Source organism: Ctenopharyngodon idella, chromosome 12, assembly GCF_019924925.1.
Source record: "Ctenopharyngodon idella isolate HZGC_01 chromosome 12, HZGC01, whole genome shotgun sequence".
In the NCBI taxonomy this organism is placed as follows: Eukaryota; Metazoa; Chordata; class Actinopteri; order Cypriniformes; family Xenocyprididae; genus Ctenopharyngodon; species Ctenopharyngodon idella.
Genome location: NC_067231.1, coordinates 25,011,105 through 25,155,283, shown reverse-complemented (window position 1 = coordinate 25,155,283; position 144,179 = coordinate 25,011,105). Strand labels below are relative to the sequence as shown.

General features: G+C 37.4%; 6 protein-coding genes across 7 annotated transcripts; all 6 read right to left on the bottom strand.

The window, feature by feature from the left end:
- Positions 1 to 78,492: 78,492 nt before the first annotated feature.
- Positions 78,493 to 92,815, bottom strand: LOC127524007 (oncoprotein-induced transcript 3 protein). 2 transcript variants are annotated; one of them, XM_051915278.1, is made up of 15 exons: positions 92,599 to 92,815; positions 92,441 to 92,467; positions 91,545 to 91,937; positions 87,970 to 88,353; positions 87,809 to 87,880; positions 84,728 to 85,138; positions 83,730 to 84,128; positions 83,571 to 83,633; positions 81,238 to 81,357; positions 80,964 to 81,148; positions 80,706 to 80,857; positions 80,374 to 80,619; positions 79,483 to 79,642; positions 79,218 to 79,320; positions 78,493 to 79,102 (listed from the first exon to the last, which is right to left on the bottom strand). In XM_051915278.1, exons 1-15 carry the CDS (start codon positions 92,645 to 92,647, stop codon positions 79,002 to 79,004), a joined length of 2,865 nt encoding a protein of 954 aa, XP_051771238.1. In that variant the 5' UTR covers positions 92,648 to 92,815; the 3' UTR covers positions 78,493 to 79,001. The 2 variants fall into 2 exon arrangements, with proteins under 2 accessions (XP_051771238.1, XP_051771239.1); XM_051915279.1 differs by lacking the exons at positions 84,728 to 85,138; positions 87,809 to 87,880; positions 87,970 to 88,353; ... (1 more) ...; positions 92,441 to 92,467; positions 92,599 to 92,815 and having other exon boundaries at positions 83,571 to 83,758.
- A 1,557-nt stretch (positions 92,816 to 94,372) lies between these two features.
- LOC127524006 (alpha-tectorin) lies at positions 94,373 to 109,773 on the bottom strand. The gene is made up of 15 exons (XM_051915277.1): positions 109,753 to 109,773; positions 99,579 to 100,143; positions 98,885 to 99,489; positions 98,189 to 98,744; positions 97,869 to 98,065; positions 97,568 to 97,703; positions 97,252 to 97,299; positions 97,015 to 97,062; positions 96,572 to 96,691; positions 96,285 to 96,469; positions 96,036 to 96,190; positions 95,680 to 95,925; positions 95,271 to 95,433; positions 94,963 to 95,065; positions 94,373 to 94,749 (listed from the first exon to the last, which is right to left on the bottom strand). The coding sequence occupies exons 2-15, from the start codon at positions 100,129 to 100,131 to the stop codon at positions 94,646 to 94,648; spliced, it is 3,219 nt and encodes a 1,072-aa protein (XP_051771237.1). The 5' UTR covers positions 100,132 to 100,143; positions 109,753 to 109,773; the 3' UTR covers positions 94,373 to 94,645.
- Positions 109,774 to 110,886: 1,113 nt separating this feature from the next.
- Positions 110,887 to 123,863, bottom strand: LOC127524251 (alpha-tectorin-like). The gene is made up of 9 exons (XM_051915714.1): positions 123,626 to 123,863; positions 120,207 to 120,254; positions 119,954 to 120,075; positions 119,325 to 119,603; positions 119,045 to 119,140; positions 118,806 to 118,959; positions 118,096 to 118,579; positions 117,955 to 118,008; positions 110,887 to 110,968 (listed from the first exon to the last, which is right to left on the bottom strand). The coding sequence occupies exons 1-7, from the start codon at positions 123,861 to 123,863 to the stop codon at positions 118,152 to 118,154; spliced, it is 1,365 nt and encodes a 454-aa protein (XP_051771674.1). The 3' UTR covers positions 110,887 to 110,968; positions 117,955 to 118,008; positions 118,096 to 118,151.
- Positions 123,864 to 124,624: 761 nt separating this feature from the next.
- LOC127524250 (sushi, nidogen and EGF-like domain-containing protein 1) lies at positions 124,625 to 132,659 on the bottom strand. The gene is made up of 7 exons (XM_051915712.1): positions 132,320 to 132,659; positions 127,411 to 127,532; positions 126,870 to 127,148; positions 126,605 to 126,700; positions 125,385 to 125,555; positions 125,065 to 125,200; positions 124,625 to 124,629 (listed from the first exon to the last, which is right to left on the bottom strand). The coding sequence occupies exons 1-7, from the start codon at positions 132,633 to 132,635 to the stop codon at positions 124,625 to 124,627; spliced, it is 1,125 nt and encodes a 374-aa protein (XP_051771672.1). The 5' UTR covers positions 132,636 to 132,659.
- A 592-nt stretch (positions 132,660 to 133,251) lies between these two features.
- LOC127524249 (uromodulin-like) lies at positions 133,252 to 134,270 on the bottom strand (the record flags this gene model as incomplete). Its single annotated transcript, XM_051915711.1, has 2 exons — positions 133,252 to 133,700; positions 133,859 to 134,270. Coding segments are annotated over 2 exons (861 nt in total), but the record flags the coding sequence as incomplete, so codon positions are not given.
- Positions 134,271 to 140,979: 6,709 nt separating this feature from the next.
- LOC127524248 (uncharacterized) lies at positions 140,980 to 143,514 on the bottom strand. The gene is made up of 4 exons (XM_051915710.1): positions 143,283 to 143,514; positions 142,121 to 142,528; positions 141,575 to 141,961; positions 140,980 to 140,999 (listed from the first exon to the last, which is right to left on the bottom strand). Exons 1-4 carry the CDS (start codon positions 143,512 to 143,514, stop codon positions 140,980 to 140,982), a joined length of 1,047 nt encoding a protein of 348 aa, XP_051771670.1.
- Positions 143,515 to 144,179: the final 665 nt, after the last annotated feature.

Below are 144,179 nucleotides of genomic sequence, written 5' to 3'. Positions count from 1 at the left end.
TTACACACTAACTAAAGTAAAAAAAAAAAAAAAAAAAAGTGAAATCATAATCAACCACCCCTTTAGAACAAGAAAAACATACTTTTTGCCAGTGGGGTTAGAAACTTTCTTCAGGATTCATTTCCATTTAATACAATTTTGCTGTTTATACCTAAACATTTTCTGAACAAGATAAGTATATTAAATAAAACTAAGACTAAAATATAAGATTTTCTTCAGTTTGTTAACTGATATTTTTGCTTATGTATGCTTTAAAAACTTGTATTTATTATTTTAAAAATGTCAAGCTGGAACTATAGCAATCCATCATGACTCAATCAATAAGATTTATATCCGCTCTCTCCTTGTGCACTTTTATTGAGATATGATATTGTGCTATATTCAATATCAGGCCCTTCAGCTTCTTTTTGATTCTTTTTTCTCTTTGGTGTGCCTTTGAGTCTTTGAGGTGAGTCTCTCTTTGTGTTTGGCCTTTGTGGAGCATTTTCCTCCTGACTTTGAAGCTTGGGTGAACGTCCCACAGCCTTAGTGTTTGTTTCTTTGCAAAAAAATTACCGCCTGTCCTACTTGGTTTCTCACCCCTGACCATATGCTGCTTCCTAGTGAATCTCCTCCACAGCTGGAGTGGATATGGAAGTCTGTGCTAATTTTTTAGGGGGTCAGTAAAGGATAGACGTTCTACAGGAGGATCGGATCATGTAACTGGAGCGGATTCTAGACCCAGCTGATCTCTCGGGAAGTCATTATTCCTTCTAGGGGACCTCTGGGTTTTATGGTTTTTACAAGTGCATACATTTCAAAGACGAGAAAACCAATGTCTGATAAAAAAAAAGAAAATTGAATTTTTACATCAGTTACACAACATCAGTAACTAACTATATCTGTATCTATGATGTTCACATTTATAGATCCATGTATATTTTTAATCAGTTTGGTGGGTTTTATAACTCTCGCTGTCAGCTTACATATTCCATTTCACTTTGTAGTTTCTTTTACGAAGTGTCTATGTATATGCGCTATGTCAGATTTAAACAAGCTCACCCTTAAGGCTGAGGGCAAATTTAATATCTTTGAATATCCTCTAAAAGTTTTTCTTTATTTTGAAAATGCACAGAGAGAGAGAGAACAAAGGCAGACCTTATCAACATTCACACAGCTATATTTAGAGCTTTTCTCATGGCCTTACTTTTATAGGTAATATTGTGCTGTAAAAACGATGTCCCTGGGTGAAGAACTGTCATACATCAAGTCCAACAGAGATCTGACGGTGTTAAAGGTACAGTAATACAGTACATATGTTGGATATCATTTCACCTCTAAAAATAGATCAAAACAACAATCTAGCTGCAGAAAAGCAACCTGGTCTTTCCTATGTACTGCATTCTCATGTCTTGATATATTGGATAAAATACTTTAAGATGAAAATCATATGTGTTTATCACAATTAAGTCATTGAATGCATATATTTTAAATAATTTCATGCTTTTGATTTGAGTGCTTTATTTTTTTTCCTTTACTAATTGAAATGTTTCAAAACTACGGAGCCCTGAACATGACATGCAGACAAAAAAAATATTTCTGAACAATATCACACGAGTAGCCGTGCGATATGCTGTATACCAGCACGGCTGTGATTCAGCCATAGGTAATCACAGCATGCTGATATACAGCCATATTGCATGGCTACGAGTCTGATATTGCATTTATACAACAGATCCAATGGCGTATTAATGCATCTTTCACTCAATCCATATTATGCCCTAATGGACCTTTTCTCAATATCAAATACAACATATTATTTATATAAAATAATATTCATTGAACAACAATACTTCAATTAACAACAATAGCCATTATAAATGACAGAAATATACACAATTATACAATTCAGTCAAACGTTCAAAAGCAGTGCTCTACAGGATGCAAGTTAAATATAGCCTTAATATTAAATTTATACATTTAACATAGACCAATTTGATTTGCTCAGGAACAAGTAATAGATTAATAAGACCAAAGATTGCCTATTTTATGTACCCCAAATGAATTATATCTCATGTTTAACCACTATAAGTGCCAGCGGCAAATCCCTGAAGCACTGGCCGAGGTGAAGCTGTTCTCAGCGGGTACACGAGCACTGATAAAATAGGCCTGGAGCTCACATCTCCGAAAACGCCTAAACAAATTGTAAAACAGGCACTATGATTAAATATAAGTCACATATTTCAGGTCTAAACAACTACATTCTCGCCCAAAAACTCTTAAAACTACAATACAACAAGTGTAGTATTTGTAAAAAATACAGTGGATTTATTTAACTAAAACAAGGGAACAAATTATTATATCGTGCACACAATTTAGTAAAATGAGGGAACAAATTATTAAATCTTGTGCATGTTTTAGTTAAACGAGGGAATGAATTAGTAAAATGTGCTGATGTATTAGTAGAGCAATTTTATAGCCTACCCTACTGTTTTATAGAAATACTCAAATAGTTAAGCTACAACATATACATTTTTTCAAGAGGTACTGTACTTCACAACAATAAAATTAATAAAAACCAGTGGGATTGTGTTATCACTTCAAAAACACTTCAAGCTGTGCTTTGAAAGTACTGGATATGAGAATCATTTTCATATATTTCATGTAAGATGCTTTAGCTTACACGTGCATTCTGAAGTCTGTCAGACTCCACACTGCCACAAGCAAAAGATTTACAACAAATCTCATTTGACTGTCACAGTTGATGCGTCGTGAGAAATAAGAGCAGATATTCAGGCACTCTTCTGTCTGGGGGAAACGTCTCACAACGATTCATTAATGAAGCTATCACACACATGAATGGTTTTATATTACTAGTATTTCACTGTCCTCTCTTGTGGATATTGCTGTTTTAGAGTGAATTGCCCTGATGCAAAGGATCTCAGACTGAAGTGGAGACTCTATGTTCCTGATCATTCAAAATAGGTCTCGGCTCTTTAAACATAATCTCTGAAAGAACCCCTAAAATCATGCCAACACACTGGTGGCAAATTGTGCTTTTCAAGAGTGAAGTTGGATATCAATAGAAAAGTTTTTGGTCAAAAATAAAGATATCAAAATACTACTAATATATTAAGTCAAATTTCTAAATATTATTCTTAAATAATTGACCCATGTCATATGTGCAAAAGAAAGACAAGAGAAGTGCTCATAATGTTCTAACATACATCCAAAGAAGCATACGTTTTTCATAAACTTTTTATATGTGTCTTGTTCACCAGAGTGTTTCTCTGGTTCTATTTAGCGCACATTTATTGCTGTCTGCCTAACTGAGCTGTCAATTTTCATTGTTTTAGTGCCAAATATATGCTTATTTAAATATTAACATTAATTGTATATGGAACTGACTTTAAAGTATATCCCCCTTGAATAGTTTCAGTGTGGTTGCCTGCTTTTAGCTTGTAGTTTTTAATTAACATTAAATTGAGTTTACAGTTTTAAAGTCACTCCCTCAACACTGATAGCTAATAGGGTTTAATGTGTAAAAAAAATATTTTTTTTGTATTTTACCTGTGAAAGCTGAACTTTTTGAGATTTTTTACAATTCCTCTGTTTTGATTTTTTTCTCATCTGAGAAGAATGAAACGGCCTTGAACAGAGTAGAGCTTCTGTGATACCGGCTTTCTCTGTTGATTAAGAGTCAAGTGCATCTGGCACAAAGAGGGAGGGAAAATTTACTTCAGACGAGGTTCATCATGGCTGCCAAGGATGGAGGAACAGCTAGTGTGCTCCCTTCCTACTTCTATTTTGTTTGAAATATCCTCCAAAGATATGCAGGGCTATTCAGGAGGGTTTGAGATTCAATTTCTTGAATGGGAAGCAACATCCATTTCATCATACAAAATACTTGACCTATCTCACTGTCTGCATATGATAGGAATATAAAAAATGAGAATCTGGCTAGGCCAAAAAAACCTTGTGCAGTTGATTATCCAGTATTATGAATCTGCCAGCCTTGCCTTCAAGGCCTAATCAGTACCGTAACCCACAGCTTATGAGGTCGAACAGAATTCGAAGTAAGTTTTTCTTTTTTTATAAAAGCTTATTTTCAAGGTACGCGTGGATACATATTCATACGCTGAGTTTTCATAGCTTGGCAAAAAAATCTGCTCTGTCAATAACTTCGCAAGGGCAGGTCGAAACTCACAAAATGATTATATATTTAAAAGAGAAAAACGTCTGAGCTTGGCAATCTTCTCCGCTTGCCGCACACTCAACCATCTCTTGAGCCGAAGTGTCAAAAGTGCCAAAATCCAGCAAACCACATATTCTTTGGGATACTTTTTGTTTCTGAATCCTACATATGTGAATGGTTCTGAACAAGAAAAAATTGTCACATAAATTAAATACTGCGTTTTTAAAAATGTATTCTGCAAAGCACCTCTTACCTTTCACCATTCGAATGAAGTAGGCAGCCAGATGATGGAAGCTGGAGAACAACTTAAAAAGGATGGATGATAAAGCCCGGACTGGATGTAATTTACTTGTGAAAAGGTCCCCACAGGTCTGCACTAGAAAAACATCTTAGAAAACAAGGCTTTTGATAGCAGTACCAATTCACAGTGGCTTCACCTTTCAGTGTTGAAGCAGCCTGTAACAAATTAGTCAGGTCCTCTCTACTGCGGACACAAACACCTGTGCACCGGCAGCACCAGAGATGAGGTGGCACACTACAATTCACTCTCTTCAACTAAGACATATATATATTTTTAGTTTGTTTAGTTTAAGTTATTGTAGTATTTCAACCTAAACTAAATGAAAAATGTTGCCTTCACTCTTAAAGTCCCCCTGTAGTCAAAAATTTTATCCCTTAAAACTCATCTTTGATCACCAAAATGACACACTTAAACATTTTTTCCTGTGAAAAAAATTTCTTCATGCTTTAAAATAGCTTGAATGTAACTCTATACCCTTGCCTCATTTATTATACGCGGACATATGAATATGCTAATTAGCCCCACCTCCACTCACAATGGTATCGCTTTTTACAATGCCAGACACATAACGGTAATTAATATGATTAGCCTTTGGCTTGACTACATTATCAAACAGCTAATAATCTGTTGCTAATGTTACACAAACCATGTTCCCATTCGCGAGTCTTCTAACAATCAGTATCCTTAGAACGTCAGTGGAGAAAAGCATATAGTTCATCATAACATCGTTATATACATCATACCCGATTTTTTTATATCAACAGAAAAAAATATATCGGGGTATATTCTCTAGAGACTCTCCTGCTTAAGAGCGATCATAGTTAATGATATGCTAAAGCCCGCTGGAACATTGACATGATTGGTTACGAGGTAGTTTGTGATGTCAAAAACACCCACGATTTCAAACCGCGGCTTTGAGTTTGTTTTTTTCACAGCAGTTTTAAATAGAAAATACTCAGCAGTGGTGTTGACTTATGAATTTGCACATGGTTTGTCTTAAAGCATATTAAAAACACCACATAGACATATAAACAACATTAAAAAGGGGGACTTTAAAAATAAAGGTTCTTTATTGGCATTGATGGTTCCATGAAGAACCTTTGACAGCCATGGAACCTTTCCATTGCACAAAAGGTTATTTATAGTGGAAAAAGTTTCTTTAGAATATTAAAATGTTCTTCACAGTACATTCTTAAAAATAAAAGTTTTTTTTTTTTTTATTGGCATCAGTGGTCAGTGTTGGGGATAATGCATTACAAGTAATGCAAGTAATGTAATCAGATTACTTTTTTAAGTAACTAGTAACGCATTAATGTTTACAACAAAATATCTGAGTTACTTTTTCAAATGAAGTTACCTTTTCCTATTTATTTACTAACAGCTCTTCTGTCCCCATGTTGAGAGAAATCAAGAGTAACTGCAGAGACGTGTGCACTGCGTAAACATGATGGTTATTGTAGTTCTACACTTAATGTGAGCATGCATTTACTCATCTCTCTAGTATTTCCTCAAAATGAATAAAAACAGTGAAATTCAAACTCAGAATGTTACACAAACCTGTATTAACTGATAATGTTGAATATACTGTATGTATTTAATCTCACTTTATTAACCAATGTCTTGCTGCTGACCTTCGATGATTCAATTCAACCATACAAATAAGCAAAAATGAGTTGAACACCACATTTGTGTTTCTTTCTACTTCTTTTTTCCTTCTTTATTGCTGTAAAGTGAGAGTATTGAACTTTATTCTCCTGTGTCCTTCTCTTTTGTTATCCAGAATGGCAGCACAGCTGAAAGGTTTGTTTGAGCTGCGCCCTCTACTGTACAGGAGTGAATATGCATTTCCTTCAGCCTGAAGCTTACTCATTTCACTTTTGGTGTGAAAGGGTCTTACCAAAAATAGAAGTTTTGTTTTGTTGTTATTAAAAAAACAAACAAACAAACAAGCCCAGCCCAGGTGAGAAAAAGTAGTGCAAAAGTAATATAACGCATTACTTTTAAAATATAATTATATTCCAATTATTGTTTATTTTAATTCAAATAATGAAAATAATAATTATTTATGATTTTAGTTTTAGTTAACAATAACAACCCTGCTGGAGACCACATTTATTTTTCCTGCATTTAATCATGGATTTAAAGAGAAAGTTTGGGGGTTTAAGAAAATAGTAAATAATGAAGTAAAATAAAGAAGTATTTAACATTTTGCACAATTAGAGGTGTATTAATCAAATACGTGAATGAGTGACATTTGAGCACAAGCTCTTTAAATGTTCTCAAATCATGCTGGAGAACATGATGCAGCTCAAGTGCAGCTGTCATTTGTCATTTAGTTTTGTCTTGTCATAGATGCATATCAGAGTAAAAAAAGTGAAAGAAAGTTATCCGAGACTTCTTAGCTTTCATCTTCCGTTTCCCAAATGACAATCCTGAAAGAAAATGAATGTTTGAGTTCAGGGAGATCAACATTTTCAATAGCAAAGAAAATAGCTTTCAAGCCAAAACATATCCTCTATCTTTGAACCTAACTTTACAGTATTTTATGAACAATATCAGAAGTTCATATACAATGCCTCAGAAACTTCACTAAGCTCCTGACCTTTCTCAACATCTGAATTCAATAACTTTCTCTTCCTTTTTTTTCCCGTCTCCCCTTTTGACACTCCGTGGCTAGCTCTTTCTTGCTCACATTTGCTGCACACTTTCCCATACTGAGAAAGACACCCACTGCTCCAAGCTGGAGGGGCCCATTGTAAACCAGTCTGGACTGAGCCCACCCTGTGTTGACTGCTGTGTTTGATTAGATAAGTCAGGTTTGATTGACAAAGGCTGCAGGGAGATACAGACCACAAGAATAGCTAATAAAAAAACAACTTTGATCATGATCTGAAAAAAAAAAAAAGAAGGTATTAATCAGCACTGCGTTCACACAGAATTGGAATAAAACATTCAGTCGTTAGAAAATGACATGAATAATTTGAAAATAACATTTTAATGATCATTACAATCTCTGTGGGGGCGAGATGAAATACAATTTATATAATAACAAAATCCAGGGATAATAATTCAGACTTCTTGGTTCTGTCACGATGGATGGATGGATGGATGGATGGATGGATGGAATGTGATTTATCCAAACTTGTGCAGACAGTCAGCAGGTATAGAAATCCAATTTTTAATGCATAATAAAGAACCTTCCGTGGTCTTGTGAAGAAAAAAAATAACAAATACAGATGACTGCATAAAATCAAATGACTAAGGTGAACCTTTGTGCCAGCTGCCTTTAGTGAGGGCTTCTGTGAATTAGCTGAAAAATAAATCTCCCTTGCTGAGTTTTAAAGCCATTTTTCATTATACAGTGACCTGAAAGCTGGAGGGCTTGAGAATGTGCTCTATATAGTTATGAGAGTGAGTTGGCTGGTGATGTACAATGACTTAAATGCAAGAGGTGATTTCTGCTGTGTCATTGTGGTTATGTTATGTTGAATATGAGTAATCCATGATTTGATGTTCCTCATCTCCTAAAACACTCGAAAGGACAATTGTCATGTTATATATTGAGGTTGTATGGTGGATCGTGTTGTATTTCTGAAGGATATCAGAGGGATTGGAAAATAATGGGAGGACAGAGTTAGGGAGCGTTCAACAATCCCTTGGGATTTCGATTGATGGGCCGGATTTGATTCATCTGCCCAAAGTATTGATTTGTTTTTGTTGTAGAGATGTACAGCCCTAATCATGCTCACTCTGGTTCTTTCTGTATTTCATTTTCAACACATTCTCCTGCTCAGAACAATATCATCTCCTCTGTTTTCTGACATTCTTACTTCTTCCCCTGAAATACTCTATAGTGGAAATACAATTTTCTATGCTGTTTATCTGTTTATAATATATGTATTTGGTAGGATATAGGACACTATCCTTCCTTCATCTTATTTTCTGCAACACTGCAGTGTTGCAGTGGCTCTAAAGAAAATATGTATTTGCATTCTAACCCAGATTTCATCTTTTATTCTAAATACATAGAATTTTAAACAAGTCGAGCAGCAATGCAGCTTCCTGGTTCTCATCAAACAAACAATAAACAATGGCATACTTCCACATGAAAATGGAAAATAAACCCATAACAACAAGTAAACAACATGCAGTCAAAATAATGTGAAATAAAAGAAGGAAGGAAGGAAGGTGCAGTTTTATAATTTTATAACTAATAAAGTAACAACTAATAAACACAAAATAAAGAAATCTACAGGAAGGAAGAAATGCTGCTTTCTAGTTCCTACCAAACAAATGATCAACAATGTCATATTTTAACATGAAAATAACAATAAATAGCTAAAATAAAAAAGGAAAGCCAGAAGATGTTGCAAATTCTCACATATGTACGTAGTAACTTTAGACTGTATTAATGGATAGAAAAGAGCTCAAATGTCTCAAAAAACTCAAATGTTGAGCAGAAATTCAGCTTTACACAAAATAACAAAAGAATAAACACAAAAGCAAGAAATCAACAGAAAATAACAGGAAAATAACAGCAAATAATTAAAATAAAGTAGAACGCAAGATGCCACCAAGAACAGCTTTATATAAAATATTAAAGTAAATTATACTGAACAAAGACAAAAGCAAGACATCAACAGGAGGCAAGCAGACAATCAAGAAAGAAAGAAAGAAAGAACGAAAAAAGAAAATGCTGAAACGCCCTCATACTTATAACTAGATTTCATCAAAAGAGAGAACAGAGCTCAAATGTGCTTCATTTTCACACCAGGATGAATGCGAAAAGGTCACATGCCAGCCAACAGTTTCCTACTAATAGGAACCACTCTAGCTGTAAGAGGTGTTAGTACAGGTTGTAAAGAATGTGACCATAGGATAAAGGAGAATGTATCTATATCTTTCTTCATCCTCTGGACTTTCTCTTTTGTGTAACTCTTGGCTGATCTGATGACATCTATATGTACAGTATGATTTAAAATGTTTCTAAAGGGACTAATTCAGAATACAGGGATTATGTGAAGGGTAAGGATTTAGCGCCGCACTGTATGGGTCTCATACCCCACAGTTACATATACCTGAGGAATGTTTGTTCGGCAAACATCGCCACATGGAACAAAGAAGAGCAAAAGTGTGAGCTGTTTAGTTTGGATCAATAGAGAGAGGCAGTCAGTAATGAGGCCTGCTGTTCAGAGGATTAGAGTTTTGCAGCTGTGTTTTAATTTAGACAGTGATAGAGTAAAGCAGCAGGTAGAACCATTTACCCATATACTACGTAGGATTTTTATTACGTTTATTTGTTTGTATCCCCTTACGGCACGTTTTGGGGTTTCTTTAACAATTTTAGATGGACATAAAAGCTTTGTTGTTTGGATCTTAAAATCTCTGCAGTATAAGCAAGATTCCCTTCACGAACGTCTTCTAAAGACTGAGGATTCGAGCTAAATGTAATAAGATACTGATGCTTGCAGGGCCGAAGCATCATGCACATTTAAACATGCCCCTTCAGAATTTTAAGTCAAATGTATTTGAATGAAACTTCCAAAACATTTTTAGAATTCTGACAGCTTTGTTCATGGGAGGCAAAAAAAGGTGTTTGTCTAAAACATAATTTGCTTTTAACTGAAAATTCTTCCATTTACTTCCATTCATGTCACTTGAAACTCATGTGAATTTTTTTTTTTAAACCATTAAACACAAAGGTTAAGTTAAATAAGGTTTAACACACACACTCACAAAATTTTATATTTAAATTTAAAACTACATATACTGTACTTGTCCTCACAAGAATAGTAAAACCTGAAAATTTAGACCTTGTGGGGACATTTTTTGGTCAGGGTTTTGGTCAGTTTTCTGTCAGGGTTTTGTTTAGGGGTAGGGTTAGGGTTAGGGTTGGGGGAGAGAATATACAGTTTGTACAGTATAAAAATCATTATATCATGAAAAGTCCCCATAAAACAAGAGAAACCAAAGTGTGTGTGTGTGTGTGTGTGTGTGTGTGTGTGTGTACTTTTTTATATTCATTATTAAAACAAGAATCCCCATCTTCCCCAAATTTAAATATATGTATTCTTAAATATAGCCCGATTTTCTTATACACACTCTAAAAAATATGTAAAAAAAACAAAACAAATTTACACAGTAAAATACCATTTTCCACTGAAACAGTAATATACCGTAAAAACATTGCATTCTGGGTAATATTATTTGTCGTTTTGATAAATATTACCCAGAATGCATTGTTTTTATAGTATATTACTTCTGTATATTACAGTCCATTCCTGGTAATACTATTTTTCATTTTCAAGAAAGTAAACCTATAGGCCTTTTTTCTTAAAATGACAAATATTACCCAGAATGTAGGTTTTTTGTTTTTTTTGTTTTTTGTTTTTTTACAGTACTGTTTCAGTGGAAAACTGTATTTTACTGTGTGAATTTGTTTCGTTTTTTTACAGTTATTTTTTAGAGTGAGACCAATCTTCCCAAATTCACCCACAAGAATTGTTACCAATGCCAGATGCTCCTATAAAAGTCCCACCACAAAAGGACAACCTAAACAACTTCATTAACAAACATTTTTACTAAAGTATCAATGAAAATGCCTTACCAAAATACAAGCTTCATCATCTGGCCCATATCCCTCCTACAGACTTCCACTTCAAGGGCCCTATTTTAACGATCTACGCACATGGTCTAAAGCGCACGGCGCAAGTGCACTTAGGGTGCAAATCCACTTTTGCCAGTTTAACAACAGGATAAAATGGTTGGCGCACCCGGCACATGGTCTAAAGGGTTTGTCCCTATTCTTTTAATGAATAATGGGTGTGTTTTGAGTGTAACGTGCATTAAACCATAGCAATAATCCTTTTATTTTTAATATTTGGCATGTTTGTGTGCTGCTGCACGTCCCTGTGTGTGTGTGTGTAACAAGCAGAGTGTACACGCGTTCTGCACCCGTCTATAGGCACATATTACTATCGCGCTCTTTAAATAACAAAAAAATAAAAAAATATTGTGCCAGTCGTTTTCAGTCGCCTCAAAATATCAACACGTCAACAATGCGCCTGAACACACCTCATTTTCAGACCAGCACGCCCATGGGCGCACAAATGGGTGCAAATGCAATTGCTATTTAAACAACGTGGCGCAGGACATGAAAATGATAACTGTGTCAGGCTGAAACTAGCAAAAAACACTGTTGCCTGGCACCACATTGGGTCGGGTGTATGATAGGGCCCCAAGTGTTTTATTGTACAAAGTAAAATTGTATTATGTTACTGTTTCTCAGTCCTTTTAATGGATGAACCGAAATGATTGCCTTAGCATGCAACAGCTGCAGTTACATGAGGTTGAAAATAACCTGGAACACTCTTTCAGTGCGTTTGCGTTGTTGTGGGCAGAAGTTCACGAACGTGAGGTTAAATGTGGTTTGGAGGCAGACAGCCACCACAGATCAGCTCTGATGCCCCTGCTCTGAAATATGTTACACTGCTAGGTGGAAAGAGAGGTTATCGAGTGGAGATGATGTTCTATTCATCAACAGTGCTATTTTCTTTAGACTCTGCCATTTGAATACATTATTTATTTTTTAAGGTCAAGACATTTACCACCACAGCCCCTAACGTGAGCAGAGCAGAGCATGCGTTTTCAATTCATCCCTATGAGAGCCGAGCACAGCGTTTGCGTGGTTTTTATGATGTAAAACGTGAAACACAGATAACTCATCAGAACTTTTGCGTCTTTAATGTAAAAATTTTGCAATGCCTAAATGAAATCCAAAGTGACACATTTCAGAGAACAAAAAACTTCAGCTAAGTATTCACGGGTGTGCACATTTATGCAGATGGAAGCTTTCATTGCGACTAGACTGGCTGGGTTATCAATTTAAAAGTGTATTAAATTGATACCATATCTTAAAAGTTTACTCAAAAGTTTATTAATCTGACACTGACGTAAGTGAGTGAGATAATGGCTCTGACACATACATAATAAAATGTATTTAATTGCAATATATTTGCTATTTCTTACAAATTATTCTTTGAAATGTATTATTAAAACATGGGGTGGCTAGATAAATGCACCGCAATAAGTTTTGTTCAATCGTTCTTTCAGACAATCCCCAAACTCCACATTTAAATATGCATGTATTATTAAATATAGATCAGACTTTGGATTAAGAATTTTTAAGAGCTCTTTGTTTTGCCATTTTTTTAGTCCTTGGTTGCTTATTAACACTGTTTTGTAACTAGAGAGTGCAGACTGCAAAATGTCAATAAATATTGAGCTTTGTTTCTTTTTTTGCTTAAGATTTCAAAATGCATGACAGGTATACACATATAATATACGAGACTGTCATATTTTGTGTTGGAGAGGAATATGCAAGCACCATTACAGGTCAAGGCACACTTAAACCTGTGAGAATATCTCTTGCTGACACTGAGGTGGAAAATGTAGAGGTAATTTGATATTGTGTCTTTATTGGATTAAACTCAAAAAGGTTGCCTTGGGTACGTTGGCTCAGCTGTATAGTGTAACATCATCAATACACACAGAAGCAGCACAACGACCTTTCTTCTGGCAAATAACCTCAGTTTACACACCCATTTAGTCATTAATTCTGTCCTCATTTGTCTAATCTTTAGAGGTCAAGTCAAGCACAAAGTAACACTAGCGGTAAATTCGTTCCAAACACATTGAATTTGACATCTTGTGTTTTACATTTTAGATTCTAGAGGGCTAAAATGACATTGATTTTCAAAAGGACTCATTTCTTTCATTTATTCTTGTCAAAATAACTAGCCACCAGGATCCAAGATTAACAAAAGCCAAATGCAAGGGAAAAATGGCTTTGGCTAGCAAAAGTTCACTTTCAGTTGGATGGTAATTAAAATGTAACTTTATTGATTTTCAACCCGAACACGTTTTTCCATTCCACTGCGCTACTTCAGTGTAAACACAGGCAAGATGGATGTCTTTAATCATTGTGCTGGCACCTCGCATCTTTTGCAGCGTCTCGCGATGACGTAGCATTCTAAAGATGCAGGCGTTCAAGTTAAAAGAAGTTAAACTTTTAAAAAATGCATCTCTACTAGACCTTGCTCTTTATGTCATTCCATTGACCTGCGTCTCGCATTTAAAACAGCAAAAATTTGTTATTTTGGTTATCTTGTTATTCAACATTGGAGTCTGTTAGCCCCTCCCCCTTCGCTACGTAATTAAAGCTGCAACAGTTGAGTGCATGAAGTGTCCAATATTCCACACTTTGTTACATCATGAAAGTGCAGACTCATATGAAGACCATAAGTGTTTAGAGTACCATTTGGGACAGGGCCTTCATTTTTTTGGTTAAATAAGTGCATCACCTGGGTATTTAAAGTGCACTTTTTTCTTTTTGGAATTTTCTGTATAGAATAGTGCACAAGTGCACAAATTGGGACGCACCTTAAAAGTTTGCTAAGAAGTATTTCCTACTAAAGCAAGGTGATATTTGACTCTGGTCAAGCGTATCCACAGACTAGTGGGAGTGGCCTTGGGCGGCAATATGCCCAGTGCATTATGGGTGTTGAACTTTTCCTACCTACTTGGCAAAAGGGAAGGTAACAGGCCCTTTTCTCTGTTTTCTCTGGTCATGTAGCACCATTTTTGATCAAAAGACCATTTTGCCAGCGGTAAAGTACCCCTTTAAAGGGGAGGTTGATTATGATTTCACTTTTTTAACTTTAGTTAGTGTATAATGTTGCTGTTAGAGCATAAACAATGTCTGCAAAGTTACGATGCTCAAAGTTCAATGCTAAGGGAGATGTTTTCTTTTAAAGAATTCTCTGTTTAAGGACTACAACAAATGGCTGGTAGGGACTACAACGAGCTTCTTCCCGGGTTAGTGACATCACTAACCCTAAAATTTACATAAACCCTGCCCCCGAGAACACGCAACAAAGGGGGTGAGGCCACGTTGATCTGCTTTAGAGAAGAGGAAGAGTTGTTGTAGAAGAGTGTTGTTACCATGCTGTCATTTTACACCAGACTGCTTCACAAACGAGGGTCAATTCAACCCTGGATCTGCACAAAAGATTGACATGACGGCACATGCTAGTCGATGAGTTGAATCAACTCCACAGCAACTATATAATTTTATCCACTAACCATTCAGAAACATCCAGTTGCATTCTAAAAGTTGTAACTACTGCCTCAGTCTCTCCTTCAGTGTCCGAACAATGTAAGGCAAGCACCGTTACTGAAAATCGTCATTTTGGCTGTGTGAGATTCTCCAGCTTTAACCGAAGCGCGAGCTGTTAAAGCTCCTCCCTCTTCTGGAAAGCGGGCCAGGAGCAGCAGCTCATTTACATTTAACGGGACACACACAAAAACAGCGTGTTTTTTTCTCACACCAAAATAGGGGCAAATTTGACAAGCTATAATAAATGATCTGTGGGGTATTTTGAACTGAAACTTCACAGTCACATTCTGGGGACACTAGAGACTTATATTACATCTTGTAAAAGGGGCATTATAGGTCCCCTTTAATATACTATACAAGGGTGTATAAAGCTAAAAATTGTAATAGAGACAAAAAAGAAAAAAAATAATAACAATAATGCAAAATACACTACCAGTCACGCAGCACTTATATAAATAAAATGTATATAAAATGTTGAAAGATAGCAAGAGTATATTTTATATACTGAGCAAGGCGAACAAAACTGTTTTTGTTTGTAAATGTGTATTTTTGTTTGCATTTACTACTAAAAGGTGCTTTTGAAAATGACTCCCTGTGCCACTGGGTTGTTCCATGGGTTACTAAATATATAAATAAATATAATAAAAATAAATAAATGTCATCATCATTGTCATTATCATCATCATTATAATCATCAACACCAAAATCACCAACAGTGACAGTATAATTTAGCATCTTCACCATCAGGTGGATCCACTTGTGTCTCCACAACAGCTGAAGTATGACGCGTACGTTACGACTCCACTCACGGCAGAGAGAGGAAATGTCAGATTTCTACAGTGTGCTATTCATGCTGCCAAACCTCAAAAGTGATGGGAGCTTTTCAAAGCCGACTCTCATTAAATATAGACCCATAACATGTACGCTTTGAAGAGCCTCTTTGAAAATGTAATCTTATGGGAAAGTTGCGAATGAATGGTTATCAGAAAACTAGCAGGTGGAAACATGAATATGGCCTTTTAAAACTTGCTGCTTGAGATCTGTCAGCGTTAGTGGCCAGTGTTCATGGCTTACTGCATCTGACTGTGTTTGAGTATTAGGAATATAATACAGCACAATTTATAATCAGGCTTCACTTAATTGAAATCAACCCTTTAGAGTTGCAAACGTTTACATCCTTCAGTCTCAACAAAAGCAGGACAAATTTGTGTCCATTAAAGTTTTCCCTATACTATGCCACAAATGTAGTAAGTAAGTAAGTACTGTACCACAAGAATATTTTTTAATGCTATTTAAAGACAAACCAACCTTTAATCAAATCTGATTTGACAAACTACGACATGGTATAAGTAACAAAAGTACATTTTGTTCCATAGCAACACATGTGCTTGTGTCAAAATTACAACCCCCACTATGCGAGGTTTTTTTTAAGATGCTCTGAAACAAAAATTATGCTGATTTTTGTTCATGCTGCTTGAGTGCAAAAGGAGAAGAAAAGGAGTCATGCCACATACTGATATATTCTGAAATTTATGTTATTGTTAACATTTTTTATGCTGAAAATTCTGTCATCATTTACTCACCCTCAAGTTGTTCTAAACCTGCATGCATTTTTTGGTAACACTATATTTTCAGATGACGTAGTTACACGTTACTACTTACTATAGTAATAACAGTAAATTATGCATAATTCTAAGTAACTAACCCTAAACCAAACCCTAACTCTAACCCTAACCGTAAATCTATTTGAGTAAGTACAATGTAACTACATCACCTTAAAATGAAGTGTAACCCTATTATTTTTTTTTTTATTCTGAGAAACACAAAAGAAGATTTTTTTTAAAAATGTTGGTGACCTTTGACTTCTAATGTATGGCAAAATAATTCATTTTCACTAGTGGTGTCAGACTTTTTGGACCCCGTTCTCTGCAAAAGTGCCGTGTAAGTAGACCCACAGAACGCATTAAAAATTTAAAGTTAAAATTGTATAACGCTACGAAATTAGATAAAAAAGGGAGAAGCACAAAAGTGCAGCTGTGTCACTGACTTCATTAAACCACAGGAGTTCATTGCCGAATAATTCTTGAAAAAAAAAAATGTAATCAAGTTATCTCATGTGAACCCCGTGTACTCGAATAAATAGCTGTTCAGTCGGAGGGCTCCCCTGATAGGTTCAAGCTGTTATCAACTCCAGATTAATTTAACTGTAGATCACTCCATCCACTTCTGAATTAAAACACTGAAAATTATAAGATGCTGCGTTTCACATTTGACCATGTTAACTAAATTTCCTTTTCTTACAGTGAATCTAAATGGAAATGAAACAAACAAGGGTACCAGCAAGACTGTAGTAGTCTTGTGGCTAAAGATACAGGCCATGCGGGTGAAGTTCAGTAAGCCAGTACATCAAAAGCAACCCAAGATCATGATCTTTGCTACTACCACAGAGCTTTAGTGCAGGGCACTTAACATTCAATTGCTCGAAGGTGTCTGTTTCTGTGACTAAGGAGTCAACTAAACAACAAAAATGCCACTGGACAGCAGTATTTCTGTTAAGATTGCTGATAGATGTGCCACTGACTTTTGATCTTCAGTGTCAAACTAAAGCCCTGCTTGATGGAATGTTGTGTGGGAATTGTTTTCCACCAGGCAGTTGACGTTATATTGTGTGGTGGAGTGACTTAAGCTCAGGGATAGTAACTGTAAGGTTGGTGGTTCAAGCTCCACAAGGAGCCACCACCATTGTGGCCTTGAGCAAGGCACTTAACCCTGGGTAACTCGGATTGTCCCTCTGCTTTGGATAAAAGCTTTTGCCAAATAACTACTGACTGCGATTGCATTTTTCTGAGAACAGCACCACATGTTTATAGCTTTTTCCTCAAAAAAAAAAAAAAAAAAAATCTTAGTGCTTAGTGAACTTCAGTATTCTAAAGCTGCCAACATACCAACAGATTTGTGTCATGTGTCAAGGCATTTGCATTCATAGGAATTCATAGACACACATACTGACATGGAAACGAACAATATATGTGCAAAAATGAAAAAGTAACGGAATCAAAGAAGGAAACCAAAAACTGGACTTTCTTTTTTCAGTCGAAAAGAAATTAAGGTATTTGAAGAAAACATTCCAGGATTTTTCTCCATATAGTGGACTTCAGTGGGGTACAACGGGTTGAAGGTCTAAACTGCAGTTTCAATGCAGCTTCAAAGCGCTCTACACAATCCCAGACGAGGAATAAAGACCCGTTCACACCAAGAACGATAACTATATTTGCGTCCGCACCAACAAACTATTCTAAGCTTACGTGCTGTGATTTCAAAGTGTGTACCACATGTTTTCTCTGTTCTTGTTGCATTTACATGGCTTTAACCAGCAGATGTCCTCAGGATGCTATGTTTCGAGTGAATAGCTACTGCAATCGATCTAATCTAACAGCGAATTTAGATGATGAAGTCAATATAGATCTTATTTACCAGAGAAACAAGCGCGCCACCATCTTTAGAATATTGGCTTTGAACTTCCGTTTTTGCGGTAGCCCTGTATATTTCTATGGCATCGCTGTTGAAGAATAATTAGCTGGTGAAGTGGATTTACCTGTTGTAGAGTTAATGAAAGTTATCATGAGCATTGTTATGTTTAAAGCAGATGTCTTAACAAATGTCTGTAGACCGGGAAGATTTTAAAATGAGCAGTTCATTCATAAATACGTAAGATCACTGTGGAAATACAAACCGGAAGTCAAAAGACAACGAGCGCAGCTCTGAAAAGGGGCGTGGCTACATAAGGTCTATAGTGGAATTAAAAACAACGCCTCTTTCGCTGCAATTTCAAAGGAAGCAAGACAATGTTGTCGAAACTAGCGTTGGATACCTGAGGTAATTTTTATGTTACACTGTTTGCTAGCCTGGCATAATGATCTCAAAGTTAATACTTCTCACCATTTATTCCGAGGGTATGACGATTGTTTTCCATATATCCCCTTTTTTTTAAGTATCCTTGAAAAGGGTGTTTGACTTGTCAAACAGTGGTGGCTTTTTCTGGACCTTGGCGATTAACTTCTCTGCAATGTCGTCTGCCATTTTAAATGTGCGAGCATTTAAATTAAAACGGATTCTGATTAGCTGTCAGTGTTTTATCGTTCAACAGAAAAAAAAATTGTTCTGAAAGAGATCCCAACAATATCGTTTCTCTATATGATAGTGCTATTCTTTTATATTTAGAACAATTTTTAGAACTATATCATTATCGTTATCTTTATAGTTATCGTTCTTGGTGTGAACGGGCCTTAAGGGTCTTATCTAGCGAAACGATCAGTCATTTTAAAAAAAATATATAAAAATGTATATACCGTTTAACCAGAAATGCTTGTCTTGCACTGCTCTGCGATCAGCCACGCATGACGTAATAACGTTAGAAAGGTCACACGTGACGTAGCCGGAAGTACTGCGGTATGGTGAAAAACTCCATCTCATTTTCTCCTCGAATTTTAAAACATTGTTGTTTTACCTTTTTCTGTAAAGGATGTTTGACTTAGTCTTTGCATGTTCGCTTTTGTTTAGACACTGGATCGGTACTTCCGCCTACGTCACGCGTGACATTTCCAATGTGATTGCGTAATGCGTGGCGCATCTCAGAGCTAGTGCAAGACGAGCATTTGTCGCTAAAAAGTATAGAAATAAAAAAAAAAATGTTTAGAAATGAACGATCGTTTCACTAGATAAGACCCTTTTTCTTCTTCTGGGATCATGTAGAGCCATTTGAAGCTGCACTGAAACTGTAATTTAGACCTTCCACCCATCGTACCCCACAGAAGTCCACTATATGGAGAAAAATCCTGAAATGTTTTCCTCAAAAACCTTCTTTTTTTTTGACTGAAGAACGAAAGACATGAACGTCTTGGATGACATTGGGGTGAGTAAATTATCAGGAAATTTTAATTTAGAAGTGAACAAATCCTTTAAGTGTGATGCCATTATGTTAAAATAATTTATTATAAACTCAACGAAATCAACCTGTTAATTAAATATTCTATAAACCTCAAATCATTCGTAAACACGTGTACATCTCTAACATTTACTAAATGGCTTACATTTTAGAAGCTGTCCATATGTTGATATGTTTTAAAAGAGTTACGTTTTCCCCTGTCTGCTGCCCTTGACGTCACAGCTCAAGATAGTTGCTAGTTCTAGTAGTGCCATCAGACAATCAGTGTTGTCCTGACATAATCTTGCTGCTGTTCAAGAGTAAATACTGACATGGCTTTTACAGCTCAGGTTATTGAGTCAGAACAACCTGTCAGCAGAACTATTCCTATATGGGAAAATAAAATTCTAACTTGCATTCTTCTGGAAGGTCTGATGTCAGGCGAGCAACCACCACTGAGATGTTTTCTTTAAATATTAAAGATTTCCTTCATCTAAATCCCTTGGTTTGTGCAGATGTGCCATGCAACTTGGAATGTTGTACTCAGCATTGTTTCTGCATTGCAAAACATCCAAAGGAGATGTAGAGACGATCAAATCTGGCAGTGGTCCTAAGCCTCGGGATAAGGCCAAAGACCAAATACAACAAAGATGGAGGGGAGATGAAAAAGTATAGATAAATCTTCAGGAGGAGGGGTGGTGGAGTAGAAGGCAAACACGCTCTGGGCGAGTGCTTGTTCAGTGCCATCACAGAGGGTTTGAGAGGAATCTCTGTGCAGTGCAAAAATAATATTTGCTGTTTCATATTTCAAAAAATATACTTATATGCGGTTGCACAGCGTGTGGAGCTGTGAGAGGCTTGGGAAGGAATGAGAGAACTAAGGCCCTAATGTCTACGGAAAAAGTGTGAAAAATTGCCACTGTCCCTTTCATCTTTTTTTTTTTTTTTCTTTCTTTTTTAACCGCTATTGAATTTTGTTCAAAAGCAGCAGACTTCAAAGAGTTGGGGAAAAGTCATGAGTGTGGGGAGTAATGTAATTTATTGGGAACTGAAAAAAGAACACTACATAGGGGTTCAGCAGTAGTACCTCACATTTCTTGGACAATGTATCTGCTTAAATGTCATTATTGGTTACTCATCATCAATCTGTTTATGAAATTATATAAATAATAGGTTAATAATAAAATAAGTAATAATAGCTAAATAGTTAAATTAGTACTTGTTTTCTGTATATATATATATATATATATATAAAAAAAATTCTAATAAGTAATAACTGTCAGAGACATTGCAAGTCCAAAACAGTGAGATATGATGGACAAATGCTGACACTGGGGAAAAAAAAAAAAAAAAAAAAAAAAAAAAATTAAGAATATGTTCTGTGTGAACAGCCCCAGCTATAAGGAACAGATTGACAAAATTGATTGCTGCATAGCTTTTCAGCGCTAGGGTAAAATAAACATTTCACAAAATAAATATTTTACCTGAGAATGCAGGTTTGCAGTCTGTATTGAATGTGATGCAATAAAAACACAGTGTGTTGTGAAATAATGGCAAGAAATGTCTTTCTACTGAGTTGTCGTTGTGTGCTGAATGTAAAAATCAGCAGTTGTGCTGTTTTTTGCTAATTTCACAACCAGTGTTGGGGAAAGTTACTTTTAAAAGTAATGCATTACAATGTTGCATTACTCCCTAAAAAGTAACTAATTACGTTACTTAGTTACTTTTTATGCAACGTAATGTGTTACGTTACTTTTGTGTTACTTTTTCTCACTTTGGCAAATGTAAAGGTACACCAAAAGTGAAATCAATATGCCTCAGTCTGAAGGAAATGCAAATTCACGCATGTACAGTAGAGGGCGCAGCCCAAACAATAAAACCTTTGAAATGTGCTGCCATTCTGGATTGCAGAAGAATAGGATGCAGGAGAAAAAGACAAGAGTAAATTCAAAAGTAATGCGTTACTTTACTAGTTACTTGAAAAAAGTAATGTGATTACGTAACTTGCGTTACTTGTAATGTGTTACCCCCAACACTGATTCACAACTGCTTGCCGGAACAATAGAAATCTGTAGAAAACGCTGATGTGGACTGTAGTGATAGAATTATGTTCAGTTATATAAAATAATTAAGCTACAACTAACTGAAATATGTTGTTTGACTTCAACAACCCCTGTATATAGTACATGTAATTATTTGTGATTTATTTAATCACATCCATTAATATAATTATTTATTTTCAGTATACACGCTACCACTGTGGTTTGCAACTAAAGGATATAAGTGCATTAAATGATCATGATCATTAAAAAAGCAAAAAGCACTTCTATTTTCCACTTGCTTCTTGTTGCAAACTCCAGAACAGAAATGACTGAACCAACTCTTAAATGTAGGTCATGTAGAGGCCTGTTGACAAGATATGAAACTATAGGTGACTTCGATTCTTGAGTTTAGAGGTACCGTGGACGTTTTAGCGAGTGACTGGGCTCTGATCTTCAGGCCTGACCTCCATGTGGATGATGGATGGGTAAGAGCCAGCACTGATAGCTGCATATCCATCAAACAAAGGATCCCTTGATGAATGAATATGTCCTCTATCAAACGTGCATCACCTCATGAGCTGTCATTTGTGGTGAAATGCGCTCTTCCTTTAGCATGAGATTAATGAACTCAGGAAATGATTTAGTCAGCAGCTCACAGAAGGTCAAAAGGAGGTGAGTGTAGGTAAGTTTGGGAAATGAAAGCTAACCGTAACTTGATCAGGAAGAGCGATCGCTGTCAGGGCAACTGCCACAACATCTGAGTGAGATTTTACATTTGGACATATTGCTTATGTTCTGAAGTCATTCAACTGAAAACCAAAAGGAAAAAAACTACCAGTGTTGAAGTGCACATGGCTTGTTGCTAGGCAGGTGTGTCATGCACCTATTTTTTTTTGTAGTTCACTGGTAGCAGTCGAGACTCACTTCTTTTCTTCATTTAGCGTTAAGAGTTCATATAGGGGGTCAAATTGGTCCAGCATGCTATGATTTTTTTTTTTTTAAATATTTTATTAATGAAAATATTTGATATTCCATTAATTCTTCAAAAAAACTTGTTTCTGATCCTCATCAATGTCATTTTCATATTTCTTGGTCATAGGATTGGGAAAAAATAATTTTTGTATCACTACCCCAAGAATGCATAAAGGGGGTCAAATTGACCTGTATTCATTTCTTATGGAATTTTTACTCAACGCAGCATTTTTGGATACATTTTTGTCAACAATAATATTTATTTTGTAGTAACTTTATGGATTACATAAAAAATGTGACTTTTTTTTTTTCTGAGCCAAGAATTTGCCTCAGATACCAACCCTGTGTCTGAATATGTAGATCTTGTTACTATATAGGTGAAAAGCAGTAAGTAAAATGAGTAGTATATCTGAATATTAATAAAAAACAGTAGGCAAAAAAAGTGCCTGGATGACCTACTACTTCTGCCATGATTCTCAAGTTCACATCCAATGGACACTTTACTATGCATAGACCATGGGAGAGTTTTTGTTAAGATATTTGTTAACAGTAGTTATACTACGTTGAATGTTGAATGTTGTTGAATGCTCAAATCTGATTGGTTGACCAACAATCTAAGGTGTGCAATTATTTTCAGGGAAAAGCAAGGCTAAAGTAGTTCTAGCAGGTCTTGACCGCATTGCAGTTCCATATCACTTCGCCAAATGATTTCAGCTATTTCAATAGGACCTACAGCATACAACCGCAAAAGAAACAAAACAACACAGACCAAGCAAATAAATATAGTAAACAATAGGATGAAAATGACAAATTACTGTCATGGTTTTTGCTACAAAATACGTTTTATTGTGTTCTGAAAGCGCATACTCTCTCACGCTCTCTCTCTCTTTCAAACGAACACACATACTGTATAGTACGGACACACACTCGTACAGAAATGTTTTGCCAGCGTTAATAACTGTATCAACTGTATTATTCTGCTATCAAGGCTCAAGCCTCCGTTACTATCTCTAAAATGATGTTTTGGAATTAGCAACAGAGGCTTGGGATGTGATGCATAAGAAATTAGTCCCACACACAAGTGTTTTAAAGACAAAAACCTGACAAATGTCTTGAAATACAACATCGGAACAGTGCCTTGAGGTGTGGTAACCGTAGTTTAAGTGGAGTAATTGACTCCGGGCCATTGAATTCTTAGAAAATAATGCACACCCGAGGTGTAATGGCCACTCCGCTTCGCATTATCACCTCGGGTGTGCATTATTTTCTAAGAATTCAACGGCCTGTCGTCAATTATTTCTTATTTGATGCACTGTGAACTAACATGAACAAACAATGAACAGATTTTTAACTAACATTAAAAATTTTAATAAATACTGTAACAAATGTATTGCTCATTGTTAGTTCATGTTAGTTAATGCATTAACTAATGTTAATAAATGAGACCTTAATGTTAAGTGTTACCAGATTTCCACATCAGTTTCTGCTCTGCCTTTATAAATCGGGATTGATCCTTACTTTTTTTCTTTCAAGTCAAGGATGAAATCTGATATGCGTTTTTTTAATGAGGCCCATAAAGTTTCAACCTAAAGTATGGTTCACATAATCTAAAGTCTTGTCATTTAGTCAACGGGGTGGCCTCTCAAGACTAGGCAAAGAGAAATTTTTGGATAAAAATCTCTGAGTTTCCACAAGAAAAAAGTCTTGAGGGTGACCAGACGGTGACAGAATTTTCAGTTTAAAGCAAATGATCTACAGAAGGTGCAACTTGGACTGTCACACCTTCCTCTCACAGTCTGAATGGGCATGATGCTTCTGTTGCTAGGATACCTGGGCAGTATATTAAGGTATATCAAAAAATTACGTCAGCAGTGCTGTTTATTTGTTATGCATTTGAAACATCAAGGGGTCTGGGAAAAGGAAATGATGAGCTACTAGAGATTAAAGGCTCGAGGTTTCAGGAACACAATCATTATGTCTGCACTGTGGTTGGATTGGGATAGATGTTTAGAGGTGACAGGAAACAAATTGATTTTTGCTTCAAGGAGGGGAATAAAGTCCTGCTATCTCTGTGTATATGGCGTAAGTCAATAGTTTAGAAAATTCTTTCATTTAAACCTTGTGTCTGTTGCATTTATGTGCATTTGTAGAAATAAAACCGAGGATGCTTATTTCCTTGATTTTATAATAAGAAATGCATTTCCTCTGAGACACTATCAGATACAGCTTTCGTATTGCCAGCTACAGGTTTATGTTTATAGCCCATGGGGAGACCGCCTGGGGTCCCAGCAGTTTCTCTCCAGCCGTGTCTGCCAATACTAATGTCTGTTATATTTTTTCCCCTCCATGAAAACAAACCTGGAATGAAATTGGTCTGTCTGTCGTACCTCTCACTTTTACCTCTTTGTATGCGCGTGTATGAATGGGGGGAGGGTGGAGAGGGAAAATAAGAGGTTGATTTCAGCTTGAGGTGGTAAACAGAATCAAAGGTCTTTGTAGTGTGGCGGCCAAAGGCTCAAGGCTGGTAACTGGATGGTTGCTGGTTCGAGCCCTGAAAGGAATAAGCAATGAACAGTTTGGTACAGGCTTCAGAAACGCTGTCTACTTGCAGCAGATCTTCGTTTGTGTAATTCCTGGTACTTTTTTGACTCCTTTACACATTTTATAAACTTTCACGAGTTCTCAGCTGGTCAAAATGCTATCACACGTACATGCACACAACAAGCACATTTAGCCCTGAACATAGCATTGTTTTGGATGTTCGGTAAGCAAAATATGTTTTTTTTTTTTTTTTTATCTTTAGGGTCGGTCTTAAAAGAGGCTCAAGGAAAAATTGCTGTGCTGACATATACTGATATGTCAGAATTCAGAATTACTTCTTATGGACATTAAAGAGGACCTTTTACGCTTTTTTTTATATTTTCAACTTTCTTTAGTGTGTAATGTTGCTGTTTGAGCATGAAAAAGGTCTGCAAAGTTCCAAAGCACAAAGTCCACTGCAAAGAGTTAGACTCTATGTCAAAGGGTTAGTTCGCCCAAAAATGAAAATTATGTAATTTATTACTCACCCTCATGTCGTTCTACACCCGTAAGACCATTCATCTTCAGAACACAAATTACGAATCAGTGGTTCAGAACGCGTAAACGACGCCTCGTTTACTGAAATCACGTGACTTTGGCGCTCCGAACTACTGATTCGAAACAAAAGATTCGTAAAGCTTCGAAGCAGTGTTTTGAAATTGCCCATCACTAGAAATTGTTGAAAAGTCATTATTTTGTTTTTTTGGCACACAAAAAGTATTCTCGTCGCTTTTATTAAGGTAGAACCACTGTACTCACATGAACTGTTTTAATTATGTCTTTAGTAGCTTTCTGGATCTTGAGAGGTTCGGTGACATTGCTGGCAATAGAGGCCTCACTGAGCCATCAGATTTCATCAAAAATATCTTAATATGTGTTCCGAAGATGAACGAAGGTCTTACGGGTATGGAACGACATAAGGGTGAGTAATAAATTACATTATTTAAATTTTTGGGTGAACTAACCCTTTATAAGCACTGTTTCTGAACTCATTGAAACACCTCGATTGCAGTCTTGAGTTTTCTTCCGGGAATGTACACATCACAATATTCCACATTTAAATAATTCCTGCCCAAGCCATATGCAAAATAAAGTGGGTGAGGCCTGGTTGGGTTGTGTTAGTAGTGTGTTGTCGCCATGTCCCACCCTCGATCTAACACGGTTATGTAAAAGGGCAGATATTTTGACCAATCACAACATGCTGATCCAGCCAACCAATCAGAGCATAATAGGTCCTCTTTAACAGATATTATGTGCACAATGTCAACATTGTGGAAAAAAATAACTTTATATTCTGAATATAGTGTTTACAGAAAACATACATACTCAAAATATGACCAAATTCACACTGGCATACGTATATGGACAAGGATGAGTTTTTACTTTTATAAAATCATATTTTTTCTCCTTTATTTCTGTAGAACCAAATCAAAGGAATTTAGAAGCAAATCTAGTGTGTTTCATATTCAGCCTAGGATGGTACAAAGAATCTAAAGTCCTGATCTGAAAAATCAAAAAGTGCACAAAATGCACCCTTCAATAGGCCTATATACTGTTCAAAAACTCAGATTGGCAGGCACAAAAATGCCAATGTAAACATGTATGCTATGAGAGATGCTCTCACACACAGTAGACAAAGGGTGAGCTACTCTGATGCAGAAAAGTACTTTTCTTGTCATACTGTTTGCCACAGCAATGGCTTCAAGAGGGATTTCAAAGGATTAGGCAACACAGAGCTGTCAACAAAAGAGTACAAAAGAGAGACTATGAAGACAGAATAAAGAGAGAGTTGAGCTCTGCATGTCAACATACAGAAAAGAGAAACTGGGTTATATTTGCAGGAGTGAGATTACTGACTTACTGGATGCAAATAAGTTACTGGTGTCCATTTATTTTGGATTTGAAAAAGATTTATTCATAACCAAATGACAGGGTTCGGCTGGTTAGTGTGACCCATTTAGCCCCTGCTGGTAGATGTTGTAACTACACCATCTGGGAAGAAACAATATTGTAGATCAGGGGTTCTTTTTTGTTTTTATGTTTTTTCTTTTTTTGGTTCAGCAGAACCCCTTAGACATAAAATATTAATTTGAAGTACATCCTAAGATTTTTACTAATTAATAATTTATCATTAATTTTGTGACACATTTGCATGTTCACAGCTCTGATGCCCGTAACAATAATAATAATTATTAGTAGTAGTAGTAGTAGTAGTAGTATGTCTAATTAAAGTCTAATTATAAAAATAAAGACAGAAATATATTTCTGTTGTTAATTACTATAACAATTGTTCAAAAACTTGAATATATGTCGTTAAAACTTCAATATATAAATATCACTACATCACAATTATCCTGCAGCGCCATTCAATTTTATTTAAATTTTACATTGGGAAACACTGTTGTAGTTGTTTTACAAGGGTTCTTTAAACAAACTTGTACCTATGCACATTCTTGTGGTGACATCATCCAATCAGCATTGTCATATAGTTTACAGCTCAGAACAACTTGACAGCAGAACTGGGTGCCCATGAGAAAAGACAGCTTTTTGAATGGAAAATTTCCTGAGGGTCCTACACCAGCCGAGCAACTGCTATTGAAATAAATGGCAAAAACAAACAGTTTTCTCCAGGTATTATGGACCTTCTTGATCTGTACCGATTGAATATCCAGAGCTTTGAAAGAGGAAGTAAAATAATGTTGTTTTTTCTTCAGATTTTCAGTGCTTAACCAGGGGTAGAATGCAAGGTCAGAGAGTTCTATGAGTGCTCAGGGAAACAATAACTACATAGTCAAGTGTATAGTGGAGCATGACTGTATTTAACCAACCCCTGCGTAATTGAGTGTCAACAGCTTTATGCAGAGATGCCCATTTCTTTAAGCAATGAAACTGCATCTGAATGGCATTGATTTACATATTCAACACAATGTTGCTATAACCGTGCCACTCACATAGAAGAACTGTTTATCTCTAGAGGTCACATGACTTCAACCAAAGCCAGAAAGCAGGGCTGAAAAGACCTCATAAGTGCAGCAACATTGTATTTCATGCTCTTAGCAACTTCCCTCCTCTATAATTCAGTAGCCACCTCCAGTTTTATATTGCCTGATTGATCTGTTTTTTCTTTTTCTTTTTCTTTTTTTTTTTTCTTTAAATGACCCTAACGGGTCAAGCAGTAATGGACTGGCCTCCTACGCAGTGTTGGAGAGTAATCTTTCCTCATGTATGACCACCTGTCTATTTTACTTCACTCAGCGCTCCTGGTGTTTCATAATCTCACCACTCGGATGCCAGTTCCTCTCAAACATCAGGGGCAATTGGACCAAAGTTTAATTTTCAAGCCGCAAACAAAATCTGATGGGAGACGCTGTGTTAATACAGCCAATATTGGAACCATATGAGTCAAAGGCGAGATGGGAATTGGCCGTTAACTACACGTTAAATTCACTTCACTTAAGCACATACACAGCAGTGTTGTGATGTTTTATCAATAAATACCCTGTTTCTGTGAGAGGAAGTCCAGAACTCTTAACATACCAGACAGAATCTTTGATATGCTGACTGAATCTTTGATATTTAAAAAATGAATACCATTTTTGTGTTCAGAAATCACTCTAACCGACGCAGGGTCATTAAGAACTTGAAACAAGCACTTTGAAAGGAGAACAAACGAAGATAATATCTAATTAACAAGATTATCTGCTTCGGGCTATTGACAGTTGTGCCTTTGGATGCTCAAGGTTCCTCATAAATATACATTTAGATATGTGTGTCAAGATCAAGATGTGTCTTGTGACATTGGAGATGGTGAGATCATCAAGATCCATTATATCTGTATAGCGGGATCAGAAGAAACGTCTTAATTAGTATTTATGCATGCAAATAAATGCTTTGTTTATCATAAAAAAGACTTCAAGAGGGTTAAAACATTTATCTAGTGGACACTTCAAATAATTATTTTGCATCCAAATACCTAATTAAACCATTAGAATAAACATATAAGATAATGGGGTTTCAGTTGTTGCAGAACATAAAAAGGATCTTAAGATATATGGGAAACCTCTGAAAAGCCTCAGGCACATCTAGATGCATTTAAACCGTTGTGTAGGAGTAGTGTTAATTATAAGTATAATGGTCTAGGAATCAACTGGCCTGTTAGTTCTTCCAACAGTGCTGAGCTGACCAGAAAGTGGAAGAATAAAACCTAAAACTCCATAAAACTTCTAAGAAAATGGCAAATGAGACAAATGGTTAGAGAAAATGAACATCTAAATGTACATTTACTCATTTACCAAAGTTTTAATGCAAAGCAAATGAAAATAACAGTAATACAAGTAATAACTATGCTAAATTTCAAGTGAGTATTAGAATAATACTCACTAGAGCAAACTGGAGAGTTCTAGAGAAAAGTGTAGAGAAAACAGTGTAAAAAATGAAAAATTAAATAAAATTAAGATAAAAAAAAATGAATTAACTGAATTAAATAAAAAAGATTCAAATAAACACATAATACATTTACCAGTAAAAATATTATGGTGAGTAGAAAAAACTTAAAGTCCCCCTGAAGTCAAAATTTAGTTTTTTTAGCTTTTAGTATTAATATGTTAGTCTTAAGATTATGAATAAGCTAGTGTGTTCCAAAACAATGAAAAAAATCGCATTTAGGAGATATAAGCATTCAAAACTTACAGTCTCTCACTTCCGCTAAAATGGATCACAGATTTTCATGACATCACATCGTACTTCAGCTTCTCGTCAAATCTTCTGTCCAATCAAATGCTCTCTAGAATCTGAAGTCCCGCCCCCTCCTACACTATAAACAGATGCTGAAGCTGTGGCTGAAATCGGTCATTTGCTCACACATTTACTAGTTTCTACATGGTGAATGGCACATAGTGCACTATATAGAGGATAGGGAACGATTCAGACAATGTAAATATGCTTTCCATTGACGTGAATGAAGCCCGTTTGTTACGTGAACCGCCGCAGCACGAGAACAGTCTGCTCTGGTCCAGAGACACGAGAGCACAGAGTGGATCATATCCGAGTTGGCACACCCAGTATTGGACCCATTTGAATTCTGCACAGAATGCTGTATTTTAAAGCGATAATAGAGATTATGAGGAGAAATTGTTAAGATTAGAATTAAACTGCAGCTATACCGAGCTTAGCGGCTCTGGCCGAGCTGTGATATAAGCGAAACGCTATTGGCTATTTAAAAAAAGGGGCGAGGCTGTTCGATATATCCCGCCCTGTCTTCTTGTTTCAGTTGAAATTACATCAACACATTGAATAATGCTATGCATTCCAAGACACTTCAGTAGGCTTTAAGGTCGGCATGAAACGGAAGTTGCGATAGTCTTTTCTTACCTATTATGTATATCCAAGTGAAATGGCTTCTCAAACAAGAAAAAATGTAGGGCGGAACTTGATTTTGTCAATTAGGAATTGATTGGATGATTGTGCTTCATGCGAGTACCAGTAAACACGTCATCAGAGAATAGATTTTGGTGCAAGAGGGAGGGGAATTTATAATTAATTATATTTATAATAAATACTGCAATATTCCATAAAAAATGTATTTTTTATACATATTTCATGGTGACTTTAATAATGTAACAACAGAAACTAAATATTTTCCAAAGAATGTTTCTCACATAATATGAATATTTTCACAGTATAAATTGGGAAAATACAGTATATATCTGCCTTTTAAATTTTAGGATGGGGGCCAGTCCCTTGCACGAGGATGATCACATTTGGGAGTCTGTGGTATCTAAAAGATTGAAAACCCCAGCCAAAAGGTACATGAAAACCACAGAAATGTCTGGCATATTAGGTTGCATTTGAACTCTTATGTGAGTGCAACTTTAATTAGACAGAAGGCATTGTTTCAAAGTGACAAACAACATGTTTAAATAAAAGCTGTGTGAATGATGTTGGATTTATACACATAATACTGTAAGCCAATCAATAAAGAATGCAAGTAAAAAGAGGATTATATCAAAATAAGCTTATTTCCAAACACTGGTTGAATGCTGAATCTTTAAGCCTTGCCAGAATTAAATGAGATAGCTTTTGTTTGTTGATATCATGTATTACAAAATGTATTCATTTTCACTTTTTTGAAGAGTTGGACCTTTAGCAATATCTTAAAGTTTCTGCACACCTTCATTTCCTTGTCTTGTTGTTAAAATAGTGCATATTTACTTAGTAGTGCTGATATGAATAATCATTTGAAGCGTATTGTATGTTTATACACAGCGAAAATAGCCTGTATTTGACCGAAATTCCAGAATTGTCAGCAAGCTGACTATTTAGATAGCACAATGAATGTTTATTTGGTTGTAAATGAATGGGACGCTAAATATCATTTTGGCTTTAATAAGGTTTTCCCAATAAATAGGCAAGAACAAACCTGGTGTCCTCCATGAACGAGACAAGCTTGTAATCACAACTTCAGAAGTGCAAAGTAGGACATTTCTGATAGCATGTAAAGCAGCATAAGGCCGCAAAGGAAAGATCTTTTCTTAAAAAGACTGATCATTTTTTATTTTTATAGAGGTGATAATAGAAGCTAGGCTATTTTAGTCAAAATAATTAAATAAATCTCTCTGTGACAAGTCTTTATAAGACATCTCCAGCTATGGTCTAATTACAGATTTCTGATGCTTTGTTTACTAGACTTTTGACATGGCTTTAAAACTGTTCATTTTGAAAGCCAGGAAAAACATCTTTGGAGTCAAGGGGACCAAACAGCTTTAGAGTTTAATCTTACAAGTTGAAGGCTCTAAGCCTCATGTTTTGTATAATTATTTTTTTCTGAGTTTTGAAAAAACACAGGCCTACATATATTGCAGCAAATCTTCTGTAAATCTGTTCTTGAAGCCGCCGGTGAATGTAATTGGGACATGACGCTTTCTGGTGTTGCTTTGCTGTTATACATTTAAATTAATATTGAACAGAAGAAAATGTATTATTCAAAGCATCAATGTTCCCTGGGATGTGACTGTAGTTTGTGCAGAAAAAAATACAATATATTCATATCATGGCTTTTTCTGACATTAATCTATGGCTTTAATCTGTGTCTGAGTTTTCTCTCCCTCTGTAATATTAATTTGGTAATTTAATGAATTTAATTGTTTCTATTGTACTCAGACACACAAGTTGAGAGGTGTATGTGGTTTATATCCTATTAATGAGTTGATATCTTTGATGTCATCATTTACCAGTTGTTATTCCATAACTTTTCAGCTCCAAAACCAGAACCAGAGGGGGAATATTCTAAGTTGTTTGATTTCAGTTTAATTATCTCTCTGATTAATTTATCATGGAAGTATGCTAAGAAATCATACAATATATATTAACAACCTGATATAGGTTAGAAAACATGAAGACCCCAGAGAGAAGTTGCTACATCATCCTAAACTTTCAAGTGTTCCCTGCGGGTACATGATAAATTGATTGCGCTGTTTGGCTTACGTTGGCACACAGAGGCATAAAACTGTACCAGTCACATCATCCAACCATAAACAAAAACATTAAAGATTACTTTTCCTTTTTGGAATATTAATCAAGCCTTATTGTCGTCCTGTGGAAGCGACTCTGTCAAAACAAATATTGCTCACTCTCTCATGAGCGTGTTTCTCAACAGGATGCGACTCTGCTGCAAAGTCTGCCAACAAAGCTCAAAGAGAGTTCAGTGGTAATCATACTATCTGAAGAAAAATGTCAGGCCTGACATTATCTCAAGCATAACAGCCGAGAGACTCCCTGAGTTAAACAGCATTTTAAAACCAAGACAAGCACTGGGGTCATGGCAGACATCCGGATGACCTTCAAAACAGGCAGAAGGAAATTAAGCCCACTGCTCGTCTCTGCCTGGACTACAACCGCCGCTGCAGTGCTTTGCCATGTTTGGGTTTGTGAACTGATTCATTATGCGAGAACTCAAAGGCCGATGCATGTAAATGAGGAGTATGAGCAGATATTATTGTGCTTCTCTTTTGATGTTATGGAGGTAAAACTTCTCAAATAGACTGGTGCTAAATGTTAGCTGTATAACTTGCTGTAGAACCATGTACAGAGCTCATCAGTCCTCCAGCCCAACTCCTCACTCTCGATTTTTCCTATCCCAGCCAGGGATGGAGTTGTGGGTTGGGGGGTACTCTGGGTTCAGGCCAAATTCTGACCTCAGAGCCCTCCCCTCAGACAGCACGCCAAATACGCATAATGTGTACTAGATCTGATTATATGTAAGTGCAAACTCGCATACATTTTAAAACTTTCTGAAAGAAATGCCCAAGTAATGAAGTTAATTTCAAGCATGAATAAGTAAACTTAAAAATTATACTCAAATTCAACTTTAAATATACTACAACTTTAGTTTAAAATATATGTTCAATGCATTGTTAAAATGACAATGTATTTTGAAAATATATTTAAAAGTATGTAGGAAATGTAGGTGGGGGGAGTGAATGAACGCTCTCTTCAGCCTTGTTTCCACCGAAATTACCCGGAACAATTTGTCCCAGGAACTTTTTTCCCCCCAGACCTGTTGCTGTCTGCGTTTCTATCGCGGTCTAAAGTACCGTGAAGATTAGTCTGATGATGTAGGACGGCGAGCAACTTTCCAGTTCCCGCTGGATTTCGTCCTCTGCGTTTATATGATAAAGCCTGAACCTTGTTGTCGGTCCATCGGTCATATTTTTTAAACTCCATTGTTGATTCGAATAGCAAACAACTCTCACTGCACGCACCGCAACAGACTTGGTTGAAATGGTGGTTGAAATAAAATGCTGCGTGCAGTCAACCAAACAAAATGCTGCGTTAACTCATCCAATCAACATGTTCAGCGGCCAAGTCCCACCTCCGAAAGTTCCTGAACTTTGAAAAAGTACTACCTCATGAGCAGGGGCTTTCTGAGGGGGAAATTTTTACCCGGAACTTCATTTAGACCCTGGTTCCTGCGGTCGAAACACACCGAGTACCACCCCAAAGTCCCCTGCGGTGGAAATGCAGCTTTACACTCTCATTACCCACACCTGAGGTGCCCTTGAGCAAGGCACCTAACCCCAAATCGCTCCCCAGGTGCTGCAGCAAAAATGGCTGCTCACCGCTCCGGTGTGTGTTCACGGTGTGTGTGTTCAATACTCACTGCTGTGTGTGTGCACTTGGATGGGTGAAATGCAGAGCACACATTTCAAGTATGGGACACCATACTTGGCTACACGTCATTTCACTTTAAATGCCCAGTACATGCCTGAGAGGCTGGCATTGTTAGGCCATTTGACACACCACTGTGTCTGCCAATGGCAGAAGCTGATTTCACCAAGTGCAATATGTTCCTGAATCAACATCTTCAGTGATCCTGGAACAACATTCCAATCAATCAATCCGATTTGAGGGACACGTTTACAGTTTATGTCAAGTTTAGGCTTACAACCAGGGTTGGGTGCTTCTACATCAGTGTTATTCAACTATCATTTCCCTCTGATTTTAGGGATAACTTATGGTTAGGGGTAATTTTAGGGGTAGGGATATGGTTAGGATTACATTTTCGGACAGGAATGTTGTTCCAGGATCAACAAAATATGTTGACCCAGGAATACATCTAACTTGGCAAAATCAGGATGTGCATGCCATTCAAACACATGCTAATATGCAAAACTGCAGAGGCATGATGGAATCTTCCAAACTGAGGCAAGAAGGTCACCAGAGCAACATTTTAGTGGTGCATGGATAACGTTGAGATTGCCTGGAAGCAAACCAAACAAAAAGCAAACATCATTATATTACTAACATAAAAGCATAACATCAACTGATTTGGTGCACTCTGTGGGGCGTATCTAACAGTGTGGCCACCTACCAACCTCAGAAAAGGAAACACCAACCTCAGACTGATAAAGCCAGTCAGAATAAAGTCTGCTGCTGAGATCAAAGTGTCAAAGTAAACATCCAACCCTCAAATAAGCAGTAAACACAGAGAAACTCTCTCTAGGAGAGAGAGACAAAGCAAGAACAATAGAACAACAGCTTAATTCATTAAATTGACTGGACAAATCATGGTTAAAAATGATTTACATTTCACAAAGACTGAAAAAAGCAGTGAGTGACTAATAATCAGTTTAACCTGATAGAAAATATGTATTTAATGTTATCCGTGTTATATTTCATCTGCAATACCAATGTGGACTTTTATAAAGATCCGATTGGCCATTAACTTTTAAATGCATCATTATGCATATGAGGAGAGTTCTCCACATGAAAGACCCGCAGCTGCAGATCAACGTGCTACTGCATTTCTCTCCGATACAGTAGGAAATTAACTAAATGAAATGTGGTGGAGGATGTAAGATGATTGACAGGCCAGTTTACGGTGACAGGATGCGACAGAGAGCAAAGATGCAATTGTATGACGTGATAGTATGTCCCAAAGCTCGTCCACTCTTTTGCTACACACTCAAAAGTATGTACTTTTTGTTCACAAAAAGAGTACATACTTTTAGGGCATAGTAGAAGTAGGCGAATTGGGATGCAGCATCTGTTTAGTTCCTGTCTCTATGAAGCCCCTCCTTCTGAAAAGCACATGCTCTGATTGGTCAGCTGGACCAGTGTGTTGTGATTGGTCAACTGCTTCGAGCATGTTTCGGAAATATCACACCCCTTACCATAACAGCGAGTTTCAACACACTACTAACTAACCCAACCAGGCCTCACACCTTTTGTTGCACATACCAGGCAAATGTAAAATGTCCTGTAAATGTAAAAAATAGGTCCTCTTTAAAAGCATCTCAGTGGATAGTTCTCATTCACAATCATTCAGTCAATATAATGTTACCCCATATGTAGGACTGGGTGGGTACAGGTGAAAAACTAGTGTGAAATAGGGTCAAATTTTACAGCCAAAGATTAATTCTGACTGAGAATAGGAAATTACCTTTCATTTTTGAGGTATGTAAGAGGCTTAATCTGTGCCCAGGAAATTTGTTCCCTGGTTGCTGCAATAAATGGAGAGGGACAACACTTGACAAGAACAAGCCAATTCAAAACAAAAAGGCAAAGTGCCAAAATGTTTTTGCAATGCTAATACCAAGAACGTCGCATTCAAACCATGGACAATAATCACAATTATCCACTTACAAATCCACTTGTGGCAATCTTACAGCAAGACACATAATAGGGAGAATTACAGCCGTTGATATGAAGCTCACAAGCGCAGTGCTTAGTTTAGAGAACAATTTAAATTCATATTAACTCAAAACACGACAAGAAAGGTTTGATTTAGTCCTACGGTGAATGTCAAAAACTCTACCTGCCACTTAGCATGCTTTCATTTAGATCATTTACTTCAAATTGCAAACGTGATAGCTTTTTGTTTCTCTTAATTGAAATGAAAATAGATCATTCTAAAACTAAAGACAAACAGGAAAGACAATTACAATTCTAACACTAAATTAAAAGATATTAGTATGAACAAAAAACATTTTGAAATCATACTTTTGGGGAATATGTTGGAAATATCCTCTATATTTGAATAAAAGACAGTGTAAGTGATAAAAGATTATAAACTCTGTTTAATGAGAGAGAGTGAGATAAAGATAACCAAAGAAACATTGGTTTCAATTAAAAAACAAGTGCAGGGGGAAGATTTGATATGAAAAATTAACAGTTGCTACAGTGCAATTTTTAATTAACCAAATTAACCACAAATTACAGTGATTAATAGTTTAGTTGAATACATATAAGCAAAACTGTGCAATTTTAAGATCATTTTGTGATTATTAAAGAGGGGTGGAATTACAGACAGACCGTTAGTTCAAGTAAACAATTCACAGATTTACACGAGTCTCTTTAATTTTTTTCTAAAGTGCAATGTGTAGTTAAATGCTGCGATTCATCACTGTTTTTGACTCTTATTAATAGAGCTTGTTTTCCTGTGAGAATAATATTGCTCTGATTGTATAATGAAAATAAAAATCTGATTATAAATGGATATTTAAATAGATTCGCCCTTCAGTGTAACTGGCTACTTAGCTTATAGTGTAGCTATCTATTTTTAAATATACACTATTCTAAATATACACTATATTGCCAAAAGTATTGGGACACCCCTCCAAATCATTGAATTCAGGTGTTCCAATCACTTCCATGGCCACAGGTGTATAAAATCAAGCACCTAGGCATGCAGACTGCTTCTACAAACATTTTGTGAAAGAATGGGTCGCTCTCAGGAGCTCAGTGAATTCAAGCGTTGTACCGTGATAGGTTGCCACCTGTGCAATAAGTCCATTCGTGAAATTTCCTCACTACTAAATACTCCACGGTCAACTGTTATTGGTATCATAACAAAGTAGAAGCAATTGGGAACACCAGCAACTCAGCCACGAAGTGGTAGGCCACGTAAAATCACAGAGCAGGTCAGCGCATGCTGAGGCGCACAGTACGCAGAAGTCGACAATCTTCTGCAGAGTCAATAGCTACAGACCTCCAAACTTCGTGTGTCCTTCAGATTAGCTCAAGAACAGTGCGTAGAGAGCTTCATGGAATGGGATTATGGTGTGGGGTTGTTTTTCAGGGGTTGGGCTTGGCCCCTTAGTTTCAGTGAAAGGAACTCTTAATGCTTCAGCATACCAAGACATTTTGGACAATTTCATGCTCCCAACTTTGTGGGAACAGTTTGGGGATGGCCCCATCCTGTTCCAACATGACTGCGCACCAGTGCACAAAGCAAGGTCCATAAAGACATGGATGAGCGAGTTTGGTGTGGAGGAACTTGACTGGCCTGCACAGAGTCCTGACCTCAACCCGATAGAACACTTTTGGGATGAATTAGAGCGGAGACTGCGAGCCAGGCCTTCTCGCCAACATCACTGCCTGACCTCACAAATGCGCTTCTAGAAGAATGGTCAAAAATTCCCATAAACACACTCTTAAACCTTGTGGAAAGCCTTCCCAGAAGATTTGAAGCTGTTATAACTGTAAAGGGTGGGCCAACTCCATATTAAACCCTACGGAATGGGATGTCATTAAAGTTCATGTGCACGTAAAGGCAGGCGTCCCAAAACTTTTGGCTATATATATATATATATATATATATATATATATATATATATACACAAATCACATTTAGAATGATTGTACACACATCTTTATAAATGCTCCTGTCTGTTAATTCAGTACGTGTTAATGAGTCGTGCTGACAGCTGAACCTAATGGTGAGCTCAAGAGAAATGACTGCTGCTACCAGACCTGCCTGTGAGAAGAATTCGTAAATAACACACCTCACATCCTTGGACCTCAGGGGTGACTACAAGTGTCCAACTTGATTAGCTCATACTCTCAGAAGGGGTCCAATCTGTTCATATGTTCCTCCAGCATAAACAGCATTTTAACATATCAAATCTAATCTACTGCTATAATGCACAAGCAAAACAATTACTGTAGAAGGCCTGCTGGTTTGTAGCAATTAAATGAAGGTTAATTAAACACACAAACAAATAAATGAGAAGGAGCAAATAACAAAGTTGAATTTGATTATATATAGTTAGGTTTACTAAGTGTAATTCACACTACACACATAAATGCATCTGTTGCTCATGCTTTGACTTGGTCTGTTTGTGTGAAATAAAGGAAATCGAAGAGAGTCGCTCTTAGACCTGAATGATTGTGTTAGTGGAGACTGCGGACAGATGGTTCGGGACCTGAGTGTCTCCGCTGGAATAAGTTGGTTTGAAAACTTATCACACAAACAGACCTGACACATCAACACCCAATCTCTCATATGGGAATTGAAAAGAAAACTGAAAAGGCCAGTTGCATCCCCAAAAGATTTATAAAAAAAAAAAAAAAAGAAAGAAAAAAAGAAAAGGGAAGAAAGCAGCTAGATGGCAAGAGGATATAAACGAGGAAAACCGAGGACCAAGCTTTTCCAAATCAAAATGTTTTGATTTTAAAATCTTGGGGTGGAGTGGGGACATGCAGCCACTAATAATCACACTTCTGTGATTGTCGCGCAACATTATATCCACCTTTTTCCTGAATGGGGAAGTCTCATTGGCTTAGTGTTCACATGCACCAATTTTTGTCAATCCGAATGAATTGAATCCAATTGCAGATCTGTTTACATGTACTCTAAACATTGTAATCTGATTCAAATATCCATTTATATGTGTTTTATATACATTCCGATTAAAACTTTTGCGCACGCGCTCTCTGCGTGTGACTTCATATCAATCACACTTGCAGAGACAACCATGGACGTGACACCAACAGAGCTCATCGTTGGCATACACATTCATAAATCTTTACAACTAAAGACGTGAACATGAACTTGTGCACTGCGTAATGTGTGTCAACATTGCACTGCGCATGTGCCCCAGAGACTTCTGAATACAATTGAGAAAGTAGTTGGATTCAAGCGTTTACATGGTCATTTTTTGCTGTTGGATCAGATTAGAAAAGGAATAAACCACCCCTTCCAATCCAATTGAAATTTCATTTGGATCAAGCTCAATCAGATCAATTAAGGTGTTTACATGAACGTTTTCCAATCCGATTGAGCTGTCAATCTGATTACAAATGGATTATTTGGGTGCATGTAAACATAGCCAGTGATATGGATATCATTGTCCCAACGGAATTATCCTTGGGTGCGTCTCAATCAGCTCCCTAGTTCAGTATTCAGAGCACTGATCAGGGTGTGGGCTATTATAAGGGCTGTTTCGATCGCAAAATCCTTCCAGTGTACTGGAACATTCGCTCCCTAAAAATCCCACACTACACTACAAAAAACAGGGTCCATCGATGCTCACTTTGCTCCCTTACCAGAAAATATGTCACATTTCTAAAACAAGCCTGTTATTTCGCCATTGTGTTCATGCGCTCAACAGATATGTCTGTGATTAGCTACAAAGATCAATGCACGGGAGCATTTGAAAGCACACGGAAGTGTTTGAATTTGAAAGCCGGTCTGCTGATAGACGCCTGCTTTCAAATGCTCCCGTGTGAAGTTTAACCTATCAGTATGGTGCATTTCGGTGAAGAGCGTCATTGATGACTATTTACAACATGTTTTTGAAGCGTTGATCATTGTAGCAAGTCACAGACATATCTGATGAGCATGTGAACACAATGGCCAATCAGAGGTGTTTTTTTTTTTATGTGCAAAGTTCCTCGGTATAGAATCTGTCCAGATATCAAGTCTTTTGAAAGAAAGAAAGTGACATGTGAAGGCCAAGTATGGTAACTCATACTCGGAATTTGTTCTCTGCATTTAACCCATCCAAGAAGTAGTGAGTAGTGAACACACACACATTGTGGACACACACACCCGAAGCAGTGGGCAGCCATTTTGCTATGGCACCCGGGGAGCGATTGGAGGTTAGGTGCCTTGCTCAAAGGCACCTCAGTCATTTTATGCCAGTATTTAGAATCAAACCCGGAACCTTCAGGTTACCAGTCTGACTCACTTACCATTAGGCCACGACTGCCCTGGTCCTGAACTATGTTAGATTATTTTGGACATAATCTAGAATCTATATCTTGCTTGTTATGAAGTGTTGATAAGAGATCAGTAACTCAGATTAATCTTGTGTTAACAAGCTTGGGTAGCATCAGTGTCACAATCATTCAATATTTTCCAGTCATTGCTTTGATAACACTCACCCATCCCATCGTTTGTGTCTTGAACTCTTGGGAAAAGCAAACCTGCCTGAATGTGTGTAAGGTTAACAGCCTAGAAAATGCTTGAATTTTAAGAGCTGTTTTGAGCTGACAGCACTCACAACAAACACTCTTGAGCTTCCAATATTTAGCTCCTGTCTCTCCACCTTGGGATGTTTTACAGAAATGATGAGTGAGTTTATTAATGTGCAAACTAAATCATAAGGACAGAGGTTATGATGTGTTTCAGTGTTTTCAATGGAAATAAATCCATGCCTTGGCAATGTTAAGTTTCATTGTGTAAATATACCTAGATTGTTTTCATGGGCATAATTACGAAGGGAAGATATTTTCTTTAATAAATGTTAAAAATAATTTAGTATGACTTCAGGAATTAAGCACTTACCACCACAGGGTTCTTGACAGAGAACTCACAAGTCATGGAGGTTTTTTAGTGATTGCTCATCAGAGGGTTAATAGTACACAAGTGCAATATTTATATAAAAATGAACTCCTTTGACTTCTATCTTAAATTTAGAAAATATTGAAGCATTCCAAAACATCCTAAAAGGCCTTATGTGTAGATGGCAGACTAATTTGGAATGGAGTCTTGAGGGAAGCCTCTGCAATAAGAATGAATCTCATTTAAATTGCAGGAATTACGCTATGAATGAGAAATATGCTATGCATTATATCAGAGAAACATCATTCAGTGGATTAGCTTGAGGAAGCATTTGGATGAATTCTGACTGCAGGTTGTGGCAGACAAATTAAAGACTATTAAAGTCAAAAAGAGATTTTCAAACTTTAATCTTACATTTAATCTTACTTTTTCAAAATAAAGTTTACTACAGTATATAGCATTAAATTGATCAAAAGTGACAGTATGTTCTAAAAGATTTGTATTTCTCTAACTTTCTATTCATCAAAGAATCTTCAAAAAAAAATAGCAGTTTCAAAATATGAAGCAGTACAACCGTTTTCAACATTGATAATAATAAGTAATGTTTCTTGAGCAGCAAATCAGCATATTAGAATGATTTCTGACTGATCATGTGACACTGAAGACGAGTAATGATGCTGAAAATTCAGTATTGCATCACAGGAATAAATTACATTTTATTATATATATTCAAACAGAAAACAGCTATTTTAAATTGTAACAATGTTTCATAATTTTGCTGTTTTTACTATATTTTTGATCAAATAATTGCAGCCTTGGTGAGTATCAAAGACTTCTTTAAAAAACAAAATACTTTACCAAACCCAAACTATTGAACGGTATTATTTATACATAGTTTAAAATTTAATTTTGACATCACACCTAAGACTGAAATTATCATCTGTATGTTCAAGCTAATACTGCGATACTGCAGGAACATCTCGTGCTGCATGTCAAAAGCATGATTATTATGCAATCTTGCATCTGTTTAGATCAATGAAACCGATGACTTTCTTTCTGTGCCTTTGTGTGAGGGTATACACAAGGGATCATGCGTATAAAGATGCACTAATGGTCTTTACAAAACACTGAATATTAATATAGCCATACAATTGTCATTGTGTAATCCTCTTTATCACTGATTGCACAATTAATTTTAATGATATATAAAGCGGAGTCTAAAGTCTAGAATTATGAAAATGAGTGTTGTGCCCCTCTTTACCCATGAATTACAATCTCACCTTTGCCATCGAGTCAAACTATAGTGCATTTTTAACAAAATTATAAATTATTATTTCAGCATGACAGAATCATGGAGACTATAATGAATAATGACATAAATGTGCCCCCTGTGGATGGCTTATTTTTAAATGGCAATGCTAAGGGAAAAATTTGCTCTTTTATTTGTTTACTATTTTTTTCTAACAACGACAGGGAGCCCTTTAGTTTCAAAGAGGGCAACGTTTTTATTACAAAAGACAATAGGAAGCACTTATTGCATTTTGTCAATTGCACACTGAGGCCTGAAGGCTGAAGACATATTGCCATTTTAAGCAATCTATAAATCTCACAAGCACTTTTAATTCTGCGGGAATTGAATCATTCGAAAGTAAACCAATAAATACACAGACTCATATTAATTTAGTTCATATTGCAGGGGCATGATATCTACACCTGGCTTTAGCTGATATTTCATATTCATCATTAATGCCACGTCTGACATCCCTGCATGCTTCTATAAATTAAAAGACTCCCAAAAAGGCACTTTTTACTTATTCATTCTCGTCTGATGAGCAGCATATGTCAGTTGAATAATAAGTCCTTTGGCTCTGTTTACTCAGCCCTTTGTTTACATACTGTAGCTGGGCATGGGGTGATAATTTCATTAACTGCTCAGGATATCATTGATCTCCTTCAGCTATTACGAATTCATTATTTTCCTTGGCATTCTCATAACATCTTGCTCTTGAGGCCGAGGGGCCTCTAATTAGAGGTAGAGGGATGTCTCATTTCGATGAATTTCACAAATGATGAATTTCACAAACCTGACACTGCTAATGCAAGATTTTTCATTCATTCTGCATATTTCAAGTGGTTGACAGAATAGCAGTGAGGTTATGCTAACTATTGTTACAAAATTGCATGGGATTCATCGGAATTAAAAAGTCTATACCTCATTTTTAAACAAACAGAGGTAGACTAACTAACATTCTGGGTATAAAACAGCCAAACTTGAATAACATAGTCATACCAGACTCTTAAAGAAAAGCTCAGTCACAAAGGGGTATGCAATATGTGTCGAGCGAGAAATGACTAGTTGAACAAAAGCAGCGCCTGCTCATTATCAGTTGAGCCATTTATATTCGTATGTGTTTTACTTGCATGATCCATCATTAAAAAACTAAAATTTCATCACCTGCATGATTCATGTGTTCTCAGTAGAGATCAATGTTTATGCATCTCATGCTAAACTCTTTTCAACATACACGAGAAATACAAGGAGTTACAAACACATACAATTAATGAAAGAGAATTTTGTATCAGATATTCAACTCGTCCACATAAACAGATGGTCCTGGCCTTAAAGCAATAGGATAGGCCTACAACAACAAGACTAGGTCATTTTTAATCGGGAGACCAAATGTGCCGCCAGGCCCGCTCAGGAAACATGAGGGGTTTGCTAATGCACATTAGGACGGGACTGCAATCCGACACCTGTCAGTCAATATTCCCACCAATCACCTGGCCTACAGCTGCTCTCTCCACCCCCATTTTAGAGAATAAATTAAATTACGCTCTCTTCGGTTTATAGCCACATTGCCTGATCAGGAAAGAGACGTTTGCTTAATACAATTGCAAGACTTTCATTAAATTAACCTTTCACAATCCATTACTCACCTGCGGCAGTCATAAAATGATCCCATGTGTTTATTTTAGGGCTGTCCAACCATATGGAACCAAGTCAATACTCATTTGCTGCATGATACGAAGGCATATGGTCATCAGGTACGTGTGAGAGCTTGTAAAGAAAGTCTGGAATATTTGGAAGAGAACTGAGACACATTAGAATACACAGTACAGTCAATATTGTATTAAAAGTTTCTTAATTTGCCTTCCCAGGCAAGAGTGTAAGGGGTGAACTTTTTCTTTTAATCTATAACTTTGTTTTTGGCTGCACCTGGTCTCTAGCTGATTAAAGTACCCTCTAAACCCCTCCTTCATTTATTCTTTCAGCCATATTTCATTTGCCAGTTTTCTGTCCCTTTCTAATTACCATAATGCCCTGTTGGCTCTACAGCTTCTGAGTGAATGGAATGCAATTATGCATTGGTCACCATGCTGCGATTCACGCAGACGTTTTTAGCAAGACACTGGGCAACTTAAATGGCAGAGAGTTTAAGAAGTGCGAAACACTAGAAAATTGGCAAAGGCAAGACTCATGAGGATCCTTCCGAATATTCCTGGAATGAGATGAAGCATCTTTTCTACTTTGAAACAACGTTTTTGCTCCTGAGGGCAAGGCTGTCTGAGTTATTTGATGTTTTAATACTCCGCTTCATAGACGTCTAGAAATGTTTTCAGAGGTTTTACTAATGAAATTGGCCCATAACTAGCTGCGGCTTTGTATGAATGCGGGTGGCAAAATATCCAGGAGGTACAAAAAGAGTCTGGCCTCCAACCAGCTAAATGAAATTATATAATATAGTTTTAGCCATTCAAACAGATGACAGATATGCCAAAGTTATATTGCGCCAATCGCTTAATAAAACATATAGTTTATGGTCCTTTTGTTTTTATTTGACGCTAGCTTGTCCTGAGGGAAATTCAGCTTTAATCAGTCACCAAGTTAATATCGAGTGACTGCAAAGGTCACTGGATGGTTTTGAGAAAGTATGACAGGAAAGCAATGAAAGATGACATCTCGGATTACCAGACCTGTAGCATCTAATTGGGGGGTAAACAGGATCCAAGCTGACATGATTTCATATGAGCTCCTTAGGATGGAGGCGGCAATGACAAGGTTGTTTTTAAGACCACCTGACAGTGAGCGTAGAAAGACAAGGGTACATGAACAAACATTTAGCTTTCCTGACCTTGTTGGTGCAGCACTAATGCTTTAGTGGGAAGAAAAACTTCACCTGAATTCACCTTGGTGGAGAGCAATTTACATATTCATTACAATACAAAAAGTGATAATAGATCAGCAGAACTACTGCTCCATTATTTTTCAGGGATATTACCCCGCTGGAAGCGTGCAGGAAAACACATAGTACTGCACATCATTTGAGAAGGACAACAATTATCTAAGTCGGCGGTGAAGGTCGCTCGGGAGAGAAATGGGAAAAAAAAGAGAAAAATGGAAAGAGTCAAGGAGTGTCGAAAGATGATCGTTTTAAAATGTCAACGTTTCACTAGGTAGTCAACAATATCAGATTGTTGTACTGCATTTTATAACCAAGATGTCTCATTAAATTGTCATCTTTACGGAGAGGTTACATCAGTATATTCAGAAAATAGCTAATAGGTTGCAGTGTCACTTCATCAATCTGAGTTACAAGATCCCAACAACGACAATAAGAAGAATATCAATCCCTGCGTTATTGCATGCTCAGGGAATATGTTTCGCATACAGATATCCGTATTAATAGACAGGATCCTGACAAATAAAGAGTCCCGTGTCGATTTCTCATTTAAATTGCATCTAGTCAGACAAACCTCAAGTTGTAAAACCATCAGGGAGAAGAAGAGCTGAAAAATCTTTGCCATTACTGCCTGTCTTTATTTGAATTTGCTGAAAATTGACAGAAGCATATTAAGAGCAGCTGAATGAACCTATTCCATTTGCTGGATGTACTGTAGTAGCTCAAACACATACAGTCAAATTGATGGAATCAAATTTAAGTCTGACACCTGTATGTACAAATAGAAATAGGCAGGTAATCTTCATTAATGGAAAAACACTGCACAGCATATATCAATATCTGCTGTCGCCTGACTGAGATTAGATTTCTACATGCACGTCAAGTCTCAATCTAAATTCACTATTGGGAAACTTAAGCATCGAGGTTGGAAAACCAAACATGCGTGTTATTAGCAACGCATGTATTTATTAACAGAATTAAAATTTTCACAGTTGGCTGCTAACAATAATCACTGGTTGCAGAGTAAAAAAATCATTTCAAATTTCAATCATGTCAATGTTCTTCAGGGGTGAAAATAAAAATAAAATAAAATAAAAGATTATTTAAAAAAAAATACGTATTATATGAACTAATGTGTTAATAGGAGCTGGTATCATTAGATCATAATTATTGAATTATTAAACCCTTTTATTACAGGACTGTCTGCGAAACGTCCTCTCAACCAAATGATATTCCATGGTGTCATTCCAAGTTTTATATAACCAAGTCTCATTTTTCTTTGTCTGTGGGAGGATTTCATGGTATTTTTTGGTAAAACACTTTTCACAGCTTAATATGCAGAGACAAGACATAGCCATTTAGCAACCTTGTGTCCAGCCAGACACAGCAACACTAGCTCAAACAATACAAGAAAATTCTGGGCAAGAAAATCTGTTTGGCCAGGGGCACTGACAAGTAAACTATATGTATGTGATATAATGCCACATATTGTCTGTTTTGGGTTATTTGGGTTTCTTTTCTTTAGCTATGTTTAGTCCCTGTGTACTTGGTTGCCATGGTTTCATACTGGTTGATTGATCAGTCCCACCTGTGCCTTGTTTTATCCCTCATTATCTTGTGTATCTTTGTGAGGACATTCACTGACACAATGCAATCTCTAGCTCGCTCCTTCATCCTCACTCAGATGGTCTAAAAACTTAAACTTGTACTCATAAAGATAGTTGTACGCACACGTGTACATGTTAACTCATAACACTTACACACCTTTAAATAAATTTGCATTTTAAACTGTCACTAGTCACATTATCACTATGCTGAAACACCCAACAGTGAGAAAAAAAGATATGGTCTGCATCAAAACTAATCGTACAAATAGAAGGTTGATCCAAAACCAGATTAAAAAAAAACGATAGTGTGTCTATTCCGCCCCCAAGACGAGAAGCTGTGATGGGCAGAAGAACAGGTTAAAATATTATGACGACACTAGTAATGAGTAAATGATAACAACTACACATTTAAAGTCCCCCTGTAGTCAATCATTTTATCCCTTAAAGGGCTAGTTCACCCAAAAATGAAAATTCTGTCATTAATTACTCATTGTACTTACTTTCTGGGCATCTGAAAGTGTTAATTATCTTGCTGTCAATGGAGGCATCACTGAGCCATCGGATTTTAACAAAAATATCTTAATTTATGTTCCGAAGATGAACGAAGGTCTTACGGGTATGGAACAACATGAGGGTGAGTAATTAATGATAGAATTATCATTTTTGGGTGAACTAACCCAAAATTACATATTTACATTTTTTTTTCCTTGAAAAAATTATTCATGCCTTAATATAGCTTGAATGTAACTCTACACCCTTGCCTCATTTATTATACGTGGTTCGATAAACATGCAAATTAGCCCCACCTCCACTCACTAACATCAGCTCAGAGATCAACGCGTTGATGATCACACATTGACGTAATTGGTTACAAGGTAGTTTGTGACGTCAGAAACACCAGCGATTTTAACCAGAGTTTTTGAGACCTTCTTTGGTTCACTGCAGTTTTTAAGGAGAAAATACTCAGCAATGGTGTGTTTGCACATGGTTTGTCTTAAAGCACATTAAAAACACCACATAGACATATAAACAACATTAAAAACTTGATTTTCACCACAGGGGGACTTTAACTGATTAACTATTAACCATCATTAAAAAAAAAACTTCCAAATTAATCTCCAGTAGTACCAAGTAGATGCATCAACTGCATGATAAAATATATGCCCTGTCAAAACTTCAGAACAAGCGATTTAAATTGAAAGATTGCTCAAAGATGCTCAAACATAAAGGTCACCATAAAAATAAAATTCCACATAGGATCTCATCAAAAAATCAGCGCTGATGAAACGCAAAAGCAGCCTGCTAAAACATTCTCTTAAAATCAATTCTTTTTACCTCCAAGACAAATGCTCATATGATCATGTACAGACAGAGATTATGGCTGGGTGCTGATGATTTTAAATCATTCTGAATAGAGGGGGAAAAATGTGCCACTTCTGGTTTTGTTGAGTGCTTCCGTTTCTACAGCCTACAAGAGTATGAGAAATGATTGGAAACGAGAGAAAAAAAGAAAGAGAAAGACTGTGAAAAGCAGCCAGCCTAGCGTGACCCCCCTCATTCTCTGCTACACATAATTAGACTCCTAATCAAATTTCACTCATACAGTGGAGGACAAGCTGACCAGGCCCTCGGCCTCCAACTGAAAGAGCCTTCTCAGTATTCAACGCACATAATGATCAGCCAGAAGCTGGGATGGGCTGAAAGACTCACTTACAGCCTTATGCATAATTACTAAACAAGTAAGAACTTGCCAGAGTCGCAACCACTCACCGCATTGCTCCTTAATGATCGGAGAAGATGGCTGAGAGACATGAGTGCACAAATACATTACACCACCTTTTGGAATTTCTGCCTTCATAATTTGCCTCCTATAAAGTGATTCACACATGTTAAGAGGAGAAACAGCAGGTATTCACATCGTATCGGCCGGGAGTAGAGTATTTTTATAATGAGACCCAATTAAAGGTTATGGCAATGTGGTTTTGGCGAGAACAAGTGGTCATGCCTCGTGGCACCTGCATAATTAGGAGAGAAATACCAGAGGAAAGAAACGCACGGAAAGCCTAGACTGTGATCGAGAACCGGGGAATATTGTGACATGTTCACGGTCTCGGGAATCTCTGTGGGAAGCCGTGCTCCTTGGGGATGCCGGTGACTGTTGGCAGTAGCCTTAGGTAGGGTCTCAGAGGAAGCACAATCCTATATTCAGGCACAAAGATTCAGTTTAATAGATGTCTCTCTGCCCATCTTTCTCACCAGTGGGCAGATTAAATGGTCCCCATTCTCCAACACCTCCCCTCCATCTCAAATAGGGATTGAGGTCGTTTTCAAGCCTCTCAAGGATGAGTTTAACTGCAGGATCAATAACTTTGCGAACTTTTCTTTGGCGCTCTGGTGGCCTTGGCGCTTCCTCAAGGGTCATCTGTGATTGTTTGGCCGTTTTATTGGTAGGTGACTGTGTAAATGCATTGGGAATGAGAGTAGCTGTAAAAAATAAAATAAAAAAAAAACACGGTTGCAATTCATTCATATCTCCAGCACTCTACAGGTTGTCCTTCAACATATAAGATCTCAAGACATGATGATTACTGGAGAGCGGCGTGCCTTTCAGAAGATAAATAAATGAACAGTTTGCATGGAATTACTTTGAATGCAATACATCTCTAACCTTCTGCTTTACTTTCAATGATATCCTGTCGATTCGATCATGACAAGCTGTAAGAATGATATCCCTTTTGCAACGTATATGTTGGAGAGCATAATATTGATTTTACTTTAGCCATTTTTGAAGCAGTGTAAAGCATACTCATAGGATTCAACTCCATTTCATAGAGCTTTTAAACATGAGAGTGGGGTTAAACATCCTACTCTGTTAAATTGTCCTCATCCTCTACACTTGCACTCAGATCTATGAGTGGGCGCACCGAATAAGGTTTATTGAAAGAGAAAAAATGGCTTTTCCTTAAATTGAAGAGTACACTGGCCCTTGAAAATGTATGTCTTCATATTGTGATTTTGGTGAGAGCGCAATTTTAGCTGGGCTGTAAATAAAGGCGCTGTGAAGGCATAATAAATTGTTTATTCCTTAATGATTTTACCCCCCATTTGGCTCATCTCTAAATTTAAACAAAAAATGAGCAACAATCTGCAGTTGCCATTAGCTTGTAATCGGTCAGCACTGAGCAAACCCATTCTCAACCTAATGTAATAAGCCTAATGTAATCAACAGGTCATTTTATTCTTATAATAAATCAAAGTCTTTATTATTCCGATTTCATCTTTGTGTCCAACCCACGGAGCTCAGGAAAAGAAAGGAATAAAAGCATCCTTGAAATGGAGGAACAAGCTCTTTCTAGTCAAATCATGGGAATAAATGGATATGCGGGAAAACAACAACAACAACAACAAAAAATATTTTAATTTTGATTGCTTTCAAACATCCTGGGTGGGTATGTGCCTCTGCTATGCCCCTCAAAGCAATTTTTTATTGCAAGTTATTGCAAGTAAATTTGTCAACATGCTGAAAAGATTAATGAATCCAGCAGAAGATTATCTCTGAATATTAAGTTGCTAATCATTTAGCACAAGCTTTCGATCTGAAATGTTTCGCAGTACGATGGCATAGTTTTAGTTGGTTTCCTCAGGGTGATGAAAGGATCACGGTGACCCTCTATGTCATGTCTTATCTCATCCCTGGAAGCTTTCAAATAATCTCTTCGATTTAAAAAAAAAACCCTGCAGAATTTATCTAGCCTTTGAATTGTTTTGTTTTATTTTTTTTTCCTTGAAAGAAACAAATTTTGTATCTTCATCCTTCAGTCTTATGTAGGATAAGGCTAACGTCAATTTTCACGACTCATAGTGTAATTGCATTTGCTGTACACTATTGTTCTATTATGACTATTGCTCTGCTTTCAGAAAATCGAATGTACGTCTTCAAAAGTCATTGAACACAGTTAACAAAACAGATTCAGTCTTGTATAAAAAGTATTTTCAATTTGAGCCTTGTCTTTTTTAAATGTTTTTGTTTCCCTCCAATGTAAAGTAACAGAATCTTTTCAAACATTATGAAACTGACATTGTGTTTCAGTCAGACTAAAAATAAAAATCCAATGCAATCCCAAATGTATGTCCCATCAAAACTACAAAAGGACAAATGCCAAGTTAAGAAGTAAAAAGCAACTCAGGGGTTAGGAGTCAAATCTGAGATATAGGCTAGTGTAAGTGTAAAGGGAATGTCAGAGAAAAAAAAAAACTCTGCTGGGACAAACTTGAAATAAAATTGAAAAAAAAAATGGCTCTTTCCATTAAACTTCTCTGAATGCTAGGATGCATTACTGAAGAACAGATGAAGGACAATTCACAGAGCCACTAGTGAACTTGATTGAGGAGAGGACTTGAGTCAGTACAAAGATTAGACAAACTTTGAAAAGCAAATCTCTTTATGTAATTTCAGAGGACATATAATACCACATACAAGTTTACTTCAGTTGCAATTCATATTCTTCATATGTGACCCGTGCTGGCAAAATGAGTCACAACGCGCACGGGCTAATTACCAGCTACAGGCAAAACAAGAGAAAAATGTCAATTTTGGTCGAATTCGAGGTTTTAACAAAAATGCAGTTTTTCTCTGCTCACTTGTCGAGTACTGGCGCTTCCCCTTAGCACAAGTTTGGTATCATTTTAAAGCGCAGCATTCCAACTTTGTGTATATATTTATAGTGAATTCTCGATGGCATGAGTCTGAACCAATGAAATGTGATGTTCAATTTCATGCTGATGTAAACAAAACAATCTTAATTGCACTGACAGATCCGAAGCGTGCGATCCAGATACACATAAACACACAATTACAGTTTTTCGAAATATCTGTCTTCGTGAGTATTCATGCAAACATTATCTGCTATGTCTTAAGTGAACGTTTGGTTAACTGTTGGGGAAAAACATCTGATGTGTAACATTATATTAGAACTGTGTGGTACAGTAGGTCTTAATATAGGCTATAGGCTGTCTGTTTCATTAATGTTAATCAAACAATTGTGGCATAATGGGAAAGAAAGTTGAATATATATTTTTCCTACAGATATTTGGTGTTATTACCAGGGATTTTAAGGTATGGTTGCTAGGCGATTTTGTTTTGGAACCTTCAGAAAACTTTAACTCGATTTCTCTCAAAATTGACTTTGCTGACTTTATCGACTTCAAACAGGTGTAGCTCAGTCATTTTTTTTGTCAGATTCCAACAAATCATACATCATTTTGAAGGTTTTTTAATAGAGAATATGAAAATAACAATAACTCATTTTTGAAAATGGGCTCATTGTGACTCATTTTGCCATCACAGCTCACATACATAGGTCCATCAGACAGAAGAAAACAAGATGCTGTTGACAAGATACTGCTTCCTTTGTATTACTTGATTGGCCGATTATCACCCATAGCAACAATACAGCATGTGCATGTGTGCATATGATTGTTTAGATGGTTTTAAAGCACAACAATCTACATTACATATACAATCTACATAACATTCACATACAACCAAAATGGAAATTCTGTTATCATTTGCTCATTCTCGTGTAGTTCAAACCTGTATAACTTTTATAAAAGAAGATGTTTTGACAAACATTGAACCCCGTTGACTTCATTGTATGAGGGAAAAACACTGAGATTTTTTTAAAAAAATATCATCTTTTGACTTGCACAGAAAAAAGAAGGTCATACCAGTTTGGAACAACATGAAGTTGAGAAAATAATGACAGACTGGCGAACTATTCTTTTTGCTATGCATTGACACCTAAATCCGACTTTAATTTGTCATTCTTCCCTTCTGTCCATTATCATCGGAGCTTCAGAGTTGCACGGAGCTGCACTTCATGTTGGCAGTGATTAAAACCCTTTAGAGCGGGGCACCTAGCCAATGCGACTTGATGCCAATGCAGCAGAAATCATCTAAGACGCTCTCAAAAAACAAATCATGCACAAGCCAAAGCTCTCTTAACTGATGGTCTCTTTCAAACCATTCAAATACATGTTTCATTTCAAAAGTTCTCTATTGCAAAGCACACACACACACGAGCGATGAGACCACTCAGAATCTTACACTTTCCGTGCTGAACAAGGATTCAGAGCTTGTTTTCCAAGGCTCCATAAAGCCGCTTACATTTTAACACCTCAGGGTAGCATTTTGCTCTCTCCAGTCTAAATACGACACATTTTTAGAGGAAGTCTGGAACCTTCTTTCAGAGGCTAACACGTATTACTCTGTATTCCGGAGGGAAGGATGATGCAAGAATTCTGAAGCTGTTCCATGCTGCTTCTCTGTTCTTATCATAAGAGAAAAATGGTAAAGCTTTTCAGGGTTATATGACTGTAGTTGTAAATACAGCAGATAAGACACTGATGTCCATGTAATCTCTGCTCTGAAGGAGGCACAATAAATACAGAGGTCTAAAAGGGAACACATGTGCTACTGAATAGCTCTATCGAATACAACATACTCCAAGTATAATGTAAACCACTATTAAGCACAACATACTGCACATTAGACCTCCACGCTAGCTCTGCAGCTTTGCAGAAATCTTTAAATCAGGTCAGGAAAACAATAAGAATGTGCATTATTTTACATTATCGAGCCTGGGAGGTAAATTATTTCTTGCCTGTTGTGCAGTTAGAAAAATAATGACTGTTGGAAAATTGCCTATTTGTTCTCTGCATTAAGCCACAGATATGGGATCTTTGTTATTAACAACGAGCGGGTCTCTGCGTGTTTGCAAGGAATTTAGAAAAAGAAAATGTATTTTATGTAAAGCATTTGTTAACATAAGCACAGAAACTTATCTACACTATTTTTCTCCTAATTAAAACTATGTGGTAAGTAAGGATGGATGGATGGATGGAATAGAGAAATTTTAAAATGACACATGTATTTGAATGGTTTGAAAGAGACCATCAGTTAAGAGAACCTTGGCTTTGGATGGATGGATGGATGGATGGATGGATGGATGGATGGATCGAATAGAGAACTTTAAAATGACATGTATTTGAATGGTTTGAAAGAGGCTATCAGTTAAGAGAGCTTTGGCTTTGGATGGATGGATGGATGGATGGATAGATAGATAGATAGATGGATGGATGGATGGATGGAATGTGCTGTCCATCAAACCTCAACCATTTCAAGCACTCATTAAAGAGTTAGTTCACCCAAAAATGAAATTTCTGTCATGTCGTTCCAAACCCGTATGACCTTCGTTCATCTTTGGAACACAAATTAAGATATTTTTGATGAAATCCGGCATCCTGACGTAGAACCTGGAGGCACTGGATGTAAACGGTGTAGGAGAATGACAGGAGAGAAATTAATTTGTTGAATAAAGTCATTATTTTTATTTTGATAAAAGTATTTTCGTCACTTCATAACATTAAGATGATCTGAATAAGGTTTAATTTGTGTTCTGAAGGTCTTACGGGTGTGGAACGACATGAGGGTGAGTAATTAATGACAGAAATTTCATTTTTTTGGTGAACTAACCCTTTAATTGATACCCTTGCAGCATTTGGTTAACAATATTAATATTTAAATATTAAAATAAAATGCAATGGAAAAAAATGAATTACAGTAATTTTCCATATATTTTAGGCACTTTGCATCATACCTAAGAACACCTGTTATTGTGGCAAAATCACTGATATGTTTTGGTTTACTTTAACACGCATCCACGCTGTAATACATTGTGCAAGTCCTTTTGAATTGAATCTTTGTTATAACTACGAACAGGTGTTTGCAAGAAATTCAGAAAAATAAAATGCATTTTAAACAAAGAAATATGTTATTGTAAGCTTTTCGCAATCCTTAAAAAACACAGAAGCTTCCAGCCTACTTCATTTGACCCCTGACACTATTTATCTCCTAATTAAAACTGTGTTTACAACATCATCAACTGTTACGGGTGCTATGGCTCACACGGACTTAAAGTGTCTTCTGTATTTCAAGGTTTATGCAAGGTTTATTTCAGCTCCCCCCTCTCGATTTAGATTAAACTGTGCAGATTTACAGACTCCAGTAATAAACTCCCACATCAAGATGTATGACGCCTTGACAACCCAGCTTTGAGCGCACTGCAAAAACATACAGGTATATGTCAGTCTGATCATGTGGGGATACAGTTAATTACGAGACAGGTTGTGTGCATATGTTGGGTTGAGTATTCTCAAGTTCTCAAGAGGAGGAGTACAGATCGAGTAAGCAGAGACAGATCAATGCTAACTCATTTAGGAGTTTGAGCTCTTATCAACAGAACTTCTGCTTTAAAAAGAAAAAAAAAAAACATGCCATACGGCTGTATCACATCTGTTGTGTCTTAAATTGTTTGTAAGAGCCATTTTAGGTCTTACATGTACAGCAGAGAAACAGCAGATGGGCATTGTAGCTCTATTTTTCTCTCTCCCTATCTTCCTCTGTAAGGTAATTGCGTTATACTGACAGTAATTTAAAGGTGCTTTACTCTTAGTGACAGGAACATCAGAAAGAGCTTGCGGAAAGTGGCGGAAACCCCTGAAAATAACTTTTCAAGTAAGACGCCTACATGGCTCGTGCGCTCAAACACAGTGGTTGCAATGAATTACTTTTCAGTTCCTTTTAACAGGATAAAAATCAATGCAAGATTAAAAATGTATGCCAGAACATGAGGCTCGTAATTGTTTTCAGTGGGATTTTTTTATTTTGAAATTCACTCATCAAGGTTTCTCTGCCGAGGTTTGCAAGGTCAAATATAAACTTGTGAAATTTTGGGTAATCCTTTATAGTCCATCATAACAAACTGTATTTCTTTTTAAATCTCAATGGTTGGTGTGCAAGCACACAATATTATTATAGCACATTTCTACTTGTTCTGTGAGGCTAGAATGACTGAAGGAACCTCCAACTCATTTCAGTAAGACTCTGTGAGCACAATCCCCAGAGCCTTAGAGTTATTAAAACCCACCACCAGCCTAATGTGGGTAATTTTGCTTATTCTACCTGCTACCATGGCAGGTGGCCCTTCACAGATTGGTATTTGACAAGAGATGGTCTTGTTTAGAAGCAATACGCTCACTAGAAGTCACACATTTGATTAGAGCTTGAAGAACATGTGAAAAAAACAGCTGATGAGGTGTGACTCTTATTGGCTGTTTGTTCAGGTCTCGAGTGCTGAGCCAGACACACATGCTTAGGCTTAGAATGGCATATATGTGAAAGCTCCAAATGAACTTGTGTCAACTCATTCTCCACACAATTAATTCAACTAATTCTTTGTAATATTGCGGGGGGAGACAGGAAAGGACAGCTAACCTAGCATAATATTATGGGCACTCAGTTCTAGCAAACAGTATGAGTGAAAAAAGGACTTAAAGGATTAGTTCACTTCAAAATTAAAATTTCCTGATAATTTACTCACCCCCATGTCATCAAAGTCTTGTCTTCATGTTAAATTGAAAAGAAATTAAGGTTTTTGAGGAAAACATTCCAGGATTTTTCTCTGTATAGTGGACTTCAATGGGGTTCAGCGGGTTGAAGGTCCAAATTGCAGTTTCAGTGCAGCTTCAACCAGCCGAGGAATAAGGGTCTTATCTAGCGAAGCGATCGTCATTTTCTAAAAAAAATAAAAATTTATATACTTTTTAACCACAAATGCTCATCTTGCACTGCTCTGCGATGCGCCACGCATTATGTAATCACGTTGGAAAGGTCACACGTGACATAGGCGGAAAGTACCAACCCAGTGTTTCGAAAGATTTAAACATCCAGGATATGCACACGAAAGGACCATTTTAAACATTAAATTAACACAAAGACATATAATTATGTGTCATTCAACATACAACAACATTTGAACGGTCCTCCTTCTCCACACTGGGTTGGTACTTCTGCCTACGTCACGCATGACTTTTCCAACATAATTACGATTATTAGAGCTAGTGCAAGACGAGCATGTACGGTTAAAAAGGTATAGAAATTTTTATTTTTTTTAGAAAATGACTGATCATTTCACTAGATAACACCCTTATTCCTCGTCTGGGATCTTGTAGAGCCCTTTGAAGCTGCATTGAAACTGCAATTTGAACCATGCAATTTGAACCAAAATGTAGTAATGCTATTATAATTAAAATGGCTAGGGAATACTATTAGAAATGGTAATAAGAATCTATTTTAAGGTTGTCGCGAACTGTCCACCTTCAGTCACTTAAGAAAGAGAGCCATGGAAGGACAATCCAAAGGAAGAAGGCAGAAAAAATAGAGCGAGAAAAGAGCACAAGGTTATTTCCTTCTTTTATCCACTATTTGACCATGTGACCTAGTAAATCCCAAGACATTTAGTTTGATCAGCAGGCCACAGTTTATTCTCAGTGCACTAAAGATGTTAAGACTGAGTAGACCCCCAGTGTACAAATATCTCACACAGCAGACTTCCCTTCATTGTGTTTTCTGCACATTTTAAACATGTATATATATATATATATATATATATATATATATATATATATATATATATATATATATATATATATATATATTATATGAGGTTTTCAGTTGATGGCATCTTAAACTGTCATGACTATATTTGATGATGGCAACTTTGATAATTAGTCAAAAGCTTTTAAGAGATAAATCATCATTTTCCACAGCATGATCAGCTAGCATTTCTGTCAGTCTTATACTGATCTATGGCCTGAGGACTTATGCATCGGTCCATCAGCTGTCATCTTTATATCAGTAAAGACATGAAAGTAAGATCTGCAATATGATTGGCCTAGCTTATATAAGAGTTGTGTAATTAAATCCCTATGTTCAGCCATAACTGACTCAGCTGGGATCAGTATATAGCTGATACTGTTTTGAACTTTCTATTCATAAAATAATCCTGAAAAAAGTATCATGGATTCCACAATGTTTTCAACATTGATAATAATAAAAAGAAATGTTACTTGAGCACCAAATCAGCATGTTAGAATGATTTCTGAAAGATCATGTGACACTGAAGACTGTAATGGCTGCTTAATTTTCATCTAATGTTCTTAGATTTTTATTTTCATATATATTTTGAACTCAGGATATTCAGCATGGTCTCCGACTTTTGGAGCCCACTGTATATAATATAATATTCTATATATAGTAATATTACAGACCATCTGTGGGGGTGGTTGGCGTTAGCAGAAAGTAATCTATGCATCCAAACAGACATATTACTTGAGCCGTAAGAGTTTCTGAGGAGATCTGAGGAGTTTGTAATAAACATCATTGATTATCCACCAAGACCTCTTGTTTTTATATGATTATAAAAGAGACATATGCAAAAGAAAGAGAAACTTAAGATAGACGCTGAGGTGAAGTGGTGCAGGAAGAATGTGAGAGAGAAGAAATGTAAATCTGACCTTTCTTCATTTTTCTATGCTGATCTGAGGTCAGTGCTTTATCTCTTGTAACATTTATCTGCATTCAGTAATGACCTTCCCATCATGCTCGACTGGAATACTGATGGGACTTAAACTTCACTAGCTGTCAGAGGCCATTAATACTTGCACTTAACATGATGATGTCCTGCAGTCTGTAAAGTTGTAGGAATGATAACAAAAGTTTCTTTCAAACCCGGTGCTCCATTCTAAAACCTAGAGAGTTGCCCACGAGGGCATCATTTTCAGGCATCACAGAAGCCCTCCCAACGCGAAGCCCATTTCAAAAGGTCACCAGCAACATGATGCTACTTTCTAAGATGCATTATTTTCGGCAAAATATTAAGGGCAAAACTGCATGTATGCTTCACAGAGAAGGCAATCTAGAATGCACTGCAACAAGCTCTGTTAAAAAACAAAAAAAATGTTCAAGATGGAGGAGACACCCTGAAATATAATTAGGTGCATTTGTTTTACTGATATTTGAAATCAACCCAAACAAACCCACCCCTCTCCTCATTGCTTTGCCTTCATAATTCATGGCTCTTAGCCGCCGGTGTCATGAGAAATCAAGTCCACCCCAGGAATCAGGTCTCCTTTAGGACCCAGGCGGCAATACCTGATCAAAAGTTGTTATTGTGATGTCTTGACAAAATTAATTTCAACATGCTTGAAATATAAAATGAATGCCTATGTATTGCATAATAAAACAAACTGGAAACAGATATTAGAAGCAAAAAACACACCTAATATAAAATAAGCTAAACTAGCAGTCTAGTCAGGTAGATGCTAGTACATAAGCTAACTAAAAAAAACAATAAGAACGAGAAATGCTTGATTTCACAACCTATAGCTTCAGATATATATTAGTTTATGAACCATTTAAAGGGTTAGTACACCCAAAAATACAAATTCTATCATTAATTACTCTTCGAAGCTTTACGAAGTTATCTTGCTAGCAATGGAGGCCTCACTGAGCCATCGGATTGTATCAAAAATATCTTAATTTGTGTTCCGAAGATGAACGAAGGTCTTACAGGTGTGGAACGACATGAGGGTGAGTAATAAATGACAAAAAAAAAAATATTTTTGGGTGAACTAACCCTTTAATTTAAAAGACATTAATGGTCATTCATTAAACACATTTTAAACTATATAAATCATAACGTGATTTTGCAGGAATTATTATCAGGCGCTAAAAATACTACCCATTAAAAGTCTGTTGAACCAATGGGATCACTCTGGGTCCTAAAGGAGACCCGATTCCTGGGGGACTCAATTTCTCACCACACCGGCATGAAAGACAGGCACACTAACAAGTACACTAGGTTTACCTGCACAGCTCTCACTAGCTGGCCTCCATTACACACGCAATGCAAGAGTGGATATGTATTTATCATAGCAGAAGTGAAGCAAAATAATGCTTCACGAAAAATAAAGCAAAGATGATGAACGAACAACAAAGAAGCGCAAAAAATTAATATACAGTACACAAGAGTATATACAAGCAAGAGCTGGTTGTTAGTCACCAGCAGCACTCCAGCTCCAGACAAACAATGACACTCAAAACTGTCCTGTTACTAATGCTAGCATTACAACAACAGAAATGGTTCTGTGAAACCACAAAACTAATGTTACTTATGTATGGAGCAGAAACAACGCAACCTCGACGTCCGTTTTCAGGCCTTCCCACATAGGTCTCTCCAGCGCTGGAAAGCTTTTCAAACATTAATGCGAGTCCTAAAGCTCCTGCCTGAACCCTTTTTTCCCAGTGATATTCCTCTGAGATTTTCTCTTTTGTATTGTCTCTCATCTCTCTTTCAACAGTATTTCTTCCAATCTCCCTCTTGCTCACTCTCTCTCCTCCACCATCACACGCCCCCTAATTCTGTTTGGCTACACATTTGTTGTGGTGCTCATGCTTTCAAATCTCAAAATCTCTTACTGCATCTTTAAGGCTGCTCTGTGCCTGCTCAAATTTCTGTGACACAATGCTGCATAAAAGCCAGACCAAATTATGCCTGCTCTGATCCACCTCAGCTCCCAGTACAGTTGAAATTGCTGTGTAAAATGCATTTATGCAACCTCTGCATAGCATTAAAAAGTGTGTAAAGACACCTAAATGCCAGCTCAGAAATGTTTCTGTGCCACTGTTGCAGTGTAAATTTGGCATTAGACTAGAAGACAACTTAGGCAAAAAAGTAGATCAGTTTACCCCCCTCTTCTCTATGACTAGACTAGGATTTATGGAAGGACAAGACTTTATTTTTCCCCACCTCAATCTATCATTACATTATAATTTATTTATTCTCTTGCTCCTTTTTGATTGAAATGCTAATGATTGAGATAACAGATTAAATATAATTAATTTAGAAATGTATTGATACAGGGATTATAAATGAAATATTCCTTCATCTCAGCCAAAGTTAATTGATAGTTAATTGATGCAGAGCGAAAGGCTGAACCTAATCTAATTAAGCCTCATTAATACCAGTGCTTCAGATGATTCCACATCGGTATGCAAATTACACTGTGACCATGATAATGTCTCTTAAATGACAGGTATGAAAGAAAAAAAATCAGATAAACAAAATTACAAGGTCCCAAATATGTCCTGAAAGATAATCAGAACTGTCAATCAAAAGTTCCGCCAATCAATACAATGATCAGTGTAGTAATTATATGAAAAGCCCTCAGTCACCTTTCAAAAGAAATGTCACTTTGTTCTTTGTAATCCATCAATCCTTCACTCTTTCTTTCTCTCGTGTACGTGCTGAACGCGTGGTTTTCCACATTGCTACGTTAGATCCGACAACTTCCATGACGGATGTGTCACCAGTCGGCTGCGTCACTTTCCCGAGGCTGGTTAAACTGTCAGTGATCCGCTCTGTCACAGCAAACTAATGGTGGTTGACAGACTCAACGAGGATGGATTTTGTTTTGTCTGGCTTTGCTTTACAATGACGGATGTCTGTCAGAGCAATCCCTGACTATCATCAGACTTCCGACTGACTCTGAACTTTAGAAGCCATGGATGATGTGATATGAAGCCTGGATTACCCAGCAGAGTAAATTACAGCAGTTTTCACTCGAGCAATTTAGTGACAATGTATGAAAATACAATGTGCTTCTTTTTCTTTTCTTTTTTTCTTCTTTAGAACTGAGCCAGAAAAATAACCAGGGAATATTACATAGAATTAGACATTCCATGACTTTGCTGTGACCTTCTAAGATGACCATGACCAATGTTTGGAAAATCTATCATTCCCATTCATCTCAATGTCAGATGCTCAGCTGGTTCATTATACATTTATACATATATATATATACATTTATACATATATCTTACCAACCCAAACAAACTGTTGTTATCATCTTCACCTTTGCTTATGCACTGTCCCTACATGGCAGACTTCAAAACAAGTTATTTCTGGACACAATCCCCTCAGAAGTAAACCTTTGTGTGATAAACAGCATTTGGAAAATATTCATCAAATAACATGATAAAAAATTAAACAAACATGTTAAATATTTATCAATCACTACAGAAAGTTGTTAACTAGAATATTAGAAATTCAAATGTCTTTACAGCAGGTGTTAATGGAATGGGAGCTGCCTCGGTGGTGTGGTGAATGGTTATGGTAAAGAGGAAAAGGTTCCTTCCCATGAACAGAAAACCTCAGGTTCTATTCTTGCTTGGAAAATTGCCTTTAGCCACTGCTCATGTGCCCATCTGTCTGCTCCAGGGATGTCCTACTTTGGTCCCTTCTCAATGCTTCTGTGTCAAGGGAGAGCAGGATGTACTCACTGTCCCTTAGTGGTGAAGAAAAAAAATCTCCCACACCTGAAATCCACTGCAATCTGCACAAAATGGCTGAAATCATGTGTCTTGAATAAATGAATGAATGAATGAATTGGACATTGACTATTGATAACTAATCTGATTATTTGGGGGTTTGCGTTCCCCTTAGTAGTGATTACAAGCTCAGTTATGGCACTTTTCTATATCAGCAATCTGAGTTTCTATGTGGGAACATGGATACATGGTTCCATCTTACAAGCATGCTATACAAATATTCCAATGCTGATCTAGTTAATTAGACAGTCAAGACTAATTAAAAGTTGAGGTAGGTGTGTGGCAGCCCCTTTCAGTCATTGTCCTCATGTGAATGTGAACTGACAGCTGAAGGAAGTTTGAAATGAAACACGCCTCAGTGCGGCTGACGGTGCTGGAGATGAGAGGTGAGGAGCTCAGAGAAACACGCAGAGCGCCATTCATTATTCCAGCAGCGCTTGTCCTAATGTTTTCTTCTGCAAAACTTGAGGAGAGCAGACATTAGTCAGCATAATCTCCATTAGAGGGCCCTGTAACTGGCAGAGAGTAATAGACTCTTATACTGAATATTTGGACACTCTACATCCAACAATGAGAATGTCAGTAAAAGTGAAAATGAAAATGATGTTATATACTCAGCCTCATGTTGTTCCAAACCCTGAAGCCATATAAAAGCTTTGTGTGAGAACAGAGGAACTGATGTTTTTATTCAATGATAATCTTTGTATTTGTGTCTGTGAACGTAGTAAAAAATTACATTGGTTAATGACAAAAAGTTATTGGATCCCATGTTGTAATCAAAGCAGTGTTATTAACTAAAACTACAACTATTAAAAATAATTTTCATCAAGTAAAATAAAGCTAAAATAAAATAAAAATATTAGAATAAATATAATATAATATAATATAATATTATCCTGTCCTTTTAACAGTTAAGGGGTTTTCCCGTGACTGACAGCACTAGTCAAAGCATTTGTCAGTTGTGTCTTGTTCCATGTTCACAACAATTGAGTATTTTCAATGTAAAAGTCTTCGCTACTGACTGACACACTCATAAAGACAGTCTTTGCCGCCATCTAATGGCGTTATAATGTAACTTCTCTTGCTGTTCGCGGTCAGGGACTATTTTTTCCGCTGGAAGAAAGGCTTTAGTGAAAGTTTACATCATGAAAGTTGCAGCGATACATATTTTTGGCTTTAATATTTGTATTGTGTGGTAACTGTTTTATAAAAGCAATAAGGTACTCGAGGCTAGTGCTATATCATGAATAAGTCATGGCTGAAGGGGTTTTGCAGGCCCTCAGCTTCGCGTCGTGCCTAACAACGCCCTTCAGCCGTGACTTATTCATGATACAGCACAGCCTCTTGTACCTTATTGCTTACATATAATATAATATAATATAATATAATATAATATAATATAATATAATATAACATAACATAACATAACATAACATAACATAATATAATATAATATAACATAACATAATATAATATAATATGGAGAACTGAAAAATAAATGAAAATTAGAAATATTGACTTGGCAGCTAACGGAAATAAAATAAGTTTACGTTGAGGTACAAAAATGAATAAAATCACAAAAGCAGATAACAAAATTACTAAATTAAAATAAATTAAAAACCTAAAATATAAAATAAGAGCTAATTCAAAATGTTAATAAATACTATAGTATATAAATAATACTAAAATAGCACTGAATCAGATGTGACATACCAGTACGAATAAGATGGATGGAGTATGTGATTTGTGGATGAAAAGATTTTGAGTGAAAAATTACAATTTCCTCACACAAATCTTGTTATTTGACTTAAAAAAAAACAAGTCAAATTGAATATTTTATGGTGCATTTGTCATTTTTCAAGCTTGATTATATGAAATTAATGAACAAATGAGGGTGAGTCAATAGAAAAAAACCATTTTGGGGTGAACTACTGTATACAGGTATACCTTTAAGTTGTTTTAGACTGAAGTGGACAGATCAAGACTGTGAGAAGAAAGCAGTTCTCTGAGCTTGGGTTCAGTCGTGATGAAGCAACAACAACAAACACCAAAGATGTTGAGCTTGGTCCAAGAGACCTCTCAAACTAGCGACCCTCCATATGGTCCACACACACAGTGTGTCATAAACTTCAAAACATTTGATTTTACCTCAGAGTAATCCAGAGCTCGTTCCCATTTCCACAACCCCCTTGGAGCAGTTCACAGTCCGAGAAGCATCTGTTGAGTTAGCTCAAAAAAACTCTCCCAGGCGCCAACAAAGATGGAGGGTGTACTTTAGGGCCTATTGCCATGCCAACCAGGGCTTTCCAAGGATAAGCTTAGCATCTGGACCGGTCTGTGATCAGTCATAAGCTTATATTGCTCTGAAGCCAACAATTCCCTCTGTTAAACTATACCAGAAGTATTGAAGCACAACACCTCATTCACTAAGGAATGGTGTAATTAGACTCAGAGCTAAATAAAGCACAGCTATTATAAGAATAGGGTGATGAATCATTCCAGAAAATAATTTTCATCATGGTAATCTATGATAAATGTTTGTATTTGATTTAAAGCAAGTGCATCTTCGTGGATTCTTATGTTAATCAATGTCTATAGAGAAAGTCAAATAGGCTACATTTATAATGACAACAATACAATATGCTGTGCTCTCTGTATTTTCATAAGTTGTTGCCTCTCAACGAAAAGTGTAGCATAGTCTGACATATGCCTGCCCACTCTTGCCTTGAATGTCTTCTTGCTTGCTTCAATTGTCAGAACAGACAGAACAAAAACCAGTAGCCGTCAGTTTATGACATAATGCAAAGAAAACACGAAAGAGGAGGAGGATGAGAGGGAGCAGGAAAGAAGTACGACTGCCAGAGAAGAGCAGGGTATATGTGCAGCCTTAATGGGAGAGTCGGGCTAGTCAGCCATGTCACATCAGAGAGAGATGGAGTGCAAGAAGAGAACTTCACCTACGTTCTGTAAGCTGGAAAAGAGACAGCTGATGGTAAATGACAACTTTTCTGTCGCACAAAGACAAGTGAGCGTCGATGAGCAACTGTGAGTGTCCATATCAGGACGTCCAGTTTTGCAATTGGAGAGGTCATACATCAAAGCAGACACTGAGAACTGCAAGTTATAGCATTAGGACTGATATTGCATGGTTTCTGGGCATTTGAAATACAGTTTCACTTATACTTTTAACAAGCAACACTGTTTTACATTGGCATGTTTATACTATGCTGTGGTAACCAGTGTTGGGGAAAGTTACTTTTAAAAAGGATGAATTACAACATTGCATTACTCCCTAAAAAACTATGTAACTAATGTGTTACATTACTTTTGTGCTACTTTTTCTCATCTGGGCTGTTTGTTTGTTTGTTTTATAACAACAAAAAAGTTCTGTTTTTGGCAAATGTAAAGGCCCTTTCACACAAAAAATGAATGAGTAACCCTCAGGCTGAAGGAAATGCAAATTCACGCCTGTACAGTAGAGGGTGCAGCTCAAACAAACAATCCTTTCAGCTGTGCTTCCATTCTGGAATACAGAAGAATAGGATGCAGGTGAAGTAAATGAGTAAATGTTTGCTCACATTTAGTCTAGAACAGTGGTTCCCAAACTTTTTAGAGTGGAGTACCCCCTGAAGGGATTACCATCCTTCTGCATACCCCCTCTCTTCCACTTAGACTGCAGTCACACCTTTTCCATTAAGGGACAATATTTGCCCCTCTAAATTGATTTTCCAGTGCATATTTTTACCTTTATGAATAACTTTATAAGATATATAATGTTTTAAATAAAAAAAAAAAGTTCAACAGAGAAATATGCAATGATTGTAAAACTAAGTGATACTTTTAAATATTAAACTAAAACCGCCAGTAGGTGGCAGCAAATCACTGTTTTTATGAGTGAGTCATCGAGTCATTCATTCAATAACGAAGCAAGTGGCTGTGAATGAATCATTGAATCATTGACTCTCACGATTCGTTCAAAGCCGCAGAATTGTTCGCGAAACACAGACGCGTTGTAGTTCCGCTGTGGTTTTCGTTAGAACTATTTTTTGTTGTTTCAAAATAGAGTAATTACTGACAGTATTGTGTTTAAAATGTGCGTTTTGTTTTTTGACCTGTTGTATAATAATGTCACGTTTGCAGTCATGTGGATATTTGGGAACAATTGCATTTTTGCTCGTTATCAGCATAAAATACAAGAACTCACACAAGGTATGTTTTTGTATATATGGAAGAAAGTTTGAGTCTACAATCGATATCAATCCACTATCTGTGTCTATATTTGTTCTTCATGCGAGTAAGTGCTAAATCCCCACTTTTACAAAGGTGCATTGTTGAGAACGGCAGTAATTTAGCGCGATTTAAAGGGTTAGTTCACCCCAAAATGAAAATAATGTCATTTATTACTCACCCTCATGTCGTTCTACACCTGTAAGGCCTTCATTCATCTTCGGAACACAAATTAAGATATTTTTGATTAAATCCAATGGCTCAGTGAGGCCTGCATTCACAGCAATGACATTTTCTCTCTCAAGATCTATAAAGGTACTAAAAACATATTTAAAACAGTTCATGTGAGTTCAGTAGCTCTACCTTAATATCATAAGTGACGAGAATATTTTTGTGCGCCAAAAAAAACAAAATAACGACTTTTCAACAATATAGTGATGGGCCGATTTCAAAACACTGTTTCGGAGCTTTGCGAATCGAATCAGTGACTCGGAGCGCCAAAGTCACGTGATTTCAGCAGTTTAGCAGTTTGATAGAAGATCCGAGTCACTGATTCGATTCGTAAAGCTCCGAAGCAGTGTTTTGAAATCGGCCCATCACTATATTGTTGAAAAGTTACTTTGTTATTTTGGCGCACAAAAAGTATTCTTGTCGCTTTATATTAAGGTAGAACTATTGAACTCACATGAACTGTTTTAAATATGTTTTTAGTAGCTACCTTTATGAATCTTGAGAGAGGAAATGCCATTGCTTTGAATGCAGGCCTCACTGAGCCATCGGATTTAATCAAAAATATCTTAATTTGTGTTCCGAAGATGAATGAAGGTCTTACGTGTGTGGAACGACATGAGGGTGAGTAATAAATGACATTATTTTCATTTTTGGGTGAACTAACCCTTTAAGGCAGCAGATTCTGTACGCAATCTATCATATGCATGCTGCTTCTGTGGATGCAGTCATTTTTGACTGAAAATGATGAGGTAATTTGATTAAATGTACTGGATTTATGGCATTTTGCCAGTTAGAAATATATGGTTTTAATATTATTTTACTAGAATTAAATGAACTACTCAGCATTTTGTTCGCATACCCCCTTTTGTCACCTCACGTACCCCAGTTTGGGAACCACTGATCTAGAACAAGTCTAAAATAACCATCATGTTTACACAGCGCCTCTGCACCTTACTTCCAATTTCTTTCAACATGGGGACAAGAGATGTATTAGTCAATAAATGGGAAAACAAAGAACTTGCGTTACTTATTTGAAAAAGTAACTCAGATATTTTGTTGTAAATTTAAAAGTAATGCGTTACTTTACTCGTTACTTGAAAAAAAGTAATCTGATTACGTAACTCGTGTTACTTGTAATGCGTTACCCTCAACACTGGTGGTAACACTTTACAATAAGGTTCGAGTTGTTTGTGTGACAACTAAAAATAAACAATACTTTTTACAGAATTTATTAATGTAGGTTAAAGGTATAGTTCACCCAAAAATGAAAATTCTGTCATTAATTACTCATGTCGTTTCAAACACAAATGAAGATCTTTTTAATGAAAACTGAGCGATTTCTGTCCCTCCATAAACAGCAATGCAAATGAAACTTTGACTCTTCAAAAAGTTCATAAAGAGATTGTAAAATGAATCCATATGAATTGAGTGGTTTAGTTCAAATTTTCTGAAGAGACACGATCACTTTTTATGATGAACTGCTTGAATTTAGGCTTTTATTCACATATAAACATTGATCAGCGAACATAAACAGAAGCTCAACCCAAACATGCTTGAGCTTCCGTTTACCACAACTGAGCCTAAATTCAATCTGTTCATCAAATTTGGACTAAACCGCTCAATTCATATGGATCTCTTTATGAACTTTTTGAAACGTCAAAGTGTCTGTAGCTATCTATGGAGGGACAGAAATCTCTCAGATTTTATCAAAAAGATCTTCATTTGCATTCCGAACATGAACATGAAATCTTACGGGTTTGTAACTACATGATGTTGAGTAATTAATGACAGATTTCTCTTTTTTGGGTGAACTGTCCCTTTAATGTGTATTTCTGCATCTACCATATATTCAGGTAATATATAAATTATCATTAATTAATGTAATACACTATCGTTCAAAGGTTTGGGGTCAGGACAATGTTCTTTACTCTATTTGTTAAATAATCCTAAAAAAAAATGTATCACATTTTCCACACAAACATTAAACAGCACAGCTATTTTCAGCATTAATAATAATACATTTCTTGAGCACCAGCATATACATTTAAAAATAGCAATAAGCAGGAACAAATTACATTTTAATGTAAATAGAAAACAGAAATTAAAAAAGAAAACAATTATTGTTTTACTATATTTTTTATCATATAAATGCAGCCTTTGTGAGCATAAGAAACTCGTTTTTAAAAAACATTTTAAAAATCTTACAGGCCCCAAACTTTTGAACGTTAGTGTACGAACAAAAATGAATTAACAATAAATAGGCCAATATTTATCTTTTAGCATTAACACAGATTTATAAATACTGTAAATAAATGTTGTTTATTTTTATATTTTATTCAGTATTATAATCGCATTTTATTTGTTGTCATCATGATAGCTAATGCATTCAGATTTCAACCTTATTGTAATGTTTTACCCATGCGTTTTATTAAAAGCAAGTCATAAAGTGTTAAACTTTTTTTATTTAAAAAATAATAGAGTAAAAAGCATGCTGTGTATCTTAATTGCTATACTAACAATTGACCTTACTGCTAAGATGTTAATCCATGTCATCCATGTCAATAAAAAGTAGTTCTGGGGGGGGGAATGCTGTATATAACTTGCACCAGTGCATAACGCATGATAACAAACCTGAACGAGTGCTCTTTGCCACTGCTGCCATAGACACACAAAATAAATGCTCAAACATGCAACATACAATCTCAGGAATGTACTGGATTCTCCCCATGCATGATCAGAGACATCATCTCAAATCTGGAAACTGCACTGCATAGATTAACTTCAACTATAGTACATTTTATTTTGCCTCCTCAGAGAAAACGGCTTGATTTTGTGTCTATGATTCACTGCCAAACAACAGAGATTCAGAGACGGTTCATTCAAAAATGGTTGTATCTGCACTGTGATGGTTAAATACAGCAGCACAGGCCATTATTTCATGAATCATTAAAGCATCATTAACTTGGATTCCTGTTTACGACACTGTTTCCTAGATAATTCTGCTCTCTGGAGGAGAAAGGTACACAGGTAATGTCCTATTGGTCTCCATGACATTAGTTTTAGCTATTTTAATGAGTTCTGCGTAGATCACATTTCTGAGCCAGTGATATCAATGTATGTCACAATCATTTAAATCAAACATGCCACAAAGTCAGCATTTCATTATAGAGAAAATGCAGATAGAAAATCCACATAGACACATGAATGAATGGCCGGGCCAAAAGCAATCAGCAAATGTCTGTGCATGTCTGTGAGCGTGTGTGTGTACATCTGTGATACAATGACTTCTCCCGCTCGTTCTTCCACGGAACGTTTAATTATCATTCATAAATCAGTTTCTTCGTATATTCTGAGAGGGTATCATCTGTGATGATACTCTTTCACTGTTCTAGCATCTCTGATTCCTGAATACTTGAAGTAAACAACCAAAAGAAAAACTGAACTCAGAGCTGAACTTTTTTGTGTGTTCATTATCTGTGTTAACAATTCAGTAACATCATATGTTAAAATCCCAAAGCTTCAGTGAGTTGCAGACTAACAGGCTTTTGTAGAATCACAGACGCTTGTTATTAATCTTTCTCTCCCTTTCACTTTCTCTCTCTCATGGCTGGTTAATGGACCTTGTCCTCTGTTTGATTAGTTCATCTCTCTGGCCTTTAAATAATAATTCACCCAGTTCAGGCTTTGGCATGCTCAGTCAAGCTGCATATATATGTATGTAATGTATGGAATATGTATGGAACAGTTCAATGAGAAAAGAATTTACTCACCAAGTCTTACATATCATGTATGGTTTTTAGCATTATTGTTATTAGTATTATTATTATTAATTTGTGGAGCACAAGAGAGCTCTTTTCCCATGCAATATAAGTGAATGGATGACAAGGAGTTATCAGGCTCCAAAAATTACAAATAGCACCATAAAATTAGTTCATACATCTCTCGTGCTTTATTGAAATTAAGCAAGCACTGACCAATTCTGACCATTACCAAGAAGTCAATAATTATTTTCATGTTATGGCCAGTGTTGGGGGTAACACATTACAAGTAATGCAAGTTACATAATCAGATTACTTTTTTTCAAGTAATTAGTAAAGTAATGCATTACTTTTAAATTTACAAGAAAATATGAGTTACTTTTTCAAATAAGTAACGCAAGTTACTTTGTTTTCCCATTTATTGACTTTCAGCTCTCCTGACCTCATGAGAGAAATCGTGAGTAAGTGCAGAGGTGTTGTGTGTGCTGTGTAAATATGATGGTAATCATAGTTCTAGGCTAAATGTGAGCATTCAACTTACTAGCACAAAGACAGATTCAGTATTCCTCAAAATCAATAAAAACAGTGAAATGCAAACTCTAAATATTACACAAACCCACAATAATTAAATGTTAAATAACACAAATACACTTTATGTATTTAATCTCACTTTATTAACCAATGTCTTTGCTGCAGACCTATGATCCAAATCAACCATACTAATAAGCAAAAATGGAAAATCACATTTGTGTTTCATTCTTTTGCTTTTTTACTTAGAGTGTTGACCTTTCTTCTCCTGCATCCTATATTGTTCTGCTATCCAGAATGACAGCACAGCTGAAATGTGCATTTCCTTTAGTCTGAGGCTTATTTATTTCACTTTTGGTGTGAAAGGGCCTTTACATTTGATATATATCTATCAAATGTAAAGGCCCTTTCACACCAAAAGTAAAATAAATAAGCCTCAGACTAAAGGAAATCTCTAAAAAAAAAAATATATATATATATATATATATATATATTTTAGAGATGCACATATACTAAATTTGTCCACCGACACTGATAGCCAATAATTCAGAGTAATATCTGCCAATACCGATACCAATAGTTTGGGTTTCTGCCTTTTATACCTTCTTTTAAATTAATGATAATTTCATTATAATTAATCATTATATTTTTATTATTTTTTTATTTATTTATATTTTCATATATTTATATTATTTTGAAAGAAATGCAAATAAAAACTTTATTCTCTCCATTTCATCAACTTGTTTGAGAGTAACTGGTATCAGTTATAAACAAACACATTACTCAAATTAATATTAACACACATTAACTAAATTCTGAAGATTAAATGAATATTTCTAAACTTTCTGAATGATATTAATTCATATAATTACTATTAATATTGAACATCAAACTGGTTTCTTACTTAGCATTTTCTTTAGACAAAGCCCAAATTCAGTGCATTTTCCTGCCCTCTTTTGATTGACAGGATATATCAGGCCTGACTATCGGCTGTTTTTAAGCTATCGGCCAATAGCCGATAATGTGAAAATTTGCTTTTATCGGCTGATACCGATTATTGGCCGATATATCGGTATTTGCTTTTATCGGCCGATACTGGTTACTGGCCGATATATATATATATATATATATATCCAGAAAGCCCAGCCCAGATGTGTAAAAGTAATGCAAAAGTAACATAATGCTTTACTTTACATAAAAAGTAACTAAGTAATGCACTTTTTTACTTTTTACTTTTTTAGGAAGTAACACAATATTGTAATGCATTACTTTTAAAAGTAACTTTCCCCAGCACTTGTTATGGCTGAAAACTGATAAATGAAAAAAAATAAAGCACACTAAAAAAGCATCTCTTAAAGGCAAAGCACTCTTCAAAAAGTAGTGCTCTTAAAGGGTTAAATCTTTGCTATAAACTATTGCCATCTCTTTAGTGTTAGATCTACAAAATAAATATTCACAGTTCTTGCATATATTCCAACATGATACATCAAGACATGTAACGCACTGATGACGCAATAATAAATTATGGCAAATCGGACTTTGTGTATCTTGTATCCGATCGTGAAGCACTGATGTTAAATATGCACTTTCAATTTGCATGAATTAGAATTTAAATAAATTTAACAGTAAACAACAGTTTACAAAAAGCTAACATACAGTATGGCTTAAGAGGACATACAGTCGATGAGTCATAATTGACTATTGTATTATATTATGGTCATCCTTCACTTTCATTGTATGGAAAAGAGCAGCATGAACATCCTGCCTAACATCTCCTTCTGTGGTCTGTATTCAGTATTCCTGACAATGTTAACACATTCATATGAGGATACGGAATGCATGGATGTAATTATATGCTTTCTGAAAGCCTTGGCAAGCATTTGGGCATCAGTGTGCCAGACAATGTACCAGAGAGCAAATGCTGGGCTTGTTGGCATCATATCATATGTGATTCTGTGTCAAAAGAACAACATGGACTCTCATTTTCCTAATGGAGTGAGGTGCACCTCACATTTTAAAAATGCAAAAATCATAATGCATAATAAATGAAAGTGTTTCATCTTTATAGTTAGCTAATTAGGACACATTACTCAAAGTAATGGAACCACAGATGGAATAATATCTGCTGTTGAAAAATGTATGTAAAAGAAGGTGTGGTTTGATAATAGCCCATGCTAGAGTACAACAAAACTTGAAACGTCAAGGAAGTGAAGTCTCAAAGAAATCATCATGACCCTTTTATATCCCCCAGACTTGTGTCATTGCAGACAAAGGAGCTGCATCACAGGGTGGATCTTTTGAATAACACTTCACAAATCAATTTCAATTTCATCCCCAGCTTGACGAGGTGAGATGCATATCGATCATGTTAGACAAACATGATTCTTTCAGCGCCAGAGACACACACACACAGTTACACACTGCACCATTAAGATACAAATGTCTGCTCTGCAGAGAACTGAGAAAATTATGCTGATACAAATGTAAAACTCCCTGCCTCAAAGTGACTCCAGGCTCAGCAAACAAGTGTTTGCATGCAGTGCCATCTAATGTTCACTTCTCAGAATGCAGTTTAAAGATGCAGATATATTGGGGACTATGTCTGTCTGTCTGTCCTTACAGAAACAATTAATGGAAAAAACAATAAGGAACCACACAGACCTAGGGACCTAGACACCTTGTTCTGGAGCCCAAATATCTATGGGGTAGGACATGGCCCAGTGAGCATTAAAATAAACAAAAATGAATATGCATGACAAATTTCCATCATCTATGAAAACAGGAGAATGCAGCCTAAAGATTATTAAAAACTGAATATTGTACTACCACACCTTCAGATTGTAAGGGTCCCTGTGAACGCTCAGCCAGGATAATGCCGCCCTAAGCTCAAGAGTTAGAAATGGTCAAAAGTTTTAGGTATTTGGTAAATCTATTAACTACTTTACACCAATTGTCTCTACAGTCTATTTAGGTTTACGGTGGGAGAAGCTAGTTTATAATAAAGGTATTAGAAAGGTATTGCGATACCCTGCCTATAAAAATGGTACGATAAGAAATTGTATTAGTACTGGTAATTTATGAATGACAGGATTCTAATAAGAGCCGTATTTCTTCATTTGCTTCATTTGTAGAAAACAACAAAGAAACATGCATGCATAAGAAAATAAAGCGCTACCTGGACTCAGACCTGAAGTGCATGCAGCCACGCACCGAAAGCTGCATATAGACAGATGCAATCGCAGCTTCAGGTCTCTTTCGCGGATTATTGCCCTTGAATGGTCAAAAAAAAAAAAAATGTCAAAATGCACATCCTGGTGAGTATTCACGTAAACATAGTTAGATGTGGACTGTGAACTGTCATAGCGGATGTGTTCCAGTGTATTTGGGTCTGTCCAGGTCTTAAAGTGACAGAAGCCTAATAAACCAGCTGCTGTCTGTGTGATTAATGTTAATCAAACAACAAAAGAAAATAGAAAATGCTTGGCTGAATAACTTTAATAATTTTTTTAAGAATCAGTGTATAGTTAAAGGATTAGTTCACTTTGAAATGAAAATTAGCCCAAGCTTTACTCACCCGCAAACCATCCTAGGTGTATATGACTTTCTTCTTTCTGATGAACACAATTGGAGATATTTTGATAAATATCCTGACACATCCGAGCTTTATAATTGCAGTGAACAGTGGTCACAAGTCTGAGCTGAAGAAAGTGCTTCCATCCACATCCATGCATCATAAACGTACTCCACATGGCTCTGGGGGGTTAATAAAGGCCTTCTGCATTTGTGTAAAAAAATATCCATATTTAAACAAGTTATGAAGTAAAATATCTAGCTTAAATATCCAGGCTACATGTTGTTTGCGTGGAAGCTGAAAAGTAATATACAAAGAACAAGTTGTTTTCCCCATTCTCGTGTCTGTTCCTGAAAAAGACAACAGATATAATCAGTGTTACACTAGCATATTGATGCAGACATAACATATTTGGTTTATTTTTCTTGGTTAATAATTGTGGAGACGTCCCTAATGTAATAACGTAATGTACATGAAATGTGCACATAGTTTTGAATTGAGGAAGTGGCTTTTTCTATCTTCAACACCGTCATTGTAGCCGTTTCTCTCGTGCCTTTAGCATCTTCTCTTGAATCACGTCACAGGATGTACCAGGACAATTTCAAATTAATGTGAAGATAATTTGCAGCTCAAAACCTTATTTATCTGAAGCATTTATCTTAAGGCCCTTTTCATTTTTATAATTTATTTCTAATATGTGTTGCCTCCTAACATTATGCTTGCAGTTCAACACACTAATGTTTGTTTTATTATTCATAACACAACAATAAATTTTAGTAAAAAAGACAAAATTGTCTCTTCATTTTATATTTAATAGTGTCTGGCAACTTGAAGAATGTATTTTATTTGGGTCTAAAAAAAAAGTTAAACATTTAATAATATATAGGCATTTCACAGATTTACTGTCAGTACACCATAGTTATACAAATGTACTAAAAGCTTTTATTTATTTGTTTATATCTCTTAGAGAAGGATTGGGCTTAAAAGATTCCTTATCCTGTGGATCCCTCTAGTGGACAACATTAATAGCACAGCTCGGACCCCTGATTATAAGACAATCCTTAATAGATCCAGTAAAACATTTAACTTACAGCAGTAGAACATTTATAGTACTACAGTTCAATATAAATTGTATGAAATAGAAGTGTAATATAAGGTCAGATGTAATAGTTCAATATACAGCATGAGGCAATTTTATTCTATAGCATGTTAGTATTATTATTATTAGCCTATATTATTATCATTAATAGCCTAATAATACAATTGAGTATGGTTATTATAATTAATAATATAATATCTATGAATAAAATAGAAAATAGTATATATATAGCAAAAACTGTAAAATAATATAGCCATTAAAACAGAAATAGCAAATAAAATGGTGAGTAGTGAAGTACAATGATATAATAGTATAAGTCGTATAATAGACTATCATATAAAATAATCAGGGTTAGGAAGGATACTTTTCAAACGTATTCCGTTACAGTTACAAATTACTTCATTAAAAGGTATTCAGTAACAGTGCAGTAAACTGTAAAAAATAAGGTGGACAGGCATGCGCGTTTGGCGCGAGCGCTCTGTAAAAGAATGCGCATGCGCAGGCGCGTAGTCTTTCTTTACAAAGTGACATCGCCAACTAGCCTACTTGTCTGGCATGCGTAATACAGCGTGTTTTGCCATTTTCGCGGATCCATGTGAACAGAGATAGTTTTAATAACGTTGTCATCTGTACAAAGGAAAACTTTTTAGTACATCGTTCGTTGTCGTGTAAACGTACCCTAGTTCTTTAATTAGAAGCTGATACACACACTTTCACACTAAACATTAGTCTATGAGATAAATCATTGTGGGAAAAAAAAATAAATATATATACTGCACAAATGTTTTTAGAAGTAACAATTATGTTAAAGACAAGAACATTTGGTCTAGCCAACAGCAACTGTGTGACAGGCCTACATAAACAGCACCTCAGGCATAAACTGATTGCACTTATCCAAGAAACCACAAGGTGGAACACTTGTCGTGGTGAAACTCCTGCTTGTCGTGCTTATTTTATCTGTTGCAGTTTGAACAATCCTTTTAATGAGGTAAGATATTTTTAGTACCTGAAAAGTTTTAGTTCTAAACCTGAACTGAGAATAAAAAAAATAACTAGAGAAGAATTAATAAGAGATATATCCTCCTGAAAAGATGACGTTAACTTCAGTAATATTTGGAAGAAACAGGACTAACAAGTTTAGGGGATTTTCAAGAAGCATTAAGTGTATGCATGCTATAAATTCCAAAAATGTTTTGACATTATCTCATAATAAGGCTTTAAGTTGAGCGTTTACGCAAACATAGACAGGAACTATTTCAAAATCACATTATAAAATTGTTTTGTGATTTTGATAATGTCATTGGATAATGGCAAAATAAATTAATATCACTAAATAAGTTTGTGATTAAAATGTCAAGTCAAATTGAATGAATAGAAGCAACTATATCTGAGATACAATTTTGTGACAGACATCATTATTTACAATTTTAGCATAACTTGAAATTATCATTTTGAAATATATGATACTTTTAGCATATTTGCTATTAAATTAGGGTAATTCATTCGAGTCATATCTGCAAATTTATTGTGAAAATATTGTCTGGAAAGTTTCTCAACACCTAAACCAGTTTTTCATTTTCCTTTCATGCGACATGACAGAATTTCCATGATAGGAGCAGTTTGTTTCTGTGTGCATCTGCTGTTTAGAAAAAATACCGTATAATGGTTACTGATGGACTGCAAAATTTCCCCATTTTATAATACACCGTGCATCACAAAATAAAACTAAATTCATTCCTGGTCATTATAATTTTACTTTAGTTTTATTGTAAGTGTATTTTTGTTTAATTGTGTTGTATTTGCAGTTGTCTTGCCCTTTGATGCTACATTTTTTGTTTGTTTTGGTTTTGTTTACCAGATCCACAGGCAAAATGTCTGAATGATAACCTGAAGGTTGAAAGTTCACTAAGTCTAAGGAACAAGCCTTGAGCATGAGCCATCACCATTGAGCCCTGGAGGAAGATACTTAACCCCAGCTTTCATGAATGAACCCAAGCCTCTTAACAGAAATGTGTTCAACAGCAGTTGGTGGACTGAGCACATTCTGTTGCTGCTTTAATGACAGCAAAATGACAGCAAGAAATGCCCTTCAGGCATTGCTTCTTGCACCACCCATGTCTGTCATGAATCATGAAGTCTTCCTGTAAATCCAGATCATCAACTGAAATGACATTATTTATGATAAACTATGTTGATTATTGTCTTGTGTTCTATAAAATTAAACACATTTGAAATTATGTTCAAGGTTTTATGTGTAGAGTATAGTTATGTGGTGTTGTGCTTATGTATTGTGAAACATTTGTAAAAAGAAATGTACATATAATCTTTAGTGCAAGGACAAATATGTGAGAAATTATGGCATGAATGGGTTATTGTTGTGTGAATGCAATGTTGACAGGAGTTCTTGCAATTGTGATGAAAGACAATCTTAAAGCTTCCACTGAACCAGTGCATTTTTTTTTTTTTTCATATTTTCTAATTGACATGGACTGCGGTTCTCAAAAACATCATAAGTAGATCGTAGAGATTGATAATTTCTATGATCTACTTAAGCTAATAGTGATTTTGCGCATGGCTCCCATGGCTGTTCAAGCATATTAGTTATTCACAGTAGATGACACATGCATTTTTAATGTTTGATACATTAGATATAGCCTAAATCAATAGGTATACTTATACCTATTGATTTATATATATTTATTGGCTCATGAATGAAAACACAACGTAAATGAACTGACACGTAAATCACCAAAACCAAACAGAAATCAGTTTGCTTATTTCACTTTTATATATTATTTATAATACTCCATCCCATATGAGTAAAGTATTTCCGCCATGAAATAAAAAAGGTAATTGCGACTTTTTTTTTCTCACAAGTGCGAGTTTATATCTAACAATTCTGACTTTTTTTCTCAGAATTGTGAGTTATAAAGTCAGAATCTTGAGTTTATATCTTGCAATTCTGACTTTATAACTCGCAATTGCATGTTATAAAGTCAAAATTACGAGAGAAAAAAAAGTCAGAATTGTGAGAAAAAAGTCTCAATTACCTTTTTAATTTGTTTTATTTAGTGGCAGAAAAAAGCTTCCATAGTAAAGTGACTAGTTACATTTATCAAAATAAAATCAGTTCAACAATGTCTGCAAATTAGTACTTTTAACATAAGGAGAATTAATAACATGAGTCAGAGTGTTCACCAAAAAGAGATTACAAAACATTAATCAAAAAGAGATTACATGAAGAATCCCTAAAATGATTCTAAGTTCAAATATTCTAAAAGGATATCAGGACACTCATAGATATGAGTAACATCATCAGAGAAGCACACAGACTTGGAGCCCTGGAACCCTGCACTTGATTTGGGAGCTGCTCACCTATGAAGAGTCAATGTAAAGTAGCGTGTGATTTGCGATCAATTGCAAACATCAACTATGTCAGATATGCATCAGCAATAGACTACACAACTAAATTTTTAATTCCATAAATCACCTTTGCTACTGTCAAACCACATCAATGGACCAATGGATATGGAAGTACTGTCATGGATGTCCACAGATCTGCCCTCTCTCCCGTGTTGTTCAGAGTCACAGTTCTAAAAGTAACAAAGGCAGGACATTCCGGCTGTATGTCAATTTATGTCATCAAATAACTATCTTCTTAGTGACAAACATCAACAATAGAAGACAACCACAAGTATCCATTATGGGTGTGAACTTTATGAAACATAATGTTGTTACAGGATTTGTAAACTCACCACTGAGCAGTGATTGTCAGACAGAAGGCAAAGGTGCATAGTGCAGTGCAGGTAAACCTTTGTGGAGTTTTCAGTGAAGATAAACATGCTGAAGGAGAAACGGCTGGATGTGGAAACACCATTTTGCAGAAGCTCCACTTTGTCATTTGGACTCGGGCACCTGGGCATATTGAGAATGATATTCATCAACAAATTTGGAAAAAAGGGGGAATATTGGGGGCAGGGGTGCCTTGGCACTAGGGATGCACCAATGTATCAGCCAATAATAGGTAACGGTTGATAAAAGCAATTGTTTTCACTATTTAAAAACAGCCGAGGATCGTACCCAGTCAAAAAAGGGCGGGAAAACGTGTCAGCTTCCAACTCAGACTGTAGAAAATGGCCCTTGTGTTGAATATAGGGCTGTCGAAGTTAACACGAAAATAACGCATTAACAGTTAAAAAATAGTGACGTTAAAGCAGGCTCTATTTGACCCTATGAATCACATATTTCTAGTCAGGGTTGACAGGTCCATGGTTTTCCCTACACCAATTTGTACTTGGTACATTTCCCTGAATCTAAAGCAAATTTAAAATGATCAATACTTTTTTTGTTAATTTATATGAACCAAATATAAGTTGTTCCTTCAAATATAAGCTGTAAATGAAAATTAATTCACAAAGAGTTGTTTCATTCATCAGGTTTGTACCTGACTGGTCAAAACTTGCACTGTTTTATTAATTACCTTTGTGGAGCTGTTATTTTAGTGTGCAGATATCTATCCCTTTTTGTCAAATGAATTTATGTTCAATAAATAAAAGATTTTAAAAAAAAAAATACCTAAAATGCACCATTTGCATACCTGAAGTTTAAGAGAAAAAAAAAATAATAATAAAATAGCCATGGCTTACATGTCAACGATGAGGTCCCAGCGGAGAGAGTAATGGGGATCATTCACAGGTGTAGCCCAACATGTGTCAATCACTGAGACAAACTGACTGCTGTCGACTCCATCAACACGAACTTCCACAAAAATATTTTTGCTCAGCTCTACGTTCACACTACCAGTGAAGGGGTGAGAGAATTCAGCATCCTGATAGGGAATCATCCTGACCTGATAGGTCCCTTGACCAGCAGGAAGGTTGCTGTGCACAATGCTGTTGTAACAGCAAACAAATAATTTTAAAGCAATTTACAGACTCTTATGTTTAGAATTTAGTTATTCTTAATAAGTGAGTCCCACCTCTCCAGAGGGTTGATGTCCATGGAGAGTGATTGGGTTTGTGGGTACACACAGCTGAAATGGATCCTCAGATATTTTTCCCTGCTGATTATATTCCCAGATCCAGAATCCCCCAGAATAAAGTTCTCATAGATGAAGTGGGTGCCATTGGCCTGTTGGGACACATTGTTTGAATATTTTAATTGCTAAGAATTATATGATTCAAAGTAAGATTTGTTGTTCTTTTGACCATTTGAGCATGTACGTAATGATTCCTACCACAAGACTTGTACCACAGATGTGGTCATTGTTGTCAAAATAGAACTCCACTCTGCCATTCCGGACTGTTCCTCTGCAGTTGGGATCATTGAGGTGTAAGATGTCAGTAGGAAAACCAGCCTCAAAGAGCAGACAGCGAGACAGAGACATGGAGCCAGAGCTGCTTTCACAGGTTTCAATGAAATCTGAGAGAGAGAAAAGTCAAGAGAATGTCAGCTGTGATCAACAACAAATATATAATCAATGATGAACATGTATTTGAAATGAGTCCAACCAAAGGAGCCAAGCTGAGAACTGTTATGGCTGTCCTTGCAGAAACAGCCGTAAACACCATGTTCCTCTTCACAGCGTTCATCCTCAGTGCAGTTGAGCTCAGAACAGCGGTCTCCGTCAACTAAGAGGAGAATTAACTTTTTTGATATTTTATTTCACTTAACATTCATTTTATTTCAAGTAATAAAGACTTTTTTGCTGGTTTGAGTTTGAGTTTTCAATATTAACAAGTTGCTTATTAGCATGCATATTTATAGGATATTGACTGTTTAAGCACATATTAATGCCTTCTGCAAGACCATATTCTACATCCCTTAAAGGGATAGTTCACCCAAAAATGAAAATTCTGTCATCATTTACTCTCCCTCAAGTTCTTCCAAACCTGTATACATTTCTTTGTTCTGCTGTACGCAAGGGAAGATATTTGGAAGAATGTTTGTAATTAAGCAGATCTCGCCCCCCACTGACTGCCATTGTTTTTTTCTACCATGGTAGTCAATGGGGGGCAAGATCTTCATTTTTGGGTGAACTATCCCTTTAATCCTACCCAATACCTAAACTTAACAACTATCTTACTACACTCTAAAAAATGCTGGGGTAAAAACAACCAAATTTGGATTAAAGGTGCAATATGTAAGAAGTTTGCAGTAAAATATCCAAAAACCACTAGGCCAGTGTTATATATTTTGTTCACTTGAGTACTTACAATATCCCAAATGTTTCCAACTATTTGTAAATCGTAAGAAAATTGCAATTTTAACCAAGGCTCCAGGACGTGTGAGGAGTTGTCTGTCAATTGCGTCATACCCGTGTTACCCTCGGTTTCCGGTTTATTTTGTAGAACCAAAGACGCTTTAATATTCACATGTTTTAATAGGCAAGGGAACTGTTTTGATATATTTATAGACAGAAAACTAATTATTGTTATATAGCTCAACACATTTAATGTTAGTCTTATTGTTTAAATCTAATTTTCTTGATTTTTTGCGAGTACCATGCTTTACCATGCCTCAGAGAAAAACACTATTTTGTGAAGTAGCTAACATAGCATAATCAGATGCAGCTTTATTTTTAGTAACAGTAATACAGAAACTCCATCATATAATACATTTTAAAATTAATTGCATTTATCAACACAAGCCATCCAGCATTTAATATGATATTCTAAAATCAATCTAGCTTACTGCAGTGTGTCTCAAACAAGTGTCTCGCAGCAGCCGCCTGAGCAAACACACTAAGTAACGTTATAACACCATTTTCAACACACTCAAATGTATCTAATATGATAAACAGAGCTGTGTTACCTCATACTCATGACCGGAAAAGCGGAAGCGGCGCCGGCGACTGTGACATAATAAAAGTTCCGCTGCTCGTGAGGCGTGTGTTGCGCAATCGCTCCAGCAGCCTCGTTCAGCTCCCGCAACACTCGGTCCTGCTCTGCTTCATACTACAGTACCGTTAATAATCGCATCCATGAACAAGATTTCTTCCCTAGTCCTATCCCAATTCTTTTTCACTGGCCGTTGAGGTGAAGACCACAAGTCCCAAGATTCCGCGCTCAAACTTTGCATCATCAAGCTATGCTTTTGTTTTGAATAGGCCTCTAGCGACCTCTAGCGGACAGAAAATATTACATATTGCACCTTTAAATATGGACAAACCCAGCGATTGGGTTGTTTTGACCCAGCAGTTGGGTTAAATGTTTGACCAACGTGCTGGGTAGTTTTGATTTTAACTATCGATTCAAGTTTACTATATGTCTAGCTTAAAATGAAGCCAAAATAGGTTAGAAATTAAAAATCAGACATAATTATTAGAGGCAACAATAATAATCAAAAGGTGAGCATTTAGTAATAAGCAATTTAATAAATGTTTATTATCTAATTATTATTGATTAAACATATTAATAAATCTTAATTTCTTAAATATTTTAATAAATGTTAATTTACAACCTATTTTGGGTTCATTTTCGAGCAATATGGTCATTTTTAACCCAAACATTTAACCCAACCACTGGGTTAAAACAACCCAATCGCAGAGTTTGTCCATATTTAACCCAATTTGGATTATTTTTAACCCAGCATTTTTTTAGAGTGTAAGTATTAATAAGCAGTAATTAGGAGTTTATTAAGACAAAGTCATAGTTAATAGTTAGTTAATGATTGGACCCTAATCTAAAGTGTGACCAAATTTACACACTAATGTTAATAATTGACAAAAAAAAAAGTAAATTTTTTTTTTTTTCAAAAACATAAAAAGAAGACTATAAACTTTGAGTCTACTCGTGCTATATAGTGGCACGACAAACTCAAATCTCTGATTAAAATACTTTACCACTGGTTTCTGTGACTGGGATTGCCTCTGCTGTTGTGTACATTGTTGTCAGGTTTGTGACTTCTGAAATGGGAAATGTTTATACATTAATGTCAATCATTTTCAGAATTATAATTAAATTATATATACATTTAAAAAAAAAAAAAACAGTGTGTTTACCTGCACAGTAAGCTGCACAGTATCTTGGCCTGAGAAGCTCATACACATAATAATTTCCTGGACAAGCTTTGAGTTGAATGGGATGAAATGTGTAACCACAGCAGTCTCTCGAAGTGGAACCACAGACGTGCCGGGTGACCACTCCATCTTCTAGCTGTGGATGAGGGCCGTTGAGCCACATTGCGTGATATGTGCCACACTTGCCAAAACTAACACATGACTCTGGCATCTGGGCACTCTGACCATTGACGAACAGCCTGTACCAGCCATCCCAATTGTCACCATCATCACATCTGGAATAGAGGTATTCACCATTTGAGGTTTTATTTGCTCTCCACGGCTCATCCAGACTGTTATAACTGTAGCAGGGGTCAAAACTCGGTGGACTGGCAAGAACAACTGTTAAGGAAAATTAAAGAGAGAACTTGGTTATTTGATTTCTACTCACATCAAGTTGCTAGTTGTCACAAAGTATATATACAGTATCAATAACTGATGTTTTGAGTTAAAAATCAGAGTACACAGATGTGTATTTACTCTAGCAGTGATTTTTACTTTTTCAAACAAATGTGTAGGCTACACTAGAAATTTTACATGCCTATGAAAAACAACTGCATACAAGAAAACAGATCATACACATAAACCGAACACAATAATATGCGAGCAAAGTACTTTTGTTTTTTTTTTTGGTGTTAGCTTTAACAAGTATTTAATGCGCGCTAAGACGTTTCTTGTGCGTAAGCAGAATTTTACTTCAAATGTCATTTTAGTGGCACCATAACTTTAAATGTAATGTTATACACTCCATAAACTACAATAACTATTGGTCAAAAAATTGACTGATATTTTATATTTTGCTGTTTCATGAAGAGTGGTGTTTTAATAATTTTTTTTATAATTTATCATTTTTATAATAATCTATAATAGCCTTTTTAAATGGGCAAGTTTCTATTGTGACATCATGCCTTGCTATTGTACATTATGGAGAATGACTATACCTGCACAATATGCTGGAGATGGGATCATTCGATTTAGTCTTACAAGTTTGTAGACATAATAATTTCCAGGACAAGCTTTGACTTGGATTGGGTCGGATCTGAAGTAACGGCACACTTCAAGATTACCGCCATAGACATCACGAGTAACAACTCCGTCTTCTAGCTGAGGATGAGTGCCATCAAGCCACAGAGAACTAAAACCTCCACAGTACATATGACTGAAACACCACTCAGGCATCTGAGCACTCGATCCATTAATGTAGAATCGATACCAGCCATCCCATTCAACACGAGTGTCATCATATTCATGTATATGATCATAAATATTAAAGAAATCATCTGGGCTTCTTTTATGTTCGTCAAGAATGGTGTAGTCATAGCATGGGTCAACATCTGTGTTGGTTGCAGCTGCTGAGATCAAACAAAAGGAACAATGACAAAATCAATAAGGGGTTTGACGTCTTGGAGCAGTCAAAGCCACATACATCTCCCAAATTGTTACATGAATAAAATGCTTGTAACTCTTTGCACATTCTAACAATACGGATCAATTACTTTATATCTACTCAACTGGGACTTAATAGGTCAAATTGAAAAACCTTGTTATTAGCGACACCGGTGGCCTTTTAGTGAACTGCAGCCACAAATTATTGCTCTTGCTCGCATTCGTGCACACGTAACGTACAAGAGTCTGAACCTGATTCAATGACCCGATTTACTCACGGCGAAGATCTTTTTCGTTCTTGGCTTAGAAGTAAAAATTTAGAAATACCTTTGCAGCGAACATCCAGATGCCATCCACGCTGCTGAGAGCGACGGTTAGATGAATATGTATGCTGCGCGCTTTCCTCTCAATGACAAAATAAACACACAACAAAAATCACAGCGCGGAGAAAGCGGTGGTTAAGAAAGCATCTGATCATGATGTGGATATGTTTACAGCAGCTCTGCAATTCGCTGGCATCATGTCAACAGATGAGGTCATTAAAATTACACTGTTATGATAGTTTAATTATAAAGTCTATAAAGATTATAGTTTTAATTATTCCCTTCTCTTTGCATGATACATTGACATAGGGGCCTCATTTGAACATAGTTTGCATATGCTAAAATCCACACCAACGTTCACATTTATAAAAACGGTCTTTAGAAAAGTGCTCATACTATGGCAAGCCATTTTGACTTTTATTCATTCTCAGGATATGAATTTTTGATATCAACAATTCAATTCTTGATATCAGGAATTACATTTCCACTAGTAACAATGGCAATTTTTGATATCAGAAAAAATTACATTTCCACTATTAAATATGTAAATTCTTGATATCAACAATTCAATTTTCACTAGTTAAAATGTTAATTTTTGATATCAAGAATTACATTTCGACATTTCAAAAAGAATTCTTGATATCTGTAATTGTATTTTCACTAGTGAAATGTCACCATAGGCTGCCATTCAAATTCAATTGTTGATATCAAGAATTGATTTCTTACTAGTTGAAATTCCAATTTCACATATCACGGGCCACATTTATAAAACTTGCGTACGCACAAATTTGATCTTAGAGTGTGCGTACATTTGTTTTTCGGAATCACACGTACACACATTGGAGAAATTATCTTAGATCAAACGTAGGACAGTTTCTACGCAACATTTTATAAATGAGGCCCCAGAAATTCAATTCTTACTAGTAAAAAACATAATTTTTGATATCATTAATTACTTTGTTACTAGTGCAAATATCTATTCTTGATATCAACAACTGAATTGCTACTAGTAACAATGTTAATATTTGATGTCAATAATTTGATTGTCGGTATAGTGACAATATTAGCTTGTGATATCATGAATGTGATTGTTACTAGTAAGAAAGCCATTTTAGATATCTGAACATAAACATATTGATATCTGAAATACTTTTTCAGATATCAAAATTGAACATTTTTACTAGTAGCAATTCAATTGTTGATATCAAGAACTTGCGTTTCAACTAGTGCCAGTTGAATTCTTGATATCAAAATTTCGCATTTTTACTAGTAACAATGTAATTATTGATATCAAAAATTATGATTTTTACTAGTAAGAACTGTATTTCTGATTTTTGAAATTGGAATTTCAACTAGTAAGAAATCAATTCTTGATATCAACAATTGAATTTGAATGGCAGCCTATGGTGACATTTCACTATAGTAAAAATATAATTACAGATATCAAGAATTCTAGTTTTTAAGAGTGGAAATGTAATTCTTGATATCAAAAATGATAATTTTAACTAGTGAAAATTGAATTGTTGATATCAAGAATTAACATTGTTACTAGTAGAAATGTAATTCCTGATATTAAAAAATTGCCATTGTTACTAGTATCAAGAAGTATCTGATATCAAGAATTGAATTGTTGATATCAAGAATTCATATCCTGAGAATGAATAAAAGTCCAAACGGCTTGTGCCATATTAGCCCCGCATCAGGTTCTAAGCAGACGTAGGAGTACTGAATGTTGAAGTACGCCGAGTTGTAGTACTGCAGGTATTGGATATCTAAGCAACTTGCCATTCTCAAGCAAAGGGTTTGGACGTTGACTGGTGCTTATATGTTAATGACATTAATTAGGCGCGGCTTACAAAGTGGAGATTGGAAACCGTTCAGCTGCTCACAATTTCAAGACCATTTGCAATTTATAAATTTCACTTCTGGAAGAGAGGCACATGCACGTTTTCTGTGCATACGTTTGTTCTCTGAATCACACGTACACACATTTGAGAAATGATAGTAAGATGAAATGCAGTATTTTATTAATGAGGCCTTAGCTCTTTTGGCATTAACCTGAATATTGTATAAGCAGCATTCATTTCATGTGTCATCAAGCAGAAGAGAGGTTCTTGGGAGCGCACGTAACCTCTTCACATTCTTTGAATTTCCCAGCGAAACCGGCCCGAGTCCTTCACATAAAAATCAAGCTTTCATATACAATTTAGTTGGAGGTCTTGTTTTAAAGTTTTGTTACAAGCTGTTCACACATTGGCAATACAAAAAGTGATTAATACATGAAAATGTCACTGTATGTCATTGTCAACCTACACAAAGTCATGTCGAATGCAGAAACTGGAGCTGGAGCTGTAATGGATGCTGTCGGTGATATAGTGTTGACATCTGAAAGGAAGAAATTTGAAGACATGACTTAAAGAATAAGAAAATAATTCAAAGATCATTTAAGGAAAAAATGGGGTAAAACATTGTACCTATACAGTAACTTGCACAAAAGAATTGTTTTACTAATTCATACACATAGTAATTTCCTGGACAGGCTTTGACCCTGATGGGGAAAAAAATGCGACCACAGCAGCCTGAATCTTCAACCCCACAGACCTCCCTGATCACTACTCCATCTTCTATCTGAGGATGAGGACTAGTGAGCCACAGACTGCGGATTGCATTACAGCTGTATAAACTAACACAGCTTTCTGGCATTCGAATGTCCATTCCATTGTAGAAAAGTCGGTACCAGCCGTTCCAAGAGAAAGATTCATCACAAATGTAATATCCACTTTCATTTGTGGCTCTCCAGGGACGATCCAGAGATTCATAGTTGTAACAAGGATCATCGCTGATGCTGTCGAAAGCAACTGTTAAGTAGAGAAAAAACATTCTTAGTTCTTCATCAAAACTGAATTGAGCATGGTGACAGCTATATGTGCATTGTTTTATCACTTGATTCACTAAAGAAACGGTGACACATGGTGCAGCACTATTTCAGTGCATTTAGCGCATGGTTAAATTGTATTTCATGAGCTTGGTGAATAAGTCCATGGGTTTTACATTGAAATACAACATGCTAAAGTAATGCAAACGTTAGTGAAGTTGCCCAACAATTTTCAGAGTAAATATGACAGTATTATAAGCCTGTCTTAAATGCACAATGATGTAGTGTGACCACGTTTAGCATGTCAAGTCTAACAGGCTAAAAGTAGGCACATTTCATAATAATGTTAAAATAATATAATGAAAACTAACATTAATTTTCAAAACAGAGAGAATAAATGTCCAACCCAGCCTCATTGGGAAAAAACATGCCCATGGTGACATTTCTGCAAAATTATATTACCTTGGTTTTTGCACATTTCAAGACAAGGTCGAAGTGAAATATCCAATGAGTTGCACTAAAAGTGCATTCAGTTTTATCCAAAACTGATTAACGTGATTCTGGCAATATTTAATGACACTGGTTGTTGTACATATCCCAGCAGTTTGGAAATTAAAGGGATAGTTCAGCCAAAATTATCCCATGATTTGCTCACCCTTTTTTTTCACCTGGGCCATCATAAAAATAATCAATACAGCTCCAGGGGGTTAATAAAAGACTTTTGAAGTAAAGCAATGTGTTTTTGTAAGAAAAATATCCATATTTAACCCCTTAAACCCTGAGGGTATTGTCAGAGTTTTTTTTCCTGAGTGACACACAAAAATGTAAAGACTCATAACTCCAAAACTATAGCAAGGAGAGTCAAAAGGTTGGTATTGTTTGAAAGGAAATTTTTAAAATAAAATAAATAAATAAATTTGGACATTCTCATGCTGAGAAACTGCATGTAAAAAAAAAAAAAAAAAAAAAAAAAAATTACATATCTTTCTAATTTAAAATGGAATATCTCATGAAGGAAATAAGGTAGTGGGTTCATTCTTTTTTGGTGATGTTTCCCTATATGTGAGCTGTATCTGAATCAAATTTTTTGGTGATTGCATGAGGAAATCAAAAGTTACAGTATTTGGAACAAAGGTAGGCATTTTTATTTTTTTTTGTTTTGTGAGTGACATGCGCAAAAATAATGACTCATAACTTCAAATCTCTAGCAAGGAGAGTCAAAAGGTTGGTATCGTTTGAAAGAAAACTTTTTACATTTTTAAATAAAAATAAATAAATTAAATTTGGACATTCTCATGCTGAGAAACTGCTGATAAAGACAAAAAATAAAAGTTTGCTCAAGGGAAATTTTACATATATTTCATTTTTGACGTGCAATAACTCGACGAAATAAGACTGGAGGACAGTTCTTTTTGGTGATGTTCCTCTATATGTGAGTTGTATTTGGATCAAATTTTGTGGTGATCCCATAAAGAAATCAAAAGTTACAGCATTTGGAACCAAGGTAGCCTTTTTGTTTATCCATTGGCGCCCCCTGATGGGCATTTTTAAAATCGTTCTTTCACGTGAAGTAATTCATGATTGGCTTATTGGATTATGTTGATCTTGGACTCATTTTAATCGGGAGATTCCACTGTAAGTAATGATGTGCCATTTTCTATGCATGTTTCATAAAGTTATAAGTGGAAATGCCAAGTGATAGCCACATTTTAGTTTTAGTTAGCATCTGTGCGCCTGTGGGGTTTTATGTGTCATAATTCCGTGAGCAATATTTCGTGATCGGCTTATTGGATTATGCTGATGTTGGACTCATTTTAATCGTGAGAATTAATTTTCAATTTTCCACAATCGGAGCATGTTTCTTGAAGTTACGAGCCAAAACGGGACAACAATGCTGCATCGGTTTATTTTTTACATATGGGTCTTGCGGGGCTTCACATACAAAAACTCCCTTAAGTTTAGTCAAAGCCCAAAACAAATAAACTCATTGTATTCTACTCCGTGAGACCTTTCAAATGACATATAACACATGATTATCTGAGCTGTATGATGCTTTTGACACATTGGAGTACATAGCAAAAATTTCAGAAATTATTTTTTTTTTAATCATTTTTCAGCAAATAACTCAACAGTACTTAGGAGTTAATCAAACTGGCTACATTCAAGTTCAGACTCGAAGCTTTCAAATGACACCTATTTTGTAATGATCTAGGCAGGAGTTTTGAAAAATATGATTATTAATTTTTTTGTAGCTAGGTGGCGCCAGTACACTCCGTTTTAGAGTGATGACTCAGCACTCCTTAAGAGTTGAACAAAAAGCTGAGTTTCTAAGCTTTAAATGATACCTATTTTGTGTTATTCCTGTCAGTGGTTGCTTAGTAATTTGATTTCACGGGGGTGGTGTCCCGCCGGCGGGACACTTCGGGCTTAAGGGGTTAAAATGTTATAAATTCAAATAAATAGCTTCTGGCAGACGACCGTATGCATACTGCGCAAGTTAACTTGTGGCAAATGAGTAACCCCCTGATGCGATGTGTGACGCAGGATGTATGAGTATCGTAAGCTTAGATGCCTCTCGCGGTTCAAACAAATACGGCTGGGTAATAAACTCAAGCTCCTCTTTTCTTACATCAAAATCTTCCAACATTTCCTTTAAAAAAAATCTTGTTTTAGACTTCTAATTCATGACCGGTGTTTTGTTTTGGTCTATCCTCTGTGCTTTCGCGTTCGTCATTACGTCATGCGTTGAGTCAGAGGTTACTCGTTCACCGCAAATCAATGTGTATAGCCATCTGCCGGAAGCTAGTTATTATAGTCAATAAAGTTTTAAATATGGATATTTTTCTTAGAAAAACCCATCACTTTGATTCAGAAGGCCTTTATTAATCCCCTGGAGCCGTATGGATTACTTTTATGATGGATGGATGCATTTTTTTGTCTTCAAAAAGGAACCATGTGAAAATAAGTCTTTAATCAATAATCTAACACTCATCATTTGTTTGAAAAGGAATAAAAGTTTTTGCCGTTTTACGGCCTCTATTGTTTATTTCAGCTGGAAACTGCAGTGAACTGCAGTTTGTTTTTGCAAAAATGTAGTTAGAGAGGCACATTGTTCTAATGACTCTGGGTTCACAAGTCTTTAAGAGAGCAGAATGTAAACATGTAATGCCGCACCTGCACAGTATGAACCGGAGAGTGACTCTTCAGGTCTGACAAGTTTATAGACATAATAATCTCCACAGGCTTTGATTTGGATGGGGGCGGAACTATATGCATCACACTGACCCCCTGGATGATATCCCAAAACTTCACGGGTCACCACCCCATCTTCAAGTTGTGGATGAGAACCATTGATATACAGTCCTTCAAAACTACCACATCTTCCTTCACTCACACACCACTCAGACATCTGAGCACTTTTTCCATTTAAATACAGCCGATACCAGCCACTCCATTCAACAAGGCTGTCATCACCATTAGGGTTGTGTTGATCAGCACGAATGTCTCTCCATGGGTTATCCAGTGCTGTGTATTCAAAGCATGGATCAGTGCTCAAAGTTGTGGCTTCTGTCAAAAGAGACAAAAGGTGGTAGTTAATAGAGAAACAAAAACATGACAAATTGTATAATTACAATTGCTTTTCTGAACTGGCAATTTTTTTGCAGTTTGATTTGCTAATGAATAAATAACCGAGTAGTATACTGATGATTCGATTCCTATACAAAATTTCCAAAACAACTGAGTATCTTGACTTCATCTACCCCTTAGGAGCCTCAGTATAACCTCTGATGGGTTTTGTTGATTTCAGTGCTAAGTTCATTAAATGTATTGCAGATTTTTTAAAAAAATCCTCTGAAAATATATGTGCTCAGACTGTAAAATAAAGTTGAAAAGACTGCAAAAATGATTATAGGTTACTTTTGGAGCATTTTGTAAATCCCTGACATCTTGACTACTACTGTTTGTTTGTTTGTTTGTTTGCTTATTTATTTTTGAAATAATATATTTTAAGGGATTGAAAGAAGAAGAACTGATGAAGCGGACCCCAAGTAGAAGAATGATTAGCCTACCTGATGTTTGTCCATTGATTCTTTCAGCTGTTGAATACAAAAGATTCTTGTCACTTCTCTTGACATGCAGTCAAGCATCTTGTCAGTTCACTTATTTAATTGTGTGACATTCTAAATTCTTGGCAACAGGTTAGTATTTTTATAGATGTAAAACTTACCATTATCCAGCAGCAGTACTGTCACGCACAATGAGATTAGAGACCTCATTGTTGCAGACCGCTCCTGAAGATGTCAAGATGTCTCTGTAAAAAATCTAGATCATGTAACACTATCAAGTTTAAGTATACGATATTCTTTTTAAAATAAATGTTAATCTAATCCTGTCAATCACAACACATGCAAATCAGCAAGACCTTAGTTGTAATATCTTTATCTTAAATTAAACCTCCATTAATTAACAGAGTGTTCTATTGCATACAGTGCATATAAACATTTCTACTTACAAAACATGAAAACGTTTCAGTGGTGATATCGTGCCTGCCATTGATTATTTTACTGCACAAATACAACTACTAAACTATATATGTAACATTTGCCAATCAATATGTAAAATTTGTTATAATTTTATTATTCGGTCAAATTGGATAGTTTTGTGACAGAACACAATCTCTCAGATAGAATAGCATCCTTTATCATCACTGTACATTAATAAATAGCTACTTCACTTTAATTATTTAAAGTAACAAATTTCGCCAAACAAATCGATGAAACACGGTATTCAAGGATGTATAGGGAGGGAAAAGAAAAAGAAAATGACTGAAAGAGTGTAAAAGCAAAGCCAGATGAGATGAACTTTACCTAAGCTGAAATGTCTCTTCAAAAGCTGACAGAATAATGAGATGCTGAACGGCACGTCTCAGATTCTTATAATTCTAAAATGGTAGGCGGACCACTTCTGAAACGGAGTTATTTCTCAGCAGTACTTTAAACCAGTTTTTCGTTTCTTATACTGTTGAGTGAGGAGAATCTATGGTATGTCTATCATGGTATGATGTTCGCTGCTGTTTTGATAATTCTTCACTCTACTCTATGCCAAGATGTACGCGAATTGTCATAAACTGATCTATTAGTAACCTTTTTGATATTAAAAAAAAAATTCGATAAACTTTCAAATGCCTTTAGCTGACTTTTTGAAGTCAAAAATGGCTTTAGTATCATGTCTTGTTTGTATAGTGATTCCTGTTTTCCTCACGGAGTTTTTTTAGCAGTTGACATTTTGTATGGCAAGCACACTGTTGCTGCCTTACATTTATATTTATTCATTGAACTTACCGAGATTCACTATGGTAAGCCTACTCGAAATGATGGGATGGTTTTTGTGAAGGGTCATTTCATTACGTTGCAGCAGGATAACCATATTCATCCGCACAGTCACGCAGAGCCGAAGCACAACCAAAACAATAGTTTTTTTGCACGAGTGTGCAAAATGATGAAATTTTTGTGCTGCATGATAAATTGGAAATTGAACAATTTGATGGTTTCTTATGTAACTTTTTTTTTTAGTAAAACTACAAGAAATCAGTGGTGAAATCATGTTTGTATCAGTAAAGAATGAAGAGAAACCAGTCAAACTCCAAGTTATTTACAGAAGTAACACATATGCAAGAAAAGTACAATGGTTTTGTGTTTTTAAATATGATTGAAAAAATGCAGCAAAACAGCTTTTGACATATAAACTGTCTGTGTGAATATTCTGGTGATTGACATGACTGGTTGAGCAAATTTAAACTTTAAAACAAGATGCAAAGATGAGGATCCCAAACACTGAAACAACCAGACATGTTTTATGAGGACTTTACAGAGACATGATTTTTATGCTGTACAAACTGTATATTCTATCCACTAACGCTACACCCCTAAACTTACTTATCACAGAAATCTTTCTGCATTTTTACATTTTCAAAAAACAAAGAGCAAGACCAAAGAGCAAAATACATGCACAATCAGTTTATTATCTCATATCATATGCTTTATTCTCACAACAGTAATTAGACTCAATTTATAACATTATCTGATTAATAAAATGACTGTCAGATTATCAGTAAAGGTTTTAACTGAAAAAGATTTTAAAGGTTGAGATTTTCTACATAAACACCCAAAGGTCACGTTATAGAAAGCTTGTAACAGCATGGCATCAGTGCCACATGAATTACAGAAGAGATTAGACTAGATGTGTAAAAGATGGTGATTCTTAGTGGAAATATTCTAGGAGAATATCAGGACACTCATCAGAGATATAAGTGATATAGTCAGAGAACCACACAGCCATGGAGCCCTGGATACTTGCACTTGACGTGGCACACGCGTATCTGTGAACAGAGATTACACAGCAGTTATTTGATTGGGCAAGCAGTGGTTCAATAGAGCTGATGTTTAATAGCGCTGGGAAACTTTTTATTTTTTGTATCATTCCACTGCATTCACTGTATGTATGTGAGCAGTGTGGAACTACACCACTCTTGCTCATTTCATATTCAGATATACATGAACAATATATATATTTTTCTTCTTTTATTAGTCACCTTTGTTACTGTCAGACCACACCAATGGGCCCATGGATATGGAACCACTGTCATGGTATTTCACAGATCTGCCCTCTCTCCCGTGGTGTTCAGAGTCACAGTGCTGAAATACAGATAAAAAGACAACCAAGTTGTGTCAACCAAGGAATCAAGGTCAGCATGGCCCAGTCAAGCCCCCTACTGGTAGATGATTTAACTACTGTACACAACTGTCATTTTTCTCCATTGACAACTTGATAAATTTAACACCAACAACTATATCCATGTCCATATGTAAAATATGAAAATACTTCTGAATTTGTACTCACCACTGAGCAGTGATTGTCTGTCTGAAGACAAAGGTGAATAGCGCAGTGCAGGTAAACCTTTGTGGAGTTTGCAGTGAAGATAAACATCTCAAAAGAGAAACGGCTGGATGTGGAAACTCCATTCTGCAGAAGCTCCACTGTATTGTCATCTGGATTAGGACACCTGAGCATTTTGGAACAGTATAATAAAGATAATAAAAAATGATAAGGTTTGGTAAGTTCATGTGTTGTACAGTTTAAACAAATGCAGGTTTATTAAAAAAAAAAAAAACTTTTTTTTTCTTTTTTTTTTTTTTAAGATTTTAAGATTTAATTTTAAAAGTAATAAATATAATTGTTTTGTTTTTGGCAAAATACAATTCATAAGTGCTGAGGAACACAAACATTCAAACTAAAATAACTGACTTGCCTATCAACGATGAGGTCCCAGCGGAGAGAGTAATGGCGATCATTCACAGGTGTAGCCCAACATGTGTCAATCACTGAGGCAAACTGATGGCTGTCGACTCCATCAACACGAACTTCCACAAAAATACGCTTGTTCAGCTCTGCGTTCACACTACCAGTGAAGGGGTGAGAGAATTCAGCATCCTGATAGGGAATCATCCTGACCTGATAGGTCCCTTGACCAGCAGGAAGGATCCTGTGCACAGTGCTGTTGAAATAATTTTTTCACGAGATGTGTCAACTACAAATAAGGCTAATAAAGAGAATTAATAATTTAAATAGTTAGTCAGTAAGTTGGCTGAATTTAGTGCGTCCCACCTCTCCAGAGGGTTGATGTCCATGGAGAGTGTTTGGGTTTGTGAATACACACAGCTGAAAGGAAGCTTCAGAATTTTCTTCCTGCTTATGAGATGCCCAGCTGTGTTTGGCTCTCCCACAATTACGTTCTCATAGATGAAGTGGGTGCCGTTGGCCTGTAGGCACATTTGAAATTTGAACAATTGTACATTAAGGGACTTTTTAAAGAATTCTTTTGACCATTTTTTGCATGTACGTAATGATTCCTACCACAAGACTTGTACCACAGATGTGGTCATTGTTGTCAAAATAGAACTCCACTCTGCCATTCCGGACTGTTCCTCTGCAGTTGGGATCATTGAGGTGTAAGATGTCAGAAGGAAAACCAGCCTCAAAGAGCTGACAGCGAGACAGAGACATGGAGCCAGAGCTGCTTTCACAGGTTTCAATGAAATCTGAGAGAGAGAAAAGTCAAGAGAATGTCAGCAGTAGTAAAAAACAAAAATGCAATCAATGATGAACATGTATTTGAAATGTTTTTGGAAAATGAGTCCAACCAAAGGAGTCACGCTGAGATCTGTGATGGTTGTCCTTGCAGAAACAGCCGTAAGCACCATGTTCCTCTTCACAGCGTTCATCCTCAGTGCAGTTGAGCTGAGAACAGCGGTCTCCTTCACCTAAGAGGAGAACCACAGGATTTATGACAATAGCTAGGGCATAAATAAAACACAAATTGAATAGTAATACATCTACTTTTATTAAAAATAGTAATCTTTGCTATAAAACATTCTTTTCAAACAAACTTTTTTTTGTTTTTACTGGTCTAACTGTAAAGATAAAAAAAAAAAAAAATCACTCAAGCTCCAAATGGATAAAAACAAACCTGTGACAATTTATGAGTAATACCATCACTGATATCAGTTCACATGAAATCATCTTTGCATTCATTTTATTTGTTTTTTTGGTTTTTTTGGTTTTCCCTAAAATGTTGCAAAAATACCTGAGGGAAGGCTTGTTCTGGAGGTGGTCATGTGTGTGGTGCTCTCTTCTGTAAAGACAAAGAAAAAAATGCCTATAGAGCGCAACAGTGATCATCCACTTTTTTTAGCAGCCTTACTTCTCGAAGTACATTTCCTATTCATTTTCTACATGAAGCTTTGTAAAAGATCTTAAATAGAACTCTAAACCGAGCCAACCACCTTTGACACAAAACATTACAAAAAGTATATGAAAATACCTGAGGAAAGGCTTGATCTGGTGGTGGTCATGTGTGTGGTGCTCTCTTCTGTACAGAGAAGGGGGTAAAAACATTTAAAAAGATTTTTACCATATTACATGCCAACTCTTACATGCCTACATAGCACAAGAGTGATCATCCACTTTTTCAGTGGCCTTGGTCCTGAAAGTGTTTTTCCTATTCATTTTCTTGATGATGACAAAAATTATGCTAGCAGAAAAATAATATTCAGAACAATATTTTTTTTGGTACATAAAGGCAAAGATGATGCAACTCAGAAAAGTTAATATGAAAGATATCACAGTTGGTCACCGACCATAGCAGCCCCGACGTCCACCTCTGACCGTACACTCCATATTCGGTTGGCAGGAAGAAGCAGAGCAGCGCAGATCATTTGGAGCAAAACACTCACAGAGTTGAGAACATTCTAGATCCCAGAACTGCTCGCCAACCTATGAAATCATACCAGAAAAAAAGATATATTTTAAATTTCAAAAAGGGAGGACATGAGTATGTTTGAGGAGTTGTTTTTGCAGTAACACTACATACAAAGATTTGCTTTTCAATATTCTGTGAGATCTAATAAAGCTTTGTTAAAAGAGTTTTTAAATCCTCACATTAAAGTAGAATCCATCATAAAGGCAGCCACATTGCTCCACCGGTACACAGATTCCTCCACTCCTCACCAATCCATCATCACAGAAACATCCCTCTGAGCATGTGTGTTCACAACTAGCATCAATGCTGCTGGCGCAAGTGTGACCACAGTCTGTGCCACACAACTCATAGTGGCTGTTCTCTGAGCAGGTCATGACTGGGAACGTAACAAACAAAGTATACAGACGTCAAGCACATCTTATAAATGTATATACCATTTGATTACAATACAAGCTAATGACACATACTAATGGAAATCACAGAAAGTTATCTCACTCACCACAGGATGCACTTTCTCTCCAGGGGTAGATAACAGCATTGTTAGATTGACAGGCACTCACATAGGTTTGGATCGAGCGACACAGGACATCATTACGGTTTCCAGAAAGACACACATCGAACACACAGTCATTAAAGTAGGCTTGAGGATCAACATAAACATGGCAGAAGCTAAAGGGGCCCTCACTGGACCTGATGATGTCACACAGGGAACGGGCAGTTGTCTGATCTTGGCATGAAGGGCAATTGTTTCCACACCCATCATTGCATGGCAGTTCGTCCTCAACCTTCCAACTTGCCCCAAACTGGTCTGCTGAGCGTACCAGAGCCCCTGAAGGAGTCATGAAGTCATCGTTGCTCTGGCCATTGAAGTTGCCACAGAGGCCACATGTAACCCCACTGTAGTCTGCTGGTACAATGATGTTCACTGTCCAGGAGCCACCATAACTCACACTGAAACCAAAGTCGGTTGATACAAATATGTACTGTCCACTGGAGTAGACAGACACCTGACCAGAATCAAGCAGGATGGGGAGGTTTCTGGTCTCTCCATCAACCTGATTGAAAGGAAAATAAGTGCAGAGTGTTCAAAGATTATCTGCTGTAGATCAGGGCCTCATAACATTAACACAAGCCTGTCATTAATCATTATGTTTATGTCTATCAAGGGAAATTACAGTGAGCGATGCTTGATTACCTCAACGGTAGAATGACCGTTCATGTCCTGTGACATGTGAACAAGATGGCCAGAGACATTGACAAAAACTTCAACAGTAATTGCCACCGGGAGTCCATGCCACGCCTCGTTCCTTGCATCCACCTGGAAATGGGGAAGCCCAACAGTGTCATTACATACTGTGGCTAGCACATAGCGACATGTGCCCTGGAAGTCAAAGAAGGATCCATCAAAAGACATGTAGTGGGGGTCACCCGAAGCAGAGCAGCGAGCACGTGGATGAGGATGGCAGCCGTACTCGCCGTCCAACACATGGCAGACCTCTTCTTCGCTGCAAGATGATGGCGTGCAATGGACATTTCCAGTGATTCCGTTACAAACACACAAGAACTGACACTCTTCACCATGCCAGAACCTCTCTCCAGCCTGCCGATAACGCCCAGAGTAGTGGCAACCACAACCCGTGGGGGGCACACAGCGATCTCCATTTAACACTTTTCCATCATTACACTGGCATCCTTCCTGGCACTGCAAGGTGCACTGAAATGGAAACGAGAGGCTGGGGCAGGACGCAGGACAGGACGTGCCGCATAATTCATAATGGGTATTTGCTGGACATGTGGATTCTGGTTGAAAACAATGAAAGAAATTTTAAGCACATTGGAGCTTCATAAAATTAAGTTCTAAGTGAGCAGGTCCAACACTAGATGCTTACCGCAGTGGGTGACACTTCTCCACTCTTCAACTGCAATGCCATTCTGTTGGCAAAGCAGCGTGTAACCTCGCAGAGCCTCACATAGGGCCTCTCTGGCACCTTGTGTCTGCTCCAGCAACTTAATGCAATCTGCTATCCGTTGCTGAGGATCTAGTGTTCTGCTGCACTCAGCAAATGGTCCATCATCCATAGCCATGATACTACAATGTTCATTGAACTGGCTGCTGTTCTGATAATGTCCTGGTTCCCAGCTGTCAGGTGGGTCCTCACAGTGGGCTGATATGGATCCATCACGCCAGCTGTCCGCAAACAGCTGGGTGTCATTCAAAAGGACAGCATCTGGAGTGTAAAACTCATCGGCAATGTCTCCATTCAAGTTGCCACACAGACCTCCGAGTGTACCGTTGTACGAGCTCGGTGCTGTGACTCGGACAATGTGTGGCCAGTCGGCTCTCACGGTCACCCCAAAGTTTGTTTCCAAAACAAAACCCCTCACACTACTGTGATAGATACGAATTTGACCAAAGCCAACACTGACGGGCAGACCAACCATCTGTCCATCCACCTGAAGAGAATGATAAACAGAGACTTTTCCATTTAGCATATGAATTTGAGAAATAACACAATTATGCTCTTTTACTAAATAAAACCTTAGTGATTTGATATGTTGCCTAACCTTTACATTGCTGCCCTCTCCCATTTCGATGGCGACCTGTATTCCTTCTGCCTCAAACTTCAGGAACCTGGCAAAGTTTTGAAGGCCTCTGGGTATTTTCTCCACTGTCAACACAAAGTGTGGTAGGGGGGATGGCCCCATCACTCTAACAAGGGTCAGTCTGCAAGCTCCGGGGTATCTGAAACTTTGTCCATCGAAGGTGTGATATGACCCTAGGTTTTCAACCGAGCAGGTAGCATAGCCGATGGGTCTGCAGCCTCTCACACCGTCATGGACTCCACACACCTCTTCTGGACCACACTGGTGCTGATGGCAGATCATCGACATGCTGCTGCATACACACCGTCTCCCACAGTCACCGTCCAACACCACTGACTGTCCTTCAGCGTAATAGAAGCCCTCGAAGGTGCAGCCACAGTTTGCTTCAGGCACACACTCTCCAGCACTGAGGATGTACCCAGGATCACAGATACAGCTCTCCTGATTGGGCAAGGGACAGTTCATTGGGGCAGATGGATTACTGCAAGTTGCAGGGCAGCCTGTTCCTTGAGGCTCAAAATGACTGTGTTGAGGGCATTGAATCTCTGGAAATGGAGGAAGAAAATAAAGAATATGCATCAATTTCTGTAATCTTTCGATTTGGACAGAGATCAAATTTGTTTTATTCAATGCATTCATCAAGATGCCTACCACAAAAGCCCTGCTGTCTCCACTGCCCAAGGTGAACACCCTGCTGTTGGCACTGAGTAGCATACACATTGAGAGCCTGGCACAGAATGGGCTGGTACCCTCCTCCCAAGCAAAGGTCATAGACACAGTTCTCCATGTAGGTCTGTGGAGCATGTACAGAGTGGCAAGCGGCGAATGGGCCGAAAACATCTCCTAGGATCCCACAGTGGTTGGTGTCGCTGTAAACACTCATTTCATCAGTGGTACAAACAGCACAAGCCAGACCTGTGCACCTGACATTATGGCATTCAGGATCTGTGTCACTTTGAACTTTCCAACTGTTGGCAAAGTCCACATCTGAGCTCAAGATCTCCCCACTGGGTGAACGGAAGTCATCTTCGGGGCGCAGGTTAAAGTTTCCACACAGACCACAGGTGGTGTTAAAGTAGTCATAAGGTACAGAGATGCTGACGTAGCTATATGCATCATATGTAACAACCAGACCAAAGTCTGTGCTGATGGCCAAAGAAAAACCTGACCGATAGACCTGAATGGAGCCATTGCGGAGGGTAAAGGGTGTTGCTGTAAAGCTTCCATTAACCTAGACAATGTTGCAAAAAGAGGATATTAGCAATATGGATAGAAGATCACATCCAAGTGAAAAAAAGAAATATATTCACACTAACCTTCGCTTCATAATAGTGATCTTTGACCAGTTCGATTATTTCATCATAGACAAACACTCTGATCATCCGTGTCCATGACACATGTGTGCTGCCCCGATGCTCATTTTTGCCCTCAATGCGATAGTATGGCAAACCGTTGCCACAAGCCTAAAATATTTAAGGTTTACAGATTGATTAATATCTATTATACAATCAACAGAAAGCCATAGAATCTACAGAGAAGACTAACCTCAGACAGAACATAAGTGCAGGTCCCTTGAAAGTGAAAAATCTGATTGTCGAAGGTATAGTAGTGAGGATCACCAGAGATGGTACAGGTTTGCCGTTGAATGTTCTGACAAGAGTATTGGAAGGAAGCTGGACGGCAGGCTTGGGAATAACTGCAGGGCTCCTGGCTACACTGGAGGCCGCTGCTGGTACAGGTGCATCTCTGCTGGCAGGTGGCATCACTCCAGAAAGAGTCTCCAAGTTGCACTGGAATACCTACAGAACAACAGTTTCACATGGATTTTAACTCAAAATTACTGGATGTTTAGGGAATAAATACCTAAAACATTTTTAAGACTTCTTGGTTCACCAATAAGGTACACTAACATTTAAATTGGTAACTGAATGTTTTCTGCAAATATTAAATGATTTATTTAGTCTAGGAGTACATCAAATGAAAATAAATAAATATAAATTAAATTAAAATAAAACAAAACATTACCATTAAATTGACAACCCCGTGATCCATGATCTGTTCTGAAGGCCCATCTGCCTGGCTCATTGACATTGCTGCTGTATGTCAAGTTTGTGATGTTATTGGAGAATGACCCAGGAACTGAGAAATGGTATCTTGAGCTGATGGTATCATAACCAGCCTGTGATAAATTATGACAAAGCTTTCAGCATCTTATTTATGTAGTCTCCTAGATCTCTATATTTTATTTACCATGTTGTGCACACCTGTATGTATCGCTGTGTTGGTGCAATTGTTCCATAATTCATTAAAACAAATGAGAAATGGCCATCTGAAATCAAAACAACTTGGAAAGATGTTTCCTGAAAAAAACAACAATAAAAATAATGTGCTGACCAACAAAAGTTTTCTGAATGTCACAAAAAACAAAGAGAAACAGTAATGTGTAGAAACTTTGCTTCATGATGTTAAATCATTCTGATTTCTCAAATATGTTACTGAACAAGAACAGAAAGATTTTATAAACCAAATTTGTTTCTTACTGTTCCTGATAGAGGGAAATATGCAACTCTGTCCCATGTTGCAACAAAGACCCAAGTAGCAGAGAAGCTCAGGTCAGGGAAATATTGGTTAATGTCTTGTGTGGCCTCTGTAAGGACACTGCCAGAGGTGTACTGACGATATGAAATAACACCATTGCCACGGTTATCAATATCTGTCCAGAATGGAGCGATGAGGTCTCTTCCGCCATAACTTGGGAACTGGTATGGTGTCCAGCTGTGAAATGGCCCATCAAAAGTCAGGTGCCCATTGTTGTTGACCTGAATGAGATAAAGATTTCTTATCATACACACTTTCTTTTAAAATATTTACAATTCTGTTGTGTGAACACTACCAAAGAAACAGGTCAATAAAGAGTTGCAAATAGACTAAGATTAAAAATAATAATGAAATAGTAAAACATTAATAAAAAGAAGAAGAAGAAAAATGATAAAAAATAATGAATGTCTTTAAATGTAAAAATAATAATAATAATAATAATAATAATAATAATAATGAATGAATTAACACATTTGAGCATTCGGAAGTCATTAACAGAAAGAAGGAATGCAATGAATGGTCATTTCCTCATTTAGTATTAACACAGGTGACCGAATTGAGAACATAGTCACAAATAATAATAAAAAAAAAAAGCTGGCATCATACACTGACTTACATATATTTGGCTATATGTTTGTCCAAAAAATATGAACTGTTGCAGAAGGTAGATCACAGATGAACTCCCATCATCAGAGCGATCATTCTCTGTGTCGCCAGCTCCAAATGGATAAAACACAGCTGTGGGAATTTATGAAAAAAAAAAAAAAAAAAAAAGAAAAAAACACCACTGATATCAGTTCAAATTACTTAATCTTTGCATTCACTTTTTTTTTTTTTTTCAAATTATTTCAAAAATACCTGGGGGGATGCTTGATCTGTTATGATCTTGATCTGTTATCTGTTGATCTGTGGTTATGTATGTGGTGCTCGGTTCTGTACACAGAATAAGATTTTTACCACACCTCTATAGAACACAACAATGATCGTCCCTTGCATCCTTGCTTCCTAAAGTATTTTTCCTATTCATTTTCTCCATAATGATTTCAGAGTTCTTCAATAAAGAGTTCTGAACCAAGTCAAACTCCCCTGAGACAAATCAAAACATTACTAGCTTTGACTGAAAAAGGGTAAGTGAAAATCTAGGAAAGAAATGTACAAGAATGTGCACTATACATCTTGTCTTATGATGTAATTTACAGTCCCATGAAGCACTGCGATTGACAATTATATAACTATTTAAGTAAAGTCAGTGGTTATAAATATAAAAAATACATATTTTAAATAGATTGAAAAATAATTATCTATACACAAATATATAAAAAGGTGGAAAATGCAAGCACTCAATTTCACAATGCTGCATGGGGTGAACGGTCACTGCACATCTCTTTCACCCTGATTTGTTTGCTTTGATCTTTTGACTAGTGGATTTTTCTTTTAAGGAATATGGGTAGTTTAGTTCTTTATCTGAAATTAAATAGGAGTTGACATTACTGCAACTAATGGCTTTAACAGTACCATATACTCTACCACTGATAAAAAAATTTTTTTTAAAAAAAACTCAGAAGCTCATGGTATACTTGTCTTGAAAGATTTATACAGATTTTTTAAATCTATTAAAATCACTAACAAACAATGAATAAATCAAGCTCAAAAGGATCAAACAGACCTGTGAGAATTTACGAGTAAAAAAAAATCTCAAATATCATCACTGATATCACATATTACTTGACTTCTTTGAATTTATTGTATATTTTTTCTAAATTGTTTCAAAAATACCTGAGGGAAGGCTTGATCTGGTGGTGGTCATGTATGTGGTGCTCTCTTCTGTAAAGAGGAATTTCCATGAAAAAGATTGCGATCATCCACCCAAAGCCAAATACTGATGTAATCAAGAAAAGTTAATATGAGATATCACAGGTTCACTGACCATAGCAGCCCCTACGTCCACCTCTGACCGTACACTCCATAGTCGGTTGGCAGGAGGAAGCAGAGCAGCGCAGATCATTTGGAGCAAAACATTCACAGAGTTGAGAACATTCTAGATCCCAGAACTGCTCGCCAACCTATGAAATCATTCCACAAAAGGTTGAACTTTACATTTCCAGAACAGAGGCATGTTTGAGGAGTTATTTTAGCAGTAATACAGTACATTACATACAGGGCTCCACTTTTAAATATCCTGTGAGACCTAATAAAGCTTTGCCAAAAGAAAGTTTCAATCCTCACATTCAAGTAGAATCCGTCATAAAGGCAGCCACATTCCTCCACCGGTACACAGATTCCTCCACTCCTCACCAATCCATCATCACAGAAACATCCCTCTGAGCATGTGTGTTCACAACTAGCATCAATGCTGCTGGCGCAAGTGTGACCACAGTCTGTGCCACACAACTCATAGTGGCTGTTCTCTGAGCAGGTCATGGCTGGGAATATAACAAACAGAATATAGAGACGTTAAGTACGTCTTATAAATATTTACCATTTTTTCGCAACAGAAACAAATGACACACTAACGGAAATAACCGGAAATAATCTCACTCACCACAGGATGCACTTTGTCTCCAGGGGTAGATAACAGCATTGTTAGATTGACAGGCACTCGCATAGGTTTGGATCGAGCGACACAGGACATCATTACGGTTTCCAGAAAGACACACATCGAACACACAGTCATTAAAGTAGGCTTGAGGATCGACATAAACATGGCAGAAGCTAAAGGGGCCCTCACTGGACCTGATGATGTCACACAGGGAACGGGCAGTTGTCTGATCTTGGCATAAAGGGCAATTGTTTCCACACCCATCATTGCATGGCAGTTCGTCCTCAACCTTCCAACTTGCCCCAAACTGGTCTGCTGAGCGTTCAAGAGCACCTGAAGGCATCATGAAGTCATCGTTGCTCTGGCCGTTGAAGTTGCCACAGAGGCCACATGTAACCCCACTGTAGTCTGCTGGTACAATGATGTTCACTGCCCAGGAGCCACTATAACTCACACTGAAACCAAAGTCAGTTGACACAAATGTGTACTGTCCACTGGAGTAGATAGACGTCTGACCAGAATCAAGCAGAATAGGAAGGTTTCTGGTCTCTCCATCAACCTGATTGAAAAGAGAATAAAACCAACAGCTTATTTAAAAGACATATATATATATATATATATATATATATATATATATATATATACACACACACACACACAGTGCATATATTTAAGCAAAGGCAGCTGTGAAAATAAATCCACATTGTTTATCCTTTTGATCTTTCATTCAAAAAATTCACAAAATTCTAACCATTCATCGAAGAAAACCAATTGAAATTGGGGGGAAACTCACATTATGAAATAAATATTTTTCTCTAGTTCACGTTGGCCACAATTATTGGCACCCCTAGAAATTCTTATAAGTAAAATATCTCTGAAGTATATTCCCATTCATATTTACATTTTTTTAGCACACCAGGGTGATCATGAACATGAAATTGACCAGCCATGACTTCCTGTTCCACAAGAGTATAAATATGAGGAAACACAAAGGCCAAATTCAAGGTCAATTGCCAATTGACTGTGTACTCCTTCGCCATGTTTTTGTTTGTTTCTTCTATTATTTATGTGATCCAAAACTCCCTAAACTGCCGCGCTCCGTATCTCTACGTTCAAATCCTCCTTCCACCCGCTCTCCCCGAAAGCGGCTGCCATTTGCTGACTGAAGGAACGAAATTACCGTAATAACCCTTATATTGCCGAAAAGCCCATGTTGTCTACTATCTGTAGCAATTTGAATTATTACGATGGCACAAACGGTTCAAGAGTTACGGTAACATGAATACAGCTTGGTTGGATGTGTCGCCGATGACACATCCGGTTTTAAAGGGTTAATCATTCACCACAATGAGTAAAACCAAAGAATATAGTTCTGATGTGCAGCAAAAGATTGTTATGCTTCACAAAATAGAAAGTGTCTGTAAGAAAATAGCTAAATCATTGAAAATCCCCATTTTCACTATCAGGGCAATAACTAAGAACTACTAGAAATTTGACAAATCTGCCTGGAAGAGGGCGTGTGTCTAAATCGTCCTAATGCGCGGTGAGGAGGAAAGTTTGAGTGGCCAAAGACTCTCCAAGGCTCACAGCTGGAGAATTGGAGAGATTAGTTGAGTTTTGTGCCTCAGAAAGCAAAAAAAAAAATATCATACAGCATCTACATCCCCACACGTTGTTCGGGAGGGTTTTTAAAGAAAAATTCTCCTCATTCATCGAAAAACGAACTTCAGCATATTCAGTTGTCAGACATGACTGGAACTTCACACGGGACCGGCTTCTATGGTCAGATGAAACTAAAAAAAAGATCTTTTTGGCAGCAAACCCACCAGATGGGTTTGGTGCACACATGGATAAAAAGTACCCCATGCCCACGGTTAAATATACTGCTGGATATTTAATGTTGTGGGCCTATTTTTCTGCTGGAGGTCCTGGACATCTTGTTCAGATATATGGTATCATGGATTCTATCAAATGCGAACAGATTAAAAATCAAAACCTGACTGCTTCTGCTAGAAATCTAATAATGGGCTGTGGACATCAGGACAATGATCCAAAACAAACATCAAAATCAACACAAAAATGTGTCACTGAGCACAAAATGAAGCTTCTGCCATGGCCATCCCAGTCCCCTGACCTGAACCCTAAAGAAAATGAGTGGAGTGAACTGAAGAGAAGAAGCACCAACATGGAGCTGGGAATCAGAAGGATCTGTAGAGATTCTGTATGAAGGAATGGTCTCTGATCTCTTGCCAGGTGTTCTCCAAACTCATCAGGCATTATAGGTGAAGACTCAGAGCTGTTATCTTGGGAAAAGGACGTTGCAATAATTGGGTGCCAATAATTGTGGCCAACGTGAGCTAGAGAAAAACATTTATTTTATAATGTGAGTTCCCCCTCACTTTCAATTGTTGTCCTTCAATGAAAAATTTGAATTTTGTGAATTTTTTAAATAAAAGATCAAAAGGATAAATGCAGATTTATTTTCGCAGCTGCCTTTGCTCATATTTACCAAGGGTGCCAATATTAGTGGAGGGCACTGTACATATATATATATATATATATATAAAAGGGGTGGGGTTCAGATTTCTCACGGTTCGGTCTGTATCACGGTTTTAGGGTCACGGTTATATATATATATATATATATATATATATATATATATATATATATTATATATTATATATATATATATATATATATATATATATATATATATATTTATATTTATATATTTATATATTTATATTTTTATAACAGACTAAATACAATAAGGATTGAAAATAAGTGCACTTCTGGATGTGTTCCAGAGAGTAATACAAGGCAGAAGAAAGTTTCTATTGTAGATCATGGCTTCATAACAATTACAGTTTGTCATTATTAATCATGTTTATATCTATCATATACTCCAAGGGAAACTACAGTGAGCGATGCTTGATTACCTCAACGATAAAATGACGGTTCATGTCCCTTGACATATGCACAAGATGGCCAGAGACGTTGACAAAAACTTCAACAGTAATTGCCACAGGGAGTCCATGCCATGCCTCATTCCTTGCATCCACCTGGAAATGGGGAAGCCCAACAGTGTCATTACATACTGTGGCTAGCACATAGCGACATGTGCCCTGGAAGTCAAAGAAGGATCCATCAAAAGACATGTAGTGGGGGTCACCCGAAGCAGAGCAGCGAGCACGTGGATGAGGATGGCAGCCGTATTCGCCGTCCAACACATGGCAAACCTCTTCTTCGCTGCAAGATGATGGCGTGCAATGGACACTTCCAGTGATTCCGTTACAAACACACGAGAACTGACACTCTTCACCATGCCAGAACCTCTCTCCAGCCTGCCGATAACGCCCAGAGTAGTGGCAACCACAACCCGTGGGGGGCACACAGCGATCTCCATTTAACACATTTCCATCATTACACTGGCATCCTTCCTGGCACTGCAAGGTGCACTGAAATGGAAACGAGAGGCTGGGGCAGGACGCAGGACAGGACGTGCCGCATAATTCATAATGGGTATTTGCTGGACATGTGGATTCTGGTTGAAAACAATGACAGAAAAACAATGACAGAATTTTTAAGCACATTGGAGCTTCATGTAATTAAGTTCTAGGTAAGCAGGTCCAACACTAGATGCTTACCGCAGTGGGTGACACTTCTCCACTCTTCAACTGCAATGCCATTCTGTTGGCAAAGCAGCGTGTAACCTCGCAGAGCCTCACATAGGGCCTCTCTGGCACCTTGTGTCTGCTCCAGCAACTTAATGCAATCTGCTATCCGTTGCTGAGGATCTAGTGTTCTGCTGCACTCAGCAAATGGTCCATCATCCATAGCCATGATACTACAATGTTCACTGAACTGGCTGCTGTTCTGATAATGTCCTGGTTCCCAGCTGTCAGGTGGGTCCTCACAGTGTGCTGATAGGGATCCATCACGCCAGCTGTCCGCAAACAGCTGGGTGTCATTCAAAAGGACAGCATCTGGAGTGTAAAACTCATCGGCAATGTCTCCATTCAAGTTGCCACACAGACCTCCGAGTGTACCGTTGTACGTGCTCGGTGCTGTGACTCGGACAATGTGTGGCCAGTCGGCTCTCACGGTCACCCCAAAGTTTGTTTCCAAAACAAAACCCCTCACACTACTGTGATAGATACGGATTTGACCAGAGCCAACACTGATGGGCAGACCAACCATCTGTCCATCCACCTGAAGAGAATGATAAAAAGAAATTGTTCCATTTAGCATATGAATTTGAGAAATAACACGATTATGCTCTTTTACTAAATAAATGTTAGTCACTTAATATTTTGCCTAACCTTTACATTGCTGCCCTCTCCCATTTCAATGGCGACCTGGATTCCTTCTGCTTCAAACTTCAGGAACCTGGCAAAGTCATGAAGACCTCTGGGTACTTTCTCCACCGTCAACACAAAGTGTGGTAGGGGGGATGGCCCCATCACTCTAACAAGGGTCAGTCCGCAAGCTCCGGGGTATCTGAAACTTTGTCCATCGAAGGTGTTATATGACCCTAGGTTTTCAACCGAGCAGGTAGCATAGCCGATGGGTCTGCAGCCTCTCACACCGTCATGGACTCCACACACCTCTTCTGGACCACACTGGTGCTGATGGCAGATCATCGACATGCTGCTGCATACACACCGTCTCCCACAGTCACCGTCCAACACCACTGACTGTCCTTCAGCGTAATAGAAGCCCTCAAAGGTGCAGCCACAGTTTGCTTCAGGCACACACTCTCCAGCACTGAGGATGTACCCAGGATCACAGATACAGCTCTCCTGATTGGGCAAGGGACAGTTCATTGGGGCAGATGGATTACTGCAAGTTGCAGGGCAGCCTGTTCCTTGAGGCTCAAAATGACTGTGTTGAGGGCATTGAATCTCTGGAAATGGAGGAAGAAAATAAAGAATATGCATCAATTTCTGTAATCTTTCGATTTGGACAGAGATCAAATTTGTTTTATTCAATGCATTCATAAAGATGCCTACCACAAAAGCCCTGCTGTCTCCACTGCCCAAGGTGAACACCCTGCTGTTGGCACTGAGTAGCATACACATTGAGAGCCTGGCACAGAATGGGCTGGTACCCTCCTCCCAAGCAAAGGTCATAGACACAGTTCTCCATGTAGGTCTGTGGAGCATGTACAGAGTGGCAAGCGGCGAATGGGCCGAAAACATCTCCTAGGATCCCACAGTGGTTGGTGTCGCTGTAAACACTCATTTCATCAGTGGTACAAACAGCACAAGCCAGACCTGTGCACCTGACATTATGGCATTCAGGATCTGTGTCACTTTGAACTTTCCAACTGTTGGCAAAGTCCACATCTGAGCTCAAGATCTCCCCACTGGGTGAACGGAAGTCATCTTCGGGGCGCAGGTTAAAGTTTCCACACAGACCACAGGTGGCGTTAAAGTAGTCATAAGGTACAGAGATGCTGACGTAGCTGTATGCATCATATGTAACAACCAGACCAAAGTCTGTGCTGATGGCCAAAGAAAAACCTGACCGATAGACCTGAATGGAGCCATTGCGGAGGGTAAAGGGTGTTGCTGTAAAACTTCCATTAACCTAGACAATGTTGGAAAAGAAGATATTAATAATATGGATAGAAGGTCACATTCAAGTGAAAACTCAAGCAATATATTCACACTAACCTTCGCTTCATAATAGTGATCTTTGACCAGTTCAATTACTTCATCATAAACGAATACTCTGACCATCCGAGTCCATGACACATGTGTGCTGCCCCGATGCTCATTTTTGCCCTCAATGCGATAGTATGGTAAACCGTTGCCACAAGCCTAAAAGATTGAAGGTTTACAGATTGATTAATATCTATTATACAATCAACAGAAAGCCATAGCATCTAGAGAAAGACTAACCTCGGATAGAACATAAGTGCAGGTCCCTTGAAAGTGAAAAATCTGATAATCAAAGGTATAGTAGTGAGGATCACCAGAGATGGTACAGGTTTGCCGTTGAATGTTCTGGCAAGAGTATTGGAAGGAAGCTGGACGGCAGGCTTGGGAATAACTGCAGGGCTCCTGGCTACACCGGAGGCCCGTGCTGGTACAGGTGCATCTCTGCTGGCAGGTGGCATCACTCCAGAAAGAGTCCCCAAGTTGCACTGGAATACCTACAGAACAACAGTTTCACATGGATTTTAACTCAAAATTACTGGAAACTCAAAATTACTGGATATTTAGGAAATAAATACCTAAAACATTTTTAAGACTTCTTGGTTCACATTTAAATTGGTAACTGAATGTTTCCTGCAAATATCTAATGATTTATTTTATAATATAACAAAACATTACCATTAAATTGACAACCCCGTGATCCATGATCTGTTCTGAAGGCCCATCTGCCTGGCTCATTGACATTGCTGCTGTATGTCAAGTTTGTGATGTTATTGGAGAATGACCCAGGAACTGAGAAATGGTATCTTGAGCTGATGGTGTCATAACCAGCCTGTGATAAATTATGACAAAGCTTTCAGCATCTTATTTATGTAGTCTCCTAGATCTCTATATTTTATTTACCATGTTGTGCACACCTGTATGTATCGCTGTGTTGGCGCAATTGTTCCATAATTCATTAAAACAAATGAGAAATGGCCATCTGAAATCAAAACCACTTGGAAAGATGTTTCCTGAAAAAGACAACAATAAAAATAAAGTGCTGACCAACAAAAGTTTTCTGAATGTCACAAAAAACAAACAAAGAAAATCAGTAATGTGTAGAAACTTTGCTTCATGATGTTAAATCATTCTGATTTCTCAAATATGTTACTGAACAAGAACAGAAAGATTTTATAAACCAAATTTGTTTCTTACTGTTCTTGATAGAGGGAAATATGCAACTCTGTCCCATGTTGCAACAAAGACCCAAGTAGCAGAGAAGCTCAGGTCAGGGAAATATTGGTTAATGTCTTGTGTGGCCTCTGTAAGGACACTGCCAGAGGTGTACTGACGATATGAAATAACACCATTGCCACGGTTATCAATATCTGTCCAGAATGGAGCGATGAGGTCTCTTCCGCCATAACTTGGGAACTGGTATGGAGTATAGCTGTGAAATGGCCCATCAAAAGTCAGGTGTCCATTGTTGTTGACCTGAATGAGATAAAGATTTCTTATCATATACACTTTCTTTCAAAATATTTAAAATCCTGTTGTGCGAACACTTACTCCAAACTACCAAAGAAACAGGTCAATAAAGAGTTGCAAATAGACTAAGATTAGAAATAATAATGAAATAGTAAAAAATGTAAAAAAATAAATAAATAAATACAAATAAATGTAAAAATTATAATAAACAAACAAACAAACAAATAGAATTGAGCATTCGGAAATCATTAGTAAAAGAAAGGTAATTTCCTCATTTAGTGTTAACAGGTGACCAAATTAAAACCATAATCACAAATGTAAAAAAAAGCTTGCATCGTACACTGACTTACATATATTCGGCTATATGTTTGTCCAAAAAATATGAACTGTTGCAGAAGGTAGATCACAGATGAACTCCCATCATCAGAGCGATCATTCTCTGTGTCGCCAGCTCCAAATGGATAAAACACAGCTGTGGGAATTCATGAAGGGGAAACAATCACAGATATCAGTTCAAATTTTGCATTCACTGTCTTTGTATGTTTTTTTTGTTTGTTTGTTTGTTTTATAAACTGTTTAAAAAATACCTGGGGGAATGCTTGATCTGTTGGTGGTTATGTATGTGGTGCTTGGTTCTGTAGAGGAAAAAAGATTCTTACCACATTACATACCAACTCTGACATCTCTATAAAGCACAGCAATGATCGTCCCTTGCAACCTTGGTCCCCAAAACATTTTTCCTATTAATTTTCTCAATAAAGATTTGAAAGAGTTCTTTAATAAAGAGTTCTGAACTGAGTCAAACTCCCCTGAGACAAATCAAAACATTATAAACTTTGACTTTAAAAAAAAAAGTATGCGAAAATCTGGCAGAGACAAGAGTACAAGAATGTGCTCTACACATCTTTCATGATGAAATGAACTACAGTACCATGAAGAATTGCAGATGACAATTATACAACTATTAATCAGTGGTTATACGTATAAAAATTATGTATTTTAAATAGACTGAAAAATAATCATCTATACACAAATATATAAAAAGTTGAAAAATGCAAGCACTTGATTTTACAATGCTGCATGGGTTGAGCGGTCACTGTTAGTCCTTTATCTGAAATTAACACTAAATAGGAGTTGACATTATGGAAACTAATGGCTTTAACAGTACCATATACTTTACCAATGATTAAAAAAAAAAATCAAAAGCTCATGGTATACCTGTCTTGAAAGATTTAAACAGACTTTTTTTAAATACATTAAATCACTAAAAAACTTATTTGAATTTATTGTTGTTTTTTTCTAAATTGTTTCAAAAATACCTGAGGGAAGGCTTGATCTGGTGGTGGTCATGTATGTGGTGCTCTCTTCTGGAAAGAGGAATTTCCATGAAAAAGATTGCGATCATCCACCCAAAACCAAATGCTGATGTAATCAAGAAATGTTAATATGAGATATCACAGTTGGTCACTGACCATAGCAGCCCCGACGTCCACCTCTGACCATACACTCCATAGTCAGTTGGCAGGAAGAAGCAGAGCAGCGCAGATCATTTGGAGCAAAACATTCACAGAGTTGAGAACATTCTAGATCCCAGAACTGCTCGCCAACCTATGAAATCATTCCACAAAATAAAAAACTTTACATTTCAAGAAGGGAGGACATAAGTATGTTTGAGGAGTTGTTTTTGCAGTAACACTACATACAAGGTTCCGCTTTTCAGTATCCTGTGAGATCTAATAAAGCTTTGTTAAAAGAGTTTTTTTTAAATCCTCACATTAAAGTAGAATCCATCATAAAGGCAGCCACATTGCTCCACCGGTACACAGATTCCTCCACTCCTCACCAATCCATCATCACAGAAACATCCCTCTGAGCATGTGTGTTCACAACTAGCATCAATGCTGCTGGCGCAAGTGTGACCACAGTCTGTGCCACACAACTCATAGTGGCTGTTCTCTGAGCAGGTCATGACTGGGAAAGTAACAAACAAAGCATGTAGACATCAAACACATCTTATAAATGTATATACCATTTGTTTACAATACAAGCTAATGACACACACTAATGGAAATAACCGAAAATAATCTCACTCACCACAGGATGCACTTTCTCTCCAGGGGTAGATAACAGCATTGTTAGATTGACAGGCACTCGCATAGGTTTGGATCGAGCGACACAGGACATCATTACGGTTTCCAGAAAGACACACATCGAACACACAGTCATTAAAGTAGGCTTGAGGATCGACATAAACATGGCAGAAGCTAAAGGGGCCCTCACTGGACCTGATGATGTCACACAGAGAACGGGCAGTTGTCTGATCCTGACACAAAGGGCAATTGTTTCCACACCCATCATTACATGGCACTTCGTCCTCAACCTTCCAACTTGCCCCAAACTGGTCTGCTGAGCGTACCAGAGCACCTGAAGGAGTCATGAAGTCATCGTTGCTCTGGCCATTGAAGTTGCCACAGAGGCCACATGTAACCCCACTGTAGTCTGCTGGTACAATGATGTTCACTGTCCAGGAGCCACCATAACTCACACTGAAACCAAAGTCGGTTGATACAAATATGTACTGTCCACTGGAGTAGACAGACACCTGACCAGAATCAAGCAGGATGGGGAGGTTTCTGGTCTCTCCATCAACCTGATTGAAAGGAAAATAAGTGCAGAGTGTTCAAAGATTATCTGCTGTAGATCAGGGCCTCATAACATTAACACAAGCCTGTCATTAATCATTATGTTTTTTGTCTATCAAGGGAAATTACAGTGAGCGATGCTTGATTACCTCAACGGCAGAATGACCGTTCATGTCCTGTGACATGTGAACAAGATGGCCAGAGACATTGACAAAAACTTCAACAGTAATTGCCACCGGGAGTCCATGCCACGCCTCGTTCTTTGCATCCACCTGGAAATGGGGAAGCCCAACAGTGTCATTACATACTGTGGCTAGCACATAGCGACATGTGCCCTGGAAGTCAAAGAAGGATCCATCAAAAGACATGTAGTGGGGGTCACCCGAAGCAGAGCAGCGAGCACGTGGATGAGGATGGCAGCCGTATTCGCCGTCCAACACATGGCAAACCTCTTCTTCGCTGCAAGATGATGGCGTGCAATGGACACTTCCAGTGATTCCGTTACAAACACACGAGAACTGACACTCTTCACCATGCCAGAACCTCTCTCCAGCCTGCCGATAACGCCCAGAGTAGTGGCAACCACAACCCGTGGGGGGCACACAGCGATCTCCATTTAACACATTTCCATCATTACACTGGCATCCTTCCTGGCACTGCAAGGTGCACTGAAATGGAAACGAGAGGCTGGGGCAGGACGCAGGACAGGACGTGCCGCATAATTCATAATGGGTATTTGCTGGACATGTGGATTCTGGTTGAAAACAATGACAGAAAAACAATGACAGAATTTTTAAGCACATTGGAGCTTCATGTAATTAAGTTCTAGGTAAGCAGGTCCAACACTAGATGCTTACCGCAGTGGGTGACACTTCTCCACTCTTCAACTGCAATGCCATTCTGTTGGCAAAGCAGCGTGTAACCTCGCAGAGCCTCACATAGGGCCTCTCTGGCACCTTGTGTCTGCTCCAGCAACTTAATGCAATCTGCTATCCGTTGCTGAGGATCTAGTGTTCTGCTGCACTCAGCAAATGGTCCATCATCCATAGCCATGATACTACAATGTTCACTGAACTGGCTGCTGTTCTGATAATGTCCTGGTTCCCAGCTGTCAGGTGGGTCCTCACAGTGTGCTGATAGGGATCCATCACGCCAGCTGTCCGCAAACAGCTGGGTGTCATTCAAAAGGACAGCATCTGGAGTGTAAAACTCATCGGCAATGTCTCCATTCAAGTTGCCACACAGACCTCCGAGTGTACCGTTGTACGTGCTCGGTGCTGTGACTCGGACAATGTGTGGCCAGTCGGCTCTCACGGTCACCCCAAAGTTTGTTTCCAAAACAAAACCCCTCACACTACTGTGATAGATACGGATTTGACCAGAGCCAACACTGATGGGCAGACCAACCATCTGTCCATCCACCTGAAGAGAATGATAAAAAGAAATTGTTCCATTTAGCATATGAATTTGAGAAATAACACGATTATGCTCTTTTACTAAATAAATGCTTAGTCACTTAATATTTTGCCTAACCTTTACATTGCTGCCCTCTCCCATTTCAATGGCGACCTGTATTCCTTCTGCTTCAAACTTCAGGAACCTGGCAAAGTCATGAAGACCTCTGGGTACTTTCTCCACCGTCAACACAAAGTGTGGTAGGGGGGATGGCCCCATCACTCTAACAAGGGTCAGTCCGCAAGCTCCGGGGTATCTGAAACTTTGTCCATCGAAGGTGTGATATGACCCTAGGTTTTCAACCGAGCAGGTAGCATAGCCGATGGGTCTGCAGCCTCTCACACCGTCATGGACTCCACACACCTCTTCTGGACCACACTGGTGCTGATGGCAGATCATCGACATGCTGCTGCATACACACCGTCTCCCACAGTCACCGTCCAACACCACTGACTGTCCTTCAGCGTAATAGAAGCCCTCAAAGGTGCAGCCACAGTTTGCTTCAGGCACACACTCTCCAGCACTGAGGATGTACCCAGGATCACAGATACAGCTCTCCTGATTGGGCAAGGGACAGTTCATTGGGGCAGATGGATTACTGCAAGTTGCAGGGCAGCCTGTTCCTTGAGGCTCAAAATGACTGTGTTGAGGGCATTGAATCTCTGGAAATGGAGGAAGAAAATAAAGAATATGCATCAATTTCTGTAATCTTTCGATTTGGACAGAGATCAAATTTGTTTTATTCAATGCATTCATAAAGATGCCTACCACAAAAGCCCTGCTGTCTCCACTGCCCAAGGTGAACACCCTGCTGTTGACACTGAGTAGCATACACATTGAGAGCCTGGCACAGAATGGGCTGGTACCCTCCTCCCAAGCAAAGGTCATAGACACAGTTCTCCATGTAGGTCTGTGGAGCATGTACAGGGTGGCAAGCGGCGAATGGGCCGACAACATTTCCTAGGAGCCCACAGTGGTTGGTGTCGCTGTAAACACTCATTTCATCAGTGGTACAAACAGCACAAGCCAGACCTGTGCACCTGACATTATGGCATTCAGGATCTGTGTCACTTTGAACTTTCCAACTATTGGCAAAGTCCACATCTGAGCTCAAGATCTCCCCACTGGGTGAACGAAAGTCATCTTCGGGGCGCAGGTTAAAGTTTCCACACAGACCACAGGTGGCGTTAAAGTACTCATAAGGTACAGAGATGCTGACGTAGCTATATGCATCATATGTAACAACCAGACCAAAGTCTGTGCTGATGGCCAAAGAAAAACCTGACCGATAGACCTGAATGGAGCCATTGTGGAGGGTAAAGGGTGTTGCTGTAAAGCTTCCATTAACCTAGACAATGTTGCAAAAAAAGGATATTAGCAATATGGATAGAAGGTCACAACCAAGTGAAAACTCAAGCAATATATTCACACTAACCTTCGCTTCATAATAGTGATCTTTGACCAGTTCGATTATTTCATCATAGACAAACACTATGACCATCCGAGTCCATGACACATGTGTGCTGCCCCGATGCTCATTTTTGCCCTCAATGCGATAGTATGGTAAACCGTTGCCACAAGCCTAAAATATTTAAGGATTACAGATTGATTAATATCTATTATACAATCAACAGAAAGCCATAGAATCTTCAGAGAAAGACTAACCTCGGATAGAACATAAGTGCAGGTCCCTTGAAAGTGAAAAATCTGATAATCAAAGGTATAGTAGTGAGGATCACCAGAGATGGTACATGTTTGCCGTTGAATGTTCTGGCAAGAGTACTGGAAGGAAGCTGGACGGCAGGCTTGGGAATAACTGCAGGGCTCCTGGCTACACTGGAGGCCGCTGCTGGTACAGGTGCATCTCTGCTGGCAGGTGGCATCACTCCAGAAAGAGTCTCCAAGTTGCACTGGAATACCTACAGAACAACAGTTTCACATGGATTTTAACTCAAAATTACTGGATGTTTAGGGAATAAATACCTAAAACATTTTTAAGACTTCTTGGTTCACCAATAAGGTACACTAACATTTAAATTGGTAACTGAATGTTTTCTGCAAATACTAAATGATTTATTTAGTCTAGGAGTACATCAAATGAAAATAAATAAATATAAATTAAATTAAAATAAAACAAAACATTACCATTAAATTGACAACCCCGTGATCCATGATCTGTTCTGAAGGCCCATCTGCCTGGCTCATTGACATTGCTGCTGTATGTCAAGTTTGTGATGTTATTGGAGAATGACCCAGGAACTGAGAAATGGTATCTTGAGCTGATGGTGTCATAACCAGCCTGTGATAAATTATAACAAAACTTTCAGCATCTTATTTATGTAGTCTTCTATATCTCTATATTTTATTTACCATGTTGTGCACACCTGTATGTATCGCTGTGTTGGCGCAATTGTTCCATAATTCATTAAAACAAATGAGAAATGGCCATCTGAAATCAAAACCACTTGGAAAGATGTTTCCTGAAAAAGACAACAATAAAAATAATGTGCTGACCAACAAAAGTTTTCTGAATGTCACAAAAAACAAACAAAGAAAATCAGTAATGTGTAGAAACTTTGCTTCATGATGTTAAATCATTCTGATTTCTCAAATATGTTACTGAACAAGAACAGAAAGATTTTATAAACCAAATTGGTTTCTTACTGTTCTTGATAGAGGGAAATATGCAACTCTGTCCCATGTTGCAACAAAGACCCAAGTAGCAGAGAAGCTCAGGTCAGGGAAATATTGGTTAATGTCTTGTGTGGCCTCTGTAAGGACACTGCCAGAGGTGTACTGACGATATGAAATAACACCATTGCCACGGTTATCAATATCTGTCCAGAATGGAGAGATGAGGTCTCTTTCGCCATAACTTGGGAACTGGTATGGTGTCCAGCTGTGAAATGGCCCATCAAAAGTCAGGTGTCCATTGTTGTTGACCTGAAAGAGATAAAGACTTCTTATCATACACACTTTCTTTTAAAATATTTAAAATCCTGTTGTGTGAACACTTACTCCAAACTACCAAAGAAACAGGTCGATAAAGAGTTGCAAATGGACTAAGATCAGAAATAATAATGAAACGGTAAACAATGTAAAATAAATAAATAAATGTAATAATTATAATAAATAAAATAAACAAACAAATAAATACAACTGAGCATTCAGAAGTCAATAGTAACAGAAAGAAGGAATTCAATGAAAGGTCATTTCCTCATTTAGTGTTAACACAGGTGACCTCCAAACCATAATCACAAATGAAAAAAAGCTGGCATCGTTCACTGACTTACATATATTCGGCTATATGTTTGTCCAAAAAATATGAACTGTTGCAGAAGGTAGATCACAGATGAACTCCCATCATCAGAGCGATCATTCTCTGTGTCACCAGCTCCAAATGGATAAAACACAGCTGTGGGAATTTATGGAAAAAAAAAAAAAAAAAAAATCTCTGATATCAGTTCAAATGCCTTTTTGTGAAAATCATTCACTGTCTTTGCATTTGTTTGTTTGTTTTTCTTTACAAATTGTTTCAAAAAATACCTGGGGGAATGCTTGATCTGTTGGTGGTTATGTATGTGGTGCTCGGTTCTGTAGAGAAAAAAAAGATTTTTACCACATTACATGCCAATTCTGACATCTCTATAGAGCACAACAATGATCGTCCCTTGCACCCTTGCTCCCCAAAGCAATTTTCCTATTCATTTTCTCCATAAGGATTTGAAAAAGTTCTTCAAAAAAAGTTCTGAAGATTTAAACAGACTTTTCTTTAATACATTAAATCACTAAAATACTTCTTTGAATTTATTGTCGGTTTTTTCTAAATTGTTTCAAAAATACCTGAGGGAAGGCTTGATATGGTGGTGGTCATGTATGTGGTGCTCTCTTCTGTAAAGAGGAATTTCCATGAAAAAGATTGCAATCATCCACCCAAAGCCAAATGCTGATGTAATTAAGAAAAGTTAATATTAGAGGTATCACAGTTGATCACTGACCATAGCAGCCCCGACGTCCACCTCTGACCATACACTCCATAGTCGGTTGGCAGGAAGAAGCAGAGCAGCGCAGATCATTTGGAGCAAAACATTCACAGAGTTGAGAACATTCTAGATCCCAGAACTGCTCGCCAACCTATGAAATCATTCCACAAAATAAAAAACTTTACATTTCAAGAAGGGAGGACATGAGTATGTTTGAGGAGTTGTTTTTGCAGTAACACTACATACAAGGTTCTGCTTTTCAGTATCCTGTGAGATCTAATAAAGCTTTGTTAAAAGAGTTTTTTTTTAAATCCTCACATTAAAGTAGAATCCATCATAAAGGCAGCCACATTGCTCCACCGGTACACAGATTCCTCCACTCCTCACCAATTCATCATCACAGAAACATCCCTCTGAGCATGTGTGTTCACAACTAGCATCAATGCTGCTGGCGCAAGTGTGACCACAGTCTGTGCCACACAACTCATAGTGGCTGTTCTCTGAGCAGGTCATGACTGGGAAAGTAACAAACAAAGCATATAGATATCAAACATCTTATAAATGTAAACAAATGGTATATACAATACAAGCTAATGACACACACTAATGGAAATAACCGAAAATAATCTCACTCACCACAGGATGCACTTTCTCTCCAGGGGTAGATAACAGCATTGTTAGATTGACAGGCACTCGCATAGGTTTGGATCGAGCGACACAGGACATCATTACGGTTTCCAGAAAGACACACATCGAACACACAGTCATTAAAGTAGGCTTGAGGATCGACATAAACATGGCAGAAGCTAAAGGGGCCCTCACTGGACCTGATGATGTCACACAGAGAACGGGCAGTTGTCTGATCCTGACACAAAGGGCAATTGTTTCCACACCCATCATTACATGGCACTTCGTCCTCAACCTTCCAGCTTGCCCCAAACTGGTCTGCTGAGCGTACCAGAGCACCTGAAGGCATCATGAAGTCATCGTTGCTCTGGCCATTGAAGTTGCCACAGAGGCCACATGTAACCCCACTGTAGTCTGCTGGTACAATGATGTTCACTGTCCAGGAGCCACCATAACTCACACTGAAACCAAAGTCGGTTGATACAAATATGTACTGTCCACTGGAGTAGATAGACGTCTGACCAGAATCAAGCAGGATGGGGAGGTTTCTGGTCTCTCCATCAACCTGATTGAAAGGAAAATAAGTGCAGAGTGTTCAAAGATTATCTGCTGTAGATCAGGGCCTCATAACATTAACACAAGCCTGTCATTAATCATTATGTTTTTTGTCTATCAAGAGAAATTACAGTGAGCGATGCTTGATTACCTCAACGGCAGAATGACCGTTCATGTCCTGTGACATGTGAACAAGATGGCCAGAGACATTAACAAAAACTTCAACAGTAATTGCCACCGGGAGTCCATGCCACGCCTCATTCTTTGCATCCACCTGGAAAAGGGGAAGCCCAACAGTGTCATTACATACTGTGGCTAGCACATAGCGACATGTGCCCTGGAAGTCAAAGAAGGATCCATCAAAAGACATGTAGTGGGGGTCACCCGAAGCAGAGCAGCGAGCACGTGGATGAGGATGGCAGCCGTATTCGCCGTCCAACACATGGCAGACTTCTTCTTCGCTGCAAGATGATGGCGTGCAATGGACATTTCCAGTGATTCCGTTACAAACACACGAGAACTGACACTCTTCACCATGCCAGAACCTCTCTCCAGCCTGCCGATAACGCCCAGAGTAGTGGCAACCACAACCCGTGGGGGGCACACAGCGATCTCCATTTAACACATTTCCATCATTACACTGGCATCCTTCCTGGCACTGCAAGGTGCACTGAAATGGAAACGAGAAGCTGGGGCAGGACGCAGGACAGGACGTGCCGCATAATTCATAATGGGTATTTGCTGGACATGTGGATTCTGGTTGAAAACAATGACAGAAAAACAATGACAGAATTTTTAAGCACATTGGAGCTTCATGTAATTAAGTTCTAGGTAAGCAGGTCCAACACTAGATGCTTACCGCAGTGGGTGACACTTCTCCACTCTTCAACTGCAATGCCATTCTGTTGGCAAAGCAGCGTGTAACCTCGCAGAGCCTCACATAGGGCCTCTCTGGCACCTTGTGTCTGCTCCAGCAACTTAATGCAATCTGCTATCCGTTGCTGAGGATCTAGTGTTCTGCTGCACTCAGCAAATGGTCCATCATCCATAGCCATGATACTACAATGTTCACTGAACTGGCTGCTGTTCTGATAATGTCCTGGTTCCCAGCTGTCAGGTGGGTCCTCACAGTGTGCTGATAGGGATCCATCACGCCAGCTGTCCGCAAACAGCTGGGTGTCATTCAAAAGGACAGCATCTGGAGTGTAAAACTCATCGGCAATGTCTCCGTTCAAGTTGCCACACAGACCTCCGAGTGTACCGTTGTACGTGCTCGGTGCTGTGACTCGGACAATGTGTGGCCAGTCAGCTCTCACAGTCACCCCAAAGTTCGTTTCCAAAACAAAACCCCTCACACTGCTGTGATAGATACGGATTTGACCAGAGCCAACACTGACGGGCAGACCAACCATCTGTCCATCCACCTGAAGAGAATGATAAACAGAGACTTTTCCATTTAGCATATGAATTGAGAAATAACACAATTATGCTCTTTTACTAAATAAATGCTTAGTCACTTAATATTTTGCCTAACCTTTACATTGCTGCCCTCTCCCATTTCAATGGCGACCTGGATTCCTTCTGCCTCAAACTTCAGGAACCTGGCAAAGTCATGAAGACCTCTGGGTATTTTCTCCACTGTCAACACAAAGTGTGGTAGGGGGGATGGCCCCATCACTCTAACAAGGGTCAGTCCGCAAGCTCCGGGGTATCTGAAACTTTGTCCATCGAAGGTGTGATATGACCCTAGGTTTTCAACCGAGCAGGTAGCATAGCCAATGGGTCTGCAGCCTCTCACACCGTCATGGACTCCACACACCTCTTCTGGACCACACTGGTGCTGATGGCAGATCATCGACATGCTGCTGCATACACACCGTCTCCCACAGTCACCGTCCAACACCACTGACTGTCCTTCAGCGTAATAGAAGCCCTCAAAGGTGCAGCCACAGTTTGCTTCAGGCACACACTCTCCAGCACTGAGGATGTACCCAGGATCACAGATACAGCTCTCCTGATTGGGCAAGGGACAGTTCATTGGGGCAGATGGATTACTGCAAGTCGCAGGGCAGCCTGTTCCTTGAGGCTCAAAATGACTGTGTTGAGGGCATTGAATCTCTGGAAATGGAGGAAGAAAATAAAGAATATGCATCAATTTCTGTAATCTTTTGATTTGGACAGAGATCAAATTTGTTTTATTCAATGCATTCATCAAGATGCCTACCACAAAAGCCCTGCTGTCTCCACTGCCCAAGGTGAACACCCTGCTGTTGGCACTGAGTAGCATACACATTGAGAGCCTGGCACAGAATGGGCTGGTACCCTCCTCCCAAGCAAAGGTCATAGACACAGTTCTCCATGTAGGTCTGTGGAGCATGTACAGGGTGGCAAGCGGCAAAAGGGCCAGCAACATCTCCTAGGATCCCACAGTGGTTGGTGTCGCTGTAAACACTCATTTCATCAGTGGTACAAACAGCACAAGCCAGACCTGTGCACCTGACATTATGGCATTCAGGATCTGTGTCACTTTGAACTTTCCAACTGTTGGCAAAGTCCACATCTGAGCTCAAGATCTCCCCACTGGGTGAACGGAAGTCATCTTCGGGGCGCAGGTTAAAGTTTCCACACAGACCACAGGTGGCGTTAAAGTACTCATAAGGTACAGAGATGCTGACGTAGCTGTATGCATCATATGTAACAACCAGACCAAAGTCTGTGCTGATGGCCAAAGAAAAACCTGACCGATAGACCTGAATGGAGCCATTGCGGAGGGTAAAGGGCGTTGCTGCAAAGCTTCCATTAACCTAGACAATGTTGAAAAGAGAGGAAATTAGGAACATGAACATAAGGCTGCATTCAAATGAGAATTAAAGCAATATAGTCATACTAACCCGGGCATCATAATAGTGATCCTTGACTAGTTCAATTACTTCATCATATACGAACACTCTGACCATCCGTGTCCATGACACATGCGTGCTGCCCCGATGCTCATTTTTGCCTTCAATACGATAGTATGGCAGACCGTTGCCGCAAGCCTGAAAGATCCAAGAATTAATGCTTGATTCATATCTATTATACAATAAACAAAAAGCCATAGAAACTACAGAGAAAGACTAACCTCAGACAGAACATAAGTGCAGGTTCCTTGAAAGTGAAAAATCTGATTGTCAAAGGTATAGTAGTGAGGATCACCAGAGATGGTACAGGTTTGCCGTTGAATGTTCTGACAAGAGTACTGGAAGGAAGCTGGACGGCAGGCTTGGGAATAACTGCAGGGCTCCTGGCTACACTGGAGGCCGCTGCTGGTACAGGTGCATCTCTGCTGGCAGGTGGCATCACTCCAGAAAGAGTCTCCAAGTTGCACTGGAATACCTACAGAACAACAGTTTCACATGGCTTTTAAATCAAAATTACTGGATGTTTAGGAAATAAGTACCTAAAACATTTTTTTACCAAACCTTTTTTAAAAGGCTTACCAATAAGCTACAGTTAAATGGAAAGTGATCATTAAGAGGAAGCAAATAGGAACTATTTTAGTTAGTTTAAGAGAGTTTACATCAGAAATAATATTACCATTAAACTGACAACCCTGTAATCCATTATCTGTTCTGAAAGCCCATCTGCCTGGCACATTGACATTGCTGCTGTATGTTAAGCTTGTGATGTTACTCTGTAGCGATCCAGTAATTGAGAAGTGGTATCTAGAGCTGATGGTATCATAACCAGCCTATAAGTAATAAAAAGAAATCCTTGTTAGTATACTTAGGCTAGGGACACACCAAACTGATGACAAAGAACTCTCACTGAGAAAAGCAGACTGTGTTGTTGCCTCGCGTCACCTGTGTTAGGGCAAAAAAAACTGCATTAACTGTTAGCTGTCATTCTGCACTCACTGTACCTCGACGCAAAACCATCAATGGTTGACTTTTTTAATGTTGTATTTATATTTTAATGCAGTTATCACACTTGCGTAATTTGCCAAACCAGTTTTACTGATTGCAATGAAGACAAAGCTAATGGGAACGTTTGAATAAGAAACTCTGGCCTGGTTTCACAGACAGGGTTTAGCCTAAGCCAGGATTAGGTCTTAGTTCAAATAGGATATTTAAATATCTTTTATAAATATACACTAGAAAAAAAATGACTGGTGTGCATCTCGAGACAAAACAATGGCACTAACATATTTTAAGATATGTCAGTGCAAGTTGCTTTCAGTTAAAACAGCTCAAACATGCATTTTAATCTAGAACTAGCTTAAGCCTTATCTGTGAAACCGGGGGTCTGTGTCTGTAATTAGACACGCACATGCAACATTTTTTTCCAGGACTTCAAATGTTATTTTTAATGTGATGACCACAAACATTATTTGTTCATCATTGTCCCCATTTGTAAAACCGAACATTCCAAGATGTAGGAAATCCAACATTAGATAGAAAACACTTATTTAAATAAAAATAAAAAAATAAAATTAATTACCACTATAACCAGCAGATGGCGGGAGAGTAGCATTTATTTGCGCATATATTAGCCATTTCCTGTAACATTAATGGTTTTTCACTCAGTTTCGCTTTTGAATAAATATTAAACATTATAAAATCACTAGATTTAAAAATACATTTTGTCAAGGTGATGTATGAAGTACTCACAAAATCTCATTAAAAACAATAACGACAGCCGACACAGTCAGCTTTTATCAGTGCTAATTCTTTGATGTCGGTTTGGTGTGTCCCCTAAGTTATCAATTGGAACAGTTTCAACTTGTCATTTTGTGCACACCTGTACATATCGTTGAGTTGGAGATATTGTTCCATAATTCATCAAAACAAATGAGAAATGGCCATCTGAAATCAAAACCACTTGGAAAGATGTTTCCTGAAAACAACAAAATAAAAAAAAAAAATAAAAAAATCACATTCAGGCCAACACATTTTCTAAATGCCACACAAACAGACATCATGCATTGTGAACAAACTCTACTTTGTGGGTTACATTCATTTTGATTTCTCAAATATGCTATTTAATGAGAACAAGAATATCTTACTGTTCCTGATAGAGGGTAATATGCAACTTTGTCCCATGTTGCAACAAAGACCCAAGTAGCAGAGAAGCTCAGGGCAGGGAAATATTGGTTAATGTCTTGTGTGGCCTCTGTAAGGACACTGCCAGAGGTGTACTGACGATATGAAATAACACCATTGTCACGGTTATCAATATCTGTCCAGAATGGAGCGATGAGGTCTCTTACACCATAACTTGGGAACTGGTATGGAATGTAGCTGTTCCATGGCCAATCAAAATTCAAATATCCATTGTTATTGATCTGAAATAAGATAAGGATAATTATTACCATGCACACAATACTTTTAATTATGCTGAATCCAGCCATGCAGGAACAGAGCCATCATTTAGTCCAAACTTTTACTTTATTATTGAGTTTTGGAAATAGACTAAAATGAGAGTGTTTAAGTTTACAATATTAATGAGGGAGCAAAACTATTTTGATCATTCAAAAGTTAAATTGTCACTCAGTGTGAATGCCAAGGTAATCTCCATTTAAATAAAATAGTACCAGATTCACTTACATATACTTGGTTGTATGCCTGTCCAAAAAATACGAACTGTTGCAGAAGGGAGATCCCTGGTGAAATTCCATCGTCAGAACGATCATTCTCTGTGTCTCCAGTTCCAAATGGATAAAATGGTCCTGCAACAGTGGTATAGCCAGAAACATATGGTATATATACTGTATTTTAAGGCAATAAAGCGCACATGACACATATCAAATAAGATCCATAATTCATATTATTATCTATTTATTAACAGTTCAATCTTCTGTACATGTGATGACACAGTTAGATTATTTTTGTTTAAATTGTGTTAAAATACCTGAGGAAATATTTGAACTTCTTGTTGTATATGTGGCATTAAATTCTGTAAAGAAAAAAATATATATATTTATATTGGACCAATGACTATCATAATTTTAAAGCATACCAACATTTTTATGAGGATGTTTACTACTACTACTACTACTACTGCGGCTGGTCCTGCTAGTAGTTTTGCATGTTTTGAAAGAAAATAACAGTACAAAATGTAACAAAAAGAGAAGATGTTTATAAAGAATGTTTCTGACAATGGTAAGTAAACCATTCAGCTTTGTCATTTTTTAGCCCAGGAATAGCCAAAAACTCTCATTACCCTCCAAAAATTACTAAATGAAAGGGCCAGTTTTTAATTTACAATATATTTATGGATAAAATCCTTTAGCTGCATTAAAATGTTTCTTTTTTTTTTCTTAAAAAAAAATTCCAAACACAAAAATATGACAAAAGTATATGCTCTACCTGCACAATAAGCCGAGCACAATGGTGGCCTGACAAACTCATATACATAATAGTTTCCTGGACAGGCTTTGACTTGTATGGGATGAGATCTGTAACCACAGCAGTCATTCCATGTGGAACCACAGACTTGCCGGGTCACCACTCCATCTTCTAGCTGTGGGTGAGAGCCGTTTAGCCACAGTGGGTTAGAAGTGCCACACATGTCATAACCAACACATGACTCTGGCATCTGGGCACTCTGACCATTGATGAACAGCCTGTACCAGCCACTCCAGTTGTCATTATAATCACATAGTCCATAGTAATAATATTTATTATAGTATGGGTTGTGTGTGGCTCTCCGGGGCTCATCCAGGCTGTTATAGTTGTAGCAAGGGTCAGCACTCGGAGTGGTAAAAACAACTGTTTTAGGAATAGTAAAGAGGATATTGAAAGATTTTATTCACACACAAACACAAGTCCTTTCCATAGTAAATTCTTTAATCTTAAGCAGGTCTGTAAAAGCAGTCTTTATAGCAAAGCTCACAATTTAATTCTTAAGTAAGTAAAGGACATAGGAGAATGACTGTACCTGCACAATATGTAGGGGCTGGGATCGATAGCTTTGGCCTTTCAATTTTGTAGACATAATAATTTCCAGGACAAGCTTTGACTTGGATTGGGTCAGATCTGTAGGAACTGCACTGGTAATTGACAGAGCCGTAGACGTCACGAGAAACAACTCCATCTTCCAGCTGAGGATGAGAGCCACCAAGCCACAGAGAACTAAAACCTCCACATGACATATAACTGAAACACCACTCAGGCATCTGAGCACTTAATCCATTAATGAAGAATCGATACCAGCCATCCCATTCAACTAGAGTGTCATCATGTTCATAATAAGACCTGTAATTAAATGTGCTTCTCCAGTAGTTGTCAAGAATGTTGTAGTTGTAGCATGGGTCATAATCTGTGTTGATAGCAGCTGTAGCAGCTGGTGAGACAGAAATGGATAAAATTCAATGAGTTAAGTTTACCTTAATTATTCATTTCATTACAAAATAATATAAAATATAAAAGCTATGGATACACCATGTGACTGTGTACTAGCATTGCAAAATTCATAAAAAGCCTCATGCAATCTCTGAGAAAGAACACAGAAATCTGAGATTGTAACTAGGTTTTCTTAATTTGTTTCATCTTTAATGTGTCAGTAAGTGACAGTGGCCATTCAGCTAATACTGTTGCTTGTCCTGTTTTGTCAAGACAGTTGGGAAAGAAGGACATTTTTCATGAATTCCAGAAAGCAGGAGCATTTGGAAGGGACTGTTGCTTTTATTTGAATAACCACTTTTAAAAAGCTAACTGTGATTAGCTGTTTAAAGGGTTAGTTCATCCAAAAATGAAAATTGTGTCATTAATTACTCACCCTCATGTCGTTCCACACCTGTAAGACCTTCGTTCATCTTTGGAACACATCTTCGGAGGATATTTTTTATAAAATCCGATGGCTCAGTGAGGCCTCCGTTGCCAGCAAGATAATTAACATCAGAAAGCTCCTAAAGACATTTTTAAAACAGTTCATGTGACTACAGTGGTTCAACCTTAATGTAATGAAACGACGACAATACTTTTTGTGCGCCAAAAAAAACAAAATAACTACTTTATTCAACATTTTCTAGTGAATCAGTGGTTCGGAGCGCGTATCAAACTGCCAAAGTCACGCCCCCCAGTGGTGAGCCATTGAAATTTCGAAACACCTATGACGTAACGAAGACTCGTTTACTGAAATCATGTAACTTTGGCAGTTTGATACACAATCCGAACCACTGATTCGAAACAAAAGATTCGTCGAGCTTCGAAGCTTCATGAAGTTTTGAAATGTATACGTTTTGAAATCGCCATTACTAGATATTGTTGAATAAAGTCGTTATTTTGGGGGTTTTTTTGGCGCACAAAAAGTATTCTTGTCGCTTCATAACATTAAGGTTGAACCACTGCAGTCACGTGAACTGTTTTAAAAACGTCTTTAGTAGCTTTCTTGGCATCTGAAAGTGTTAATTATCTTGCTGGCAATGGAGGCCTCACTGAGCCATCGGATTTTATCAAAAATATCTTAATTTGTGTTCCGAAGATGAACGAAGGTCTTACAGGTGTGGAACGACATGAGGGGGGAGTAATTAATGACATAATTTACATTTTTAGGTGAACTAACCCTTTAACATGTCAGTCAGGTGGCATTCACACCAACTGTCAAAATTCTGTCGAGGCTACCTTTACTGTACTAAAAACCTACTCATTCTGGATCCCATAACTGTACCTGGACTTGTAGAGAGAAAAGTTCTTGATATAGAGCTGGTATCTGAAAAGAGAGAATTTTAAGAGATTAGTAAAATAATATAAAAGTCTTGAATAAAAAAAAAGCAATGCAGAAAAAAAATTACCTGTGCAATACCCTGAACACGTGTTTAAAGGTGGCGTTTTAAGTTCATAAACATAGTAATCTCCTGGGCAGGCTTTGACTCTAATGGGTGTTGATTTGAAACTGCAGCAGCCATAATATGTGCTTCCACAGATCTCCCTGGTCACAATTCCTTCCTCTATCTGAGGGTGAGGACCATTGAGCCACAGACTGTTATCTGTGTTACAGCTACCTCTACTAACACAGCTCTCTGACATTCGGATGTCCATCCCATTGTAGAAAAGTCGGTACCAGCCGTTCCAGGAAAAGTGTTCATCGCAAATGTATAATCCACTTTCATTTGTGGCTCTCCAGGGACGATCCAGAGATTCATAGTTGTAACAAGGATCATCGCTGATGCTGTTGAAAGCAACTGTTAAAGAGAAAAAGGTTGTTAGTAAAATCTTGGTTTATAATATTATAAAAATGAAGTGCATAATGGTGATGTCTTATGCATATCTTTAGTCTAAATGGTTAAAACATCCATGATAAATAAAAAGTTCAACATTGTTACTACCTGTACAGGACTTTCAAAGTTAAACAGCACCAAAGTATTAATCTTTCATATAGGGAATAATACATGTAATCTATACAAAACACACAAGTTAATACTGCACCTGCACAGTACATAGGCCTAGGGATTGACACATCAGGTTTGACGAGTTTATAGACGTAATAATCTCCTGGACAGGCTTTGACTTGGATGGAGGTGGATGTAAAGTAGCCACACTGGAGGGAGTTCCACCACCATGACCACGACCATGTCCATGAAGCTCCCAAGACTTCACGGGTCACCACCCCATCCTCAAGATGTGGATGAGAACCATTGAGATACAGTCCGACTTCACCGCCACACCGTGCATTACTCGAACACCACTCAGACATTTGAGCAGTTTTTCCATTCAAATACAGCCGATACCAGCCATTCCATTCAACATAAATGTCATCATGGCCATAGTAATAGTTACTCTGGCGCAAGTCTCTCCAGTTATCATCAAGAATATTGTAACCAGAGCATGGGTCAGAGCTGGGAGTTGTGGCTTTTAAGAGAAGAGTGTCAAGAGGAAAAAAAAGAGACAGCAAAGGAAGGGGTTTTTACTTTACAGATATTGTCATAAATACAACAAGCGGTGAAATCTTTTTAATTGTAGAAAATTGCTTTTCTATACTGCTAAATTTCTCTCGTTTATATACCAATCAAATCACATTAAAAATACTGCAAAAATTATTGATTATTTGATTACTGTATAAATAAAATAAGTTCTTTGGACAGTAAATGTGCATGTAAAATTCAGTGATTGGCATTAGGGTTTTAGCACTTCCACAAAACTGATGAAAACTGAATCTTTTAAATTCTGAAAGTAGGAAATAATCCTAAAGCTAAATGTGACTTTATTGATTATTTATGTTTTACATTTTTTTTTCAGCAATCAGTTGTTTAAGACTGTTGTTTAAGGCTTCCTTTTGTTGTTATGATTTCCTTAATAAAGTTTCTTTTTAATGGTCATTAATTGTGTGGATGGTGGTTTGCACATTTCACATTATTTTTTATGTCAATTTTACCACCAAACATAGAGTCAACCCACTATTGCATTATACAGATCTGCCTATACATTCAACCAAAAAAAACATTACATACCATTTGTGATGGTCTGTGGCATGATGAACACTGGTTAACAAAGACACACTTACATATACACAGACGAATGCAGATTTGTTTACCTGCGCAGTAGACCCCATAGCAGAAATTTGGTCTAACAAACTCATAGACGTAGTAATTTCCTGGGCAGGCTTTCACTTTAATGGGATTAGATTGGAAATAGCAGCAGTCATTGTTCCAGTGACCGCAGACATTTCGGGTGACCACTCCATCCTCGACTTGTGGATGTGAACCATTTAGCCACAGCGGGGCATGAGTACTACACCTATTCTGATCAACACATGTGTCTGGCATCTGACCGCTCTGGCCACCAATGAATAGACGATACCAGCCATCCCAGCTGACATAAGCGTCACACATTAAGGAGGAGGAATGTTGAGTGTTAGTTGATCGCCAAGGATTATCCAGCACAGTGTAGTTGTAGCAAGGGTCGAAAGGAATAGCCTCTGTTGTGGAAACATTAAGAATATAAAAGTGGCACTTTAATTCAATAGCCCACTTTAGACAATCTACTAAACTATAAGTAACTTTGCAACTACATGGCACCTACCAGTAGAGCATTAGTAGACTTTTTAATATCTGCTAACACTTACCGGCTGGATTACCAAAATAAAGTGTAACCTTAATTTACCTGCATTAAAACTTTTTCTCTACTTACATTATCTAGTTGAGCTCCCCAATACAGTTTTAATTTAAACATAGCCGAAAACCATTTGTAAACTAGAGCAACTCCTTTCATAACATTACTGGAGCTATATATACCCCAAAAATAAATGTAATGAAAAAGATGTACATAAAATATTTCTAAAACGTTAGCAAAACAGTACAAAACTTTACCTGGGGTTGTAACAGGCTGAGTAATGGATTCTGTAGGTGAAACCGTCACTGTTGTTTTAGATGTTGTTGTAGATGCAGATGGCATGTTAAGGTTTGTAACATCTGTTATAAGTAAAAAATAATACTTTTTAATTAAATTTCAATCATTTCCAAACACAACCCAAAACAATGACCAAAGCATATTAGGAAATCTACCTGCACAGTAAGATGCACACAATAGTGGCCTGACAAACTCATACACATAATAGTTTCCTGGACAGGCTTTGACTTGTATGGGATGAGATCTGTAACCACAGCAGTCACTCCAAGTGGAACTGCACACTTGCCGGGTCACCACTCCATCTTCTGGCTGTGGGTGAGGGCCGCTGAGCCACAGTGGGTTAGAAGTGCCACACATGCTGCTATTAACACATGACTCTGGCATCTGGACGCTCTGACCGTTGTAGAACAGCCTGTACCAGCCATTCCAGTTTACATTATAATCGCACATATAATTGATGTAATTGAAGGAATTGTTGGTGGCTCTCCAAGGCTCATCCAGACTGGTGTAATTGTAGCAAGGGTCAATATTTGGAGTGTTGAATGAAACTATAAAGAAAATTGAAATTGCATTACATGTATTGCAGATTAAATAAATATAGGATTTAATGATTAAACCCATTTATCATATACGGGTCTGTGCAGTATGCCTTGTAAAAGGTGACTATAATTCATGGTATTTAAGTTATGAAAAAGAATCACTGTACCTGTACAGTACACAGGCACTGGGATCGATGGCTTTGGCTTTGTTAGTTTGTAGATATAGTAATTTCCAGAACAAGCTTTGACTTGGATTGGGTCTGATCTGTAGGAACTGCACTGGCCATTAACAGAGGCGTAGATGTCACGAGAAACAACTCCATCTTCTAGCTGAGGATGAGAGCCATGGAGCCACAGAGAACTATAACCTCCACATGACATATGACTGAAACACCACTCAGGCATCTGAGCACTCGATCCATTAATGTAGAATCGATACCAGCCATCCCATTCAACTAAAGTGTCATCATTTCCAGATATATATCCATACATATACCAGTAATTGAGTGTGTTTCTCCAGTAGTTGTCGAGAATGTTGTAGTTGTAGCATGGGTCATAATCTGTGTTGATGGCAGGTGTTGAGAACAAAAGAAAAATAAAGTTATATTTCAACAAGAATGGAAAAAGCAAACTGTGCTTCTTTGTTTTACATCTCTGTCAAGCGTACTTTTGAGTGGGTGGTGCAACATAGCCTTCAATGTGGATCTTCATGCCCACAGCTAAAAGACTGGACAGTAGAGTAAGTGAGTAAGAGTAGTAAGCTAATTCATTATTCACTATAAACATACCACTACACCCTAAAAATGTTAAATGCCAATGCAGTCATTGTAGTACATATCATTTAATGCCTTGAAGAATATGCTTTATTTTGTTTCATGACCCTTTAAGCAGGACTAGAGATTTTTGGAGTTTTCACAGTAAAAACTTACTTGAGGTAATGCTGAATCCAGGAATGGTAGCCGGACTTGTAGTAGGAACCAGAGATATTGTGCTGGCATCTAAAAAATAGAAATTGAACACATTACTGAAATAATTATTAAAGTGTTTTAAAAAAAAAACACTATTTATTAAAAACACTATTTCCAGCCATGCGATATTCTCCATTGTTGTTTCTTATTTATTTACACACTTGTGCCATCAAACTGTTGTATAAACACAATATCACACGAGTAGCCATGCGAAATGGCTCTATATCGGTACGGCTGAGATTCAGCCTCTATAGAGTGCCGTTATGCTGATATAGAGTCATATAACACGGCTACTGGTGTGATATTAAATATTACCTGTACAATATCCTGGACACGAGAATCGTGGATTGGCAAGTTCATAGACATAGTAATCTCCTGGGCAAGCTTTGACTCTGATGGGTGTTGATTTGAAATCGCAGCAGCCATTCGCTGTGCTTCCACAGACCTCCTTGATCACCACTCCATCCTCTCTCTGAGGGTGAGGACCACTGAGGCTCAGACCGTTATATGCGTTGCAACCACCTCCACTAACACAGCTTTCTGGCATTCTGATGTTCATTCCATTGTAGAAAAGTCGGTACCAGCCGTTCCAGGAGAAAGATTCATCACAAATGTGTAATCCACTTTCATTTGTGGCTCTCCAGGGACGATCCAGAGATTTATAATTGTAACAAGGATCACTACTGATGTTTTTGAAAGCAACTGTTAAAGAGTAAAAGGTTGTTACAGAAATCACTGTTAAAATGTTGTCAAAAATGTATAAAAATGCATAATGATGATGTCTGATGGCTTTGTGTCTTATGTCTAACTCAGCGGTCGGGAACCTATACCTATGGCTGGTAAGTCACACCTGGCTCTTTGACAAAAAATCATGTGGTTCGCCAGGTTTCTCACCCTTTACCAACAAAAGATCGATAAAAAAATTAGACATATCAACTTTCTGCAGAAAAAGCAGCCAATTTCAATTCCTTTGTTGTACAGACTACCAAAGTTAATGAAAAGTTTATGGTAATAATAATAATAATATATTTCAAGTTGTACCGGCCAAAGTGCCGTTTGCGAGTGTCACAACAGCAATAAACGGCAAACCACGTACGTTTCTATGGTAAGCTAGAGCTCCCGCACTCCGAATCGGCTACGTAGCTTGTTTGTGGTAATGGGGAAAACAATTTTTAGAAGAGCAGCGAAAATGTAAAAGTTTATAAAAAAAAATTGACTTGACTGAAACGTAATTTTATTGAAACTGGAGCTTTGCTGTGCCAGGAGACATTTCGAAACATTTCACTGGGTACTTTCACTTTTGCCGCAGAGACATTTTATGTCCTATAGGCCTATGTGTCGTATTTATGATGATTCCGCGCAGCTTTCAGTTGACAATACTGTTATAAGTTATTAATAACGAAACATTAATGAATGAGAAAGTAAAGAGTGGGGTTTGCTTGATATTAAAAGAAATATTAAAAGTGCAGTAAGTCGTGAAAGAACTGAATCTGCTACTGACAGGATGGTTTCTGCGCACGCTCCAAAGGGAACACGGACAAGCAGCCAAGTAGATTTTGTCTTCGTTTACGCGCCTAAAGGTCAAATACTAACATAATAAATATGCCAAAATGCCAAGATGTTGAGTATTCACGTAAACACAGTCGATTGTTCATTCTCTCTCTCTCTCTGTTGCATAATTGTTTGTTTTTAGCTGTCTATGGACCTAATAAAGTTACTATTATTGAAACGTTATTGAAAAAAAAAATATTGTTATATTATATTATATTGTTTTTTTTGTTTTTTTACTGTGGCTCTTTTGGAAAAATGCATTAAATAAAGATTTTTTATTTTTTTTTGGTCAAAAAAGGTTCCCGACCCTTGGTCTAACTGGTTAAAACAATTTTTTTTACCAGTTAGATTTTTATAAAAGTAAAAGTTAGTCTAAAAAAAGCTATTACTACATATTATTAAAGGAATGCAATTTCAAAAATTAAAATCTTTTTTTCATTTCACATAAATCAAAAATATTAATCTTTTATAGAAAGAAGAATCATCTATACAAAACACACAAGCACCTGTACAGTACGTAGGCTGAGGAATGGACAGCTCGGGTTTGACAAGTTTATAGACGTAATAATCTCCTGCACAGGCTTTGACTTGGATGGAGTTGGATCTATAGTAGCCACATTGTTGGGAGCCCAACCACGGCGAAGCTCCCAAGACTTCACGGGTCACCACCCCATCCTCAAGCCGTGGATGAGAACCGTTGAGATACAGTCCAACATCACCACCACATCCTGAGAAACTCACACACCACTCAGACATTTGAGCAGTTTCTCCATTCAAATACAGCCGATACCAGCCACTCCATTCAACAAGAGTGTCATCATGTCCATAGTATTGGCTGTAGAATTCTCTCCAATGATCATCAAGAATATTATAATCAGAGCATGGGTCAGAGCTGGGAGTTGTGGCTTCTAAGAGAAAAGAGTCAAAAGGTGAAGAGACAGTAAAGCGAGGGCGTTTAGCTTTTGTCATATTGTTTAAATAGAACTGTTTTTGGACTGACAATTTTATTTGCCATTCAAGTGCCAAAAAAAACAAACAAAACAACTGACAGAAAGGATTATTATGATCTGATTTCTGTAAATAATAAATAAATAATGGTTTGAACAATCAAGTTAATATATTATGTGAAAGTAAGAAATCTTTAAAAAGCAAAAAGTTATCTTATATTGATTATTATTATTTTTATTTGTCTACTAATTATTTAGTTGTTTAAGTATTCGTTGTTATTGTTAAGATTTCTTTAATCAGGTAGCCTTTAGTTATTATGCTAAATTGGAGAATTCATATTCCACTCTGTGTTATCAGCTTCACCTAGAGAAACAAATAGGCATGTTCCTCCTTTTCCATGGTACTGATCTGCCAATACATTTACTATTAAAAAAAAATGTGTCAACAGAGGACACAGAACATAACATTACCAGTTGGGGTGGTCTGTGGCGTGACAGTTATATAGTTGGTATCATTCCTCACAATATCTGAAAAGTTTTGGATGAACATTAGTTACATAATAAATGCACTTACATAATAAATACACTTACAAGGGTGAATGTAAATACATTTACCTGCGCAGTATGCCACATAGCAGAACACCGGGTTGATGAACTCATATACATAATAATTGCCAGGACAGGCTTTCACTTTCATTGGATTAAATTCATAATTGCAGCAGTCATTGTTCCAGTGGCCGCAGACATGTCGGGTAACCACACCGTCCTGGACTCTTGGGTGTTGACCATTTAGCCACAGTGGAGCAATAGTGCCACAGCTAAACTGATCAACACATGTTTCTGGCATCTGAGCATTTTGACCCTGAATGAAGAGACGATACCAGCCAACAAAATTGACATTAGCATCACAATAGTATGAAAAGCTATTGTTGGTTGCTCTCCAAGGCTCATCCAGGGCTGTGTAGTTGTAGCAGGGGTCAATGCGGAAAGTCTCTGTTACGAAAACAACAAAAAAGAATCATTAATTTATATGAATTTAGAATTAATTTATTATTCATTATAACTTTATTAACTCGACTTGACATTTGAATAAATTGTAAGAACTTCAGCTGTACAAAATCTTTACACTTAAAACTTATGCAATCATTCAAACACACACAAGCAACTAGTTCCTGCAGACTTTCTTGTACAACTACACATAATAATTACATATTCACATTTCATTTTATTAGAAATTTTGCATGAAATCATCTGCAAATTTCAAACACTGTTTTATCTACAGTCTTTATACAGACACAAACACTCAAAACTTCAACAGTCACTAGAGGGCATAGCATTCTACATTACCAGCCAAGGCTGTCGTTGGAGTGACAGTAGGATGGTTGATGCTAATGTTCCTAACATCTGCAAAACATTTACAGAATATTAACATTAAATTAATATATGCACAGATGCAAATATATTAATGCAAATATCAATTACATATGTACAAAAGGCACATGTTAATGTATTTACTTCCACAGTATGCCAAAAACAGACAAACTCATAGATGTATTACAATACACAAACACATACATAGGTGAATGCAAATTATGCTTACCTGCACAGTAGGTCCCATAGCAGAAATATGGGCGAACAAACTCATAGACATAGTAATTGCCTGGGCAGGCTTTCACATTAATGGGATTAGACTGAAAAAAGCAGCAGTCATTCATCCAGTGACCGCAGACACCTCGGGTGACCACTCCATCCTCGACTCGTGGATGTGAACCATTTAGCCACAGTGGGGCATGAGTGCCACAGCTTAGCCGATCAACGCATGTGTCTGGCATGTGAACGCTCTGGCCGTGAATGAAGAGACGATACCAGCCGACCCAGATGACATAAGCGTCACACATCAAATTGAAGGTATATCGATTGTCTGTTGCTCTCCAAGGATCGTCCAGCACAGTGTAGCTATAGCATGGGTCAAAGGAGTGGGCTGTAAAAAAAAAAAAAGTAAAAATAAATAAATAAATAATTGAAATTACTATACATATTATACACTTGAGGCATGGAATCTACTTTGGAGTGGTGTTTAAAAAAGATAGTCTTTTTTCCAGACTCACATGAGTTTTACCAAAGACATAGAAAGACGGTATTTAGTTATACCAAAGACATACCCTGCGTATCAATCAGCTCCCTAGCTCCCTAGGTCGTGAATCAGTATATCGCGAAAATGAATGTGGCCGACTCCCTGATCAGTGCCCTGACTACTGAACCAGGGAACTGATTGAGACGCACCCATAGAAAGACGGTTCACTCCTTATGAAAGGGAGAACTGCAACGCGCAATATGGCGGAATACGTCCCGCCTTCTAAGTAAAAGAGCCAATCGCTGATTGATAAAGTCATTGCGTCACTGCAGCTGCCGTTAGAGGCTCCGGTTCCCATAGAAACCTGAGACTCGAGCTTAGGACTGCACATGCGCATTGGCTCGTCTAGCATGAAAAATAAGCTTTTTTGTTATTTTAGCATAAGAAACAACATTTATGGGACGGTTCATGTCACATTTTGCTGCAGATTTGAAATATATAATTTAATTGGGAGTTCGCCAAGCAGTTTTTGAGATTTCAGGATTCCCCCATTCAAATAGATAGGACTTGGTCTTCGTTGCAAATATGGCCGCCGAGTGAACGGACTGTCCTTGAAAGGGACTTTGGTTATACCAAAGACTATAGAATAACATAAGACGCGTCACTCGTATTGTTTTGAATGGGAGAAAGTGCAACGCGCAATATGGCGGAATAAGTCCCGCCTTCTAAATAAGAGCCAATCGCCAATTGGTAAAGTCATCGCGTCACTGCAGCGGCCCTTAGAAGCTCCGGTTCCTATAGAAACAGTCAGACGCTCGCCTCCGAAATGAGACACCAATCACATTGGTGATTTCAAATATGAAATTTAATCGAAAGCTTGGCAAACAGCTTTGGAGAATTTGATGTTTCCTCATTCAAAGAGATAAAAGCTGCACTTGCATGCCCGAGAGGCGTTTCAAAGATGGTCGCCGAGTGAAATGACATCTAGTAGAGTTGTTTGGTTGTGACCAAAGTCACGTGATTTCAGCAGTTTGGCAGTTTGATACGGGATCCGAATCACTGATTCGAAACAAAAGGTTCGTAAAGCTTCGAAGCAGTGTTTTGAAATTGGCCATAGATATTGTTGAAAAGTCGTTATTTTTTTTAGGTGCACAAAAAGTATTCTCGTCGCTTTATAATATTATGGTAGAACCACTGTACTCACATGAACCGTTTTAAATATGTTTGAGTTGCTTTCTGGATCTTGAGAGGTTCGGTGACATTGCTGGCAATAGAGACCTCACTGAGTCATCGGATATCTTAATTTGTGTTCTGAAGATGAAGAAAGGTTTTACGGGTGTAGAACGACATGAGGGTGAGTAATAAATGACATTATTTTAATTTTTGAGTGAATTAACCCTTTAAGAATCTAATAAACTTGCAATTAAATTTAATCAGCCTCACATAATTTCATAGGCCTTACTTCAAAAGTAGTTTAGCTGGGACATCTCCATTTTTAGTATTTTAGAAACAAAAATGGCTTTGTTCCAGTAATTAACATTTTCTTTTTAATTCCATATAAGTGATTTTATGAACATTTAAAACACATTATCTTACATCTTATCTTACAAATTCATTGTTCATTCATCATCAAAAAATTGATAAACAAACGAGAACAACCGATATGACCTTTAGATTTTAAATTGTGTGAGTGCTTAGATGAACACTAAAAGGTAGATAGAGACAAAAGTCCTATGACTCTTGTGTGATCACACTTCGCTTAACTCCTCTGTGAAAAATCGGATTTAATACATTCATCTGATTTTCATAATGCATTTTGGTTGCAAATTTTACATAATTAAATTCTGTATTACATAATGCAACTCAATGTTGTATGTTCAGGGAATAGTTTGTGATTATGAAAAATAAAACATAAAAATACGAAGATAATAAGTATAAGAATACTCCTGGCAAAGTTTGGGGAAGAAGGTTAGATTATGGTTTTGGAAATTAAACCTAAAATAATATAAATAAAAATAATTAGGCCCTATATAACGTTTTGTATTATCACACAAAATTCCCCCTGCAATGTTCTAGGAAAATTAGTTTAAAGTTATAAAAAAAACAAAATCTAAAAACGTTAGATTTTTTACATTAGGAAAAGGTACAATACCTTACCTGGGATACTGACAGGCTCAGTAATAGATGGAAGGGGTAGGATTGGCACTGTTGTTGTTGTAGATGATGTTGTAGATGGGATGTTAAGGCTTGTGACATCTGTTACCAGGAAAAAATTTTTTACATTAAAGTCCATCATTTTCAAACACAACCTTAAAAAAATGTAAATTATGAAAATATGTTTACCTGCACAGTAAGATGCACACAATAGTGGCCTGACAAACTCATACACATAATAATTTCCTGGACAGGCTTTGACTTGTATGGGATGAGATCTGTAACCACAGCAGTCACTCCAAGTGGAACTGCACACTTGCCGGGTCACCACTCCATCTTCTCGCTGTGGGTGAGGGCTGCTGAGCCACAGTGGGTTAGAAGTGCCACACATGCCACTATTAACACATGACTCTGGCATCTGGACGCTCTGACCGTTGTAGAACAGCCTGTACCAGCCATTCCAGTTGACATTATAATCGCACATATTACTGATGTAAGAATTGTCCGTGGCTCTCCAAGGCTCATCCAGACTGGTGTAGTTGTAGCAGGGATCAGTATTTGGAGTGCTGAATGTAACTACAGTGAAAATATAAAGAGTGCATTATATGTATTGTGGATTAAATAAGTCCAAGACTACACGATTAATACCATTAGCATTAACAAGTCTGTAAATGCAGTTGTCATACACTGTAAAGGTGACAATCTAATTCATGGTATGAAAGGCAGTGACTTTACCTGCACAGTACACAGGCACTGGGATTGATGGCTTTGGCCTTATTAGTTTGTAGACATAGTAATTTCCAGAACAAGCTTTGACTTGGATTGGGTCAGATCTGTAGGAACTGCACTGGCCATTAACAGAGCCGTAGACGTCACGAGAAACAACTCCGTCTTCTAGCTGAGGATGAGAGCCATCGAGCCACAGAGAACTATAACCTCCACATGACATTGAACTGAAACACCACTCAGGCATCTGAGCACTCGATCCATTAATGTAGAATCGATACCAGCCATCCCATTCAACACGAGCATCATCATGTCCAGATATATATCCATACATATACCAGTAATTGAGGGTGTTTCTCCAGTAGTTGTCGAGAATGTTGTAGTTGTAACATGGGTCATAATCAGAGTTGATGGCAGCTGATGAAACCAAAACAAATAAGTTACGTCATTTCAAATCCTGACAGTTTGGTACCACTGGGAGGTTCTTAAACATGTATACGCTACACTCCTTCCGATTATAGCACTTTAACACGGAAAAAGTCAGATTTTCATGATATGTCCCCTTTAAGCACTCAAGCAGATAGTTTTCACATAGTACCAAACAGTTATGGTACTGTGTGAAACCTGAAAAACTCTTTGAGAACCATTGTACTATGCTATATATAGAGAGAGTATCTCTTAGAGTTAGAATGATTTTCTCTTAGAATTGGTTGACTTTTTTCTGTGAAACATTAAAAGAAGATATTTTCAGAAACATCAAGTGTTTTTGACCATGCAATGCAAGTTGAATGTCATAAAAACTGTTAGGTTACCAACATTCTCCAAAATATCATCATCTCTGTTCCACAGAAAAAAAAAAAAAAAATGAATACCATTTTGGAACAACATAAGGATGAGTATGACAACTTTCATTTTTAGGTGATCTATAAGGCAGAACTTTAGTAGAAAAGAAATAGTGTCAAATTTCAAAATGCACAATTCTTTATTTGATAGTATATGGCAACCTACACATGGTAAGGCTGGATTCAGTAATCATAGCTGGACTTGCAGTGGAAGCTGTCTGGGATATTGTGCTGATATCTAAAAAGAGGGTAAAAATTAAGGCAAAATTTAGGGAAAATTAAAGTTCACAAAACACATACATTATCCAAAGCTGGAAAAAACACAGTACCAGTGCAGTATGCTGAACACCCATATTGTGGCTTCACAAGTTCATAGACATAGTAATCGCCTGGGCAAGCTTTGACTCTGATGTGTGAGAATCGATCAACGCTGCCATTCCAAAAACTCGCCCCACAGATGTCCCTGGTCACCACTCCATCCTCTATCCGAGGATGGGAACCATTGAGCGACAGACTGATGTCCGTGTTACAGCTGCCTCCACTAACACAGCTCTCTGGCATTCGGATGTCCATTCCATTGTAGAAAAATCGGTACCAGCCGTTCCAGGAGAAAGAGCCATCACAAATCCACAATCCACTTTCATTTGTGGCTCTCCAGGGACGATCCAGGGATTCATAGTTGGAACAAGGATCAATAGTGATGCTGCTGAAAGCAACTGCCATAAAGGAAAGGGTTAGTGAAAGAGCAACATGTGTGAATCCATTCTAAAATGAGTTAGAGTTGTATCTGTGTTGAATGTTCATTTAGAAATTTTAATGCTTAATATACTTAATATTGATTTTAATACTTAATTTCAGCATTTACTGTCCTGATTCAACCCTATACAAAGCATGCTGGAAACTAAAGAAAATCCATTGCCTATTAATTCGGTTAAATAATCCATTTGTGTTTGGATTACATGAAACAAGTAAACTCATTTTTATATAATGAACACAATGATATTAAGTTATGACAAAATGCTCAGCAATTGTGTTGTTGTAGATCATTTTAATTAAGTAAATTGAACAATCAGCATTTTTTTTAAGGCCAATCTACGTTTTTATGTGACTGATTAAAAAAGTTATGAACAGTCTTAAAGAAAAAAATTTGATGTCTAACTTGTAAGACTAGTCTTAAAGGTTTATGCAACCGCCCCTGATCAGTTCACATTATACTTGCTGGAAAT

Bases quoted from the DNA above. Each gene is read 5' to 3' on its own strand.
- LOC127524007 (XM_051915278.1), bottom strand. From the start codon at position 92,647: ATGAGGTCTCTAATCTCATTGTGCGTGACAGTACTGCTGCTGGATAAT. The intron at 79,643-80,373 runs GTAAGCCATGGC...CAATATGCCCAG, and splicing joins TGGGACCTCATCGTTGACAT to GTGCCCGAGTCCAAATGACA. The intron at 79,103-79,217 runs GTGATTTATGGA...GACTCTTCATAG, and splicing joins GTGGTTTGACAGTAGCAAAG to GTGAGCAGCTCCCAAATCAA.
- LOC127524006 (XM_051915277.1), bottom strand. From the start codon at position 100,131: ATGGTTGGTCTGCCCGTCAGTGTTGGCTTTGGTCAAATTCGTATCTAT. The intron at 95,926-96,035 runs GTGGGACGCACT...TTATTTCAACAG, and splicing joins GACATCAACCCTCTGGAGAG to CACTGTGCACAGGATCCTTC. The intron at 95,434-95,679 runs GCAAGTCAGTTA...CAAAATGCTCAG, and splicing joins TGGGACCTCATCGTTGATAG to GTGTCCTAATCCAGATGACA.
- LOC127524251 (XM_051915714.1), bottom strand. From the start codon at position 123,863: ATGAACTGTCCCTTGCCCAATCAGGAGAGCTGTATCTGTGATCCTGGG. The intron at 120,255-123,625 runs GTGTGAGAGGCT...TTTTCTCTACAG, and splicing joins GGTGTGTGGAGTCCATGACG to AACCGAGCACCACATACATA. The intron at 118,960-119,044 runs GTGTGCACAACA...AATTTATCACAG, and splicing joins CAACACAGCGATACATACAG to GCTGGTTATGACACCATCAG.
- LOC127524250 (XM_051915712.1), bottom strand. From the start codon at position 132,635: ATGTGTGACGCTTATGTCAGCTGGGATGGCTGGTATCGTCTATTCATT. The intron at 127,149-127,410 runs GTAAGTGAATCT...ATCTTATTTCAG, and splicing joins AGGCATACAACCAAGTATAT to ATCAATAACAATGGATATTT. The intron at 125,201-125,384 runs GTAAACTCTCTT...GTTGTTCTGTAG, and splicing joins ATGGTAATATTATTTCTGAT to GTATTCCAGTGCAACTTGGA.
- LOC127524248 (XM_051915710.1), bottom strand. From the start codon at position 143,514: ATGCCAGAGAGCTGTGTTAGTGGAGGCAGCTGTAACACGGACATCAGT. The intron at 142,529-143,282 runs GTACTGTGTTTT...TGGTTTCATCAG, and splicing joins GTGTTCAGCATACTGCACTG to CTGCCATCAACTCTGATTAT. The intron at 141,962-142,120 runs GTAAAGTCACTG...TTTTCACTGTAG, and splicing joins AGTGCCTGTGTACTGTGCAG to TTACATTCAGCACTCCAAAT.